The following is a 144,179-nucleotide window of genomic DNA, read 5'->3' on the forward strand; positions in this document are numbered from 1 at the left end:
TGTGAGATATTCAGAGAAAGCACTGTATCTGGAAAAACTCAGATAAGCAAATAGTCTAACAATAATTGATACGTTTAATATGTCTAAATAATAATGAAACAAAATTTGTGATAGTGTCCCTCCATTCCTGTTAGCAGTATTTTAAAATCATAAAATGCATGAAGCATCTCCAAATATTACTCCATTACCATTAAAACTTGCTCATTGATGATATTAAGGTTGTAATGATACAGTGTTAAGGTCCATTAAAGTGTTCTTTCAAAACTTCCCCCATGTCACCTCACAGTTGGCAATTTGTTTTCTGCCTCTACCTCCTTGGCTCGGTAACATATTCTGGAATTCAGACTTTCTAAGGGTCTGTCCTGAGAAGATTGATAGTGTCTGGCAAATGCGTGGAGGCAATGGGCTCACATCCTGAGAGTGCTTTTTAACATGAGCATCAGCACATTTCACATGGCCTCAAAGAGGTCTCTCTCATCCCTCTTCAGTCCTAATGCTGACAAGTCCTATCATTTAAAGAGCAACTCAGTTTAATGGGTCCACAGAAAACAGAGGGGCAATGGGAAGGAGTAGCTAAGAGTCAGCCTCTGTGCTTTATTTTCCTAGCACAAATTATCACTCCAACATTAATTCTCTGATTCTCTGACACCAAGAATTCAAGTCCATTCTGACACTAACTACCCAGAGATAGAACAGATCCTATAAGGGCTCAGTCCTGCAAAATGGCCCACTCTTCAGATACTAGCTACAAGTGGATTCTCCAGGCTGCCTGTGCGTCTGCCCACCTGACTATAAATTTAGAGGTTTCTCTGATCCCCGCCCTCAAGTTTGATAATTTGCTAGAATGACTTGCCTCTGAAAAATTCAACACAGCTACAATTACAATTAAGTATAATTTTATTGTAAACAGACAAATGGAAAAGATGTACAGGATGCAGAGGGTCTGAAGGGCAGGTGGTATGAAACAGACTGAATTTGGGGGCAGAATTAAGAGAACTTCCTGTCACTAAGAGAAGGAAACTAAAGAGCTATACCTTCCACCCTGACAGGTGTCAAAGAACCTGGAAGCCAATCTTACACAGTCTAACCAAATCTGCCTTCAATCTCCCTTTCTTGTCTCCTGTCCTTCAAAAGTTCTTCTGAACTTCAGGAATTTTCAAAGATGAAATATTTTGAAACAATGAAGTTTCTTCCATCTTCCTTCATAACTAGCTTGAAATGAAACCTATTTTCCTTCCAATTTGACTCCAAGTATTTCTGCAGCAGTGAGCATTGTAGACTGGCCTCCCTCTCCCAGGGCAGTATTAACCTACTCAGTAACCACTCCATGGATCTCCCATGCCTTCTGGCACACCACCCTCCCAGCACAGGGGTGTGTCCCTAAACCCCAAAGCTCTGTTAGTTCCTTGTTTCAGAATTTTTCTAGTAGTCATATTACATAGGTGTTGTTGATTTAATCATTGGCTGTTGGTAATTACACTAGTGTAGACTTGAGCAGAGAGAGATATGGGGAGAGGGAAATAGAGTTTTCTCCATTCTGAGGTACTAAGGAACATTCCACCTCAGGTGACAAAACCCCAGCCATTAACCTGCCTTTTTCATGGTCAGATACTACCTTGTTAAAATTAAAAAAGAAATAGGTCTAACCAGCCTAAGGGACTCTCCAGCTTTGGGGCAAGTCCAGAGCACCAAGGCACTAAGCCATGGGCAGAAACCTTGGCAACCCCAAATACATGGTATGTAAAGAGACCAAATGTAAAAACCTGCCACCTGTGGTGGATAGCCCTTAGCAGTTTCCTCTCTTAAAGGCAGTCCTTAGAGCATACTTCCATTTCAGTAAATAAACAATTTATGCTTTTCTAACAGTCTGTTGACTAAAAATCTTTCTTTCAAGAAGATAAGAAATGAGAATGATATCACCAAGGAACTACCAAACTCCATCTCCAGCCTCTCTCTATCCTGAAGGTCAGGGAATTGGGCTAAAAGTTCCAACCCTCTAATCTGTGGTTGATCCCTTTGGTGATCTCTCCTGGGGGGATGGGGGAGAGGTGCCTAGGGGCCTGCCAAGAATCACCTCATTAACATAAATTCAGTTGTGATCAAAAGGAACTCCCTATGAATAAAAAAAAAATCTAATCCTTTAGGAAATTCCAGGGGTTTCAGGAGCTCTGTACTAGGAACTAGGGCAAATGTCAAATGTGGTGTTTTTAGCTGGTTCAGAGAGGTGGTGCTTGGCACCACCTATTCTGTACAATGAGTATCAGGTTTCTGATTTGTAAAGTGAATATCTAAAAACATCTCAAAGCTACCTGGGAAGGCTATACTCACTGGGAGGAAGTGTGAAAGGCACTTGCATGCTGAGGGTTGCCAAACAAGATGAATGAACAGACTGTTCTCAGGAGGCAGTCGCCTTTCACACCCAGAGTGTGGCTGAAGGGGGAACCACCTGGAGCTCCCGGCTGTGAAATGGCACCGCTTCAGAACATTGTTTGTTCATTTCTATAAACGTACATCTATCCCATGATTCAGCATTTCTATTTGTAGGTATTTACCCCCAAAAGAACTAGAAACTTACGTTTACAAAATAGAATTGTACTCGAATGCTCTTAGCAGCTTTCTTCATATTAGTTTAAAATAAAACAAACAAACAAAAACTCTGGAAACTACAGGTAAATAGATAAGCAAATAATTGTGGTACAATTTTAAAAAATAAACTACTATTATAAAAACCAAATTGGATGAACCTTAGCCTACAGAGGAGCCAGACACAAAAGGGCTTATCCTTTGTGTTCATCTATATTAAATCTGGAATAGTTACAGTTAACCTATAGAGGCTGAAGAACATGACTGTGCATGGTAGTGTCACCAGAATGGGGGTCCTGAGAAGGTCCCACAAAAGGGAAGGGGACCTCAACTCAGGTCATGAGGGTCCTTCATTCACATCATTGCAAAAAGTGTAGCAGTAAATCACATTCAGAAAAAGACCAAGAAGCACCATTGGAGGGTTGGGGAACTCAGGTTTATTATGCCAAGGGACCCAGATGAGCTATTGCTCTAAAATTCTGGCTCCTGAGCAGTGGGGTTACAGGGTTTTTATAGGGAGGTGTAGGAGATCAGGTTACAAGGGCGGTATTGGTTTCTCATAAGTGGGTTTGAAATTGGGGTTTGCTCAAGTGGGAACAGCAGTTGGAACAGGGCAGGAAGCTTGTGGAGGGAATTCTTTGAATAAGCAGTTTAATGAAGCAGAAAAAGGCAGAGGAACATCTGCAAGTGATATCAGGAATTGGCCTTTATCACAGGTGGCAGTTTCTCAAGATAACCACAAGCTTACCAGCTATAATTCAAAACTAGCATAGAAATGTTACAATTTAAATGAATATTTAAACAACTCTCACAGAGACGAGTAATTAAGTAACACTCCTACAGAGAAAAAAGCTATCAAGTAACATTTTTTTTTCTCTTCAAAAGGAATTTGAGGACAGGTCAAAATGAGGCACCCATTGAATTTACTGAGAGAAAGAAGTGCACACTCTGAGAGACAGGGTAGATTGTGGGCTTTGGAGAAGAACACACCAGCTTAGGCATGTCTACATGTAAGATCAGTAGTAAGGGTGTCACCATTGGGATGTTCAGTTAAAGTCCAGGTCCTCAGGGTCCTGAACAAAGAGGTGTGCAAGACACAGAAGTAACAAGCAAAGTACAGATTATTGAAGGTGAAGATTTATTGAAGGTGAAGGTAGCACTCCATTAGATAGAGCAGAGTGGGCTGAGAGAGAGAGACAGAGACAGAGATAGAGATTGACAGAGCGAAAGAGAGAGGCAGGCCCAGGGCCCCAATGTCAGAAAATTAGGGTCTCATATGCTGAGGTGTGGGGCATTCTCTTGCCTATTAGGACATGATTAAAGACTTTTGGTTACCTTATGACACCTCATTAGAGTATTTTCCAATTCTCCCTCACTTTATTACTGTCTAAAGTGCTGAGTTCATTATCTCTGTAAAGAATTGAAAAACAGTATGTAGAGATAGCAAGCCGGGAGCAGTTTTATTGCAAAAGTGACAGTAACAGACTTCTCTAAAGAGAAGGGGCCACAGACACAGGAGCCCAGTGGGGGAATTTGGGGTTGTTCTTTTTCTGAGCTCTGAAATTTCCTCCTTTCCTATGTCCTTCCCTATCCATGTTCTTCTCATTTTCATTGATTGGCGTCCCGTGTGTCCACGAATGTATTTTAGATATTTATTGGATCCCCTGCTTAGGGGCACAAGTAGGAAAGTTTCTGTCTGATAGTGCCCTGCTTGTGTCTCTGAGTACTTTCACCAACCAACACTATGGATATAAATACTGGTTCATATATATGTTGACATTCTACAGTCTGAAAAGAATGAAGGAAAAGGTGTTTTTTCTGGCTAATGACTTATATGCCATCATATCTCAAAAATTCATGAAAGAGATCTCTTAGGGTCTTCAACAAGTGCGAAGCTTCACTGAGATTTACCTAGAAGTAGAATTGATGAACCACATAGTAATTTTATATTTAGTTTTTGAGGAAACACCATACTGTTTTCCATAGTTACACCATTTTCCATTCCTACGAGCAATGTACAAAGGTTCTGGGAATGGGAAAGGGAGGTGGTTGCATCCTTGCTAACAGTAGTTTCCCCCTACTCAGCAAGTACCCACCTTGATTTTGTAATCTCATGGTGTCAGAGCAGGAAGAATGCTTGTGATACTCATTAAGCACATGAGGTCATTGAGGCCCAGGAGTCTGCTCAGAGGTGCACAGTCCCAAGCCTGTCATTCCTGGCCAATGAGGTACATTAAGGTATATCTACTTCTTCTTAAACAGATGGCTTTATTTTGAGATCAACATTGACAAGCCTATTCAAAGAAATGGATTTACTCTGCAAAAGCAAAATACTGATATACCAATGTATGAGCCCTGACATGATACCACTTCAGCAGTATGAAATATATTATAGTGTTCCATAGGTTACAATGGGAGGGAAATCAAATATGCCTATCAGAAATGAAGGTCAGGCAGTACTAGTAACTGAACTTCTCCCTGCAAGGCATGAGAAAATTCTTGGAAGAAGGCCCTGTGGCCTGAACACACACTTCCTACTCACTCATGCACATGGGCACTCCAAGTTTATAGCATATAAGAGGTGGGATGGTCCTCTAGGAAGGACCCACAGCCATTCTGAGGGGCAGCCCCATCTGTACTCCATGAGTCTACTGTGAATCTGTCACTCCAAGTCCTTCTCAATCCCCAGGGCAACAAGACCAAGAGAAGCCCTGGAAAGACTGATGCTGAGTCCCACAGGCTCAGGTAGCATGAGGGCTAGGATGAAACAAGTCCAACATTTATTTCCATTTGTGTTGAGAACCACAGTCAAGTTGGGATGGTGCCTGGCGTTTTGCCAGGGGGAGTGGTTGAGAGGTGGCACCAGCGAGCCATTAGGATGGTGATGGTTGAGTTCTCGCAGAGTTCCCGTTGAGTTCCGGTTGAGCTCTCGCGGAGTTCCTGGAGAGTTCGCGTGAGTGGCATTTGCGTGGGTTCGGAAATAAAGTTAGTTCCTGCTTGAATCTACAAGTGGCTCGACTTCCCGGTTATTTGTGCCCAGCCAGACTGTGGCACGTTTGATAGCATGAATTGTAGATATAATAACCTTCACTATGGCTGTCTTCATTTTCCATAGTTTTAGTTATCTGTGATTATCACAGTCCAAAAATACTAAATGAAAAATTCCAGAAATGAACATCTTTGTAAATTGCAAATTCTGCACCATTCTGAGTAGTATGACCAAATCTTGAGTGGTCTTGCTTAGTCCTTCTAGGACAGGAATCATACCTTGTCTGGAGTATCCATGCTGTATATACCGCTTCCCTGGTAGTCACTTAATAGCTGTCCTGGTTATCAGATCAACTGTCACATGATTTCAGTGTTTGTGTTCAAGTAATACATTTCCCCCAGCTGATTAACTCAGACTTATTCCAACGGAAACTAGAGTTCAGGGAAAGAGACAACTGAGCAGCATGAAAGAACTTGAGACCAGACCAAGAGATGCCCCACACACTGTTAGCCAGAGCAATGCACCAGCCCAGTCCAGAGTCAGGGGAAGCTGTTGCAAAGCCACATTGTAAAGAAGGTAGATGGACACAAACAGGACAGGAGAATTGTGGCCATTCTTGTACTCTGCCATCACCCTCATGAGGTGACACAAGTAATACACAAGAAACCTTTGGATTTGAATAAGAAAAAATCTGTGACTGTTGTTGAATAAATACCAGAGGGAATCTTCTGAAAGTATAGACCATTCAAAACCCCTAAGACTCTTGTTTAATGGGACAGAGTGTGTCTTCTTCCACCAGCTTAGTGGTCAGAAGCTCACATGGATTACCTAATTTGGAGAAATTTGACCATTTTTATTCTTGAGTGTTATGGACTAAAATCCATACTCACTAAAAAGAGTTAAAGTGACCTAGGCTCCAAGAGTCAAAGTAACTTGCCTATGCACATGCGGCTAGTAAATAGCTAAACCTGGACAGTCCACCAAGTCTGCTTTTATCAATCACAGTTTATCTTCTAATACCTGTCTGCAGAGTGATCAGTCAACTTTTTGATTTATCTGATTTTTCTGACTCATACAGAAATGCAAGAGCAGAATGAGAAAGTAGGAAACTCATTTTGCAATCTATTAAAATATGATACCACAGTTGCCTATCACTGAGGAAGAATGGTCCACTGGTTTTTTCAACCATAAAATGAGCCTTGGTTGCTGATAACTGCCAAGAGGCTTTCAACCACTGCACTAGAGAGTACTGCTTTCTCTAGCCAAAGACCTAGAAGCCACAGGTGGCTGCTATGTTGTCATACTTGTGTTAAAAATAAATAGATAAATAAAATAAAAAATATGGGGAAGCCATCAGACTGAAGTTGCTCCAGCACCCTGGGTTCCTACAAAAGTCAACTTAAACTCAACTGCTTTGGGTCCCCAAAGGCCCATGTATTAAATGTATGGTCCCAGGGTGGCAAGTGTTGGGAGGTGCTGTGGATGTTCAGGAATAGGGGGTTTTATGAAAGGCCCTTTGGTCACTGGAGGCATACCACTAACTGGGACACTCATTTTGCAATCTGTTAAAATATGAGTAGTAGATTTTCATTTTTAAAAAAGTCTCTAGAGCCACCCTCAAACTACACAATTCACCCGTAGGATGGCTCTAGTGTCTCATAGGTGAGGACATGAGACTTCCTTCTATTTCAGGTTTCCCTGCTAGACACAAAGCAGAATCAAGTAACAGAGGACAAATGAAGCAAAGGAACATTCAATGAGGCCCGCCATGCCTTTGAATTACAAAACGACTACCCCACTGTACAGATGGTGGGGCTGAGCCTCAAGGAACTCACACAGCAGCCAGAGATAGCACCTCACCCCTTAACCTGCAGGTGGGGGTTCAATACGTGTTTGGTCTTATTAGAAACACCTGGGTAGTTTTAAAAATTGCAACTCTAAGTCTGCCTCTCCAGGGACTCTGGTTCATGGCATGGGACAGCCTGTTCCATTTCACTTTTAAAAATGTTTCCCAACTGATTTTAATTGTGCAGTTGGGATTAAGAACCTGTGGTTCTCGACATTGTCTGAAGAGTACACTGTATGCACATTGAACCAGATGGGGAAGCTTAAAACAGGTACTAAACCCAGTCCCACCCACAGACATTATGATTGAATTGATCTCAAATCCTGGGCATCAAGATTTTTAAAAGATCCCCAGGTGATTCTTGGGCAAACATAGGACCCAAAGTTTTAGGTGACATTTAGGAAAAGAATGAGTGTGTCAAAGGTCAAAAGACCCCATCAACTGGCTGTCTGCTAAATCACCCATACCATTTTCTAGAGTCAAGCTCTTCCCCTGTACTCCTGTTTTTCCTCAGCCCTATCTGAGCCTGGAGCCCAGCAAGCCTCTCAAGGGACCCCATCAAATACTTTTCAGTTCTCACTGGTCGATTTTCTGGGTCATGTTACCTTTGCAGGGCATTAGCCTGACTTCTGAGGAAATGGAGTTCTCAGTCCCCAGGGATGCTACAGACTTGATGGAGGCACAGACTATCTAAGAAGAACAGGAAGGGATGACTGTCTGAACAGCAGTCTCATAAGAGTCACCTGGAAGACTGGTCATGCCCACATAGCAGGCCACAGGGCCCACCCTCAGAACTTCTGATTCCATGGGTCTGTGTGGGCACCAGGACTTGCATGTATTAAAAGCTGATGCTGATGCTGATCCAACAAGCATCCTTTGAGAAACCCTGGTCCACAGACTGCTGCTTTCCACCGTTTTTTGTCTTGAGAATTCTCTGCAAGTGTAAAAAATTAACCTGATTCTTATGCCTTGGAAGCAGAGTGGAAAGAAGGAGAGAGGGTAGAAGAAATAGAATTATATCTGTTTTCTAATCCCTGGCACCTGTGAATGTTGGGTTACATGGAAAAGGGAATTATAGCTTTCAAATAGAATTAAGATTGCTCATCAGCTGACCTTGAGTTTAGCAGGTTAGGCTGGGTTAACCAAGTGAGCCCATATCATCATAGTGAAGCTTCTTTCTTGCTTGGAAGAAAAAGAAGAGGAAAGACTTGAAAGTGAAGGGCACCTAACCATATTTGCTGCATCGAAGGTAGATTAAAAAAAAAAAAAAAAGCCACCAGCGAAGGAATTTGTGTGCTGCCAGGAGCTGGAAGCAGCCCTTGGCTGCCAATGCCAGGGATGAAACAGGGACCTTTGTTCCACAGCCACAAGGATTTGATTTCTACAAGCAATCTGAATCTGAAGGACCAAGGAAACGGGTTCTCTCCTAGCACCTCCAGAAAGAAACCCAGCCCTGTTGACACCTGTGCAGAACGTCTGACTTCCAGGGCCAAGAACTAACAAGTGGGTGTCATTTTAAGTCTTTGGATATGTGGGAATTTGTTTCAGCAGCAATCACTGTGTGTGATTTAGTCTTCACAGTGGCTTTCTCTTATATGGAGAACCATGCACCTTGGTCCCTCCACTGGGACACACTAATCCTGTTCCAGTTGCATCCCAGGACTCTTTTTCTGAGTGCTGCGCCTTGCCCTGGTTCTGTGTTTGTACACAGTACTGAGGCTTCTAGGACCCTTCTCCAGTGACTCTTTTGGACCAGGTAAAACAGGTGGGATTTCTATAGGCAGAAACTGTGGAGTGAAGAAAAGAGGAGTGAGGGTATCACGGGAAAAGAAAAGAAGACAAAGGGAAAGGAAAAAAACTGTCTCTTATTACAGTTGAGAAAAAATACAGGCAGGGAGCTGACATGGGGATCAGAGGGAGTAATGTCAGCCCAAGTGGAAGACTTTGCAGACATAATACCACCCTGACTACAAAACCCCTTCTGAGAGGCACCCCCAGCTTCTTTTGTAAAACTTCCAGTGATGGAGACCTCACCATGCCAAAGCAATTCAGTTCCAGCCTACATAGTGTTACATTCACACAATATTGAAATTGTTGGAAACTTCCCAATGGGGAAAGGTAGCTTTGGGTCTTGTGTAAAGGCACATCATCACTCTTCCACAAGATCCAGGCATGTGCTTCACTGGCTATGGATGGCATTAGGCTGACAGAGTCCTGGATCACTTTGTCTTCTCCATTGCTGAGGGCTCGCATTTGTGAGCTGGAGTGCTTCCAGGAAAAACTTCTGACAAGTCTCCTGGATCAGCTCAGTCCCCCGTTTCTCTCCCATGGCCTTTGATTCATGCAGCTTTTATCATTGTTACCTATAAACAGCATTATTTCCTTGAGCAGAATCTAGCAACCAGCTGTCCATATATAAACACTCTATATACTTTTGTTAGTAAATGGATGATTCTAATATTTTGAGGTTAAAAAATGATTCAGCCAGATGCAGGTCATGGAAATAAAACTTTTTCTGTGTATTCTTGTTTTAGTTAGCTTTTTCTCTACTGTGACTACAGGATCCAACCAGAACAACTGTAGAGGAGGAAAAGTTTATTTGAGGGCTCACTGTTTCAGAGGTCTTAGTTCAAAAAGTCTGGCTCCAATCCTCAGGGCTTGAGGTGAGGCAAAACGTAAGTGTGGAAGAGTGTAGCACAGGGAAGCAGCTCACATGTAGATCAGGAAGCAGAGAGAAGGAGGTCTCTAATTGCCAGATACTAATATACACCCAAAGTCATGCCCCAATTCCCACCTCCTCCAGTCACACCCTACCACTCAGTTAATCCCTATCAGGGCTTTGAATCACTGATGAGGTTAAGACTCTTACAACCCAATCATTTCTCCTCTGAACCTTCTTGCACTGTCTCACATGTAAGCTTTTGGGGGACTCCTCACATCCAAACCATAACAATTCTTAAAAACATTCTTTAAAAGTTATATTCTAATATATAAACATTTGGATAAGATGATATTTTCTCTTCTATTTTTGTTTTTTTGGGGTGGTTTTGGGGGGTTACTGGGGATTGAACTCAGGGGCGCTCGGCTACTGAGCTACATCCCTAGCCCTGTCTTGTATTTTATTTAGAGACAGGGTTCTCACTGAGTTGCTTAGTGCCTCACTTTTGCTGAGGCTGGCTTTGAACTCAGGATCCTCCTGCCTCTGTCTCCCAAGCCACAGCACGTGCCACTGCACCCAGCTGGTTAGGGTGATATTTTCTTAATGTTTCAGTTTTCAAAATACATTGTTATTTTTCTCCAAGTAATATATGCACTGAGGCTTTTTAAAATTAGTTTTAACTGGTTATACATGACTCTATATACTGTAGAATGTACTATGATACATCATACATAAATGAAGTATAGTTTCTCATTTTTCTGGTAGTACATGATGTAGAATCCCACTGATTAGGTAGTCATGTATATATATACATATCTAGGGTAATAATATCTGTTTCATTCTACCATTCTCCCTACCCCATACTCCTTCCCCTTCCTTTACTCCTCTCTACCTAAAGTAACTCTATTCTTCCCTAGGCCCCCTTATTGTGAGTTAGCAACCATATATCAGAGAAAACATTTGGCCTTTGGTTTTTTGGGATTGGCTTATTTGGCTTATTATGATATTCTCCAGCTCCATCCATTTACTAGCAAATGCCATAATTTCATTCTTTTTTAAGGCTAATATTCCACTGTGTGTGAGATATATAGATATATATTTTTTGAGGTTAAAAAATGATTCAGCCATATATATATATATATATATATATATATATATATATATATATATATATATATATCACAACTTCTTTATCCATTCATCTGTTTAAGGGCATCAGTTGGTTCCATAGTTTAGCTGTTGTGAGTTGAGCTGCTATAAATATGATGTGGCTGCATCACTGTAATATGCTGTTTTTAAGTCCTTTAGGTATAAGTTTTTAAAAATCAAGAAACAACAAAAATATTAAAGCGACAAACAAAAACAACAATAAGAAAAAATAGTTCTGTTTTATTCATTCTACTCCCCAAAGACAAACATCAATTCTTATAGAAAATTCTCCTGACATTCTCTCTCATATTTTTTGGTGACACACCCTTGTTGCAATTTTTGAAGCAACTGTAGGCATTAACTTTTGACTTTGCCAACAATGCCCTATCTCCCATTTTTCTAAATTATGATTATTCTGGAAACTCCTTTTCTTTAGTTCTGAGTCACTTCCTTGTGTTGTATCTTTAACACTTTCCTCTCCTTTGTTCCTTCTTTCTGGTACTGTTCCAGGTCAATGCATGGGTCTTTGAAATCAATCCTCCAATTTATTTTTTTCTCTTCTATTTTTCTGTCTTTTGTAATCCCTTTATTTTTACTTTCTAGCCATTCTATTGTTTTGTTTTTGTTTGCTTTCTTTTCTTCTTGTTTTTTGTTTGTTGCTCATTTTTAATTCTGAGGTTCCTGTGCTCTGGTTGTTTTTCCATTGTGATCCATCTTTGTTTTAAAGGCATAAACATTATCCTATGTGTCCTGCATTGGTGGGGCTTCCTCTCTTGGTCCCCCTTTTTTATCTATTGTTTTGAGATCTTTCTTTATGTTAGAGCCTTTCCTTTAGTCCCTTGTGGCCCTGGTCTGTCCTATTTCAGGAGAAGGTACAGAAGAACTGATTATGTTACATGTGTTTTTGAAGATTACAGGGATTTGATTCATCAGAGGTTCATTAGACTTTCCATTCCCTCAAAGCTAGTATTTTTGATTTTTTCAGGGACTATTGACTTTCTCCAGAGTGTTCTATCTGCTTACTTGAGGACAGCTGTCTAGTGCTGTTCTAGAGACGGGAACAGAAGAGTCACTGGTCAGCACAAAGCTTTAATTCTAATCTTCTGTCTCCTGCTTCACTCAGCCTTCCATAACCTGCCACATTACCATTTGGTTGATCTACAGAATAAATCTTTGGTCTCCCTTGAATGAGGCAGCAAAAGAGCTAGGAGGAGAGGAAGGACAGGGGTGCCCAAATTTCATGGGCTTGGAAAAGGTCAATCAAGTTGCCCTCCATTCTTCAGTTTATGGTAGGGTTATTTTGTGATAAACCCATTGCAAGGTTAAGATATCTTAGCTGGAAAATGCATTTATTACACTCACCTGTAGAATGACACAGCTGAGAAACATGGCATGCTGCAGAGGTTGGTTGTATCCCCTCATGATCATGTGGGTGCTCCACCTCACTACCACTGCCCAGTATTGAGAAAGGATCATACCACACAGCTCTAGCCCAGGAAAAGAGCAAAATTAAAAATCTGGAGGACCATTTCTACTGAATATGTTGCTTTATACCATCATGTAAAGTTGAAAAAAATTTAAGTTGATCTTGGATAGGAGCCATCTGTACAGACTTTCAACTGCCCCCCACTTAAGCCCCATTCTTGATCTCTGCCCCTTGGTTCTTATTTCTCTGGGTGCTAAGAGGTTACTTTGTGATAAACCCATTGCAAGTTTAGCTGGAAAATGCATTTATTACACCCACCTGCAGAATGTCACAGCTTAGCAACACAGCATGCTGCTAAGCTGTGTGTTACATGTGTTGTTTTAAAGGCATAAACATTATCCTATGTGTCCTGCATTGGTGGGGCCCCTTAGGGGTAAGCTCAGGATGAATGAAGTCCTCACATTTCAGATGAATAATCCACACAGTCACGTTGGTGGAACTTACCCATGTTCAGCACAATCGATTGCCATTCTTCCATTCTACCCCACTAGAATTCCCCTGTCTGCTCTTATCTATTTCCTCAGAATGAATGCCTTTTAAATTCTCACATTCCATTTTGGTGAGGAGGAGTCAAATGCTTATCACTAAGTAGACACATTCATCTAAGAGTCCCTGTTTTGCTTTTTTTCAGTTATGTCAGAAATATATATTTTCTATATGAATTAACAATTGGGCAAGATGGAGCAATTTGGAACAGAACCAAATGAATAAAATATGATTTTAACACTTTAGGAAGTTACAAATGACTTTGGCTGACTTCTTAGCAGGATTCTTTTTTTTTTCGCCTGATAGAAACTTATATATCTTTTGAGAACAAATTTAAATTAAAAAATCAAGATGGTCCAGAGACATGATCATTAAAAACACTGATACCAAATGGTAAATGGTAGCTTTCCCTTCCCACTTTTACACCAGCCTTACATTCCAGGATGATGTGCCTTCCTAGGAGAACCCAGACAGGACCCTCATGGAGGACCCTGATTTCTTTATCCTGATCAGACCCTGACCCTTCTAGAGGATATGGTTAATAAGGAAACCCCTTCCTCACAGCTACAGCAGAAGGGGATCCCATCCATTGTGTGTTGTTGCCTTTCACTAAAATATCGCTTCCTCTCCATATTGGAATCTACTCCTGGAGCACTGGGGACTTAACCTCTTAAATGCCACGAACCTGGGCAGGTATTTAGTCTCGTTCCATCCCCAGGGATGACTGAGGTCAGACATCAATTTCCAGACATTTGCCTTTCTTCCTCACAGAGTCAAGCCCAGGGAATGTTTAAAATCTCCTGTGGCTACATGGAATAAATCTGCATCCCGACAACTCATCTCAGGAGACTGAGCTGCACCAGGCAGGGGTGTCTGATTGATGTCTGGTGAGGAGATTGTACCCTGCTGACCACCCCCCACCTGGCCTGATAATCCTTTACCCTGTCAGTCTTCTCTTTCAAGGTGGCTTAATTGAAATGGAGCTCATGGTGACAAACACCCCAACTTCTGTGATTCACAAGGACCTAAAGGGCTCCATTTGCCTCTTTGTAAACAGAAACAATCCAATGCCTAAAGGGTATATGGCTGTCCTAATCACCCTGACTTTTAGCAACAGTTAGAATTCACCTCCAAATAAGATAGCTGGAAAATAATTGCCCCATCCCCTCTGCTGAAACCAAGGTAGGAAATGATTGCAAGGAAATCCCTCATTTAAGTTGCTGGGGAGCAGACCCAGGCTGATGGTAACTCTTCCCAGACACACCTTGGAATAGGCATCTCCTCCCACCCCACTATGAACAGACCAACACCCAGTGGACATCAGGCAGTTATAATGTCCTCTGAGCCAAAGAATAAATCATAGTACAACTGTCAGGATGATCTTTTACAATAACATGGCCTTTCTTCTTTTTCTAGGAACACAAGTCTTGCATCCTGCTGTGCATACTGCTCTTGCTATGGGAGGAAATATGGGAAGCACTTAATTCAGAGAAAGAAGAAGAGGTGAAAGTTAGAGTTAGCTGAGAATGTACCAGCTACACCGTTTAACTAGTGGGAATGTGGCTTTGGCTACTTCCTTTGTGTTAACTTGATTAATCCTAAAGAACTAAAATACAAATAAAGACACCCCCCCCAACAAGTCTTTATTCATTCAAGCTTCTGCTATCCCTGAGTCTAACAATCCTGCCAGTTTATGGGAGATGCCAACACTAATTTAGGGAATTCAAATGCAACAAACAGGCTAGGAACTGAGGACTGGAGGAGAGGTATTTGTGAAGCAAAGAACAGCGGCTTGGGAGGCTGATGTAGGAGAATAATGAGTTCAGAGCCAGCCTCAGCAACTTAGTGGGACCCTATGCAACTTAGTGAGACACTATCTCAAAAAAAAAGAAAAAAAAAAAAGGCTGGCGATGCAGCTCAGTGGTTAAGTGCCCCTGGATTCAGTCACTGGTACCAAAAAAAAAAAAAAGGAAAAAAAAGGGTGGGGGCAAAGAACTCATCAGGGAGGTGATAATAACTTTGCTATGGTTTGAATGTGAGGTATCCCCCCAAAAGCCCATGTCTGAGACAATGCAAAAAGGTTTAGAGGAGAAATGATTGGGTTATGAAAGCCTTAGCCCAATCAGTTCATTGATCCCTGATGGGATTAACTGGGTGGTGAGGAAAGGCGAGTAGGGTGTGGCTACAGGAGATGGATATGGGGGCATGCCTTTGGGGTATATATTTTGTATCTGGCACTGGAATCTCTCTCTCTCTGCTTTCTGACCATCATGTGAACCACTTCCCTCTGCCACACCCTCTGCTATGTTGTTCTGTCTTATTTTGAGCCCTGAGGAATGCAGCCGGCTGTTTATGGACTGTGACCTCTGAAACTGTGAGCCCCCAAATAAACTTTTCCTTCACCAAAATCGTTCTTGTCAGGTCTTTTAGTCACAGTAGGGGAAAAGCTGACTAAAATAGACTTGGACTTTGAATAATGAGTATCATGGCGGTGAGAAAAGGAAGGAACAAGATATAACAGAGAATAAGAGCAAAAGCAGGATAAAGCAGGTGTCTGGGGAGGCTGAGAGCCCTGTTGCCTGGAAGGGATGGGAGTGGGCAGACAATGAAAAGGTGGCCTGCGCAGCTTACGAGAGGCTGGGGCTCTGGACCAAGGGACTGCCACTTTACTCTTTAGGTAGTGGAGCTCTGTGGAAGTACTCTGCCATTCCCAACCAAGCAAGGCTGCAGCGTGGAGGGTTGAGTGGAAAGGGGTGACACTAGAGGCTAAAGATGCACTAAGAGACTGGGGCGGTGATCCACCTGAGAAATATAATGGAGGAGACTACAGACAAGAGAAGGCGACTGAGACAAAATTATATGCAGAACTGGCAGAGCTGGGGAAAGAGAACAGGGAGTTGAAAAAAAACTGATTTTGATGTTTCTGGCTTCCGTGACTAGGATTACAACAAGGCTAGGCACCAAGATGCAAAAAGTTCAGAAACGGGAAAAGAATTTAAACAGGGAGGCTATGTTGTTTGCTTTGGGATTCACTGACTTTGATATAGAGGTGACCCAATAGACAGGCATACATTTAGTTCTGTGGTGAAGGAAAGGGACTGGGGCTTGAGACCTTGAATGAGAATTATCTTCATTTTTGTAATGCCCAAGCCATGGAAAGAGAGTGGAGAGTGGGTGAGAGAAAAGAGGATTACAAATGATGTATTAGTTAACTGTTGCTGAGTAACAGATTACCCTAAAACCTAGCAACTCGAAACAACAAACGTTTACTGCCTCACAGTGTGATGGTCAGGAGTTTGGAAGGAGCAGCTGAGCTGGGTAGTCCAGGCTCAGGGTCTCTCTTAGGAGGTTGCAGCCAAGCTGCCAGCAGAGGCTGCATTCATCTGACGGCTCCACAGGGGCTGGGGGACCTGACATTAAGCTCACTCACTGGGCTGCTGTGGGCAGGAGGCCCCAATTCTTCATTGTGTGGGCCTCTTTCTAGAGGGCCCCATGACATAACAACTGGCTACCTCCTGAGAGAATGAGCCATGAGAGTGAGAATGACAAAAGTTGCATGTTTTATAACCAAATATCAGGATTGACATGCTGCCACTTCTGCTGTGCTCTTCACACAGAGCACCCCGTATGGTGTGATCTGAGTGAGCACACAAGGGAGGTGTCAGGGATTGGGGATCATTAGGAGGATGCCCACCACAGATCACCACCTGGGAAATGGCCAAGAAAGAGGACTCCATAAGTGACGCACCAAAAGAAGGAACACCACAAGCTCTAACGCATGTAGGCTGATTATTAAAGAATAATGTCACGCGGGGGATTTTCTAGTAGGAAGGGGTGGTTTAGGTGCCAACAATTCCCAGGGATGGAGCTGAATGAGCACATAAATTAGGCTGCTGGACCTGGTGATGAGCTGCCAGGCCTCCATGGTCAGGCGCAGGGACATAGAAGCAAGTGGAAGCTAAGTCACGGCAGTTGGAGAAAGTGAATGAAAAATGAAGGCCACTTCCAAAAGCCTTGATGGTGAAGAAAGCAGAGGCCAAGGGCGGTTTGCAGGGGAAGGTGGTACTGTGCACTGTAATTTACTTTGATCTTGTCTGTAGAAGACCACAGGGAAAAGGTGGAGGGAACAGTCTGAAGATAGGACACAGAGATTGTAATTGATGGCCCAAAGGTCCCAGAGGACAAATGAAGACAGTGATGGAAAACACAGATGAGAGCATTAATCCCTCTTCTTCCAGCAAAAGGCAAGGACAGGTGGGGGCCAGGTGCAGTGAGGAAGGGCGTGGGAGGTTAGGAGGCCAGTCTGAGGATCTCTGTTTTATTCTAACACTGAGACAAAGGGTGAGGTGGCAGGGGGTGGGGGAAAGGTCTGAAGAGGTCAAAAGGTCATCTAAATCAGCCTGGAATGTCTCCAGGGACAGGCACTTGCTTTGAGTTATGCCCATGACCTTCCTACTATTTTATGGAAGCTTCCTTACACACAATGACCAAAGATTAGCATATACCCACATTTCATCTTTTCTTGACTTCTCAAGCTCCCCAGAGCCATCCCAGGCATCTGGAATTTTGGGGCTGCTATCATTGGTGCACAATTTATGTCTACCTACATGTCTGGGATGTCTGCAAAGCATCCATTTATAGTAACAAACAGAAGCTCTACGCAAGTCTGGGGGAGCTGCAGCCTGACAATCAGGGGCATTTGTTCCCATGGACCACCTCTGGAGATGATGGGAGCCCTCACCAAATCCACCTCCACTCCTCAAATCTAGGAGAAGCGAGGATATTGATTCCAGTTTCACATGCAATGATCCTGAATCATCTGGGCAAATGGGAGAGTGGCCCCTCAGCAGCTTTAGGCTGAAGTACCTGGAAACCCAAGTGAGCATCAAGGGGGCCCCATCAGAGGCCTAGCTGGACTCAATGTCCCCTCATTTCTTTTCTGTGTGGTGTTGAGCTAGTATTCCTAGCACATGTGACTCTGCTCTCTCATCTTTAAACTAGAGTAGTAATGAGAAGAGGGTTGCCTGTGATGTAACAACATTTTGTACCAGAAATAGTCATGTTGAGTAAACACTAATTATAATAAACATCATTGATAATTTCCCCAAGGCCAAGGTACAGGATAGTTTATTGCCAAGTAGCTTGGATCTCTGAGGGTCTACTGAGTCAACTCTCCTTCCTACTGCTCAAACACAATGCTGTTTGGTGTATAATGGAATAAATCAATATGCTCAATAAATTTCTGGATGACTCCATCAACCCAAAGAATAGCTACTCTTTAACCTGGTTCTCCATGAGGTCAGGGGCCTGATAGTGCCCCTGATTAGGGGTTTTAGTTCCTAAAACCTAAATAGTTTCCGTGGGGTGGACAGGTGTTTTATTGGTTTGTTGCTTTGTTTCCTAATAATACCAGCTCCCATCTTCTCTAGAGATGTGCTTTGGATACCGTTCATCTGACCCAGTAATGCACCCTTCAGACACATTTTACAGATAAGGAAATCAGGACAGAGAGGGTAAGGAATGTCTCAAGCCATACCACTGTCAAATTCAGAGCTGATCTTTGTGCCCATCCCTGCCACCCACCTTCCCTACTCTGCTGCTCTGTCAGGTGAGGCATGAAGGAACCATGGGCAGGTAGACAGAGAATTCAGATGAGGCATCTCTCTCTCCTTGACATTCCAGGAGCCTGGAAAGGGTGTCTTCAGAAGTATTTCTTGCAGCATTTATCTGGATTCTTCCAGGAATTTTAAAACTCTGAAATCGCAGACTCCTGGGTCTGTTCAATGCTTGAAAATGGTCTCCACAGGATGCCTCTCCTGGCATTCACATGGGATTCAAGATCAGTACCCTCCCTTCCAGGCCCATCCAATCCCTGGGTGACAGACTGCTAGAATGCATTCCCCTGCTTTGAGCTCCAACCCTTTCCCCATAATATCTATCCATTGGATTCTGAAGGATGAATTGTGCTTTCCTTGTGTAAGATCCACATCAGCACCATTGGTCTACCTGAGTTCTGGCATACCCTACTTCATTCACTGCTGTAATTTGAAACTGTTTTTCTGTCACTCAGAGTACTTTTCCTTTGCTCTTGGCAGGTTTCTGCCTCCCTTGCCACCTTCCAAGGCTTTTTGCCCTCCTCCGCCTCTCCTAAGCTTGCTAAAAGCAAAGCTCCCTAGGTTGCCAGATTTATCCAATACATACCCTTCCCTTCTACCCCCAGTGCATTAGTGACTGCAGGGTCAGGCTGAGATGTCTGGGGCTTCACTGCCTTCTCATCTGAAGTCTATTTTAGTATCTGGCCACTGGTTCCTGGCAATCTTTGAACTGAGAGGTCTGAAGAACTTGTCTGCTCTGGCTTTTCCCTCCCCAGTGGGACTCCACAAATAGGCTTAATGGTTCATCATATGGGGAGGCATAAGCTCTGCAGAATAGACTTTGTGGTTTCTCCAAAAGGGGCTCCCTCTGGGGGTTCCTCCACATTTCACTTCTGCAACGGGCTCTGCTCTCTTTTAACCATCAGCCCAACAGTCCCACCATCTTCCAACTCTTATTAAACAGTTGACCCCAGTGAAGCAGGGAACCCACATGGCTTGAAGATCCCCCTGACCTCCAGGCTCATTAGTTCTTTATCTCACCTGTTGGGAGCTCAGTGCAGAGAAAAGTATCCTTAGGATAAAGCTATGGAGAGGGATCTATTCACACACCACCCACTCTGTCAGGCAAAAATGCTTTCTGCCGTAATCAGAAACCTACATCAACTGCTTGACAATAAGGAACAGGTAAGCTTAGCAGTTTCCAATATCAGCATGGGGTTTTTTGTCTTCTCACAGGCTAGATCCAGTGAGCTAGTTATACCCTTCGCCTGGATCCTCCTCATCACAAGATAACTGTCCATCCTGACCAGGAAAATTCCAAGGGAGGGAGAGCAGCCTGTCCTTGAGCCCCTTGTGAGAAGTGAAGGACACTTTCTGTAAGCTCATTAGCACAAGCCCCTTCTGGGTTATTTGACCAGAATTAGGTCAAATGTTCATTCCTAGAGCAGAGGCTGGGTAGGGTAGGCCATGGCAATGACCAGTGGACTAAGGACAGTAGGGAATCCATGTCTTCTAAAGCAGGTGTCTGTTACAAAGCAAAATCAACTACTTGCCAGTAAGAATCAAGTGACTGCTATGGGGAGGTCAGAGCCTCCCATCCTCCCAGAGAAAAAGGATCCTAAATCAGGGTATGGAGCCATGGAGCTGCTGATGCCAGTCCCTAGTGCTCCTTCTGTTCAATGCAGTGTGTACCACAGAGATCCCAAAATCTGCATTTGGGGGGAGGAATGCATAGTGTCAAGATATGTCACTGCTTGGTAGATTGGAATTGATAGTCTGCTAATGGACAACCAGTCTGCTAATAAACACAGTCCGCTAATCCAAAAAGTAAATCAAATCATACTGGGAGGCAGGGGCGTAGTGCTAGCATTGACCCTGGGACATCACAAATGCTAGGCATTAGATCACTTGAGCACAGTTTCTTAAACTCATTCAAGGAGAGAAATACAAAGTAAACCAATAAATAAATATAATAAAGGTGATCATTATGGAATGTCAAATTAATAAGCAAAAAAAAAAAAAAATTAGTACTGGGGATTGAACCCAGGATTCTACACTTTCAAGAAAGCATTCTATCACAAACTCATCCCAGGCCCTTTGAATAGTTAAAAATGTCTACATGAGAGTGTATCATCCTCAACAAAAAAAGAAACCAGACTGTACCTGGTTGGAGGACTGGTTTGTTTTTTCCTTGTTTGTTTTGTTATTTATTTCACATGAGCAAAGGGAGAATAGATTTAAAAAAAAAAAAAACTTGTAGCAAGAAAACAAAAATTTGGTATCATTCAATCATTATATCAAGTAGTAAATTAAGAATCAGTGAAAGCCCACATGGTCCAATTTTAGAGGCAGGCTCCTCCACACAGCTCTAGGGACACTCACCTCTGAGAACCACCAATCCAGCAGCACCTTTCATTTATGTTCTGCCAAACTTACTCAGGCTCACAAATACCGTCAGGTTTCCCCAAGGTCACCTAGTTAATTATTGATGTAGAACTCCTCTCAGAATCATGGTGATTTCCCACATCACATGTTGAGGATGTATGTCAGGGATAAAGGAGGGGTCCCTATGTGGCACTCTCCTGAGCTAAGCATGACTGGACAGAGTCAAAATCCACCAGACTAGAAAAGCTTTCTAATCCACCCAATGTATAGAAGAAAGAAGCTTGGAACTCATTTCAAAAGTTGTTTCTACTTGGTGATTTAAAGACATCTCTCTCTCTCCCACATATTCACAACACAACAAGGATCTGCATGTGCATTGTACTCTCCAGGCCCCCAGCAGGTGTGAGGTCTAGGTGTGACTTCTTCCACAAGGCCTGGTAAGGAAGGACCTAGGCTCCTCACTCCTCGGCTCCCTCCTCCCAGCCAGAAACAGTTAATTGCCAGCTCCAGGCTGCCTCCAGCCCTGCCCTAATCGGCCTGATCTCAGGCGGCTGCGCTGTTCTGTGGCTGAAGCCTTCAGGCCAGGCTGGGGCTATGCAGAGCAGCAGGAGCATTCTTTTAAGGTAATGATTAAGCCGAGCTCCTGTCAAGAGCACTGGCTACTGGGCTGGGAAGGTGAGCCCTATTCACACCTTGGCCAGGCCGTGGTGGCCAGGACTGGTTTACAAAGGCAGGGCTCCAGGGCTCAGGGGGCCCCAGTCAGCAGCCGCAGCCTCCTGCCTGGTCACAGGCTTTCTGGAGCATCTTAGGGCCGGAGCCTCTGCTGCCTGCCCCACTGGAACCTTGTCCCAGTCCTCAGCACCATGAAGCTCCAGGTGTTCTGGACTGGGCTGGAATATACCTGTCGGCTCCTGGGCATCACCACTGCTGCAGGTAAGATCCCACCTCCTGGCTGCCATCTCCTACTCAGGGGCATAGTCGACAGGGCCACCGGAGGAACAGGAACCAGCAAGGTGATGGCAACCACCTCTGTCCTTCAGTATCTTTTCTGATACCCCCAGAGACACTGCTCTGTAGAGAAGTGTCTACAGAAAAGTAGAAGTGGAGTGAGCCTTGGTCCTGGTGCTGAATCTCAGGTCGGCAACCCACACTCTGTGTGTAACCTTAAGGACCCTCAGCATTCTCATCCACATACTGCAATGAGTGAAGGGGTTTGCCCTACTTTCTCCAAGGGCTGTGGGCAGAGGTGGAGCCTGAAGGTGAAAGTGTAAAGGGCTGAGCAACTGTGAGTCAATACCTTATTGTGTAGTTATGAAAATGGTCAACTGAACTCAACTGCTCTTGCTTCACTACAGTCCTGTATTGTGGAGAGAGAATTTCCAGAAAGAGAGCAGCTCTGCCCTGGGACAGGTTAGGCATAGAGATATTCAGCTTCCTCCGATCCACCCCAGCACCCACTAAGAGAATGCCCTTTAGAAACCCAGGCCCATTTTGCTGTGAGCTGAATGCAGGAGCACACCATTTAGGGACAAGAAGTTCGCCTAAGCTGGTCTCTTTTCCTTCACCTCACTGGCTCACAGGACTGTTCAGCTGGCTGGGAGGACAGGTGTTTAGTATATGAACTGACTTCCTACAAAGTAGGTCCTGATCCTAGCCCCTTGACTCCTCTGGAAATGATCCATGTTGGAAAAGTGCGTAGGCAGTGTTCTGAGCCCTTAGCTCTGGGCCCCATGTCCCTTGAGAATGAAGAGAGATATACACTACCCATTCAAAGTCTTTCCCTGCCTCTGGAAATAAAACTTACTCTGGGGCACTGCCAAACAGGAAGGCCCCCCCAGCTCAAAGCTTGGACTCAAGCAGTGCTTATCCAAGCCCTAGTCCAGCCACATGCTCAACATGTGACCTTGGAGGAAACACCTGGTCCCCTGGGATGGTACTTTCTGACCTGTACGATGAACCTGCTTGGCCAGATGTTTTGGCAGATGAAGGATGCAGGAACTGAGCACAGCCAAATGGAGCTGAGGCTGAAACATCCTGGCAGAAGACCCTGTGACACACTCCAGAGTCAGTGGGGATCCGGTTCATTCCCAGGGCTCTGGCCAATGGGCTCTTCTGTGAGTTAGAGCAAGAAGGTCGACAGAGGTCTGACTCCACCCCTCCTCTTACACCATGGAGAAGCTGAGTTCAGATAGGAGCCATGACCTTGCTCAAAGTCACACCACAGGTCAGAGGCATAGCCAGCCTGGAGGTCTGGCCCCTAGACTTTCACAGAGGTAAGGACTCTGGCCAAAGCCCTCCCTGCATCCCAAGGCAAGAGAATTAATCTGCTAATTCTCCATGTAGATAAAGTTGAAGGAAGAATCAACTCCAGCTTCCTTCCGAACCACCATGTCCCCTTCACATAAGGAATGATAGCCAAGTTCCCCAAGAGCCCATCCTGGGAAGAGGAAGGTAACCCTACACAAATCTCCACGACTGGGGTTAGAGTTCTGGGATATTGCTATTGAGTCCACTCTGTTTCTCTAGGTTTTAGTTCCAAATATGTAAATCATATCTGTTTGGGATACCAGGAATCCCAGTGACTGATACCCCAACCACACTCTACCCCAAACCTACCGGGAAGCTGTTTTAAGATGCATGCATCTAAGCTTCTAATGGATTAGCTAAAGACAGTTTAAGAGGCTGGATGATTTATCTCTATCAAGGGAAGGGTTTGCAGCCCCCATACACGTGTGCACCCACAGCACACATTGTTTTTCTTAACCACAACCTTTATCTCTGCTCATAGGGCTGCTGTTAATGTTGAAGAGGAGCCTTCCACTTGGTTTTGATACAAGATCCAGGCTAAAAATAGGCCATGAGTTGCCTTCTAATGGCCAGGCTTTCAAATAATCTTGCTTGGGCTTTCTAGAGTGCTGGGAGAGAGTGGAAGCTAGAGAGGGTGTTTGGTGCTCTTGGGAAAGTCTCGGGTTTCTTCCAGCATCGCTGAACTCCTGGCCTGTTTCCAGTGTATAAGATTTGCAAATTCCTTATTCCCTTAAGCCTCTTTTTCTGTTGTTGTTGAAATCCTCTGTTGAAAAGCCCAGGCCTCATTATAGGGGCACTGCAGCTAAGGAGGAAATCAGACTTAAAGCAAAGGCCGGCATTTTGCAGAACCAGAGGTGTGGGGGTACCTAAGGTGGCCCCTGCCCCACAGCACGTAGAGAGTGTGCCTTCTCCAGAAGCTGGAAAATCATGCAATCAAGGGCTGCTAGGAAGCTCCTTGGAGGCTGCAGCCTCTAGTCAGCAGCCTATTCCCTCGAACCCTACAGACAGGATCCAGGGCTGTCAGAGTTGCTGAGGGAACCAGGCCCTCATGTGACAAGCCCCTTTGTCTTTGGCTGCAGCAATCCCTGCGAGGGCACTGCTCACTATGCTGTCTCCTCTTCACTCAACTCCTTTGGATGAAGTCTTGCTAAGATGCCCAGTAGCCCTAGGGTTTATTATTGCCCCACCCTGAGGTCCAGCCCCATACCATGAGTGGTTGCATGAAGATGGAGGATTGCCAATGCCAAAGTGGGGTAAACAGGCCAGTAAACTGCACTTAGCTGATATTTTGTTTAAAATAAGAAAACTTTGTCTCATAGAACAGTCATATGTTTCCAAGAGACCCACCCCCTGCTATTGTCTTACACTAGACTCACTTACATTGCATCTCTGGCCTGTGAAGACATTGGGTGTGTGCATGCCCATGTGCACGTATACACGCATGACCTCTAAGGCCTCTGTTGCTAAGATGTGGCAACCAGGTGCTGCCCACAAAACAGACATACTGAGAAACTGCACATAAACCCTGAGTACTCCATACTCCCCATGTAGATGCAGCAACACCTATCCATCCCTCAAAGCGTTCTTTCACTGTATTCACGGGCAAGGACATCCTGGGTGAGCCACTTGGGCCCCAGCAGAGGCTCTGCCCTGTGGGTTGGCTCTTACTAGAGACTAAGTATAAGGAAAAGAGACCTGGAAAATGGGTTTTACTTGGAAGAGGCATGATGGTCCAGGACACTCCTCCTTTATCAGATGAGAAAGAGCCTATTTTCCAGGATTGGTCTCAGCACTGACTAGGAAGCCAGGTTTGTCTTCCCTTTGGACTTCTGTCAACCTTATCCTCAGGGATATCGCCAATGGCTCCCTCACCACTCCTCAGCCCTGCCCCACTGCCAGAAAATAATGAGAAGAGCTCCCAAGGCAACAAATTCCAGGCCTGGAATGGAGGAAAGGAAGATACTCATAGCCCTGGACCCTCACCCTGGAGGGAAGACCCTCTCCTCCTAGCTGTGTCCTTGTACACAGATAGGCAAGGGCATCCCCAAAAGAGGTCTGACCTGAAAACATCTTGGTCATTGGAAGGGACCTCCCAACTTTCTTCAGAGCCAAGGAGCTTAAGCTAGAGGCTTCTACCTACCCATCTTGGGGGCTTTATTTCATTCTTCCAGCCTCTTCTCTTGGATTGTGGTAGTTGATAATTAGCATTATTATCTGAGTCTTTGCAGCAAGCCAAGTCTCTGCTATGGGTTTTTAACGTAGTATCTCATTTTATCCTCCTAACTGGCCATTAAAGCATCATCAAGCTCATCCTCACAACCATTGTACAGAGAGGGAAACTGAGGCTTGGTGAGGTGGAGCACTTTGCCAAAGTTTCGTGGCCAAGAAATAGGGAAGCAAGAATGTAACTGATGAGAGTCAGCTCCTGAGACCCTGCTTTTAATTACTGTGTCCTTTGCCTGAACTGGGATTAAAGGGCATATCTCTCCATATTTTGATGACTCTGAGATACAAGATGCAAATACAAAAAGGGTAACAGAGAGGCCTATTTAAGGCTAAGCCATAGTATGTCCTCATGCCCCCAGCCCCACTCAGTCCTGACCAGGCACAGGCTTAGATGGGTGGGGTTGAAGTGAGGGTAGGCATGACTACATTGAAGGATCACCAAACACTTCCAAACCTAAATATCCTGAATTGGATCTGAATGCTCATTTTCCGTCTCAGAATAATTACCATGCATGATTTAACTGATACCTCCCATGTGCGTCTTCAGCCAAGTCCACTCCTTGACCACTTCTGGGGACAGACAGATCTGCACATATTTCCAGAAGGAACCATTCCAGTAGAACCTTCCATTTATGGGTCTAGAGGTACATGAGTGACAACATGGTTTAGAGACTTTATCTTAAATAATAATGACCCTGTAAATGCCTTCAGTGCTGAGCTTAATCTTATTTTTCAAATGGGGAAACTGAGGTTCTGAATGTTTGGGTGATTTGGCAGAGGTCCTTGACCAGTGAACTGAGGTCAGGTATGGAACTCCAATTTGTCCTGTCACACAACTGCTCCTACGGGTAGAACAAGAAAGAACCAAGGAGGAAATGACATGAGATGGAAGCCCTACTTGTCATGCAAACATGCTTTCTCACAAATCAAGTGCCTGGGATCAACCTGGGATCACTTAGGAGTTTTGTTTTGTTCCAAGTTTTTGACCTATTAACCTGTTTCTCTTTATAATAGATGCAGCAACATCCGTCACAGCTCTGTTGCTTGTCACATGCTGTTTGAATGCACAAATGACTTATTGATATAGATTAAGACAACAGAAACATTTAAAACCCAGGTGTTCTCATTTCTTCAAGGGTACAGCAAATGCATAGTTTGACCTTAACCCTGTTCAAAGCCTGCAGGAAAACAAATACTTCGGAAGCAACCTTCTGAAGCCCTGCATTGCTAATTTCCACCCCTCTTAAATGCAGAGCCCCATGACCACTCTCCTGCCATTTCAGAAAGTCACGCACTCCAACGTGTCTGCAGGGCATTTATGACCCCAGCTGGACCACCTTGTGTTTCCAGATCTTCCAAGTGAATGCTGTTTTTCTTTCCTGTTCTGATCGTCTTGGTAAATAAACAGAATCCCCACCACCACCGAATTTCTGAAAGGCAATAGCACTTGGTTTGAGTATTTTTTCCTTTACTTCTTTGTGCCTGTGACTTCTTAGATTCCTTGTGCCTGGCACATAGATTCCCACTCAGGGCAGGTTAATTTCAGAGGAGTGTGCAAGAGATAAGGCCTGCAGAGTATGAGCGATCAGCAACTCTTGCAGAATGGAGAAAAGAGGATCAGAGGAAAGAGCAAAGCAGCACATGACCCAAGAGGCTAGAAAGAGAGGAAGGGGCTAAACTGTGAAAGGCCTGACCTTCCAGTGACATTTTCCATCACATCTTGAGCTTGGGTTGCTAATATCTACCCATAGGAACTTGGTTATTCCTGAAGTGAACAAACCTAAAAGCAAAGGGTAGCTCTGTTCTATTTTTCTATTTATTATTTAGATAATAAATCTAGACAAAGATGTTATAAGAAAACAGTTTTTTTTCAAGACTGTTCTTAGTTCTGTCCATCCTTCTAAAGAGGGCCTTGCATAAAAAGACATTAAAAAATTAGACACCAGTGCCTAATTCTGGGGAGAGATTGCTCAGGAAGCCTGCCATAGGTCAAGAAAAGGCCAGATGAAGAAGTATGGCATTTGTGCTAGGGATAGATAGATAGTCATTGTTTCTGGCACCAGGAAAGCTGCCATGGAAGAATGAGCAGATATATTTTCTTTGAACACAGAGAAAGAATAAGTAACAAATATCTTAGGTATCCCTGATACCAACCCCAAAGAAATTTCTCCTGTGGGTCCTTCCAAGGAGGATACTCTTTTAATGGGAGACAATATTCTTAATGATACCAAGGAAATCTATGGATTCCCTTCATGCAAAGAATGCCATCACCAAAACTGATGTATCGACCCAGATGGCCTCACATAAGAATTCTACCATACTTAAAGAAATAATATCTATTCTATGCAAACTCCTCCAGAAATTTGAAATGGAGGTGGTACTTCTCAACTCGTTTTATGAAATCAGCATTTTCATAGATAACAAATCTAGACAAAGATGTTACAAGAAAACTATAAATTAGATTAATATCCTTCATCAACATAGATGCATATATTCTAAACACTAATAACAAACAAAAAAACACATAAAAAGGATCATATATTACCCAGTGTAGTTTATCACAGAAATGCAAGGGTGATTTAATATTTGAAAACTCAATTTAGGTAACTGATCACAGGCTATAGATACCAAATTTTTATATGGTTCTCAAATTCATATGTTGAAATCCTAACACCCAATATGATGGTATTCAAAGGTGAGGCTTTTGGGGTAACTAGATCATGAGGCAAAACCTTATGAGTGAGATTTGTACCATTATAAGAGGCCTAAGAGAGTTCCCTAGACTATCTGCCATATGAGGTTATAGTGAGAGAACTGTACAACAAGAAGAGGACCCCCAAACAATGAATCTGCCAGCACCTAATTTTTGCTTCCAAAATTATGATAAATAAATATCTATTTTTATAAGCCATTTAGTCTGTGGTATTTTGTTATAGTAGACCAAATAGATTAAGACACCATATTAACAAACTAAAAAAGAAAAGCTGTATTATCATCTAAATTGGCTTAGAGAAAGCTTTTGAAAAGATCCAAAGTTTTTTCATGATAAAATCTACCAGTAAACTAGTAGCAAAGAATGGTGTCTACAAAAAGAATACAACTACTTAAAAGATCGGATGCTTTTCTCCTAAAAATTGGAACAAGACAAGGATATTCACTCTCACCACTGTAGTCAGCATTGCAGTGGATCTTCTAGCCAAGACAATAATGCAACAAAAAGAAACAAAAGGCATACAGCTTGACAAGGAAAAAGAAATACTCTTTGTTCACAGATTATAGGATCATCTGTTGAAAATCTGATGGAACCCACTAAAAAATTACTGTAACTAATAAAGTGTTCAGAAGATTACAGGAAACAAGATCAATTTACAACAATCAGTTATATTTCCACATACTAGCAACAATGCAATTTATTAGAGATAAATCTGATAAAAGGTATTTCTTTCAAAACCCTATACACTGTAGCTTAAAGCATTTCTGAGAAATAGTAAAGAAGACCTAAAAAATAATGTCAGTTTTCCCCAAAAATTACTCTTCAGTTTCACTGCAATCCCAGGAAAAATCTCAAGAGGTTTAAAATTGAGAAAATTGATGACTTTTTCTAAAATTCATGTGGAAATGAAAAAAATTCCCATATAACACCAAGACAACTTTGTAAACAAAGAACAATTAGAGGACTAATACCACCTGATTTTAAGTCTTACATAAAGATACAGAAATCCGTGCTAAAGCAAAGAAAGACAAATTAATCAATGGAACAGAACAGAGCCCAGAAATAGACCTAGACATGTAGAAACAACTGGGTTTTGACAAAAGCACAAAGGATATTTAGTATTAAAAGTTCACTTTTTCAATAAATGACACTGGAATGATGAAATATTCAGTTATTGATGAACTTCTATCTATATTTTGACCCATATAAAAAAACAGCTTAAAATCAATCATAGACCTAAATGTAAAATATAAAACTACCAGACAATAGGATAAAACCTCAGGAATGGGTTAAGCAGAGATTTCTTACATAAAATACCAAAAGTTCAATCCCTAAAAGAATCAGTACATTATTGTATGCCATCAAAATTTAACATTTTTCTTTTTAAAATATAGAGGAGAGGCCAGGCCACAAAGAGGAGATATAATGTCAAATGAGCACATAAAAAAGATGTACTACATCATTAGTCATTAGGGAAATGCAAATCAAGGCCACAATTAGATGCTAATGCATACCCATCAGAATGACTAGAATTAAAAAGACTGGCCATACCAAGTGTTAAAGCATTGCAAGGAAAGAAAACTTTCACTCTAGTGGTGATGCAAAATGATGCAACACTTTGAAAATGGATTGACACTTTTTTAAAAAGTGCCATATAATCTATTCATTCTACTCTTAAGCATTTGTCCAAAAGAAAATAACATGTCATACAAAGTTTTCGAATGAATATTCATAGAAGTTCTATTTATAATAGACAACAATCAAAAACATCACAGGTGCCCATCAATAGGTGAGTTATAAACAAACTGGGGTAGATCCATACAATGGAATATTCCTCAATATAAAAAGGCATGAACTGTTGTAACATGCTACAGCATGGACCAATCTGGAATTCATTGTACTGAATTGGGGTAGACTGCAAGGGGAAAAAAGTCTGTGCTGTTTGATTCCATTTATATAACTTTCTGAAAAATGCAAACTAACCTCTAGTGATAGCAGATCAGTAGTTGCTTAGGGATGGGCAGAAGGATGTGAGAGTAGGATTACAATGATGGAAACTCTTGGGGAGATGGAGATGCTCAGTTGTGGTGATGGTGTCATGAGTTGTAGACATTTTTCAATGCTTATCAAATTGCACATTATGTACAGTTTGTTCAAGTATACCTCAATCAAGCTTTTTTTGTTCTTTGTGTGTGTGTGTAACTCAGTTTTCAGTACTTTTAATTTTATTTTTTAGTGGTTCTTCTTAGATTTAGATATTATAATTTATTTTGATATAATTATACAAGAATGGAATATATCTAATTCTAACTAGTACCCATTCTTGTGGATGTACAGGATGGTGAGATTCATTATGATGTATTCATATATGTACATAGGAAAATTATTTGTAATTCATTCCACTATCTTTCCTTTTTCAATGCCTCCTCCCTTCCCCTTATTCCCCTTTGTCCAATCTACTGACTATTTTTCCCTCTCCCCATTTATTTTGGATTAGGTTCTAAATATCAGCAGAAACATTCAGCTGAAAAAAAATTGGTTTTTTTTCAGATTGGCTTACTTAGTGTGATAGTCTCTAGGCCCATCCATTTACTGGAAAATATCATAAAGTCACTCTTCTTAATGGCTGAGTAATACCCCATTGTGTGTGTGTGTGTGTTTGTGTGTGTGTATGTGTGGGTATGCACACATTTTCTTTATTCATTCATCTGTCAAAGGGCGCCTAGGTTGGCACCATAGCTTAGCTATTAGGAATTGTGCTGCTATAAACATTGATGTGGCTGTACCAATGTAGTTTGCTGGTTTTAAATTCTTTGGATATATAACAAGGGGTGGGATAGCTGAGTCAAATGGCAGTTCCATTCCTAGTTTTTTGAGGAATATCCATACTGATTTTCAGGGTGGTTGCACCAATTTGCAATCCCACCAGCAATATAGGACTTACCTTTTCCTCCACATTCTTGTCAATATTTATTGTTACTTTATTCATTTATTCTTGATAATTGCCATTCTGACTAGAGTTAGATGAAATCTCAATGTAGTTTTAATTTGCTTTTCTGTAATTGCTAGTGATGTTGAACAATTTTTCATATATTTTGTTGGCTCTATTTCTTTTGTGAAGTGTCTCTTCAGTTTGTTTACCCATTTATTGATTGGATTATTTGGTTTTTTATGCATTTTAAGTTTTTTAAGTTCTTTATTTATTCTGGAAATAAATGCTTTATCTGAGATGCAGCTGGCAAAGATTTTTTCCCCATTCTGCAGGCTTTCTCTTCATATTCTTGCTTATTTCCTTTCCTGTGAAGAAGCTAATAAATCTGTTTTTAAATGTGGATGTTATCTGTGCCAAAATGATGCTGTGTAACAATTTGAAAACCTCAGTGGCATAGAGCAATAAGCATAAATAATAAGCACACATTTGGATGAGTAGGCTAGGAAACTGTCAATGTTGACTGAGTATGCTTCCCTATCTGGAGGTCAGGTAGCTGTAAGCTTATCTAGACTGAGCTTGGCAGGGATGATAAGGGTAACCTGCTCCATGTGCCTTTCACATTTCAGCAGATTAGCTTGTTCATGTTTCTATATAGCATGTGTTCATGGTAGTGGCAGAGGCACAGAACAGCAGACCTGGTTCTCAAAACCATTGTATGTCTGTGCTTGTTTAACATCCCATTGCCCAAAGCAAGTAAGATTGCTGAGTTCAGATTCCAGAAATTAGAAACTTTGCCCTAAGGTAAGGGCTGGGAAAAATCACATGGCAAAGTATGTGGATATTGAGAGGGATAAAAATTGAGGTCACCGTTGCAGTTTACCACAGGAGCATGAGAAGGGGGAAAAAAACAGACCTCTTGGCTGCTCTTGTTTAGTTTATAGCTCATGTTTAAAGAATCCAGTAGAGAGCTATGGCTATAGCCCTGTGGTAAAGCACCAGTCTATCAAGTAAAAGGCCCTGGGCTTGATCCCCTGTACTGCAAAAATTAAAAAAATAAACATTCTAAAAATAATCTAGCAAAACATGAAATAGGTGAACTTTATTATCTTTAGGACATTCTCCCAGAACAGATTTGTAAGAGAATTAGACAATATATATTATACTATAACATTTTTTCCAACTGAATGTCCAGAAACTTCTACCATAAAAGCTGGGCCTTTGCTATTGCAAAACCCTGACTCATCTGTGTCAGGTGAACTGATCTCAACATTCAGGTTACCCTCCTTTTCATGCTTAGAATCTGACACAACTTATTCTGAGTTAAGAAACCGACCTTATTATCTCAGTGAATTCATAGTAAATGGTTCCAATGTCTCCACGTCTCCTTAGAAATGAAGCAAATCTATCATTTCACTTCCCAAATCATCTGTGGCCACCTCTCCTGAATCATCCCCAGCCATTGTCATCAGGCTGTGATGGATCCTTGCCTGAGATGCCCTTGGAAATTCTGAAAGCCGTAGGAGGCAATACCTGAGGATAAGGAGAAACAATAAATATTCTTGTTGAGTTAGGAAGCTGCCCTCAGAAGTAGTATGAACTTATCCTTGATTCCTAGGACAGCAAGGCCATAGTCACAGCTTAGCATGACAACTCAAATATAGTATAGCCTCTGGTAAGCATCTCACATTGCCACCAAGGGCAGCACGCTGAATGAAAGACTTGTCAAAACTCAACCCAGTGATGCAGTCAGAACAGACAAGCAAAGTCAATTGTGAGGTCAGCTCTGAGGCAACAGCAGCACCAGCCAAGGACAATGCCCCTTAAAGACAGCACCTCAGACAGGCCCCCTCCCAGGCGTGAGCACCTCTGAGTTCCTAGCAGGGAGACAGAGGGTGTTACACGAGAGATGTTGAGATGGATGGGACTTTGAGCCACTTTTACTCCAACCAGGTCTTGAAAACAACTCTGAGACTGGAAAATCAATGAGCAATGTCATTGTCTCCGGAAGAGCTCTTTAGCAGCAGTGAAAATGTGTTGATGGATGAGAATAAACCTCCTCCTCCCCCTTGAGAGGACTGACGGGAACAGCCTGACTTTTACCATAGTTCTATCGCCATTGTCTAAATTGAGACCACACTCACTCCATCAGTTACTAAAACCGAATGCTTGGTAGCCACAGTGTTTTCATTGTCTTCATTTTCTAGAACAGGAAGCAGACAACAGTGCTAAGACTTACCGAAGGGTCCAGGACTCAGATTTTTCTGTTATTTTTGCCCCAGCACAGCCCCCTCATAGTTTTTGTTCACTCGCATAGTGAGAGGTGGGACTAGACCAGATGAGAGGGATGGAATCTGGAGGGAAGGGGACTAGAACATTGAGGCCAGGCTTGGCCATGAATGGCTCTGTCCAGGTGTGACACAAGATGCCTCCCTGGGATTGTGCAAGGAGTGGGCAGAGGAGTGGGGTACACTGAGCAGGGGAGAGTGAGGTGCTTCTGTTTGCCTGAGCCAAGGTTACTGGGGATTCTGAGGCAGGGATAACAGGAGGGTTGAAAGGAGTCTAATAGCCACTGTAAAGTACCCCAGTGCAGCTCCACTCGGTGAGAAAGAGGGTGTAGCCTGGATAAGGTAGTTCTTGGGGAAAATTCTTCCTCATAGATCATTTGTTATAAAAGAGTCTCTGTTTCCGAGGATGATGTGACATTTGTCCTAATATTTGTCTTCATTGACAAAAGGTGAGCTCCTTTGTTAAGGACCCAGCTCAGGGCAACACCCCAGGATCATTCACTCCAGTGAGTTATTGATGCAGATTGGACTAGAAGCCTGTGAAGGCAAAGATCCAGAGGAACAGCCAGGCTGCCCCACAGGAAGGTGGATGGAGAACAGGCCAAATTCCATCAATAGATAAAAGCCCTCAAATTCTGGGACATTTACATCCCTAGTTGCCAGGGCCAGTTGGACCCACTCTCAGGGACATGAAAAGGCTGTACTGCTGCTGCACAGCCATGGAAGTAAATGCCTCCTTTCAATTAGAGTGAGCATCTTTGTAAGTTTACAGTGAGCACTTTCTTACAAAATCAATGCCATTTATTTATACAATGAGTGACACTTAACCACAAAATGATACCCCCTTAATTTTAGGTTTAGCACCTCCTGAATTTTAGGATGACTCACCCTGGTCCTGGCCCTTTAGATGCCGTAACTTCTCTGTGGTTTATGGCATATTTGGAAACCTGGCACAGACCTGAAATCCAATTACATAAAGCAAGGACTGAGCTGTCCTCATGCATGTGTGAGGTCTTTGAGAGAGCAGGAGTCCACCTACGCAGTCTTGGGGAACTGACACTCAGGTGACAGGAAGGCCCAAATCCCTCTTACGTGTTGATCCCAATCTTAACCCTTTTTTCCAATTTGATGCCACAATTCATATGCACTTCTGGGCTTCTAAAATGTTGATTTTAGACAATAGCTTCCTGAAAAAAAATATGTAACAGACCCTAGGCCCTCAGTCAATATATTTTGGGTCCTGTATCTCTGTCATTTGGAACTAAGATGCTTGTACTCCCCAAAATCTAGTGAGCTCAGACCTAATGTGGTTGTCTGGGATAAGTGTTGGATATGGTTTATAAAATCCTCCTATACATGCAATCTGAAACCATGGAAGGAATCTACTATGTATGAGGCCAGATACTATGGTTCTCCATGAATTCCTAAGACATAAAGCCACCAATGAGATTCCATGGCCTAAAGGAAATCCTCAGACCCTCCACCCCAACTCTTATGACCATGCATCTTGCATCTCCAAGGTGTGCAGATATTGGAGGGAGGTAAGGGCTGCAGGACCTAGGAGCCTTGGCTTCCTGACAATCAATCTGAAGATCCTGTATGGAAGTACAGAGGCTCAGGAATCCCTGACAAATGTTTATTTCTAAAAGAATCAAAATATAGACTAGACCAGATAAAAGGACTTTCATGTCATAAATCTAAGGTAATTTGACAATAGGATGAGCCATAGTTATCTGTGGCTGCAAAACAAACCCCTCCAAAACTTAGTGGAGTAAGACTATAACCCTTGCATTATGTTCAAAATGTTGTGGCTCCGGAATTGGGACAAACCACAGTGAAAAGAGCCCATCTCTTTCCATGATGTCAAGGGTCAAAAGTGGGTGTGCCTGGCATAGCCAGCATGGTGGAAGTGGCTCATCTGAGGCTCACTGGGGAGTCACTGAAGTTTACTTCTATATCGTTTTACCTGACAAGCAAGTCACTAAAGCCAGGCTAGCTAGTTTAAGGGTAGAACAGATACATTCTACCCCCTCCTGGGAAAATTTGTAAAGGCTTTAGGTCTGACAGTTGACGGGGTTCATTACTTCTCATCCACATCACATCTGCTGGAGCTAGAGGTCCAGGATGAGTCCTTCATTCATTTGTCTGTATTGGTTGGGAACATTGAGCCAGCTTGGACTGATTGTGCATCTCTTTCTCACTTTCTGTAACCATTTCTCCATATGGCTGGCTTGAGTTCCTCACAATATGGTGGTCTCAGGAAAATCAAATTACTTACATGCTAAGTGGCTTCCCCCAGAGCAAGTATTTTAAGAGGCCTGGGTAGAGGACATTTCTGAATTAGCCATGAGAGTCCTTACAGTTTACTTCTGTATTATTCTACCTCATATGCAAGTCTCTAAAACCAGCCTATATTCAAGGGGAGAACAGTTAGATACTACCTCCCCCTGGGAAGAGTTGCAAAGGATTTGGGACCAACTTTATTTTTGCTGCATCAAATTTTATGGCAATGATTAGGGGTGTTTCTCTTACTTAACTTTCTGCAAGGCGGTGAGGTCAATTCCCATTTTCTGCATTAGAGCCCAACAATCATCTTGCAGAATCTGAGAGTGCTGCTCCCTAAGAATAAGCAGGAATATCTTCTTTTCAATTAGACCAATTCCTGGCTTACTTTCGTCAGAAATGGAAACCAGAATATCATAGCAGAAACTAGGAGTCTTTGGGGAATACTAATTGTTAAATGATAAAATAGAGTTTTGCAGAAGCAGGCCTAGTTCCTAGGGCACTTGGTTGCACCTGGGCTGAGTGGGAGTAAGGGGAGCATTGCCCCAGGATCAACCACAAGGCACAGTTTTCTCAGTCTCTTGGTTCTCTCTTGGGTAAGGGTGATGATAGGAAGGTTCAAGGTGAAGGAGAACTTGAGGGTGTGGTCCCAGAAAGCCACACTGCCTCTGCTCATTGTGTCCCCCAGGACCTTGCTCACCCCTGAGAACTTCTCACATAAGCATCCAGAAACCAGGCATTAGCTCTTACCGTGCACAGAATAGTGATTTCAGACGTGTACCCACGCTTCTCCAGTCTCTCAGTGTCACCTTGCCTTCCTCCTGCTCAGAGCCTTCCTGGGTTCTTGGCAAAAGAGAGTCCACCCTCATCTTATCCCCACAGCACTGTGGCCTGTTTCTTAATATCTCTTTATTTATGGGGCCCTGACTTTGTCCAGGCTCCAATGGGCACTACTGTGTGTACCCCATGCTTCCCCGTCCCTAGGACAGAGGAGATGCCGTGAATTCAGCCCCTTTAGATTCTGACCACACAACTCCTGATTACAGGGGTGATCCACCCTGACAGGGGAGATTCAGTCTGCAGCACTGATCACAGGAGAGCTCTGCCTGTGATCCGGGTGCTTACTGGGTGCCTGGTGTGAGGATGGGTGGGCAGTCTCCCCATTGACCCACAGTTTAGTCACCTGGTGGGATATGGAAGCTTTAAAGGGATAGTCGCCTGCCTTGTGCTAATCCAGACATTACAATGACCCATTCACAGCTGGACTTGGCAGGATTGCAGTAGTCCACCAATGATAACGTGAATCTCATCTTTCCACATGCCCCCTTCTGTGCCCATAGAGCCCCACAAGAAAGCTCCTTTGCCAACTGCTTGTTCTCATCCCTGTCCTTCCCTGGCCCATGCTGGGGGCCTTGGTACCAGTAGAAATTGCTGCCAGATTGTGGCTTCTCTCTATCCTTTACTACTTGTGGGCCTCAGGCAAGGTGCCTTACACCAGGACACTTGCTTGGATTTTTCCATAAATCACAGGGTTTCCCGTTCCCTGGAATGTGCAGATTTAAACAAGATGCATATAGAGGGCCTACTTTAGTTTGTGGTCCATGGTTTCACCTTGTTGGGAGGCAGCTAGAGATAGCCAGGGAATTTTCAAATCCAGATACTTTTTGGCTGCCTGTGACCATCCCATACCTCTGCTTTCTACTGCCCAGAAAAAGTCAGAAAAGCAATAATGCAATGACAGCTCATGCCTGCTCCTTTATGCCTAGAAAGATTCCTTGTGTGAGTCCCAGATAGAACAAATCCTCCCCTCTTCCAGGTCCCTGTGTCAAGCACTGTGATCTGCAGACAGAAAAAACAGGGCTACTTAGGCCACATCATCAGGAACACGACTAGAACTTTGCTTCACACCAAGGCCAAAAAGGAACTAATGGATACTAGTATTCTGGGAAAGAGAAGACCCAGGAACATCCAGAACTGGGCTCTGTTTCTCAGCCACTTCCAAATATCACCAAAGTCTCTTACCTCATCTGCCTGAGGTCAGGGAGCCTCCCGAAATATTAGTCTGAATAGGTCCCTTTGCTGCTCCAACACACCCAAGGGTCCCTCTATGTCCACCTTGACAAGTCTGGTATTTAAGGACCCCACAGATTGGCCTCCATTCATATACACTCACCACTGTATCCCTTCTGTGCTTTTCTGTGCCCCTGCTCCAAATGGAAAAACTTGTTTTTATGGGGGTCCCTTCCAAGAATGCCTGACCCTTCCATTTGTACTTGTCCACTTCCTGCCTACCTTCCTAGTCCACTCTGGCTTAATCTTTTTAATAATATCTTTCCTGATAGTCCCCAAGAATGGTCCCTCTCTCATCTGAGCCTCGAGCATCAGGTGAGGCCCTCTTACAGCCCGGGTGGCTCTCCTCTCTGCACCTAGTTCTCTCCACCCACATCACATCCTTCCCACTGGACTGAGCCCACTCCAGGATTGAGCCTGAAGCCTGTCTGAAACTTACTATTTGTCCTGACCCCAAATCACCCCCACAAGAAGCCACAGAAAGTCAGATGGTAGCACTGACTAGAAGAGGTGCCCGGAGGACTCCAAAGAGTATGGGCATTAGCAATCTTAGGATCAGGGCCACACATAGACAGTGCAGGGGACAGACGGAAGGACTTTGTGTTGGTTAATATTGTCCCAACCTGGTATGGCCTTCCTCCAAGAACATAAACCCCAGAACAGTTAAATATCTGCAGAAAATGGACAATCCCTTTGCCTGGGTGTCAAATAGTCTTAATGCCTCCCATGAGCATCCCTCTTGGTCCCATCAATCTTCATCTGGGTCAAGGAACCAGACTCCTGGCTTCCCTGTGCTCTTCTCTTCCTGCTGCAACCAAAGGGCATCCTCTGTCCTGGAGCATGCAGAACTGGCACAACCATGGTTGGTAGAGAGATTTTTGGAGAGAGACCCCCTCTTCTCTGGGTAACAAATGGGCCAGCCAGAGGCTGGAGAAGATGCCAAGGCCCAAATCAAGGGGAGAAAAGTGCTCATGTGCATTTGCCTTCACATTAGGCACAAAACTATGTTATTTTCTCCAATTTGAGGAATAACTCTTTGAGGTATAAATTGTTCTGCCTATTCTAAAGATAAGAAATCCCAACTTGGGTGGATTATGTATTTACAAATATTACCCAGGTAATAACTCACAGAACAGGGATTCCAGCCTAGCTCTCCTTTCTCTTTTGCTGTTATTTTAATTTGTTTTTGTTGTTAATGCGGACCAGCACTGACTCTACGGTGTTCCCTCAATGCCTCTCTGTTGACTCTGTTTTAGTCTCAAGGGGACAAAACAAAAAAGACATGGAAATTGCTCTCCACACGCCAAACAGGTACAAATCAGAAGGGGCTGAGATTTCAAGACACTTCTCTGCCATCTGCTGGTCATCTGCCATAAGCCCATGTAGATCTGCCAAGACCTCCTATGTGAAAGGAGACTCTGCCTGCCTGAGAAGTGCCCAACCATAATCATCAGCCCTGCATGGAAGGACCCTTCCTCCGGCCTACGGTGGGAAGACCCTCTTTCTGTACAGGGCTGGTTCTTCGTACCAAAAATTAGCAAATAGTTTCTTTAAGCTCCTGTGACATATTTGGCATCAATTAGCTCTTTGAATCCTCATAGACATATGTGCAGGAGGTATGATGGGAAAACTGAGGTTCAGAGAGACTGAGCAACTAAGGTATTAACTGACAAATGTGAAATTGAAACAGGATCTGACCTGGGCATCCATGGTTGGTTTTGCTTACACTCTGTGCCTCAAGTTTCCTCTTCTGTAAAATGGGAATAACAATAATGCTTTCACATAGGACTGTTGCAATGATTAAATGCTAAGTGTAGAGAACAGGACAGGATACATAATAAAAATGAAATAAATGGCCATTTGCCGGCACAACACAGGATTGTATATACTTATACTTATGCAATCTTACACACATGTACAAACACACATGAACATTCAAATGCCCACTTGCACACATATGCACACTCTTACACACACATTTACACACTCACATATGCAAATTCATTCATCCACCCATGCATTCATTCACCCATCCATTCATGTATTCACCCATCTACCCATTCACCTTTCCTCCCCATACTGGTAAAGAGTGGACACCAGGAAACTGCCCACCATCTGAAGCCAGAAGGCAAGGGTATGATGGGCAGTTTCTTTCCAGTGTGTGTCCTTGAGTGAACTAATGAAGCCTTACTTTCCTTCCCTGTAAAATGAGAAGAATATGACTCCATGTGCCACAGAACTCCCCTAAGAGGAGCTGGGATGTGTGTGTCCATCTGTGCAAGCTCTGAAGTACTCTTTGATTAGGTTGCCACCATGTGGGGGATGCAGCTCAGCAGCCTCACACCTGCCTCACCCAGTGCCAGCCAGCATGACAGCAGTGTTTGCCACCACCCTGTGCCTGCATCACAGAGGCACATGGGAACTCTCCATCCAGTCCTCAGAAAATATGACCTCCTCCCCTCCCCTTCCAAGATTTAGGAACTCAGTCCCCTTCTGCCTGACAATCCCCCCAGAAGTGAGGTGTTGGGATGCTGGTGGTTTCAGCGAGGGGCTCCTCTCAGTTTTACAGGAGGCAGCATCTCAGCAGGAGAAAATGGGCCTGCATCAGCTTGGGAAACCAAGAAGGAGGCTCACATAGCTGTTTCTGCAGGGAAGAAAGAACATGCCAGGACCTGGGGGAGCAAGGTACAAGCCTCAGTGACAAGGGCCACAGAGCAGCCAAGCACTGCAGCCCTGTCCTTCCTCTCCTACTCTCTGAAGCTACACCCCACAGTGGGTGTCATCCATATCCAGGGAGAGAAATGCAAAATGCCTGAGAGTATAATTCAGGACAGTATAATTAGGGACAGAAATAGATCTCAGCATTGGGCTGATACACTGTCCATGGGGTGGTTCCATCAGTGTCTGGACAGGGCCAGAGTGGTGCTGGTTGAGGGAGACTTGGAAGCAAGAGAATCCTTGTGAGAAGAGGACCCTGAGTCAGCCAGTCTGAAAAGCCTAAGACCGAATCCACCCTGGAGGAGTGGAAGGTCAGGTGGTCAAGCACAAATAGCAACTGCCAAGAGAAGACAGGAAAAGAGCAGAGAGTGAGCAACATCTCCTATCAGAGTAAAACCCAGGGGGTAGATAGCACTGGGTCCAAAGCAATGAGCCAAGAGGGTGAGATGCAGCTGCCAAATCACCAAGTGAGAATGAGGCCATGCAAGTAGCCAGCACAGTGATCCAGGCAGGAGACCTAGGTGGGGAGAGAACACATGGACAAGCACTGAAGCCAGACACAGAACACGCATTGGCCTGTGAGGGTCCCTGACACCACAACATGTGGAGGAGGATAGCTTTGGATCAGACAGGCTGGTTGCCAGTTAGTCTCTGGGGGCACTATAAGTGGTAGCTCCATGACCAACATGGGCAGCATCTGTGTTCTGGAGAGGCTCAATGAGATGACCTCTGGGCTCTGCTTGAGGTTTCCAGGGACCAATCTGGGAAGTGTTCTACTCTCATCTACTTTCCAGCCACAGCCACCAGTTCTCATTGTGCAGAAGAAACTACCCTCAGCCTCAGAAAGAAGCCCTCACTTCAAATCCAATGTACCCTCGATAGGACAATGCTGTGGTGTGGAGAACTCAGGCCTACTCTCCCCTCTCTTCTTGCTCCCTTAGTGTTGATCGGCGTGGGCACCGAGACCTTGTTCCAGGGCCAGTACAAAAGCCTGGCTTTCTATCTTCTGTGAGTATGTGTATATGTGCCCTCCTTGCCAGCATGTTATACCCTAGCTCATTAATTTCTCTTCAACCCAACACATAGCAATCTCCTTTCCTATGCTAATTGCATCCTATCCCAAAGGTGGAAAGAGTTGATGGTACTTCAAAGATAGCTCCTGGTTTAGAAAGACCATCCCATACATCAATCATTCTTTCATGTACCCATTCATATACCTACCTACTCACGTACCCACCTTCCCACCCACCTTATGCATCCACCTCCTTACCCATGCATCTACCTACCCATCCATATATTCATCTACTCACCCACTAACACACCCATCACTCACCCATACACCTATCCCCCCATCCACTCACCTGTTTACCCACCCACACATCCACCCACCCACCCATCCACCCATCTATTCATTTATTCACTCATCCACCTTTCCTCCCCAAACCCATTCATCCATGTGTCCCTTAAATTATTTCTTTATTCAGCAAACATTAATGTGCTCTTTTTTAGGAAGAAGGGAATCAGGTCAAGGAAATATATATTTGAGTTCTCCTACATGCCAAGCATAGTTAAGTGTCTAAATTATGTCATTTAGCTCTAATGGCACTGTAGAAGTGCATACTGGCCTAGTTGTACAGATAAGAAAATTCAGAGGGATTAAGCAGTCAGTCTACATCACCAAGCTCCTGAGCAGCAAGGCCCAGATTTGAACCCAGGGCTCCTTAGTTCCCCAGATAATGTCCTTTCTTCATCACCAGCTACACCTGCCAATCCCCTGGAGGTGGGAAGGAGATTGTGTAAAGGTATCTCAGGGGGCATCAAAAGTCATGGGTACATGCAGACTCTGATCCAAAGACCCTATAATCCCATCCTGAGAGTCTATGAGCAGTTTCCTTCTAGCAGTAGAAAAATCCTGCATCTTCCAGTCCCCCAGGTGCTGAAGGGGCTACTGAGCTGAAAACAATGAGGAAGGGCTAGCCAGGCTGCCTCAGTCTCAGACTGTGTCCTCCATTCCTCCCCTTTACCTCTGCACTTGCATTTTACCCAGGAGGCTGCCCTGTGTCCTCAGCCCTTCACACCCACACCCACCTACCTCCAGGTAGGCTCTCTGATGTGCTTGGTGACTCACGTCCACCCTCCCAGCTGCAATTCACCCTCTGACTTCATCTCCACACTGACATCTGATGACCCCAACAGTTCCTGCCAAAACTGCCTCTAATTCACATCCTATGCCATCTTCTACCTCCACTTTATTTCTCATCAGCCACCACAGGGACTTCTGGCTCTTTCTCAAACTCCCCTTCATGGCCTGGCCTCCACGCTGTTGCCCATCTAATTGAGCGCCCAAATACCATCCACCCATTTTGGCATTCACTAAGCTCATTCCTTTCTAGCAATCTGCCCTGAGCACATTGCCCCAAGCCTAAAACCACCACTGGTTGGAAGTGACTTTTCTTTCTCTGGATATCCTCCACACCTCACTGTTCCCAGCTTCTGCACTGTCTCTGTGGGACCCAGAAGCAGGGCTGGACCTTCCTTCCTCTTCTCCAAAGGCTGCCTAACTTGCCAGTCATTTCCTTGGCAGGTAATGCAGACTGCATTCTTCCCTGTACCTTGCCTCTCATTGACTGCTCTGTCCCTTCCTTGAGGGAACCCTATGCCCATCTGGTCACTCATCAGTTCAGTCCAGTCTCAAATTCTCCCTATTCTTCACCTTAAGCTACTTTGTGTTCTCAGCCATGTCCTGCTTTCTAAACCCTGCAGGTCAGCATTCACTGCCTGTACATCCAGTCCCTCTCTCCCACTCACTAGTACCAGACAGAAATTCCAAAAGAGTCACTTTATGCCACCTGTCTCCATTTTCCTGCCTGTCCTAGTATGTAGAAAAAGGCACTGTTGATGGTTATGCAAAGTGCCTGAACTAGGAGGTCTTCTTGGACATACAGGCTCTGGAGTCTGAGTGCTGGATTCTTGTCTTACCTCTGCTACTGATCAGCTGTGTGACCATAAGCAAGGAGCTTCATCTTTTTGTGCATCACTTTCCTCATCTGCAAAATGAGAGTAATTATAGGGATGATCATAAAAGTGTTGCAAGGACCAAACAAGTTGGTGTTTGTAAACCTTTTAGAATTGTGTTTAGCACAGCAATCACTATATAAATGTTAATATTATTTCTAAACTAAAAGGTAAGAATTAGGCAGACATGGAGAGACATAAAGGCAATAGGAAAAAGTAGATATTAAATACTAAATAGTTTCAGAGAGGGAAAAATCATTCTTGTAACAATTTGATTGTTGAGGCAATGTAAATTAACCTCAGTTTTTAAGTCAAGCCTCTTACCTCTGGTCATATAGCTGATCAGTTAGACGGGCAACATCCATAGCCCTAAGGAGATCTTGGCCCTGAGCTGTCTTCTCCTGTATCACAGCATCTACCTTCACTCATTCATTAATCCAGTGCATATTTATGAAACACTTACAATCAATCCTGCCCAGAGTAAGCCTCAGGTTGTACAAAGGAATTAGGAACTCCCTTTAGTTGTTCATAGACTGGTGGCTCTGGTCATATATTACAACATGGAGAAGAAATTTTCCCTCCAGAAAATAGAGGGAAAGAGGAGGCCTTATGAGAATGAACAACTTATGCAAAGGGCTCTATGGCACCTAATCGCTTCCTTTGTAGTAGGGGAATAAAGATACATAAAGGGTGGGGGGCTAGGAATCTATGATTTTACAGAGGCCCCAGGAGGTTCTGATTGGTGGGCCCCTAGAGCATGAGCATTCTGGAGTAGAAAAAAATATAAGGAGATTTGAGTACCAGAAGGAGTCCTGGATATCCTGGTGGTGACAATGGAGGAACAGGAGATGGGCCAGGGAGTCATGAAGGCTGGAGAGCAGAGCTTGGACCTTCTCATACACATATGCTCTGGAGTTTGAATGAGAGGGTGGTGAATTCAGAGAGAATGGTGCAATTCTAAAGGTATTTAAGGAACATACTTAACTGATCCTGGTGACTGAAGATGGGGAAAGAAAGATAAAAAGAGAGTCTTGCAATGAGTCCAACCAGGCAATGGGTATCAGTTCTGGTGACTGGCAGGTAGAAGGATGCACCTGCCAGTGTGTACTCAAGGTACCAGGGTGCAGGCCATCTCACCTGTTGGCCATGGCTTCCTCCTTATCCATCTCTGCACCCCAGCCCCACCCTCTCCAGCACAGGTCCTGGCGTTGAGAGAGCACCTGAAGGATGTTGTCTGGATGATGACACTAGGTCAAAATATCCTGGTCAGTCTATTGCTGGAGATGCGGGGGATGTGACGATACTGTGAACACACAGCCTCAGGAAATTCCAGGGAGGATCAGAGGTGCTGGCCTCCCTCACCTGTCTCCACCCATAGGTTTATAGGAGCTGCTATCTCCGTGTGTGAAGGGGCCTACTTTGTGGCTCAACTGCTGGCCATCTGTTTCAAGTAAGTAGCCTCCAGAAGTGGCCCCTCAAATACCAATGATCCCTAATCCCAGATGCCTCCACTCATGGGGCCTTAGCTGGGGGATGTCCTCAAGCCACCATAATGGTTTCCCCTTTCAGAGCAGCAAGCCCTGACCTGGAAATGGGCTCAGGTCAGGGGACTCAGTCACCTTCTTTGGCCCTGTTACCAGCCAAGGGAACCAAGTGATTCATCCATTCAGAGCCCCTCAACACCAAGATTCCCCCTGAAAATCAGCTTTAAGTTCCCTCAAGGAACAGTTAATTGCTGGGCTTTGGTATCTAGACCATTCACCAGAGGTGAGAACCTTAAGGAAGGATCAGTTTGCAGTGAGCAGGCCTGGGTGTGAGAACTGGCTGCTAGCTGTGCCTCCTGGCAGTACCCAGGGACAAGTCAGGGGTCATTAACCTCTGGCTACAGAGGCCCCACTGCTTTCCAACAGATGCTCAGTATGTGGAGCTGTTATCAGTGTGGCCTTGGCCTGGAGTCCTGAACCACAGCTCTCAACACCTTAGAGGATCTGGTTCCCAGGTGTTCAGTGAGAGCTATACTTCAAATCCAGCTTCCCTATCACCTTGCAAGGTCACTGGCTTTCTTCCAGGCTCTCCAAGCCTAAGAAAGTAGCCTGCCACCTTAATCCTGAATTCCACTGCCAAGAATTCCTTGAAACTTCATGGGAGCTGTGGACAGAAGCAGAAAGAACCTTGGATATGGAGCATTTTAATCTTGGGACTCCCCAGTCCACCTGCACGCACTGTGACCACAAGGGGGCACTAATGAGCCACACTAGCTAAGACTGCTCAGCACCAGGCCTCTGCCACAGTGGTGTATAATTCCCACATGCTGGTTAGGAAAAACACCATTCAAGACTGATTTTATTATGTGCCTAGGTGAGCAGAGTGCAGCTAGATTCCAGCCTGCTCATCCATGTTGCCAGGCCTTTTGTGCAGTGCACGCTGTGCACCATGATCCCAGTAGGAATCTCCTCTGCTCCGTGCATTTTCTGCTGCACTGCAGACTTTCCAGTGGGTCCTGAGCCTCCATTAACCTTTCTTCCCCCTTGTCCAGAAAGGCAAGGCTGAACAATCTTAGAAAAACTGTAGGCCTTCTGGATGAAGGATCTCAAATGAGCCCCTCAACTGTGGAACCCACAGTGAGGACCCCTGGAACTTTCATGATTCCAAACCAAAAGGGTGTTCAGCCGGGGGCCACTGCAGAGATCAGGCCCATGGCAGGCCAACATCAGCCTCCAGTGGCCTCCTAGCACTAGTTCTTCCTGGGTGCTTCATGCTAACCCTGATCTCCTTTCTCCAGGTGCCAGCCAGGGTCCCTGGCCCACAGAGCAAGAGAGAAGACCCATTGGCTGGGATGCTTCCAGAAATTCCTGGCCTATATGCTGCTCTCAGTGGCCTGCTTTCTTCACCCTGTCCTTGTCTGGCATGTAACCATCCCAGGTAGGAGCACCAGAAGGTAGAGGAGGTTTGCAGCCCCTGCTTCAGGTGGGTTCTAGGAAGTGGGTGCTGAGTCACCCTCTCTCAGAGCCCACACTGGCCCCACTGGCCTCTCTGCCCTAGGGCAAGCAGCTGCTGGGTATAATCCAGGTTGACCAAATGGCAGCAACGTCCTACACAGCCATCCAGACAGGGGTGATATCCTCAAGGGAACCTGGCCTTTCCTCATATTGACTATATGTGGTTCAACCTTTCCAAGAATATAAAATGATCAGTTCTGACCCTTCCAAATCTCCCCAGTGCCTTCCCATTCAGGTCTAAATTCCTCAGGCTGGTTTGGAGGGCTCCCTATGATGGGACCCCAAAAGGACTTTTTAGCCATTCTCCTACTTTTCCACGGCAGCCTGCTGGGCAGCAGTTTTTGACTGCAGAATCCAAAACTCAGTTCTATCACCTCTTCAGTTCTGTCCATGACCTTCTCTGCTAGGGTCCTCCTCTTCCTTCCTTCTTATCTATAATCACTATGCCCCTGATAAGAGCCCCCCTGAAATACTAGAAAGCAGACCCTCCTGGAAAACAAAGTTGAAGAGAAGAGCCCCTCGTTCTCCCTGCCTTTTCTTTGGTATATGTGCCACAGTCTTTCCAGAATTCTGGAGAAGGATCCACCTCTGGCAAGGCCAGACCAAGCCCAATCCCCTACTTCTTGGAGAATGAAGCATGCAGGAGGCTGTGGCTCCAGCAGGCATTAATTGTCACCTCTCTCCCATTCCCTACCCTCTGGACAGGACCAGACTCTTGGCAGGAAACCCAGAACAGAGCATCATCTCAGCCTGGGTCCAAGAAGCCCATTGCCTGGGTCCAAGAAGCCTGTTGTCCTCTGTGGCCACAAGGGAGATGAACATGAGGCTGACCCCACCCAAGTAGATTTGTACTTTACTCTGAGTTTACTGGGTGAGGGTTAGGGAAGCTGATGTGAAGGGAGATCTGGGAACATTAGGAAGCCCAATTCAGAAGTTGGAGGCCCAGTATACAAAAGAGAGTCCAGGCCCATCAAAGCCATGGTATGTCTAGCACCAATAAGCCATCCTTAGAAGGAAGCTAAGAGTGGTAGTGGGAGGCCAGGCAGGCAGCAGCTGAGCCGACTGTCCACAAAGAGCAATCCTAGGCACTGAGATCAGGGATGGGTCCTCAAGAGCCTGATGAAGCCCTTCCTTTGTGTCCACTGGCCCTACTCATAACCTTTGGCTGGGGTCAGGCCTGACTCCCGAGTCTTATGTAGGGGTATGGTCGCTGTAACCATGGTGGAACTGAGTATGTCTACACAGTACCATGCCACGTGGCCCTGCAGAAGGGTAGACTTGAGCAACCTTTTTTACCTCCATGACACATCCATCATTCTGACCCCCCAGATCTCTTCCAGGTTCCATGCTTATCATCACTGGCCTGGCCTACTTTCTGCTGAGCAAGCGGAAGAAGACCAAAGCTTCACCGGAGGTTCTGGCCTCCCCAGAACAGTACACAGACCCCTCTAGCAGTGCTATGAGCACCACTGGCTCCGGGGACACTGAGCAGACTTATACCTTCCATGGGGCCCTCAAGGAGAGGCCTGGATCCCTCTTCATCCACATGAAGAGTATCCTGAAGGGGACCAAGAAACCCAGTGCCCTGCAGCCCCCAGACACCCTTATGGAGTTGTCTCTGGAGTCAGCTGACTCCCTGACCAAGAAGAAGCAGGTGCACTTTGAGGACAACGTGGTCAGAATCATCCCATCGCTTTCTGAAGGTGCGGATGATGAGGACAGTGAGCCAGAGGAGACCACCTCTGACACAACCCCCATCATCCCTGTCCCCCAAGCCCCACTCCTTCTGTCTTCACTCATGGCAACCGACCTGTTCTGAGCAGCTCAGTGAGGTGTCTACATAGACTGAAGGCCCTGCCCTGGAGCTTCATCATACCCATAGACTCTCCAGGGAACTCAGGGTCTTTGTAGGTCAGCTCCTCCAGGGGTAGTCAGATATCCCCATGATGACTTGGGTCTCTTGGACCATCAGGTGGTGCGACATCCAGCAATCCCATAGAAACCTCCAGGAAGATACAAATGAGGCTCATGCCACTTAGAACCAGTCTGGGGTCCTTCTTCATGGTCGTGGTGCAGAAATCCTTGTGCTTTGCCCAAAGCAACCATCATTTTGACTCTACATAAGGCCATAGGTACCACTGCTTCAGAACCAAATGGACAGAGGATGTCTGCCTTGGCCCCAAACTGCAGGGCTTTTCTGGCGCCTGACATGGAGTCCATTATTGATCAAGGGACCTAGGGAACATTTCATCTCTGATGTGACATCCCATCTCTGAAGGTTCAGGGATGCAGTAGCAACTTGAGCATCTCAAAAACAGGTGTTAATGGTGAGCCCTTTCCAAGACTCTTCAGGATGGGGACTAAAGGTTGCAAATCCTCAGGGTAAGAGCAGCTGGGCGGTAAGCCACATTCCAACCATGCTCTGGGGCTGGGGCCAAGTATCAGAAGTTGCAGAGCCACTCAGGGAAACAATGCCACTCTGTGCTCACTGCTGGGAAAGCAACACTCATTCCAGAAGCACTGCTGAGGGCTCCCTGTATCCCCACCACGGGGTTCTTCCAAGATTCCAAGTAGATGATGCAAACTAAAAGTTGCTGAGATACTATGACAACATTCACCAGTGACTGACAGGCACAGTACGCAGTGCTTGCTCTACCCCAGGATCCCAGAGACAGTGCTTTGGAGAGTCACATGGCACAGAGAACTGGCTCTGCCTTACTTAGCCACCTGCTAGTGGAATGCATGATAAATACAAGTTTGTTCAAAATGGGAGAAAGGGAGGCAAGGGAAGGATCAATTGGAAGATAGTATACTAGAAGGCAAGTTCCCTGCCAAAGGGATATGGGGGTAATGGTTAACCCAGAATGAATAAATAATATTTGAATCAGACATTTTTTTGGTAAAAGGATTTGCAATATAGTTTTTATTTCTAAATAAGTTTCCTTTGATCCTTGAGAGTGTTTCCAGGAAGCACAGATGTGTTATGCCACATAGACAATACCAATGTATCAGCAATCTGATAAAGGAAGAGTCCTATGGTTTCCCAGTCCGTGTGAGAGGGTTGGCACTAGCACTCCTTAAGAGCAAGCCTTAGATCACATGCTTATCTGTTGTTGTACCATTTTCAACAGCCCCTACAAGTTATTGGATGGAGATAAGGGCCAACCAGAAGCTTGCATCTGTCTGGTATTTAATGCAATAGGTATTCCAAATAAGCAGAGCTCTTTGTGCAGTCATGCAATAGTTTTTTTTTTCTCTCTCTCAAATTGAATGACAAATTGATAACAAACACATTCCCATAAGCCTTGATGGTGGGAGCATTTGAGCAGTTTCCTTAGTTGCCCTGAGAAGGGAAGTCAGAATCTGACTGTTCATAGCAGACAGGGAATGTGGGTGCAGATAGGTGGGGATCTTGTTCCATTCCTGATGGGATGTTGTCCTGGGTAGTTTCCTCTGCACAGAAGGATCCTCAGTGTGGAGGAGGAGCCAGTGGTCTTGCCTGTGTTGGGCGGATGTAATGTGAATGCCATGACCACAGATGCGCCACAGCCCAGGCATGTCAGGCCTTGCACATCAGAGCAGCCCCATGCTCAGAGTCTGAACCAGTAGAGCTGAATGACCAGGTCACAAGAAGCACACCCACAAGTGAGCTGTCGGAACCCATGTAATAAACATTTCTATAAACCCAATGGCTAACGCATTGTGTTGGTTGTGTGTTAGAGGTGAGGAGTTCCAGGTGATGATGGACGTGTGATTTAGAAACATCTGGGCTTTGTGGTGACTGTCATCAGTTAAAGGGGAGTCTTCTGTGTGTGCAGCATTAGAGAGTGGTGATGACCTTTGCTAAGATAGCAAAGTAAAGCTTGAAAACACTCTTACCACTGCCAAAAATAAAGCTGGGATGAGATGATTCATCATCAGGTAGACTGGAACCTCTACACCTTCCAGTGGACAGGGCAAGAAAATTACACATTCCTCAAAAGCAAATAAATACCATAGGTCTCCATTTAGTTCTCAGCCTGTGCTTTAGTCAGCTTTTTTCTATGACCAAAAGACCTGATGAGAATGATTTTAGAGAAGGAAAAGTTTATTTGGAGTTCACAATTTCAGAGGTCTCGGTCCATCGATGGGACTCTTTTGCTCTGGGTCTAAGGTGAGGAAGAACATCATTGTGGAAGAGTGTCAGGGAGGAAAGCAGCTCAAGATATAGCCACCAGGAAACAGAGAGAGCTCTGCTCACCAGGGACAAAATATATGTTCCCAAGGCATGCCCTAGTAACCTACCTCCTCAGCCATACCCTACCTGCCTAGAGTTACCCCTCAGTTAATCCATTCAAGGGGATTAATGTCCTGGTTGGTTAAACCCAATCATTTCACTTCTAATCTCTCTTGCACTATCTCACACATGAGCTTTTGAAGGATACCATAGGCCCATAACAGCCTGGGATATCTTACACCCTTTATCTGTATCCCCTGGTATCCCTACAAAGCAGATGTAGTGATGAGCCTTATCCCTACTGAGAATCAGACTAGGTTGGCTGAACCTGTTGTGTCCTGCCTCCTTCTCTTAGAAGAAACCAGAGCTGACACTTTGTCCATGTGGAACAGAGCCATTGGAATTAGAAAGAGGACTAGGCTGGGGATTGTTCAGTCCTCCACTAACATGCTGACTGCCCTTGGCCAAGACCCTTAACATCTTTGGTTAAGTGTTCCTCAATTAAAGTGTGAATAATGGCAATGGCTCAGTAAGATATGGAGAGGTGTTTTCAGGCTACAAGTCACAAGTCATGGTAAGGTCCCCTGTTCTCATTGCTGTTGGGCCATCACAGTGAGAAAACATGGAGGAATCACCACCCCAACTTTACCTGGGGCAGGTCCAAGGCAGGTCCAAGAATTTCTTCCTCAACCTCAGATTGTAGGACTTGAGTTTGGGGAGGGTATAACTGCCAACCCCAGCAGAGACAAAGAGCTACGTGGACCCCACAATCGTGAGGAGCTATGCACTGGTGTCCTTCCTTTCTCCCATCAACCCTAAGGTTTTTGTTTCCTGGTTTTTGTTTTTTTATTTCTTTGGTTTATTGGTTGGTTTGAGTTTTCTTAAGTATCTTTATTGAGACAAAAATTCACATACTAGAAAATTCACCAATTAAAAGTGGACATTTAAGTGGTTTTTAATATATTTATAATCTAAGTTCACCATAATTTCCATAATATATATGCACATTTTCATCACACTTGAAGGTCCCCAACCCAGTTCCCATTTCCCATCCCCTGCTCTAGGAAACCACTTATCTACTTTTTGCCTTTTTAAATTTGCCTACTCTAGGCATTTCATATAAATGAAATTATAAAACACCATGTAACATTTTCTTTTTTTTGACAGCTTCTATCATTTTACTGATATTTTCTGTTTAATAATACTTCATCCTACTTTCCTTTAATCCTTTAGACATGGTTTCTTTTAGTTCTTTGGACATACTTTGGATTGCTTTGAAGTCTCTGTCAGCTATTGTCCTACATCTAGGTCACCTCAAAAGCTGTGTCTCTTGTCTGATTTTTTCCCCCAATGTAACCCACTTTCCTGTTTCTTTGTATGTCTCAAAAATCTGTGTTAACAACTGGACATTTTGGCTAATATATAAGGCAAATTTGGATACTGGCTCTCCCTTCTTCTCTGCCTGGTTTCTTGTTATTTGTACATTCATGTGTTTGTTTACTGACATGGCTGCACTAATTCTATGAAGTCAGATAAGTCAGATTTTTTTTCTTGCTTTTAATCTTTTAGTCACCTATTAGTTTCTGTTTTAGTCATCTTTTTCGTCACTGCAACCAAAAGACCTGGCAAGAACAATTAGAGGAGAAAAAGTTTATTTGGGGGCTCATGTTTTAGAAGGCTCACGCCATAGATAGCCAACTCCATTGTCCGGGGCCCAAGTGAGGCAGAATGTGGTGGCAGAAGAGTATGCTGGAGGAAAAGTGGTCCGGGACATGGCCAATAAGAAGCAGGGCGGGGGGAGCTCCCCTCACTACTGAGAAAATATAAATCCCAAAAGCACACCCCCAAGACCCACCTCCTCTAGCCACATCAAACTTGCCTACAGTCACCACCCAGATAATCCCTATCAGGGGATAAATGCACTGATAAGTGTAAAACCCATAACTCTGTCATTTCACCCCTAAACTTTTTTGCATTGTCTCACACATGAGCTTGGCAGCGGTGCCTCATAGCTAAACCATAACAGTTTTCCTTGAGTCTTTATAAGCCATTTATCTCTCTGGACCAATTAGATTCTTACACTTCACCATTGCAATCTGTAAGGCAGGGAGAGGAGGGGAACTTGCAGTCTTCTATCACATATCAAGGAGTTTACACTTTCTCTACAGTTAACCAGGGACAAGAAGGTATAACATCCTTTTTTTATGATACTCTGGAGAAGAATCATTCTTGAACATATAATACTGTTTGCCAGAGTGATTTTATTTTCAGGACTTTCGCCTGGCCCAATATTTAGTTAAAGGATGTATTTAAATACCTTATGCCTATAAGCCATCTACCCTTTGTTGACGGATCCATGTGCAGATGGGGAATGTTTTCACATCTGATCTGATTGCCCCAGAATACATCCTGCCTAGCACTTGCATATAGCCTTCCAAACCCCTGGAGTTGACTGATTCCCAAAGGGCTCTTCTTGGCTGTCTCTTTTCCATTTCCCTATTAAACATGTGACTGTCCTGTTCTTTTGCTTACTGCTACCAGAACCATGACTTACAAACACCCTTTTAATTGTTTTCCATCAAGATTTCCATTGTCTTTTTTTTTTTGGGGGGGGGGGAGCGAGTACTGAGGATTTAACTCAGGGTCACTTGACTACTAAGCCACATCCCCAGCCCTATTTTTTGTATTTGGAGGTTTCACTGAGTTGCTTAGTGCCTTGCTCTTTGCTGAGGCTGGCTTTGAACTCATGATCCTCTTGTCTCAGCCTCCTGAATTACAGGCATGTGCCACTGCGCCTGGCAAGATCTTCATTGACTTTAAGAGCTCCATGATAATGGAATTCTCCACATGCTGTTGTAAACAGTCATTCCTCTCAGACTGAGCTCCAAGCTCTTAATTCTTACTGTCTTCTTTCTCCCTGAGCAAAACTTCTGCAGCTGCACAGGAGCTGGGGGTGGGGACAGCTGCCTGCTTCCCTGGAGGGACACCTTTGCTCTACAAGTAGGTAGAGGAAGGAGTAGCCCCTGGTATTCTTAGTGCATCCTTCCCAGAGTGGAACCTTTGTACTAGGAGTGAGTTGGGGCTGGCAAATCAAGGCTACCATATTTTCAGCCTGCTTAGCCTGGAGTAAAGCATACTGTGTATGAGTGGGAGCTTGTGTAGGAGAAGGGAGTCAGCCATTTTGATATCCCTGACTGGAATAGAACTTCTGCAACACAGGGCCAAAGGGTATGAGGAACAGAGCATCTTGCTCCTCCCAAAGTGAGATCACACCCTAGATTTGGAAGTGAGGGAGAGGAAGTCCCTGTGTTTTGGACACACAGAGTTTCCATAAGGTGGAATTGAGAGGAGCATGCCATAGCCCCTTCCTCACTGTTCTTACAGATATTTAGTAGATTTTCTTGAATGAGTGTTTCTCTATTTGCTGTGTGCTCTTAGGACAATTTCCAGATAATTAAAGGAGCTATTATGTATAATTTACTCCAGTTAATTTTTGTTTTTTCCGGGAAGAGTGTCCTCTGAGCTACTCTGGGGCAAGAAGTGTTGCTCCTAATTTTTAAAATGTTGTTTATTTGTTTGTTTGTTCGTTTTATGAAGATCATGAAAAAATGGAGAGCACTTATGAGAGTTTTGACCATCCAGTGCATACCATAGGCCCTAAGCTTGAGCCCTGTGCCTGTTCTTCTCAGACTGTGGGGCTGGAGCTTATCGAACTTCTCTAAGCCTCCTTTCTCCCATTATAATGAGGGAATAAGAGTACCTCTATCTGAGATTAGCTGAGGATTGATTTTAATGCTATAAGTTTGTTCCCACAGGGTCCTTCTGCCCTTGAATGCCCTTTTCATGGGACATGAGAGCCTACAGCTGCTCTGAGGTCATTTGCTCCCTCCCTGGTCAGCTCTGCTGGCATGCAGCTCTCTCTGCAGGCTGCAAGTTACTCTCATCAAGTCCCAGCTCCTGCTTTCAGCTCAGCCCATAGCTAGCACTTTGCCAATGACTTGTCAGTTTGAGAAACTAATCTGACCCATCCCATTCCTCACTGACTTTTCAAAGTCAGGTATATCCAAATGGAAAAATCTCTGGCCCATTCCCTGTAGGCACAGCAATTTTAAGATTTCTCTGCAAACTGACCAGTTATTCAGCTGTCACCTGCCTCTCAAAGCCCTGGGCTCAGCTGCTGGCCCTCTGGTGAATGGTCAGCTGTCTGACCACATGGAGAGGGGAGGAAAAGGGGAGTATTCTAGGGAGTTGAAAAGGGACTGTCCCTGTGTTGGCTGGAATGGGACTCTCCCTTGGGACATTCCTGGCTGACCAAAAGTGGATTGTTATTTCCCAGAGAAGAAGGAAGAACTAACCCATGACCTTTGTACAAGAGAGACAAGGGATTTTTGAGAAGCAGAGTTTTGGGATGTTGTACCCTGAGTTTCAGGTCATGACAAGGGAGAAAGAGAGAGAAACATCAAGCTAGAAGGCAGAAGGGCAGCCGAGAGTGTGTTCCTACGTGGCTTACTGTGATTTGGGTCAATGGACTCATATGTAACTTGAGGGATGAGGCCATTTCTAAAGGTCCAGGCAGCTCTGGGATTCAGAAATATCCTAGCTGTGCACATTAATGGACATTTCTCCAGGCTGTAGAATAAGACCAAGGAAAACTCAGCGTGAGTATAGCAATACACTATGCACATTTTTTAATTAAATTAGATTTAAATTTTAATCAAATTAAGATTCAATTGATTTTTAAATGTTTTAATTAAATTTGAATAATCACTTAGGACAGCAATCTAGGTAAATGGAAGTCTCAGCATAATCTGGGGTGGGTACCAAAGCCCAAGGGAATGTCCACCACCTCGTGGGTATACTGTGAGCTAAAGAGCAGATAACAATGAAGTGAGCAGCCCCTGCCTTTAATGACCCATTTGTCCCTACATAACTGCTTCTGTCTGCACATGGCCCACAGGGTGAGGGTGCCCCCAGCCTACTATCATCTTAGTTTCCAGGAAACTGGGTGAATATTTTCAGGCCCAGGTCTTGGTTCCTCTTTCCAGAATGGCACATGTTCCGTCCTTTTAAACCAGTAAATATAAACTTAGAAAATACGTTGCTAAGGACAAGTCAGTTTAATTCAGCAAATGTTTCTCAAGCACCTACTGTGTGGGCCAGACAGCATGCAAGCTTCTGGGTCTGAAGGGGTGCGTCCGCCACCCTGTCTAGTCCCATGAATGGAGCATAAGTAAGTGGGACTGACGTGAGGAGGACATAGCATTGCAATATGCTTGCAGTGTGCCATGAGAAATTCATTCAGGCAGAAGGAAATCTAGGAAAGTAGTTGAATTGAGCTTCAAAACCAGGATTTTTACCAGGCACATCATTATTTATCCTGAGACAAAAGACGCATGACCAAGCTCGTCAGAGTCTGAATAGGACAGATAGTCTTTCCATCCAAAACAAAGAAGGTTTTTGTGCAGTAGGAAGAACGCAGGGCAAACAACAATGACAAGAATGACTGACAGACCTGAGTGTGTTCAGGGTTTTCCGTGTTCTGTCTCCTCCAATCCTCACAGCCTGGGACACTACAAATGGGACCGAAACAGTGGATGGGAAAGCACAGCATGGAGAATCTCGAAACTTACACACTAACCTACACAAGTTAAAAATGGTGGAGCCTGTGTTCACTGTATCCTCCAGAGCAGAGGCTCTTAACACCATTAGGAGACCAAACACCAATGCTGGCCCGTGGGACTTACCTGCCCAATGATCTTGACCCCTTCCTCAGGGCCTGCCTCCCCTCCTTTTTAAATGAGTGTAGTTTTGACCTAAGATCATATCATAGTTCTTGCTATTGTAACAAACACTAAGCAACTTAAGCAACATTTTTTGTCTCACAGTTCTGGAAGCTTCCATCCAGGGGCCCAGGGCTTGCTGCCCTCCAATGCCTGGGAATTCTAGAGAAGATTGTCAGAGAGAGAATAGCCACATACAAGCTCCCCAAACTCCTTGTCACTGACCCCAGAGCTCGCTGGATAATTTCACCAATTCCCAGCAGCCTGGTGGGGGCCTTTCTTGCCTAAAACTTTAGAAGTCATTCTTCATTTCTTCATGTGTATTTTCAGTTCCTATTTCTCCAGCTTGAGTGGCTCACTGTGTCTCTGGCTGGGTCTTTCCTAATCACCCAGAACCTTGCTCCTCATGCATGATGTTCTATAGAGTATACTTGTTCTCTTGTTCTCTCTCTTCAAGATGTTCCCTTCTCTCCTTAGACTCCACCTACTCATCACAACAATGAGTCCCAGCAATGACTTTGCCTCCTGGAATGGATCCACCTTATTTGCTGGTACTTTGAAGAGTTAGAGTAGGGATTAAGGAGTTTCTGCCCAAGGACACCACGGATTCTTTCCTTGCAGGTAAAGCCTGGGTTTTGATGGCTTGTATACCTTGGCCAGCAGTGTGCTTTACCCAGCCAGTCACAGTGGGTCCATCCATAGCAGGGCTCCGTATCCTGACCTGATCAATGGGAGCAATAGGAAAGGTTTCCTTGGCAATCACAGAACCCTTGTTTCAGCACTGCCCCCTGGAACCATTTTCAAATATCTTGGGGATCTAAAACGAGTCTACTGAAGATGGCAGAGAGCAAAAATGGAAATAACTTGGATCTTTTAAATTTTTTTTCTTTTATTAGTGAATTATAGTTGTACATAATCATTGGGCATCATATGTGCATGGAATTCAGTCCCTAGTTCCCTCCCTTTCTCTCTCCTCTTCCCTTCCCCAGTCCCCTTCTTGTACTCTCCTAGTCTACCTTCCACTCGTTTATTTATTGATTTATTTATTTTTAATTGGTGCTTTATAGCTACACATAAAGGTAGAATTTACTATGGTATATTTGTACATGCACATAGTGTAGTTTTGTCAAAATCATTCTTCCCCTTTCCTGTTTCTCCTCCCTCCTCCTCAATCTTCTTCTACTCCACTGACCTTCCCTCTATCTTTGTGATACCCAATCCCCTCCTTCCACCCCCCACCTTATTTTGCTCTAGCGCTTGGGTCTTCAAAGATGACTTTGAGACACTGAATGAACCAACCTTGGGACTACCCATTTATGTCTTTTTTTTTTTTAAAGGTTAGATAATAAAGTCCTCTTTGTTGGGGATGTTTAATTTCTCACAGCTGAAATCATCCAAACCCTAGTGTAGCTTATTCATCTCTTTCAGCAGGTTTGATAGGGAGAAAAAATCCGTATCACTCCCAGACTCTTCTTTTACCTGCAGACCAAATCAGGCCTTCTGCTTATTTGAGTAAAAAAGAAAAAAAAAAAAGTTTTATTGGAACACAAGACACACTCACTCATTTACATATTGTCCACAGCTGCTTTTGCTTGAGAATTTTCAAGATAGATGGTATAACCTTTGGATATGAACATGGTTACATCAGGCCCTTAACAAAAATGTTTGCCAACGCCTAATGTAGACTTATTAGGCCAGGGGGAAGAAATATATTCCTCAAATATTGCCACAGGTTACATAGGTACATTAAAACATGAAATCCAATCCGCCGGGTATGGTAGCACACACCTGACGCAAACCTGTAATCCCAGCGGCTTGGGAGGCTGAGGCAGGAGGATCACGAGTTCAAAGCCAGCCTCAGAAAAAGCGAGGCACTAAGCAACTCAGTGAGACCCTTTTTCTAAATAAAATACAAAATCGGGCTGGGAATGTGGCTTAATGGTCAAGTGCCCATGAGTTCAATCCTGGGTACCCACCCCACACACACACCAAAAAACAAAACAAAGCGTGAAATTCCAGAAAAAAGGTACTGTTCCATCCTGCAGAGTCTTGAATGCCCTGCAGTTGGACCACACTCTGTCACAGAGGTTGTGCCCTCAGAGACATGCAACTGGCATGATGGCTAATTTCATGTATCAACATGGCTACCCTATGGGGTCCAGCTGATTGATCAAACACCAGTTTAGATGCTGCTGTGAAAGTATTTTTTAAGCCAGATTAACATATAAATTAGTAGATATTGAATAGTGAAGATGACCCGTCATAATGCCACTGGGCCTTATCCAATCCATTGAAGATCTAAAGAGGAATACTGAAGCTTTCTGGAAAAAAAAATAAATAAATAAAAAAGCAGTTTCACTTCACAACTGAAACACAGAAACCCTGCATGAGTTTTCAGCTTTCTTGCTGACCTGCAAATTTCAGACTCATTGCAACATTGACTCTTATCTGAATCTCCAGCCTGCTGGGGCCTGCCCAAGAAATTTCAGACTTGCCAATTCCACAATTGCATGAACCCATTATTTCTTAAAATCTCAATCTTTTTCTGTCTCTGTCTCTCTGTCTTTCTTTATCTTTTGATCTCAATAGGATATATATAGTCATTATTCAGTGTCTGTGGGGAATTTAATCCAGGACCTCTCTTGGATGCCAAAACCTGAGGATGCTCAAGTCCCTTACATAAAGTGGTGTTGTATTTGGGTATAACCTGTGCACATACACTTTAATCACCTCTGAGTTACTTATAATAGTGAATGCAATGTAAGTGCCATGCAAATAGTTCGTGTATTGTTCAAGGAATAATGACAAAGAAAAATGTGTGTACATGTTCAGTAGGAACACACCTTTTTTCCCCAAATACTTTTGAACCACAGCTGGTTGAATCTGTGACTGTGGAACCAGCAGATACAGAAAGCCAAGTGTGTGTGTGTGTGTGTGTGTGAAGAAACTCTCTCTCTCTCTCTCTCTCTCTCTCTCTCTCTATATATATATATATATATATATATATATATATATATATATATATATATATATATCTCCTATTGGTTCTGTTTCTCTGATAAATTCTGACTAATACATTGATCATTATACTTCTATCCCTGGCTATAATGTCCAATGCTTGTTTATTTTACTGAGAGAATTTTCAAGGTGAAAAGCCAGAGATGATTCCCAAATGGAGACAAAATTTTAGCAATTATATGATGCTATCCTTTCTTGAACACATAGATCCTTAGTTCACAGCCATAAGGACTGGTAAGTCAGTTTGGGGATAAGCAGCCCCCACCCCCCAGGGGCTACACAGAGGTGGCTTTGACAGTAGGCTGGGGGTGCAGCTGGAACATCTTTCAAACACAGAGCTCAAAGGTCAAGCCTGGCTGGCTGTAGGCCAGTTTGTCTCCTCCCTCTTGGGGAATGTTTTGCATTCCTTCAAAGCTGCATTCTTGGAAGAAGAGATGATGGGAACTGTTTTCCTCCAGGACACAGGAGCTACCCATTCTCTTGCTTGCCTGAGGACCATCTATTTTGAAACACAGTCCCGGAACTGGACAGACAGCTCTTGTCTGTGCAAATTTTCTGTGCTTTCTCAAGCTTCCTTTCTTTTCTGTCTGGGGGGTCTCCACTTCCTTTGGCTGCTTCATATCCTGGCTTGAGGGAAGGTTCTGATTGCTTCCTAGTTCTCAACCTTGCATCTCCTGTTGGCAGCTCACTATTCTTAGGAATTCTGGCTTTCATACAACACCAGGCCCTTTGTGGAGGACATTATTTCTGAAAACATCTTCCTGTAAGAAGCACTGCCCTCTGTACATCCTTTGTACTGTCTCATGCCTAGCTCCCCGAGTCTAACAAACAGAATTGCTATTTGTTAAATGAAAGAAAATATTGAACAAAATGGAGTCACTTTCTAATATTACTAAAATTATTGTTATACTGCAAATGCACTTTGTTGCAGAATCTTGCATTGCCCCGTTATTTTCATCTTAGTTTTATGATGTCATCATTTTAAGGCATTACAATGTCAGTTAGTCATCATTAACACATTTTCTGTGACTTCCAGGAGCCCCAGCCCAAAGTGCAAGGAGGAATGAAGTATGGATGAAGTATGGGGAGGTGGTGCAGGTCTTGGGGAGGCAGGGAAGCCTAAGGAAGTTGGGAGATGTCCCCTCCCTAGCCTTCCAATTTGTACTGTTGGATGGTTCCCTCCCACACACCCTGCCTTCAAAATTCTATATTTCCAATATCAGAAAAATGGGGGGAGACAGTGAATAAAAAGAGCTTTAGAGTCACTAACAAACCGGCCTATTGGCACTCTGTGCCTGTGGATCTGCAGCCATCCTTGTCCCCACATGTTTTTGGAGCACATGAAGTTTAGATAGCCATACCCTTTTCTCAGAAATCAGGTGGAGAAAGGGCTTGGGCCAAGCAAATGTTTCTCCCCAGAGGAAGTTTCAGCAGCAATTTTTGGCTATATCATCTTTTCTTTTTAACATTATAATCTTGTTCCATACTGCTTTTAATTAATCATGGCTTAGAAACTCAGTATAATTTATTATAATAACTTATGACATTTCATAACATAGAGGGGGCTATATCATCTTTTAAAGCAAACTTCCCCCTACCCAAGGAACTCTATGCTCAAACACTAATTAGCTCTGTAGAGTGGAACACAAAAACTTCTCCAAAGCATTAACCATAAAGAAAAACTAATACATTGTTGGGTGTGTGTGTGTGTGTGTGTTGTGTGTGTGTGCATGCACGTGCCTTGAATGAGAAAGCACTTATTTGCCGTAAAATCATTGAAATTTATGTCCATTTGGGGAATAAATTATCAGTTTCAACCTGCCTTTTTTGTGGGTTCAGTGTTCCTTGTATATTAACCCGAAGTTATTATTTCTATGCTAGCAAATGGTGCCAATGAAAGCAAATTCACATGAGAAAGAAAGATAAGTGGAATGCATTTTGAGAAGTCACCTGAAAATTAATGACAAATTCTCAAAAAATCTTCTGTATGTGAAGAACATGCAGTGGGGTGACCCTCTTACTCAAGAATTTCACCAAAGCAAATAATGCAAGAAACACTCTGTAAATGGCCTTGTCCTGTAAATCAAGTACCATCCAATTGTCTCATGAATACTCATTTAGAATTGAGACAGGATAGAATACATAAGGATAGGTATTAAAAAAAAAAGAGAGAGAGAGAGAGAGACATGCAGAACAACATAAGAGTAGCCAAGATTAAATTTCAGAATTAAAAAGTCACTTTCACATAACTTAATCACAAAGAGCAATATTCAATCAATTATTAGACCTTATTCACAGCTACACCAATGTAGTATTGTGTTCACAAAGCAGAATTCATCAAAAACAAAGAAGAAATGAAAACGACCCCTGCATCCTGGTAATGGTCAATATATCAGTAAATGACCATCTCAGAAATAGTTAACATGTCAGTAAATGCCCCTTTCCCTGCCACCACTAGTAATGTTCAACATGCCCATTTACCAACAAAATGTACTAAAAATGCCCTCTTAGAGCATGTCCCTGTACTGTTGATTTTTCATGCATAAACAGGCCTGAGATGTAGCTGTGGGTTCCTCTCCAATGCCTGCACACTACCCTTTCTTTCAGAGTGTATACTTTTTTCTTTCTCTTAACAAGTTTGATCTGAGCCTCCCTTTGATCCATCCTCTGGTTCTTTTTTTGTTACAAGATTAAGGACCCTAACGGCCCAAACTGAGGTCTACTTTCCTTTGTGGAATCCTTCTCAGGACCCTTATCCTGTAGACAATCACACTAACTTCTTTTAAAATTACTTAAAAAAAAAAAAAAACCATTTGTTCTAAATTTTATGTCCGTGTGATGGTTTACATATGAGATGTTCCCTAGAAGTTTCTGTGTTAATGCAGGAATGTGCAGAGGTAAAACCATTACATGATGAGATCTGTAACCTAACCAGTAGGTTGTGGAACTATTCGATTATGAGAACTGTACCCTAATTGATAGATTAATCCATTTTACGGATTAATAATCTGAATGGATTAACTGGGTGGTAACTGCAGGTAGTGAGGCATGGCAGGAAGGAGGTCAGTGGGGGCACGCCTTGGGGATTATATCTTGCCCCCTGGCTCCTCTTTCTCTGCTTCCTGGCTGCCATGAGCAGCGCAGCTTTCGCCTGCCTTGCCCTTCTGTCATGTCCACCTCACCTGGAACCCAGAGAGATGGAGTCAGCTGTCCATGGACTGAACCTCTGAAACTGTGAGCTAAAATAAACTTTTTCTCCTCTTCCTTGCTCTTGTCAGGTATTTATGTCGCCGTGATGAACAGTTGACTAACTGTTGGAGACAGTGAAGGGAAAGAATCATATAAAGTCATCCATAAAAGGCCTCAGGCAAGCAATCGTTCATTTTAATTCAAAATTCTACTTACTGTTTTCAGGGATTACACTTGAAAAATGACTCTCCTTATTAATTCTATTTACATTAAAGTATATGAGCTTACATTCAAAACCCACAAATCTAAAGTACAATCTTAGCACTGTGATTGCACCCAGGTGTTTTCATTGCTTCTTCCTGGAAGCCCTGGAGGGAGGAAGGTAATTTCTCAGTCGCCCTGAGCAGCACCTTGCAGCCCAGATGCAAACCAGAGCCAAGAAGCCCCCCTCCGGGGTGGCCTCACATGACAGACCCTGTGGCTTCTTTAAGCTCTCCTACTTGCAAATCAAGCCTAAATTCATTCTTTGTGGCTCATTAGCAAAACATCGTATAGTGGGTGTTTCCATTTGGCTTTTTATGGATCTTACAAAGTCAGTCTGAACTGTTCACAAAGCAATGCCATTTTCTAAAGACTTCTGATGTCAGGATGCTATAAAGAATAAGACAGCCCGAGATCAATATGATACCCTGTCCCTTAGTGGATTCCCCAAAGCCTCCTTTATTGGGGTAACACCGTAGAGTAAGGAGTCCTGCAGAAACTTCTGTGCCACCTCAGTGCTCCTGAGTATCCGTGACAGATAGATGGTGTCCTACTCTCATTCCTGATGGCACAAATACAACCACACCACACAGGGCCACCAGGGTGCAAACCCCACCACTCTACCATGTTACTTCCTTGTCACTTTGGGTGAAGTACGGAGCCTCCCTGAGTCTGCTTTCTTTCCTGAACCTTGGCAACAAGGGGGGAAAAAATCAATCACATAACAAATATTGATGAAATACTATGTAGTCCAGGCAGTCAGTGTTTAAGAAAACACAGTGCCCTCCCTCCAAAGAGTTTTCAACTAAGAAGTCAGACAGCATCCTAGAGAGGGGTATGTGTGGGTCAGGAAATGGGCATGCTAGGGAGGGCCAGGAATACCTCAAAGAGAAGGTGATTTGTGAGTCAAGACCAGAAGGAGCTGAGGAATTCAGTCTTGCAGACTTCTGGGGCAATCGCCTTCCCTGGTGAAGGAACAGCAAATGCAAAGTCCCTGAAGCAGGAGCAGTCCTGGTGTGTGGGAGGAACAGCATGACTAGGGCAGAAAGGAGAGAAGTAAAAGGAGATGAGATCAGAGAAGCCATAAAGAACACAAGATCATCTAGGCAAGAAGTTGACAAACTATGGCTCATGTGTCACATGTGTTATGCCATCTGTTTTTGTAAACAGTTTTTTTTTTTTAAGGTGTGGTGCAGATATTCTATAATGTTAATACAAACCCAAATCTTTTTATCTTTATAAGCCACCAACCTCAGGACATGGACGTGTTGTCTCATGATCTCAAAATGGTTGCCAATGTTCCAAACATTACACGTTGTATTTATATTTGAGACAGAAAAGCAGAGCAGGTGACATCTGTTCTTCTACCAGGAAAGCAAAAGATGTCTTCATCTACTGCCCCTGGCCAGCACGGGCAGCTAAACTAAAGGTCTCTCAGAGTGAATTTCCTAAGGTATCAAATAAAACACAGACACATAATTTACCTTTAATTCAAGCCCTGGGTCAGCTCCTCTGCCCTCGGCCTCAAGCTCCCCAAACGGGAGAGCGAGAAAATGTCATGAGAGGCTGGGGAGAGAGAGCTAGCACGTTCGGGAGTGGTCTTCTATTGGGGGGACTCTGATTCTTAAAAATTTCCATCCAAAAAAGGTCAAGAGGGGCAGGGTTACAAGGACAGGTTAAGTAACTTAATCCCTGAGGATGTAGGAAGACACACCCACGCATGAAGACACATTTGGCAACATTTTTAGGACTCTCAAGATCGGGGCCACCATCTACAGCCACTTTGATGCGGCCAGACCACTGGAAGTGAAGACAGAGCCTCAACCAATCAGGAGAGGAAAATGCTGGTCACATGACATGGGGGCCTCCCACATTCATCCTCCATCAAATCCTCTCTCTCCCACATAATTTCCCCCCATCTCTTAGCCCAGAAGTAGATGTTATGGTACTGTTAGCTTCAAAGGAAGCTGATTGACTGAGATGAATTTTTTCATTCTTTTGACTGTGATACACAGTGAGAAACACATTTTATGTCACAGCCTAATACACACAATTGAAACACAAATAACACAAGCCAAGTTTTATGAAACACAACTTACAATGCGTGCTGTATACTGATATTTTCTCATCTATTCTTTTAAGTATGAGTCTCAACATTGATTAATCTCATGACCCATTATCATGTTGTATATATAGTATAAAAAATGCAAGTAATCTTGATCCATTTCTAGGGCCTGGCATGTTGCTGCTCCAAACAAAATGACTTCTCTCCTTTCATTCTCTTTTTTCCCTTCCCTTTTATTTTCCTTCCTTCCTTTCTTTTTTTCATTTTTTTTTTCTTTTCCAAAAGAGAAGGGAATGATTAAGAGTACTCACAGTATCTATAGCATTCATCATAAGTGAGGGGAGTGGCAGAGAAGGTTCTATGGAATACTGAAAAGCAAGGTGACCACTCCTTCTGAAAGAATAGAAGATCCTGCTGTGGATCATGTGAAACGCAAGTAGAAACACCCACTGCCTGAAAAACTCGCAGAATTGCAAGATCCCTGATATGAAGCACTAACACAGTGTCTGACATACAATGGGTGCACAGGACACATGGGTTTGCTTCCCAAGCTAAATCACCACTCCAGGCTAGAAGAGCATTCAATGTGACAATGAATCATACTCAAGTGCTGGGAAACCTTAGGGAAACCAAATATCTCCTGGATGTTCTCTCTACTTTCCCTATTGGAAATTAATTACTTTTGGGGATCTAATGCTCAGAAGTTGAGAGGTTGAATTTTATGCATTGTTTTTAAAAACCTTTAAGAAGCATCCAATTATTGTTCTCAGCTTTAATGTGTCTGACTTCTGGGTTGTAGAAGGACAAATGTCACAACCACAGGGAACCCTGGACCTGGTAGAGGATGGGTAATTCTTCAAGAATACAAGCAAAGTAGAGATGGGGGAACTCCTCAATTGATCATCTTTAGTGCCTTCACATTTTTTATGTAAGAAAACAGGCCCAGAAGGGTTGCAACATGGGCAGGATCACGGAGGGAGGCGGTAAATGGCATAATCTCTTTGCTCCCAATCCAGCAGACCTAACAACCATTAACACAGCCCCACTGAACCTAGATCCTGGGACCCATTGACTCAAATCCCAAGTTGAATGTGACACATATACACCTGCATTTTTTTTTAGAAGATCTCTATCAGATTTTAAAATGGTCCTGTGACCCTGGAAAAATTAGGAAACACAGACTGAGCAAAACTAAAATGACTTATGTTGAGGCTGAGGCCAAAAAGTTCGGAGGTCAGGACTTGGAATGATGAGATAAAACAGAAACTGCTAAATGTCACCATAAGATCCGCTCCCAATCCTGCCAACCCCTCACCACAGAAACAGTGAATTCTTCCACTTTCCCTGAATGGCCTGTGGTTTTTCTGTCCTTTCTGCTTCAATGCCCTTAAAGATTAACTTTTTCCTTTCTTTTTTTCTTTTTTCATAGAATGAGAGTTATTACATGATTCAAAAGTTATTGAACAGGCCATGCCAAGCAAATCGCCAGACTGCATACAGGTGCCCCTTGCACAATAAATAACGAAGGCTCGAGCGTTCATTGATAAGTCCCCCCTCCACTCCCCGCCCCACACCATCCCAAGAAGCAAAAGTAATAGCGGCGCCTGCGCGGCGGCCTTTGTTGTAAACCAAAGGGTCCACATCATCCAAGGGTCCACATTATGCAAGGGTCCCTAGACGCCGTCAGCAGACCCGGTTCTTTGGGGCCGGGTCGAGCTGCTTTTCTTCGCCGCGCATCCTGGAACGCCCGCGGGGACCACAGATTCGGGTCTCGCGGCGCGCCAACCGATAGTCCGAGGACACCCGGCAATCAGTTCGCAGACGCCCCAAACCTTCCCCATCCACCCTGCGGCACCGCCCGGCGCCGGGTCTCCGCGGGTGCCCAGGGCGGAGCGGGGCGGTGCACAAGAACAGTCCCATCGGCCAGTGAGAGGTAAGGGGCTGGTCCAGGACGGGAGGGGAGGGAAGGATGGGGAGGTGCCATTGGCTGGATAGGGGTAAGGGCGGGGCGAGGGGCGGGCCGGGTCCCAGTGCAGCAGAGCCGGTGGCCCGCAGGCGCTGCGGGCTCAGCTCCCATGCGGGCGCAGCTCGGGTTGGAGGCTGGGACACGGCTCTGGCAGTGGCTTCTGGATGGAGCGATGACTGGACGGTGAGTGATGCCCGGGCAGGAGTGTTAGTGGGCGTCCATGGAGCACCACACCCCGAGCCCCGGGCTTTCACCCGGCAGATGCGCTGGAGCCTGGGCACTTGTGCCCTTTGACCGCTGCGCGCGGAGTCTCCTCCCACTGCCAGCCTGGCGCATTGCGGGCTTCGGGCCCAAAGCTTTCCATGGGCACTGTGCCTGGCACCTCCTTCAAGAGGAAGTCACTTTAGGAGCTAAGATATTAGCATGACAGGTGAGTGCGGTCTCAGGCTTCACCTGTGCCCACCTCAACCCTCACCTCAGCCGGTCTCCTAGAAGAATAGATCCTGGAGTTGGGAAGAGAGCTTCAGAGCACTTTTGCACAACTCTCTGATTTCACAGATGGAAAACCGAGACCAAAATATAGGCAGAAAGAGGGGCTTGTCTCACAATCGCTGTTTGTGGAGGGTTCGCCTTCTACTAGACTCCGTGCTAAGGGCTTCAACACAATATACCACACACTCTGCGGCATTGTGATATTGACACTTTCATTATCCCCATTTTCAGATGAAAAACTGAGGCTTAAAGAATTACAGAAGTGTCTACCCTTACTCAGAAGAACCAGTGGTAGAGCAGGAATTTAAACCCAGGGCTGACTATGCCTTCAGGCCTCCTTCACCCCACCCCCTGGCTTTGCAGCTTATACAACCTGCTTCCCTGCTCTTCCTGTGCTCTGAACTTACATTGCTGAAGGATGCCTTAATGTTATCATGAGTCTGGCATAACCCTGACAAGGGAGGCCTCCTCTCATACCAGGCCAGTGCCAGGCCAGCCAGCACTTTATTAAAACTCAGTAAGCAGAGATTTAGAAACCCCATTTCACATGGGAATTAAATGAGGTCATGCAGCAAATAAGGCCTGGGATTCTGGAATTCAAACCCAAACAGGTTAGACTCCAAAGTTTGCCACCACAGTGGCAGAAGGGACCCTCACTGTCTTCACTGTACTTAGCTGTGTCAATCAAATCTGTTTCAGAAATGATAAAAACAAAAAAAACAAAAACTGAAAGTGAATACTGTAACCAACAGGTAAATGCAAGTCTGCAGACCTCCTGATCCTCTGTGTAGTTCCTGGGCTACTGTCACTGGGACTGGAGGTTCTAGGGAAAAGAAAGGAGTATGCAGAGGAGAGAGGGAGAGAAGAGAAGATGAAATGCATTGCAAATAGGCGAAAAAGTTGCTGGCTAGAAGTTGTAAGGGGGTGCATTTCACCACTTTGTCAGTGTATGATCAGTTTGTCTTTATTAGTTCTAGTCATAATTCTGTGTGAGTGTGTTTCCAGACTTGTCATTGAAAGTAAGGTTGATGCACAGATTAAAGTGTCCATCTGAACCCCAGGAGCCTCTAGTGGTGAGGGGACCTGGAGGTAGAGAACAGAATTAAGGTTCAGTATCACCTTGGGTCAGGGCCACCTGGATCATGGCAGATAAAAAGCATGCACAGAACTTGGGTGTGTGTCATTCTATTAATGCAAAGCCTCAGGTGGCCTCTGTGAGGCCATCCAGGCTGCAGCCCTGGGGATCTGATTCTGGTTTCAGGAGTAAACTCAGTGTATTTCCTCACTCATAGTCACTTCTGCAGGAAGATAAATCTCATCCTCTTTGAATTTCACACTCCCATTTCCAGAGCCTTATTGTTTCTCTGGAGCCCCTAGAACTCCTGACTCCCAATGTCAATAGTGATGTTAATAGGAGCTTCTGTTTATTATAGATGAGTCCATACTATGCCCATCTGAAAGGTCTCATTTGCCTTCATAAAAGTCATCTAGAATTATTATTTCTTGATAAATGAGAAACCAGAGAGGTTCAGAAGGGGAAGGGAACTTGCCAGGGTTCATACAGCCAGAGAAACACAGAACAGAGCTTTGAGCTCAGCGCATTACAAAGGTTGAGAGGTTATCTTCTCACAGAGTACCCTCAAGAAAATATTTTGAAATTGTTTTAAAGTAAATTAACATCAAGTAGGAAGTGGGTGCACTTCCCAAAATTTCTGTAGTTTTCTCATTTCTGCTAAAGGGGAACTTCGAGTTTCCTAGGTCTCCTTTTCTGTGTCCAGCCTCCTTCCCCAGCATGTACAACTGATGGAAATCTCTTAAACTCCCTCTCCTTGACTTGCCTGGCCTTGGAGAACACAGATGGGATGTCACAGAGCCCAGGAATGCACTGCTGGGAAGAGTCCTGAAGACATTCTAGTCCAGCTACCTCTAAACTCTGGCTAGATCCAGGCCCTAGAGATGCACTGCCTACTGAGGACATATACCAAGTCGATGCCACTGCAAAACATACCCATCTCTCTGATGCTCCTCTGCCTCCTCTTTTTCTTGCTGTGACAGATTCTCAGCCTGGGATCTAGGGGTTCTAGGGATACATGAAAGCAGTCTCCCTGGCCCTTCTTCCATAGTATGCAAGTTTAGTGTATATGTGTGCACACATACACTCTAGCAGTTTTCTGAGGAGAGTGTGGTAAGTTTTCAAGAGACTCATAAGGACTCCATGAGCCAAAAAATTCTGAGATCCACTATGCCTCCCAGGGAACCATTCCCAGCAGCTACCTGTGGTACACAGCCTGGGGCAGAGGTAGCACGGGTAGGACAGCTATGGAGATTGCCCAGGGCAGCCAGGCTGCAGGCACTTGGTGGCAAGAGCTTAGAGGGTCTGCCCTTCTGCTCTGCACCCCTGGCCCCAGACAGTTGGGATGTTGTCTAGCTACCATACTAAGTACCTGGTTAACCCAAAAGCCATTTCTGGGAGGATCTTTCTTTCTACAGATCCCCTGTTCTACAGACAGGAGGTAAACCTTATTTGTGGTGGGGGACACAGAGCCAGGGAGTTTTGGTATTAAGTATTAAGAAGGGACAGTAAGATTGGAAATGGCTTTCTTATTCCAGGTTGCTGTGACTTGTGAACAAGGGCAGAAAACAGAACCAGCCTTGGGAGTCTCGGGGAGGGCCATCAGGAAGCATTAGGAGGATGGCCAGTCTGCTGTATGCATGGGGGACAAAAATCAGGCTCTTCAGAGAAAGGGGAGGTCCAGGAATCTGAATGGGCTCAAGGAAACCCTTCAGGGGAAGCCCAGGACTGTGGAGGGTTAGGGATCCAATAGAGAAGAGCTGGTTTGGTCAGCCCAGAGTGGAGGGAGCAATGGCTGTGTCTGCCTCTCCTGCACTTCCCCAGGCTTCTGTCACTTCCATTGGACTGTGTGCTGCATCCTCTAGCGCTTCCCAGCTGGCGCAACTGGAGCTGGGTCAGGAGGCTGAACCAGAGGTGGGTGATGGTAGGGGTGGAGAGGAAGGGAGGGGGGACATTGAAACTGAACAGCAGGAGAGAACAGCAGCTGCACAGTCACTGCCCGCTGTCCACACTTGAACAGCTGACTTTTTTAGCAAAATCGTGTTGCTAAGGGGCAGTCTGCTGTCCAGCCAGACCCCCTTAGAGGCAGCTGGCTTCTTCCCGTGGCCAACCTCCCGCCATTTGCTGGCTAACAGGTGCAGGGAGGGCCCTTTTAAAGATTCATTGTTTTCAGGGCCTCCCTGCTGCCCTGAATGATGTTTGAAAGTTGTGGCCAGGGCTGCAGAGGAGCAGAGGACTCAGGCTTCCCAGGAATGCAGGATAGAACAGCCTGCACCCAGTTGTGCCTCACCATCTGGCCTCCTTTCCTGTGCTTCCCAGGTCACCTTCTTTATTACCTGTTTGATTTCAATCATGCTCAAGTGAGAAAATAAGAGCCGTGATGTCGTAAAATATTGGAACAGAGGTAACCAAGATTTAAACAGGTAATCAAGAGGTAATCCACTTAGATTTCACTGGTGCTAGCTTTGAATCTTTTAATTTGGATGTATTATCCATATTGCCAAGAGAGGACCCCAACACCTATGCAAAGAAGGCAGTACATAATCTTACTGTAAGAGGCTTTCAAGTGCACACAGTTTACTTTCCTGAAAATCCTAGTTCGTTTGTCTCCTTTTTCTTCTTTTACAATTGACCTGTAGAAATTGGGCCCCAGTGTTTCCCTGAAGAATCACAGGGTCACCCTCTTCTGTAATAACTAGCCCCAAGTCTGCAAAAAAGGAAAAGAGGGCCCAGGCTCCGTTGTAAAGGCCTCCCTGGCCTTTGTCCCTCCATAGCAGGCTGTCTCTGCATGGCTGGCAGAGCAGCCGCTGAAGTGGAAAGTGAAAACAACTCACTGCTTGTTCACTGAGGACAGGTAGCCTGGCTGGCACACCCGTGCCCCTGGGGGCCTCTCCTCTGAGGAGCCTGGGAAGCAAGCTTGGAGGCCTGAGTTGTGTGCCCTGGGGCCTGGGGCCAGGGAGCAAGCCAGGACAAAGAAGGCTGCTGGGGGGAGGGGAGGCGCCCTCAGGCAGGCCAACTAGGCCTGTCCAGCTGCATCTGTCACTCTGTTTTGCAGACTGTGCCTGGGTGGCAGGCCAGCCTTAGCCTCATCCTTTCTGCGCTCAGGCTTCTGCTTGCACCTAAGCATCCTCTCTTGAATCAACTTGTGCTTTCATTGGGCTTCTGCCTTTTCAAGATTGTGCTGTTATAGAGATTGAAAAAACAGTTTTTCAGAGATATTCAGAGGCCTTGCCCAGGGCACAAGGAGATTCAATACATGGAAGGCAGTCTAAGGAAAATGTTCCAAATGGAGAAACATCCCCCTTCCTCTCCTGCTGAGTGGTACCTTCTTTCCCACAGTTCTCATTCAATGTCATTTCTTGACATTTCTTGACTGTGTCTTAGATACTGTTTGAAACTCACCAAGACCCAGAGTGAGAGAATGAATGAAAATCAGCTCCACCCTCGATCTGGTAAAGCAGCAGACACAGTGTTTTCATTTGAGTAGAATTCTGCCAGCCATTCCAGAGAGAGAGACTCAGGAGGTCAGGGAGCTAGGTTTGTGTTGCCTGCTTGGGATGGAGGCATGTGAGAGCCAGAGACCAAGTGACTCACTTAAAGGCCATGCAACTGATAAAGTCAGAGGATACAAATACATGTATAGTTTTCTCAAAAGAGAGACCCCTTTTCTGTGGGACTAGAATTCCTGTCCCATAAGGTGCATGGCCCAGTCCAGCAAACAGAAAGAGCCCTGTTACTAAAGCGGGTCCCGTCACACCTCCCAACCTTGCTCACTATCCTCTCTGTCCTCCCATGGGATGGTGTCCCCATCCTCCATCCCTGCCAAGCTTGACTGTTTATCCTATAAGCCCATCTTCCCCTTTCTCCCTTCACTTTGCTATCTGCAGTCTAGGGCCCTCTTTAACTTTCCTCCTGATTCTTTCTCTGTGCAGTGGATGTCACCCCACCTCAGCTAGAGACTGAGCACACTGGCCACGTCCTTATATAAACAGGCCCTCAGAGGCAAAGTATTCCTAAATGCTAGCCAGGGAGGCCAGTGCTATCCAAAAAGGAAATCTTGGTGCTCTAGTGGATGGGGCTACATGACACACACCTTACTGTCAACCAAAGGAGCTCCTTTTAGTATGATTTGCATAAATTTTTCATTTGAACAAAAATTCTACAATTAAGAATATGTCAAACATATTGGAGGTCAATATTCTTTATGGTACAGATGGGAAAATTAAGTCTCTGAAGAAAAAGCATGCATAAGGTCTTAGCAGCTCCCAGCCCAAAGCTTTTTAGGAAATAACTTCTATTAATAAGGAACCACCATCTGACTTATAGGGAAATTTTACTTTTGGGTGTTTCTACTACATACAGCAAAATGCTGTGGGAAAATCAAAGTATTGTAGAGTTTTGTCATGAGTTAGAAGACGAAAAACTAGAGCCCCACTAAATGCATCTGTCTCAAAAGTGTGTTAGGTCTGACTATATTCCTTTTGAAATATATTTAAATATAAAATATTAAGTGAAATGTATATACCATTTTAAATTTACTGCATTAGTAAGGCTAGGGTGGGTTATGGTGCAATAACAAATCTCTGAAATACCAGAGGCCTATCACAGAGATTTATTTCTCTTTCCCATTGTATATCTGATGTGGATCAGCAGAAGGCTGTGATTCAGAGTCACTCAGGGACAAGGGCTTACTATTGAGTAACTGTGCCAATTAGAACAAGTGGCTTTCTCAGTAATCACGTTAGGAGACAGGTGTTGGTTCTTAAATGCATTGGTCTGGAAGTATCTATAACACTTCTGTTTGTAGCCCATGGGCCAGAGTTCATCACATGACCCCACTGAACTGCAGGGTCTGGGGAAGGTTAGCAATCACATGGTCCTTTCAAGAGCAGTAAATACCTACAATCACTTGACTTTAAACACTGGAATATAACCCTAACAATCCTGATTTCTGGCTTCCTATCAAACCAGATGATCTATACCTTTGAAGGAGTAATATGTCCCCAATTTCCCACAGATTTTGTGTTTCTCAACTAAGTCACCTCCTTAGTCCCCAGATGCTGTTATATTTTTTTAATCCTGCTATGTATGCCCAACTCTGGAGGAGCTAACTTAATGGGGAGTCTGTGGATCTTCTTGTAGTAATTCAGTCATTCAACAATCATTCAGCCTCTGTTGATGTGCTAGGCTATGCTTGGGGCTGGAAACCAGTAGTAAAGTAGAAAAGCATTGCTACAGCCTCACCATGCTCCTGTGCTTCTGTGAGTTTTGGAACAAGAGGTGTGGCCTTCAGGGCCCAGCAGGGTGGGAAGTCAAGAGGAGGTACCTGGGCAAAGAGGTGCTGCACCTATCCTGACAGAGGGCTGTTTGGGCAAGGGTTTCTTAGAGAGCTAGCATCAGAATATTGGAGGAGCAGCAGGCTATGTTCTGATTAGAAACTGTAAATGTACTAAAGGAGGAAAAAGCTTGGCACCCACTCTGAGCTGCAATCAACCTAGCAAACCTGAAGCTCAGAATAGGAAGTGGGATTGAGGCTGAATATAGAGGAAGACAAGAGAAAAACCCACCTGCAGTTGTTTCTTTGTAAATCCAGCCCTTCCTACAATAAGCTTTCTTAAAAATAGGGCTGTACCTTGTACCCACAGAAAGTGTCAACCCAGAAGCCCAGACTCAGGGCAGCTCCTGCCCCACAAGTGTTTGAGGAACTACCCAAACATGCAGCTGGCAAATCACTTTTTCCACTGGCGAGCTGAGGAGCTGAGGAACTGAAACCTTATTTTGAAACCTCTGCTGCCTGACCAAGAAGAATGCAGCAGCGTGTCCCCAGCTCCAGGTCTCAGTGGTGCCATAGCAGTGTGTCCTTGTGTAGGTGGGGGGTCTGCCTTACTTTAGAGCAAGGCAAAGGGAGTGTTAACTGGATGATGCTGAGGTCACTGGAAAGCTCACCTCCCTCAAATCATTTCCCTTCTCCATGCTAATTGTATTTTCTCTGCTTCTGCAATCAAATATTCAATCCCAACACAGAGGATGGGTTCATGATATTTGTGAGAGCAAGGAGGAAGAGAACTTGCTGGACGGTCAATATCTGTGTCAGAGGGGACAGAATATTCTGCAGTGACAGGCCCTGGAATCATTAGTAAATATAACAGAAGTTGGGCCTGACCTTGACTCCCAGTAACATTTGCACACACACAGTTCAGCTTGATAGGCTGTGATGGATTCATCTGAACAAATGTTGGGGGTTTGTGAATAAGCTGATCTCTGTGGTGGAAGGACATAGAATGCACCCTGGCTGTGTACCTTCCAGTGTCACTCTACCCCTTTAACCCCTAAATTCCACTTGGAAAGTATGAAGAGAGAAAAACTTTCGCTCATTGCCCAGCATGTAGGAAGCCTTGATAAGAGAGGATCCTCAGCCAGAATGTAATCCTCATCTGTAGTTTTGTTTTCTGTGATTTTTGTTACCCAGGGTCAATCTTAGTTGAAAATACTGTGGAAAAAAATGCAAAAAGGAAGCAACACTATTCTGAGTAGCATGATTAAATCTCATCATCCCACTTCTTCCCACACAGACATGAGCCATCCCTTTGTCCAGTCTGTCCACACTGTGTATACTACTTGACCATTAGTCACTTAGTAGTTGTCTCTGTTTTCAGATCAGCTGTCATGGAATCACAGTGATTGTGTTAAGTGACCTTTATTTTATTTTATTGCATGGTCCCCAAATGCAAGAGTAGTGATAATGGCAATTCAGATATGCTAAAGAGAATCCTTATAGTACTTTCTTTAAATGAAAAAAGTTCTTGACTTGATAAGGAATAAAAATAATACTATACAATGTTGCAAGGATCTATAGTAAGAATGTATCTTCTCTTCATGAAATTGTGGAGAAGGGAGAAGAAATTCATCTGGCCTTTTTTTTTTTCCTTTTTTATTACACCTAAAACCATATAAGCTAGGCCACAGCCTTGACTAAGTGCTTAGTCAAGCTGGAAAAGGGATTAGATTACAGTATTCAATACTATCACAGGTTTCAGGAATCCCCTGGGGATTTTGGAATGTATCCTGTATATGTAAAAGGGGTGTGTGTTATTATAAGGGGAGACAGAGAAGTAGGAATCTGGGCAACATACCAGCAAGATAGAGAAGACTCTCCTGATTTACCCTCCATGAGAGAAAACCAGGCTGGGCTTGAGAAGCCCTTTAAACCTTTTACAGTATGGAGAGGCACACAGATAGCTTCACATGATAATCCACTACTCATCCTGAAGGCTAGATATGAGCCCGCTGCATAAAGGAGAAAAGGAAGCTGTTGGTGGTGGGGGAATGCTAAATCCCTGCCCAAAAGCAATATAGAGAAGAGCTTAAGAGACAAGAATCAGAGGTTCAAATGCTTGTGTTCAGTAGTGACTTTGCTTCTAGTTTGCCAGGTGATCTTAGGCAGCATACTTCACCTCTGTCCCTGCTTTCTTATCTATAAAATGGGAATATGTGATTCCTACTTCATAATGTTGTTGTAGGACTAGGCAATTCATAGAAAATGCTCAACAGTGTCCAGCATGCTGTGAGCCCTGTACTGAGTAACCCTGGACTTGGAGAACAGGCCCAGGGGAACTGACTCCCAAGGCAGTCCGAGGGCCACTCTCCCAGCTTAGTGGGAAGGGAAGAGAGATCCAGGTGGCTTTGAGGACTTGGGGAGCTGTCAAGATAGAAGCCATCATTCAGGGTATTGCCACCAAGGAAAAAGGGCGACATAGCCTGAAATAGTTAGAAAACTGTTCCAAATTCCTAAAGATCATAGAGTTTGTCAGAGTGGGGGACTCCATCCTCTGGGCCTGATTCTTTCAACTATACTTACCCCACACTTGGACAGGTAGGAAGCCAAGGTTAAAGGCCTCTGTGCTGGGGCCCAGGGTGCTAGAATATACTAGGTAGAACTCTTCCTGGCTCACCTGTCTGTGAACCCTCCCTCATCTTTCCACCAGGTAACTTCCAGGTCTGCAGACAAGAGAAGATGAAGGAAGAGTGTCCATCCAGCTCTCATGTGCCCATCAGTGACAGCAAGTCTATCCTTAAGTAAGCTTTGGTGTGTGGTAAAGGAGATTTTGCATCTCCTTTTGGCACCTCCCTGCATGGCAGCCATATATGTGCCCTAGGGACAATGGTGGGTGCTGTGTTTTGAGGCCTGTTTCTTTGGAGATCAGTGTACCCTTCAGAGTGTGGGTTTGAGCCCAACCTCCTAGAACTCACAAAACCAGGAAGGCAGAATGGTACCCACTGGGGTTCCACAGGCACTGCATTTAATTTAATTTATTTACAAACTAGAATAATTCTAACACTCTCGCTATGTTGAATGGTTAAAAAACTCAAAACTGGTTTTGAGTTTTTAAGTAAAAAAAATGAGTTTTTAGTAAAAACGTATTTTATTGATGCATTTTTAACTTTGCTTATTTCTATTTACTTTCATAAAAATATTGGGGATATTTTCTCAATCCATTTCTGAACTGAAGAAAAGTATCTTTTTTCATTTTATCTTGCATTTTGAGTCCTGAGTCCAGATATTTTCTAATATTTTCACCCTGCCAACTTGAAGGTGAGCCAATGTTCTTGAAATGATTAGCTTTTGCTGAGGACCTTCCCCCAGGGGTCCTCCCAGGAGCAATCCAAAAAACACACATCGTTATATCACATCATTGCTTCTCTTCGCAGTATTTTTTATTTAAATTTTGTAATAAGAGCAATGTAACAATATAATCTGAAAAGTCATAAAAACCTTAATCATGATTAGATTCATGTAAATATGTATTTGCTAATAATTTTATGCTCAGCATTTATCTCCTACACAATGGAGATGTGACATTGAATCCTGCCTTCTTAATGCCATAAGTTTATACATCGCTTCCCCTATCAGTTCCCATCATGTCCACGTCACATGCAGACCACAGACTCAGGCCCTAGAGCAGGTTCTGCTGTCCTCATTTTGTGTTGTTTGCATGTGGTGGGAGGTACTGCCTGAAAAGGAGCCAGAACCTTGGGCTCCAGCAGAGGAACCTTACACCTCATAAAACTGGCTGGGCAGGTATGGTTCCTAGACCCTCCATAGGGAAAGCACTTTGGCAAAATAAAAAGAATGTATCGGTTTTCACCAATAAATTTTGAATTGATTCTGCTGATAGTATAACAATTTAGATGTTCTGGGTTCAATAAATGTGTTATTGCTACTAATTTTACCTGTTTTGATTTCCCTTTCAATGTGACTACTAGAAGATTTAAAATTGTTTCTGTAGCTGCATCTTGTGTAGATTGTCCTGTGCTGCCTCGCATAGCCTTTTCAGGTGTGGAAGCTATCCTGGTCTTCTCTGTCCAGCACATCTGTCAGGGCACTGTCACTTGTCCTTTTTAGTGGGAGAAATATGTGGGCAAAGTGGGCCACCAGGATCTTACTCTCAGCCTGTTATCTTCATCCTTTGATTGTTCCTCTGGAAAGTCAAGATGGACAAGAGGCAGGCACCCCTCCTGTTCTCTCTGCAGAAGCCACACAGGGCCTTTATAGGAATCAATACCAGGAAAAAGCATGAATCTTTGAAATGCCAATAATCCAACCCCGGGGGATTCCTCTGAGGAAGTGACTCAGAGGTAGAGCACAGGGAAGCTGTCAGGAACGCTTGTCTGTGATTCTGAAAGTGCACATACCCTAGATGTCCTTGGGAGGTTGGGGCCTACCTGCAAGTTTTGCTTCTTTCTGAGCTCCCCCGCCTAGAACATTCCTCTTTCCACAAGGGTCCATATGCTGGACCTTCTGGAAAATTAAAGGATTGGTGTCATGGTGACACCATCAGGGCTCTCGACTGATCATATGCAGCTGGCAAAATGTGTGTAATTATGACCATTTTATGAGAGAAGAAACAGGCTAGTGAAGTCAAATGCCTTGTCTGGGCCCCCTCCATGCCCCAAGTGTATGTGTGTGTCTTTACCTTTTAGGTCGGAGCTCTTGAGCCTGCTGAAAACCTACAACTGCTACCATGAGGGCAGAACCTTCCAGCTGAGGCACCGAGAGGTGAGGCCTGTAGGTCTTTTTTGTTCACAGGGTCACATCATTTATGCTGGCTTGCCGAAGACAGCCTTGGCCCACACCTGTTTTTTCCAGGGTAATTATGATGACTCTTCCCTTTAATCTGAATGTCCCAGTTTGGATAATAAGTTATATGATTACTCTGTCACTTCCTGGTCAGGGATCAGGTTACCAGCCAGCAAAATAAAGTTGGAACATCCCTGTAAGAGTTCAGAGAAGATAGGAATCACTTTCGGTATCTTTTCCCTCCACCTTTGTCCAGGTAAATTGATGGGACAATGGTGTCTGAAGTCTCAGAGACTGCCTAGCCTATCACAATGCTTAGTGGAGGAGACCAGGGAAGAGTCAGTCCCTCTTTGTTTCCCTACCAACCCAGCCCAGTATCCCTGCTCTTCTAACCTATGTCCTCAGTGCTCTCATTTGTAAAGTGAGGTATTTGGGCCACTCAGGGTTATAAGTTCATATGGTTGCAGGGCCTTACAGGCTACCCACGGGGAGTAGGTCCAAACTGAGGTTAGCAGCTACCCATCAGATCCAGCCCATGGCTGCCGTGCAAGAATTTGGACCTCATTCAGCCAAACCTCCCCTATTTTTCAAAAGCAACTACATGTCTGGAACTTCAGCAAGAATTTCCCAAATCTTAAAACATCATAAAGGCTTAAGAAAATACGTCCAAGGTCAAATGCAGCCTCAGACACCAGTTGTACTCCAGGGCTTGTCCTGCAGGACCCAGGCTCAGTAGCCATTGAGGGAAGATGAAGCAGAGCCTGGTCTTCCACCAGAATCTTCAGACATTTTGCACAGGAGCATTAGTCACAGCTTTGTACTGCTATCTGGGTCTAATTTAGTGTATTGTATAGCTTAATGGTGAGTCTTACCATATTAAGATTTTATTTGGGGAGTTTCCATGTCGAGATCCTGTTGGCCACCTGTACATTCTCCATCTATTGGTGACTGACAAGGGCCTGTGAATTTCAAGTCGCCTTTCTGCTGTCCAACACGGAATGGGAAACTCACAAGAGACTTCATCAGAGTGGAGGCCACTGACTGACTCACTAATTCTCCCTCATATTAATTAATCATCAGTCCACATCCTTCTTTAGGCAGCAAATGAGAGTGAGCCAGATACACAGTTAGACACCTGAGGCACTCTACAGACCATGCCAGAGGTCACTCTCTTTAGCATCTAGTTATGTAGGCTGTATGGCTGGGGAGCTTTAGGCTCCTGAATCAGGAAGGGTGGGTGGCTTATGACCACCTAGAATGGCATAAGCCTCACACTCCACATTTCTTTGATGTGCCCTCCTGACTTAGTGCTTTGGCACTGGCCCTAACACTTGTCCCCCTCTCTATGTGCACCTCATCCTCTTTCCTCTTCCAGGAACTATCTCTCCAACACCTCTCTTACCTGATCTGCTCCCAGACTATCCTGTGCACACCCAGCTCCTTACTGCCACTGGCATGGCTCTAAACCCGCCACCTTGCTCTAGTAGGTTCTGCTGGCTCTTTTCTTACCTGAGCAGTGAGCCCCTTGGAGCTGGGTCTGAGCCTCACTTGGCTCTGGCCTTGGTTCCCCAAGCCGCTGGTATCAGTGTGTACCTGTGTGTGCATAGCTGTTGGGTGACCAGCCACAGATACAGGCCTGGAGTGAGTTGGAATGAGAACAGAGTCCTGAGCTCCAGTGTGCTGGGCAGTGGGGAGGGACAGGGGGGAGAAGGGTGTGGCAAATGGGGTCAGAGGGCTGTTGCTCTTTGACCTGTACTGCTAAGTGAGGAGTTGGTTCTCACTTCAGATTGCTGATAGAGGCGGGGGTATGTTAAGATTATCTACCTGCTGGGCTTCCATTTTTCAATGCAGAGCCTTTCAGGAATTGATCCAAGATCCTGGTTGTTCTCCTTGTGAGGTTCCTGTACCAGCAGTTTCAGCATCACCTGGAAACTGGTTAAAAACACGTTCTTACCACCCCGTCCCCCAGGCCTGCTGGATGAGAAACTCTTGGTCCTCCCAGCTGGAGGGGTTTTAACAAGCCCATCAGTGCATTCTGATGAAAGGTCAAGTTTGAGAGACATCAGGAAGAACTTGGTTTTGGCATCTGGGATTCCCCAAGATAATCCCCTCTGTAGGAACAGCCATGTTGGGGGCAGGACTGTGAAGTATTCCTCTATTGCTCTTACCCTGTGTGTGCTGTGCGGGTCAGTCCACGTGGAAAAGTGGGGGACTCCTCAGCCCCAAGGAGCATTTCTGACAGCCTGCAGTGGTAGGAAGTTAACTCACAGCAGGGGGTTTTCAGGTCCCTAACCCCAAAGAGGATGTGAAGATCTAACCTGATCTCCATAGAGCCAGAAGTACCTTTCAGGAGCTTTCTGCAGGCCTGATAGACATGGGGGTTCCAGTGTGAGTGAGTGTCTTTTTAGGGTAACAACCCCATAAAGATAAGGCTGAGGGCTGGGATTGTGGCTCAGTGGTATAGCACTTGCCTAGCATGTGTGAGGCACTGGGTTCGATTCTCAGCACCACATATAAACAAATAAATAAATAAAAGTCCACCAACAACTACTAAAAATATTTAAGAAAAAAAAAGACATGGCTGAAGGTTTGGGGCTCAGCATTATTATACTGATAAGGATGCCAGGTTCTAGGGCATCATGCCTCTTAGGGTCTCTCTGAGTCTTTGTGATATACCCACCAGTTGGTAGATTGCAGATCTGATACTTCCTGGGCCTCTGGGATCTCCCAGTCTCAGGCACTTGCTGTAGGGCCATCTCAGGCTGACATTTCCTTGAGCAAAACCTCTAAGACTATAATATAAGAGTTTCATCCCACAGGAATGACTATTTTTCTTGCAGAGAAATTCCATCTCTCAGAGATTGTCTTTAGTCCAAAGTCAATTTGAAGCAAATAAAAGATGTCAGCAGGGTTCTGAAGTCTGAGCAAAGTTGTTTATAATATAGCAATTCCATTTCTGACCCTAAGGTTCAGAGGTCTTTAGAGGTCACTGCTGAGTTTCACTGAACAGATCCTAGGAATACAGTGCTGTTTGTAGCCCTTGATCCCCAAGCTAAGGTGCCTTTGGGCTGCAAAAGGGCTTGCCACCCAGGTGTGCCCTCCTAAAGCCATACAGTGTACTGAAAGAGACCTCCTGCATATTGTCATTGGGCCTCCCTGGTAGCACTTACAGCATGGGTGCTACACTTAGGAGGCACTGTCTTCTTCACAGTCACATCTGTGTCTACAGAACTTGGAGAGAAGAGGTGCTTCTGTGGACAGGGACCATACTCTGGGACAAATGTTTCCTTGTGACCCTTCTCCAGATTCCTTAGGGTGAAGGCATAGATTCCTTTCTCTGGAGGCTAAGATACCAATGAGCTTTGCCTTTGGGATGATTTTGTTTGTATTGCAATGAAAAGTATAAGCTGCTGAGAGAAATTTGTGCCTTTTGAAGATGGCAGTTTTAAGTAGACTGGCTGGTGTCTCAGAAGAAAAGCTGACTACCTGGAAATACCTGTATGTAAACCGATCACTCTAGACTTAACAGATTAAGAGGCAGGTTAACTCTCTCTGAACTGTTGCCTTGTACGCAAGCCTTACTCTCAGTTCTCAATGGGCTTATAGGCTCCCCCTTATGGGCATGAGCATTTACTACACCCAATCTAACTTAGGACTTCACAGGCCTTGAGCAATGTAACAGAAAGAGCTTCTCTATCTACTGTGCTGAAAGACAGGAGCCTTTCCTAGGAAGGTTGCCCCATTCCCTCTCCTAAGCACTGGAAGACCACTGAACTCTGAAATGAGTAGTTGGCCCCTTGGACAGCTGTTCCTTGGGAGCTACAAAGGGTCTTCCCAGCCTGCTCCTTAGGGAGGATCTTGAGTCCCAAGCCCCCTGGTTACTCCAAAAGCCAGGAATCAGGAGAATGTGATTGCTCAACAGGGGCTCCCACCAGGAGTAATTAGCATAAAAGGAATTCTGGGATGTTCTGTCTTCAACAGCTTGGGACACTGCCAGAAATCCCTCTTCCAGCTTTTCAATTCAACTGCTGGTTGGAGAGCACTTTTTGAAGGTGCCATTTACTTCTTTCATATCAAGGATTATTTGAAGAGTCAGAGTCCAGGCATCCACTCACTCCATTTGACCATCCCCCCACCAGGACCCCTTGCAACACTGTGGTTTCTGACCACAAATAGGTTATGAAGTTCCACCAGAATGTTGTACTAGTTGCCAGTTACCCACAGTGGCCCAGTTTTCATGCTGCCTTGCAGAAGGGGCTTAAATGAGGGTGGCCCAGCAAACCTGGCTTATCTAGTCCCTAACTAGGAACCCACTGGATAGGACATCCCTGCCCACCACTCCTGAGGACATATTATAGCTAGAGAACACCCTACATACATTTATAGCAGATCAGGGACCCACAGGTTAGAAGTTATTGAGGAGACCCAGCAGGCTGTGATAGATGCAGACACGTGTAGTTGGTGCTTATCATTCCATCTCCAAGTTCATTTGTCTAGTTTCCCAGCCCCTGTAAGGACAGATGATGGTGTCCCCCACTTTACAGATAAGGAAATTGATTAAATTACTTGTGTGAAACTTTTTCTTTTTGGTATGTGGTTTATATTCTGCCTTCCCAGAAAACCCACAAACAAGGATAGATAAACATTTAACAAATCCAAAGCAATTAAACTAGACATACAAACACAAATGAAGAAAGAAAGAAAACAGATTGCTAGTTCACCAAGAAAGATGATGGAGGAGATTCTGTCTTGGCTTGAGCTTGGCTGTGGGCCCCCACTCCTTTTCTCCTTTCTCTCTGCCACTTCATCTTGACCAGGGTCAGCGCAGCACAAGAGAACACAGTGATAGGTCTTTAGTCGTGATTCTTTTCAGTTATCTGAAGCCATATCTATGTCTCTGAGGACGGAAATCCACCCCCATTCCCTGTCCTTTTCCTCATGCTCACTAGATACCTCCATCAACTGGGGTTCTCCAGGCTGTGGGAACCCAAAGCTGACCTGTGTTGGTCAGAGTCTTAGGACATATGAACTGGCTGGAGATGATGTGGGTAGGGGTAGGGACTAGGCCATTAGGTCCAAGCATCTGGCACCCTTCGGGTTGAATGGTACAGAGTCTGTCTTGACATGGGGACCTTCCCAATGCCACAACAGGACTTCTGAATTGGAGCCATCAGGGTTCCCCCAGGGTGCCCAATGACAATTCCCCCTGGAACACAGTGGTGCATTTGTTAAAATTCCATGTTTTATGTAGGTCCACATGAAACAAGGACTCTGAGGGTAGGGACCAAGAGTCTGACTTGGGTATGTCCAGGGCCTTGCTCTGAAGTCTCTTGGGAGCTGAAAGCCCCATCGCCAAGCCCTGCCCCTAATTTCCTCATCTGTGACTGCAATAGCTACCCAGAGTATGGGCTCATGATATTTGTTTACTCATCGGAACAGCCTGGAGGCAGGTTCCATCAGTTATGCTCATGTTACCCATGAGAAAAACAAAGAACAGAGACACAAGTCACTTGCCCAAGGTAACAGGCCAGCAGGGAGTAGAGCAAATGGCATCAGTCATGTCTCCTCATGTGAGACAGACTGTCATCACTCTTCAGAGTAGGGGGGCTTCTCACTGTGAATTGCTCGAACAGGCAGCTCTTGCATGAAAGCATTTCCCTCCCAAAGACCTGCCAGGGACAGTGTCCACCGTAAGGGAGGGAGGGTGGGGAGGCAATGTGGACCCAGCACACTCTTTACAGAAGCCTTTATTGGGGAGGGGTCAGAGTTCATGGATCACAGGGAGGTGCAGGTAAAGACTTCTGAGAATACTACTTGGGCGGGGGTTGCAGGGGGAGGCTGTGGCCCCACCTGGCTGCCCAGAAGTCCAGTTATTCAGGTTGGAGCTCTGGTGCACATCCTGTGATGGTCTTGTCAGAGAGTGTCCAAATGCCCTGGCTTCAAAGAGCCTCCTTCTGGGGGACCCACTGGGCTTGCCACTGTTGGCCTCGCTGTGTGCACTCCAGTGTCCTGCAGAGGGGCCAGTTCTTCTGAGCAGGTCCCTCTTATTTGTCTCATTTCTCTGAGACTCCCCAAAGATCCAGTCCAGAGGGTCAGTAGTGCCAGCAGAGGGCAGTGTGGACTGCTGACCACTGAAGCTCGCAGTGTTGTCCTGTAGGGATGCTGCAGGGTGACTTTTCTTACTGGACTGGGCTGACCTGTGGGGTCTGCTGGGTTGGCTTCTGGCTGTGACCTTGTCAAGCAAAGAGGTGGGCTGTGCCAGTTGACAAATAGACCTCACATAGTCATCCAGGCTGGGAGAGGCTGGGGGATCCTGCCCAGTTCCCCCCGGCAGGATCTCCTCTGAAGTCTCTCGAATTGTGGGCAGGTGGGCCACAGAAAGTAGAAGGCGGGACCTCATTGCTTCCAGTAAAACAGAGGCAGCAACCTGTTGGCCGATAGAGAACAAGTGGTGAAGACCTGCCATACCATCCCGACAGCCCGCCTCCTGTGTCCCCTCCATCATCTGAGGCTGTCTGAAGGAATCAAGTGCCCTGAGAGCAAAGTGAAATCTGCAGACCAGGAATCAGACTCCTGGGCTCATCCTTCCCACCAACATTAAAACTACATGTGCTGAAGACTTTATTACTATGGTTTAAGACTGTGCAGAGAAAAGAGAACCCAAATGCACAAATGTGGGATCAGAAGAAACTTGGGCTTAAAGTCAGCATCTGCCATTTACCGACCTTGAGAGCTTTGGCAAGATCATCTCTCTAAGCCTCCACTTACTTATCCATAAAACAGGGTTATAAATATAACCCTGGCAGGGGGGCTGTGGGAAGCACACGAGATAACACCTCTTGTGTGACAGCTCTTTGTAAAATCAAAGCCTTCTGCGGATGTGGCACTTAGCCCCCCGGCAGACTGCCATTAGCAGCACCGTCCTAGTCTCTATCCTATAGAGAGATTGTACAAGTCAAGGCTAACAACTGCTCTCAAAAATAAACAAAACCCTTGTGTGTTATCTCAAATCAGAGAGCATTTACTCTCTCTTACCTGTAGCTCAAAGGTCTAGGAGTGGCAGGGAGGCTGGATGACCAAGGACAATCCTATCCAAAGGGAAGCCCCAGAAAGCTCCAGGGTGGAGAGGTGGGAGTCCGGCAGCTGGAGCCCTGTGTCCAGTGTTGGGTCACTGGGAAGAGGACGGTAAGGACGAAGTGCTGTGGGTTGATATCCAATGTCCGCAGTGGAAGCGACTCCCTGTGCTGTCTGGCAAACTTTGAAGCCTGCTGGCCGCTTTTATACCTTTCCTCCAGTCATCAATTACTGTCACGAGGGCCAAAAATAGCAGTGCTCAGGAAGGCACTCTGAGGAAAACAGTTTGACAGGCGGGGCCTGGCCCAGCTGCCAGCCTGGAGCATGTGTTTGTGCCTGTGGGAGGGTGGAGAATGTTTACACTGGAGGGTGGGGGCGGGGTGGCCTTCACTCCTGGACACCTCAGTGTACTTGGAGAGTCAGGGGGCTCCACGGATTCCCATAGCCAGACCCAGGGGCCCAGAGTCTGCCACCTGCTCTTGTATTATATCAGTAGCCTGTGACCCCCAGGACATCCTGGTGTTGTGGTCATCCTTGCTGAGTGCTGGGCCTACATCTGTGAGGTGGGGCTGGCCAGGTCCTCAGGCATCAGCCATGCAGAGCCCCAGCCTGGAGGCTTCCTGGGCCTACCCCAAGGTGAGGTATATCCACCTTGGACTGGGACCAAGGGCAGCCTGCTGGAAGTCTGATCCTAATCTTGCAACATCCCAGATGAGGTATTTTTAAAAGAGAATGTGTTTATTTACTTGTTCACTAAATACATAGTGTTACTGTGTGCAAGAGACTGCTTTAAGTGTAATAAACATAGCAATGGACAGTCATGGCCCCCTGGAGCTTATATTCCAGGAAGAGAGACAATTAGGTCATCTGTGAACAGATGTTGTGACTTCAGGTATTGATGAGAGCTGCAAAGAAAAGTAGAGCAGTGACATGGGACAGGGTGGCAGACTACGCTGTAAGTAGAGCGGTTAGGAGTATCTTCCCTAAGAAACGACATTGATGTAGAGACTTGAAAAATGTGGCAGCATGGGCAAAGACCCTGTGATATGAGTGTACTCGACATGTTCAAGGGACATTATGCCTGCCCCTATGGGAGGTCATAGGATCTTAGCCTGGACAGAGGCTGATGGAAGGACAATGCAGGGTTTGAACAGGGTCCTATAGTTGGACTTCTGCTCTGGCTACTGTGTCCGGATTATCAGGGGTGGCTACTCGGAAGGCCAGGGAGCACCTGGGCAGCATTGGGAAGTTAGTGGGGGCTTCCAGGACAGGAAGTGGCTGAGGACAGGTGGGCAGGCCCTGGGAAAGGTCTTGGTAAAGAATCAGCACTATGCCAGCTCAGACAGGCCCCTAGGTTCTCCACCCCAGCCTGAGCCCACCTGGAACACCCCTGTCCTCAGTTGGGGGAGGAAGAGGAGTCATAGAAGAGAGAGGGCTCCCCAATCCTGAGATCTTGGTCTCGAGTTCTTGCTTCCAAGTGGGCAAAGGTGTAAAGCACCTGTGAACGGTGAGCCGGATTTCAGTGCAGCGGGGCAGTTACCTCCTTGGCGGTTCTTATATCTGAAGGTTTCCATCCTTTGTCTGTTTCTCTGGCACTTCGTTGGATTTATTAGTAATTAGTTAATTAGTCAAGAGAATGAACTGAGGAGGAAAGAGTTGACTGGGACACAGATTTAGAGGGCCCACAATAACTTTTTGGTATGTGAAATTCGAGGCCTTTCTAGGGTTGGTGTTACCATCAGAATCAGGAGACACATCTCCTGCCTCTGCCTGCCGGCACTTCTACTAGCAGATTAACCTAGTAGAATCTGCTCTGGCCTTAGTTTTCCACTGATTTTATCAGAGATAGATTTAGGCCAATAGGGCCTCCCATCCATTAGGATGGATCTAGAAAGAGGGGAGGGTATATCCATGGTGGGTGGGCATGTTGGGAACACAGGACACACATGGGTAGGGACATCCAGCATGGTCCCATCCAGTCAACCCATACCCTGCCTCCTCCTTCATTGAAAGATCCCCAGATTGTCCTCCCTCAAGGACCAGACTTGGCTGTCCAGCCCCACTGCCTGTCCGAGCTGTGCCTTTTCCTCTTCCTGGAGTGGGGTAGGCATTCCTTCCTCATTGAGATGCTGACTAAACTCACTCCTCTCCTCTCCAGCAACCTCCAGGACCTCTTCTGGTCTTGGGCAGTGGGGAGCACCTCCCCGGGAGTGGCCAGTTTCCTATCTTTTTCAGCTGTCTTGGGCTTTCTTCAGGCTGACCAAGCTGTTCCTTGCCTGCCACTGCCTTTGTCCAGGCAGGTCCTACTGTTGGGAATACCTGCTCCCCCATCTTCTCCGTCCACCTTCGACCATTTCCAAGGACCAGTGCACAGGCACCTTCTCCAAGAGCCTCCCTCAGCTTCCTTCTGCACCCAGGCGTGAGTCACCTGTGGTTGGAACCACCTCTGCTTCATCTCCCTCTGAGGGTACTGGGTCTTCAGGAATGAGGTGGTCCCACAGGCTTAGATGTTACAGGTAGGGCAGGGTCTTGTGATGGAAGAACCTGAGGCCAAGACAGAAGAGCTGAATCTTACCTTGGCTTTTCTTATTTTCCCCAGATACCTTTAACTCCATAGCTCAAACGGCCTTTGTAGGGAGTTTGGTTTTACATCTGAGCCTGCATGTCATCAGTGGGTATCAAAATGGCTCTGATGTTTTCTTGTTTGGTTTCTTTTTTCAGCAAATAGGACAAGGTCATATCATAGAGTTATGTGTATGTTCAATAACTTTAGAGGAGATCATTTTATCAGACTGTTTGAACTAGAAATGATTGCTAACTGTAATTCCAAACCCTGCAAGGCACCTCTGTAAACACTGCCAGAGATATGAAGAAATTTCTACAGTGCCCTGTTCTCATAGGGCTTTCACTGCCCATGAGGAGAGAGACATGAAATTTGTGAATCTAAATGTTGTTCAAAAATAACTGCAGGATTCCACCCACTTAAGTGAGAAGTCTAAAATAAACTCATAGAAGCATAGAGAAGAACGGTGGTTACCAGGGACAGTGGGGGAGGGTGGGTGAAATGGGGATTGGTGTTCAATGAGTATAAAGTTACAGTTATGCAAGATGAATAAGTTTAAGAGATCTACTGGACAACAATACAGTGCTTAGAGTGAACAATACTGCATTGTGCGCCCAAATATTCATTAAGGGAGCAGGTCTTGTGTTATATGTTCTTACAACAAAAACAAATAAGTAAATAAAGAAATACAATATTGGATGAGACTGTAATGGGAGAATGATGTTTAAGTTCTCTGGCTCAGTGGGGAGGGTGTTCAAGGAATCCTGGTCAAGCCCACTTGACCTGGGGTCATCCAAATGGGTGCAGAGAATCTGAGATGGTCACTGAGAGACTGAGGCCATAAAATAGGTCAGAGACAAAGAATTAAGGACACCAAGGGGTGTGTGAGCCAGAGCCAACCAAGGTGCTTGTGGAGCAGAGGGCTCTGTGGATTAGGATTTCAGGTTGAGTGGCAGGGAAGGAGCTGTTCTATCTGCAGAACTAAGGAAACCAAGACTGGTTGGGGACACAGGATGAAAGCTGTTTTACAGAGATACTGGAGGGGGATTTGGGACTGGCAATGTCCTAGAAGTAGTGAGAAAAGCAAGATCAGCTATCAGGAAAAAAGCCAGCTTGGAATTCTGATTGTAGAATGAGTCCCAACAAATGGGAACTGCTGCCATCAGAAGTGTGGGGAGAAGGACAGGGCTGAGACCCCTCTGGAGGAGGAAGTCCTTTGTCCTGGTGCACATGAGATCCAGCAGGATCTGGTGAAATAGGAACCTTGCCCAGGCATAGTGTAGGCAAAGCAGTGTCTTGTGTAGACAGGTGGTCATACTGTGCTGCTCTGGAACACGCTTCCTCACTGCAGTGTGGACGTGCCTGCTAGACAGCTGTGGGTTCCTGTGGGACACCTGACTCAGTCCTCTGTTCTGACCCTGGCTGTGCCTCTGGCCAGGCCAGAGCTGGACAGTGGAAAGCATGCCTCAGGCTTCCTCCCACAGGGCCCTGGCCTCCTGTCCTGGAGCACGTAGAGTCTTGCAGCTCTTCCTTGGCGGATGAGGAAACGCCAAGGAGAAGGAGTGTGTTTGGGGGCTCGCCTGAGTGTCCTGTCCCTGCGTGGGTATGGGAAGAATGGGCAGTAACTCTGAGGGTGGCTGCTCTGGGGTGGACGTTTGATGTGTGTGGGCCCCACAGGAGGAAGGGGCTCTGATCATCGAGGGACTCCTCAACATCGCCTGGGGACTCAGACGGCCCATTCGACTCCAGATGCAAGATGACCGGGAGCGAGTGCACCTCCCCTCAGCTTCGTGGACACCTGGACAGCCCAGCTGCCCACTGTGAGTGCCCAGAGGGCAGAGTGGGGTCAGTGGGCCTCATGACACCTTTCAACCCTAGCATTACTGTTTAGGGTGTTTGTGGGATAGGCTCAGCCTCAGAGTGGACAACCCACTCTGGACAGGTTCTGGCATGGGAGCCTAGCCCAGCCTGGCCTCCATTGTCCTGTGACTACCTCAGTCCTTCCTCACTTTATGTGCACAAAATGCAGCCTTGCCCAGGGTAACTTTGCTAGATAACAACCACATTGTCTCCCTCACAAAACATTCCTAGGCTTCTATCACCTCCATTTTACATTGCTGGAGGGGGATCCCAGGGCCAAGCACTCTACCACTGAGCTGCATTCCAAGTCCATTCAAACCTTATCTGCAGGGGGAGGGGGACTAAGAAATCACACAAATTTAGCTTCCTACTACTCTATTTTATTTTAATGTCAGATTTTATTTTTGTAAATATGTTAGAGTTTAAGATCAGATTTATTTTCAGGAGAATGTTTTGATCAGAAAGACAAAGTTTTCTTACCAATCCTACTGTTTCATGGACGTTTACCTCCTCCCACACTCGTACCTCTCAAAAGGGCACTTTGCTTGTTTCTGCATGGATGCCTCTTTTTAAGAAGCAAGCATTCAGAACTGTGCCCCCTGCAAACCTGGAGGTAAAACGGATGCTCTGGGATGACTCACCATGTTGACACATAAGCATATCCCCATATGCTCAGAGGACAGGTCTGAAGTGCCTAAAGACCTTCTGGGCTCCCTGAGACAGCATATCCCCATGTGTCCCTCGTCACTTATAGCAAATTTTGAGCCACACAGACTTAAAGCATAAAGTAAGACTGGAGAGCTATAGGTTCCTGTAAAGCAGTAGTGTGACCCATGTTCCTTTCCTGAGATAAATCTGGTCCCAGGTGCTATCAGCAATTGCAGACAGCAGCCCATGTATTCCCCTGGACTCTCCTGTCTGATTCTTCCTGGTAACGCTTTATTGCAGGCAGTATCCCATTGTGCCTGTTCTTTCTCCATCCTGGCATGGACTATATGGGCATGGGGTCAGTCCTACAGGAAATGTGGAGGATGGCCCTTTGGAGGTTGCCTCTGCCTGACTCCCTACCAGGGCCTTGGAAAACTCAATTTTCAAAATTGTTCAGGGCCCTGAAGCTGAGCCCACTGGGTACATAGCTGCATAGGGATGCACGGCACTGGCCCTGTGCATGTGTCTAAATCTTGCAGCCTAGCATGGCCGCTAGGGTCTATGGGGCTAGACATTTGCTCTTCCCACAGATGCCTATGGGAAAATTTTGCATTTCTTTGGTTTTTTGCATTCACTTGTCTCAGCTTGCCCCATTTCTGTCCTGTATCCTGCCCCCAGAGGCAGCCAGCTTCATCTCTTTGGCCTAAGCCACCTGCGTATTGTGATTGTCTCTTTTCAGAAAGGAACCACCTCCCCAGGACAGCAAAGTCACTGCTGAGGAACCAAGCACTCAGACTGTGCCCAAAGCTGAGAGTTCCAGAGATGGCTCAGGTAAGTTGAGCCCAGGAGCTGTCAGGACCCTGTTTCATCCAGGGAACCAGGGGATTGATGCACAACCACAGTCTCCAAAGTGCAGGCTTATGGAATAGCCCCAAGTAGCTTCATTTATCTTAGGAGTGACCCGTTCTAATAGAAAGCACTTTGCTTACAACCTCATTTACTCCCCTTTATGGAAAAGGGAGCAGAGACTTGCAGAAGGGTCACAGTGTGTCAGTGCCTTGAGTCCCCTGCACTGTGTCACGGTATACAAAGAAGGAACATCAGCAGAAGGCGCCGTGCGCTCCTGGCCCTAGGACTCTGGGGTCTTCATTCATAATCGCTCACCTGTCCTCTTTGTGCCTCTTCCCTTAGCACTCAGTGAAGGAGTGGGTGCACAGAGGACAGGTCTGAAGTGCCTAAAGAACTTGCTGGGCTCCATGAGACAGACAGGGAGGCTTATGGTCACATGATGTGACACAAGTTACACATTCCTGTCTGCAAACTGTCTGCAAATTGTCCAAGCTCTGCCCCTGCCTCTAACACTAATGTCATTGTGTGCTGTAGTGCGGTTTGACCACAGGATTCTTGGGAGCCTCACAAATCCCAAAGGTTGCCTGGTGGCTAGACCCATGGCAATTTCTCTGCTGCCGCCCTCCACTCTGCCACCATCTGTTCCATTTCTCTCCATAGGGTCCCTGGAGGAAGAGGAGGAAGTACCACAGTTGATGAGGACCAAGAGTGATGCCAGCTGTATGATCCAGAGGAGGCCCAAGTTCCGTGCACCTGGCGAGGCCCAGCGGATCCGGAGACACCGATTCTCCATCAATGGGCACTTCTATAATCACAAGGTGATAGTCCCCCCTGGTACCTTCTGGTGCCCTGAAGCTGAGAGCACAGGAGCCATGCCTGAGCACAGGCACTGCAGCCCTATCATCCTTGTCACCCCCCCATCCTAAAGGCTCAGGAGGAAAAGAATCTTGCCCAAAGACCCATTGGCATGACGATTCATTCATGATCTGTGCTTTCTCTGCCACACACTCACTGTCTTTCCATTCTCCAAGTGGTGTGGATTTTTGGCAAGCTCAAGGCAGACAGTAATGCCAATTTATCTTTAGTGAGGCAATGTTCTATAAAGTTTCCCTCCAAGTTCAATTGATCATTCCATGGGAACAGCATGTATCCAGCCATCACTCTCACTTGTTAAGTTAAACCTGCTAGGAGAGGTGTGGCTAGGAGCAAGTGTGTTTGTTCCCAGAGAACATGAACAACTCCTGATTCCCAGCACCCGCCTTTTGTCCAATTATGTATTGTACTGAACTTAGGAAAAGATCACCTTCCCCAAATTACATCATTCCACAAACAAACGGAACTGTAAAAAGAGAAGTTAATTGTTACTATAAATGGAATGAGTGGCAGTTTGGGTGAGGTCCTGGTTGGAGTGTCCTGTGATAGGCCATATCCTGCTGCCCTGGGAAATGAAAGCAAAGGTTTCCAGTTTGAGCAGCTGCCTTCCTTGATAGAGCATGACTCATGGAGATGGAGGAACCTGGGAGGTCCTAGGATTCAGGTCTGAAGGAACAAGTAGGTCAGGTCTTCTAGAGGTTATTCAGGCTGCCCTTGAGGCACCCTGGACTTTGGGATAAAGACTTCAACTCTGCAAGCTGAAGGGAAAACTTCTTTAATCTCATTACCTCCCTTCCGTGCCTTGCTAAGTTTGCAGTCAGTGTTTACAAATGACAGGGTTTTATTAAGTCCAGAAAAAAATCAATGTGAAAATCAAGTCTCCTGAAAAAGCACAGGGATAGCCAGGGTTGAAGTTCAATGGAGATTAAGAATATTATATAGATTAACAATAAGACCATATTATAATTTGGGTATCCTTTAAATCTTGTTTCAAAAAAGGTGTAATCTGTAAAAGGTTAAGCTCCAATTGTTAGTATTTAATAAATATTAACATGCCATTTTAAAGAAATTTTCAAAAATTGTCAATGAATTTGTATATGAGGCCAGGTGTGGAGGGACACACCTGTAATCCCACTGGTGTAGGAGACTGAGGCAAGAGGATACAAATTCAAAGCTGGCCTCAGCAATTTAAGGAGACTCTGAATAACTTTACTCAGTCTTTCCCCAAACATGATCTGATTCACAGTGAAGTTAACTTTATTTCCAGATTGGGTAAAACTTTTTAGCTGTTCTCACTGCTTTGTCCTGGCCTATTGGATTTGAATGTGGTCTATTAGAGAGAAACATTTTGTGGTTAGAGATGAGAAAGCAGCCCAAAGGCTTTTGTTCTCACTTGGAGTTGGTTTGTTTCATCTTGAGTTTTTTTTTTTTTTTTTAGGGAGGTGGTTTCTGGGGATTGAACTCAGGGGCACTTGACCCTGTCTCAAAATAAAAATTAAAACAGGCTAGGGATGTGGCTTGGTGGTTTAATACTCCTGGGTTCAATCCCTGGTACCAAAAAAAAAAAAAAAAAAAAAAGAATATGTACATAAGTTTAGGTTGCTTCTAATTCTGTGCTCCTAACAAACAAAGAAGAATATTTGGCTCAAGGTAAAAAATAGTGGGGTTTAACTCCAGTACATTGACTTCTCTAGTGTCTCTAAGAAATATGTCTGGAACATTGAACCTTATTTTAGTCATTGCAAATATCTCAGGAACATGATGTGTGGAGCACTCTGTGAGCTTAAAAGAAAGGAACAATGAGGTTTCTCATCACAGCCACAGCCTTATTTCCATTTGAACCACCCTCCTAAGAGAGGCTGCTCAGCCAGCCACACACTCAGGCCTTGGATTATTACCCCGGGAACAGACCTACCTGGAGAATATGGATGCATTTTTTCCTGACAGATGTCCTACTTTCCAGAACACAGACATTTTGGACAGTTGGATCACATCTCCTGGGTGAGAAAGGAGCTTCAAAAAAGAAACCCTATGTGAAAGCCCTCATTCTTACCTGCTCTACATCCATACCCAGTTAGTATTCATAAAAATTAGGATACAAATTCCTTGAGTCACAAGCAACAGTTGAAGGGCGGAGGGAAGAATAGTAGCACTGAGTTCTGGTGGGAGTTGTTCCAGGGTTTATTTCTTAGAACTGTGTACTTGTACTTCACTCAATCATTTCCACAAACTGTTCTGATCCACAGTGAGATTGGTTTTATTTCCAAACTGGGTAAAATATTTTAGCTGTTCCTATACTGCTTTGTCCTGGCCTATTGGATTTGAATGTGATCTATTAGAGAGAAGCCTTTTTGCGGTTAGAGTTGAGAAAGCAGCCCTAAGAAACCACTTGGAGTTAGTTGGCTTCGTCTTGAATATCTGTTTTTTGGGGGGAGTGGGTGGTTTCTAAGAATTGAATTCAGGGGCAGTTGACCACTGAGCCATATCCCCAGCCCTATTTTGTTTTATTTAGAGACAGGATCTCACTGAGTTGCTTAGCACCTCACTTAGCAATGCTAAGACTGGCTTTGAAATCAGGATCCTGCCTCAGCCTCCTGAGCTGCTGGGATTACAGGCATGCGCCATGTGCCTGGCTCATCTTGAGTTTCTCAATGCTTTGTGCAGAAGAAATACCAACAGTCTCTTGTTAATAAGATCTTTCAACTCCTTGAAATGGCTTAACCGCTCTTTTCCATGTTTCTTGGGAACTGATGGCTTTCTGAATAACCGTACAACCCGGAGTCAGTCTAGTTCTCAGCTATGGAAGAAGCAGGTTGGGCTTTGAGGCTGCCTCCGGATCTTATCAGAATAGAGACCAGATGGTGTTACTGAGAAAGTCCCTTAAGCACCCTGAGTCTCAAATACTCTCTTGAGAAAGCATACCAGAGAGGAGGAATATGTGAATTTGAACTCAGCTTATAAAGGAAAGAGAACTGACTACTTGCAGAGTAGTCCGTTTCTCCAGGAGGCACCTGAACCCAGAGTTAATGAACGGCTTTCAAGCATTGCAGAATCCTTATGTGGAAAAGTTCTTTCTAGATAGGTGACCCTGAGCAGCTATTTAACCTCCTGTAATCCTATGTTTTCTATCTAAGAAAAAGGAAACACATTATAGGCACTTAAAATGGTTGTTATGAGGATTAAATCAAAGATTGGATGTAAAATATTTAGCAGGTTCACTACATGGTTAGTATTTACTGAGGACTTATTAAGTATCAGGCAATGTCCTAGGTGATTTCATATTCAGATATTCCTCCACTTGTGATTTAGTCACCTTTTTCACTGCTGTGACTAAAGGACGCAACCAGAACAATTGTAGAGGAGGAAAATTTTATTTGAGGACTCCCAACTGCAGAGTTTTTGGTTCATATACAGCTAGCTTCATTTCTCAAGGCTCAAGGTGAGGCTGAAGATCATGGCAGAAGAGTGTGGCAGAGGGAATTGGTTCACATGATGACTAGGAAGCAATAGAGTCTCCACTCAACCAGATACAAAATATATACCCCAAAGCCATGCCCCCAATGCCCACCTTCTCCAGCCACACCCCACCCGCCTTACCATTCAATTAATCCCATTAGATGATTGATTTTCTGATTGAATTAAGTCTCTCATAACCTAATCAATCATCTCTTCTCTGAACCTTCTTGCATTGTTTTACATGTGAGCTTTTGGGGGATGCCTCACATCCAAACTATAACAAATTGTGATGAGATTGTGTCCTAATAAACCCATCATATATTGAAAATATCAATGATGAAAATGTATCTAGTACACCTGACCTACCAAACATCATTGCTTAGCAACACAACATTCTGTAGAGAGCTGGTGGTTTTTCCTTGTGATCCCATGACCGTCTGGGAGCTGTGGCTCACTGCCCTGTCCAGCACTGAGAGAGAAGATAGGATCATATTATCAGTAGCCCAGAAAAAGATCCAAATTCAAAATTGAAAAGTACAGTTTCTACTGAATGTGTATTGCTTCTGCCCCATTGCAAAGTTGAAAAATTGTGAGTCAAACCACCATAAGTTGGTGTCTCATAGGCACAAGCAAGATACATGCAAGATTATAATGTCCTCGTCTCCTGAGGAAAAAGCAAAACTGTTAAAAAGCCCATGTGGCTGGAACACAGGGTGCTTGTGAGGGGGTCTTAGTATCATAGATGCGTAACAATTAGATGAGCTGTGGATGGTGTTGCATAGGCTGTGGGAAGTCTTCAGATCTTTTTAATTAGAACCATGCTTTTTATTTTTTTATATTTATTTTTTGTTATAGTTGGACACAATATCTTTATTTAATTTATTTATTTATATGTGGTACGAACCCAGGGCTTTGCACCTGCTAGGCGAGCGCTCTACCGCTGAGCCACAACCCAGCCCCTCCCCATGCTTTTTATAAACTTCTCTCTGACAAATTGTACTGTACAGATAGCATGGCCTGGCATTCTTTCCAACTGCAGATTCTAAGTCAGGAAGTCTGAATTGGGTTAGGAGAATTGGGAGGGCCGAGGTGGAACTTTAGACTGTAAAGCAGACCAGACCACACACTACATTTCAGGGTTCTTTAAAAGGTGGTACACATATTTGGGCAGCAATTTGGAGACTGGTTTGGAGGGGCTGAGATGAAGGGAACATGTTGGAAACTGCTATAGCGTGACTTGAGGACCTCTGCTCAGGCACCACTAAGAGAATGTAGAATAAATAGATTTGGGACATTTAAGTCTTAGAATCAGCAAACACTTCGTGATTCAAAAGACAAAAAGAGTGAAGGGAAAACTGGCTTCCCCTTCCTCAGTGAATTACTTCCAGGACCCTGGTTCTTAGGATCCAGAGGGTTTTCCTTGGTGGTATACAGGGAGTGAGGTTATCTTCCTCAGGGATCTCTGTAAGACAGGAACCATTACAATTTCCCTGAGTGTCTCTAGGTCTGGGAACAGTTTGCACATAGATGTGCATGAATGGACAGGTGCAGGTGTTCCTAGAGCCCAGGCATCTGTTGCTTGAGTGTTCTCAGCACTGTGATGCCAACCCTGAGCTGTCTTCCCACCCCACACAGACCTCTGTGTTCACTCCTGCCTATGGATCCGTGACCAACGTGAGGGTCAACAGTACCATGACCACTCTGCAGGTGCTCACCCTGCTGCTGAACAAGTTCAGAGTAAGTCTGGGCACAATGGAGCAACCTTTCCCTGGGAGGATGACACTTTGCTGTTTTGCTGGGAGGAGAGTTGGAGAGGCAGAGGAGGGCTGTACACTAGCAAGGTTTCCTCTGCTGAACTGATATCTCTGGTATTTTAAGTAAAGAGGGAAGTAAATCTCTGGTATTTTTGTTGGGGATCTCATGGAGGGGCTCATGCTGCAAAATCATGTAATTTTGGTGCTTTGTGTATGTGGCTTTGTGGCTGTGGTTACTTTGTTCCATCTTGTCTCAAACAGTTGTTAAGACTGACTTTCTGTGACTTCCTGTGCAGGTGGAAGATGGCCCTGGTGAGTTTGCACTCTACATCGTCCATGAGTCTGGGGGTAAGTGTCAGCTTCCGCTTCCAGATTATAAAAGCAAGAAGATTCTGCTCCTATGGCAAGCTTGCCAACTGTACTTCTTCCCTGAGGGCTCTGGGCTGGCCTTCCTGGCAGTAGGCAGCCCTCCTATACTGGCATATACTGCACTTAAACCACACACCTTCTTCCCCAACCCCAACCCAGGCACACTTGCCATCACTCTCAGAATCCCATCAAAATTGTGCACAAAGCCACCATCACCAACCTCTTCAAATAAAATGGACCATTCTCAAGCTCATTGTGATTCAGTCAGGAGAGGTGGGGAGTGTAGGCCAGAAGCCGTGACTCAGAGCTGCTGCCACAGAGCCCGCATGCCCCTCTCTGTAACACTGGCATAGCAATGTCCTGTGACTGAGCTGGCCTGCACTTCCCCATTTCTTTTCCCCCTTCTGTCCACTCAGCTCTTGTTTCTTTCCTGACTGGATTTTATTGAATGACACTATAGGAGAAGGAAAAAAGTATATTCCCTCTACCCTCCTTTTTTGTAAATAATATTGGGAAGAGAAAAACAAAAGGGGGTTTGTGAACAGGTGCATGGTGTATTCCTATGGGAGTTCTCAGGAATGAGTGACTCAAAGGGGCGGTTAGAAATTGGGCTTTCAAAGCACTTCAGCAGAAGAAAAGTTTTTAGAAAAGTGACCAAACAAAGAAGGGATTTGAGTTTCCAGGGAGGCAAATAGTGTAAAGGTCAAGATATCAGGGAATTAATGGAAGATGAGGACTAGTTTCAATATTAACTATGTAGATTCCTCTGATGTTAGTTCTGAGATGACAAGGGTCTAGAGCTGTCTCTGGTAATTAACTTCTGTCCTTTCTGGTAGAGGGGGAAAGGGAACCATTGAAAAATTTATTTTCTGCTTTTAGGCAAATAGGAGCAGGACACAGAGCTTTTCTTGTATTCATTCTTTCTCAGTTGCCTTTAGCACAACATAATCCTGTGCCAAAGTGGCAGATTTGGGGTTGGCTTGTCCTGCAGCCTTTCCACAGGAAGTGAGGTCTGAAGAAGGTTCCCTGAGCTCCCTGAACATCCATTCCCTACAATGTTCCTGTCCTGGTACGAAGAGAGACATTTCTAACATCTTATGGATTTTATAAATTGCCTTTTGTTTCAGAGAGGACAAAATTAAAAGATAGCGAGTATCCACTGATTTCCAGAATCCTGCATGGGCCCTGTGAGAAGATCGTCAAGATCTTCCTGATGGAAGCTGACTTGGGCGAGGAAGTCCCCCACGATGTGAGTAGGGGCTAGATGGGGGCCTGCTTCCTTGGGAGGGTCTAGGAGGAAACATGTGGATTCCAGAGGGCTATAAAGGTGACCTGGGCCAGAATCCTCTCAGGTGATGTCTCCTGGGACCACACAGCTGTCCTGAAAGGGCTCCAGTTCCCTTCTTCCTAGTGACCATCAGCTTCGTCAGCTGGCTTAGAAGAAAGAAGTTGAGTCCTAGAAAACTGGGGCCCTGTGCTTTTACTCTCACACTAGTGAACCCTCTTCCTTCTTTGGAATGTACCTTTTTTGTTATTACATTCAATACCCACACAAGAGCTCCTTGACTAGGGCCTATGTAAGGGAAGAAGATGGCTAAGTCCTACCAACAGTCTGACCAGACAATGAACACATGTTCAAACTCCTGTGCACAGAAAAAGCCCTAAAGGTAGCCCAGTCTCCCTCAGCCTCTTCCCAGAGCTGGTACTGTTTCATTCCATTGTTAAAAACAATGCTGTTCTCACCAGCCTCCCCACACCCACCTATAGAGAACACCCAGTGTGACAATGCTGCAGTATTGAATGCTCTTCCTAATATTCAACTCAATATTTCCTCCCAGGGATAATAGTTGCCTTCAAGATAAGAATGGTTCCCATTCTCCCATCCTACACCACAGGGCAGTGTTGGGGGAAGGGTGGGAAGAAGGGCAGCTACTTCTGTGGACACAGGATGTTGGCTGGATTGGCCACTATGGAAGCCATGAGAAAAAGAAAATACATTTTAGGCTTCTCATTTAAAGCACATTAAAATGTTCTTGGATTTTCTAGGTCGCTCAGTACATTAAGTTTGAAATGCCGGTGCTGGACAGTTTTGTTGAAAAATTAAAAGAAGAGGAGGAAAGAGAAATAATCAAACTAACCACGAAGTAAGCAGCACTTAATCAGCCAGTCATGGGTTCTGATCATCAGGGCATGTCTGCAGGGCACGCCTGTGCTGGGTACCTGGTGCCCTTGCAGTTTGAGGAGGCCTGCTTGTCCTGGCTCCTAGCATCACCCTCTGGTCTCTCAGTACTGACAGCATACTGGGGTGACAGCCTGCCCAAACGGAGGGAACCCAATCTAGACTGCCCAGCCAGCCTTGGCATTCTCAGAATCCTGGAATATAACTGCAGAAAACTGGGAGGGAAAGGGAGAGGCAAGAGCAAGGGTGGGCACTGGATCTAGTGATCTAACTCTGGAAAAGCAACCACAGAGAGGGCCTGCTAGGTGCAGCTTCTGTCTGGTCTGAGACCTTTTGTACTAGCAGGAATACTAATCCTGCTGGAAGGTGGCAATTGTTGGAACTCAAGCACCAGCAGCTATTGCATCAAGGATGAGTTCAATAGAAAGGGGAACAGGGCCTGGCTGTGTGAGATCAGCCAGACTGCAGGTCCCCATGACCTATCTATCCTTCAGCAACATGGAGTAGAACATGTGGAAACATTCCCAGGGCCTGAGGAAGGAAAGGCAGGCTGCTCACTGCAGAACCTTGGGTTGGTAACTGGTTTGGATTCTGATGTCTGACTGAATGACTCTTGGAAAACCTCATCCCCCCAACAGCTTCCAATGGTGCATTGGGGCCCACAGAGGGAGTCTGTGAGATCCCAGAGTGAAGGATCTCTTGTGCCATTGAACATGTCATTGTAGGGTTTTAGAGCAGGAAGGGACCTGGGAATCACTTGATCAGTCTACTCAGTGTGCAGGGAGGAAACTGAGGCCCCAAATGAGGAAGGACGTAGCACAGGTTATCTGTAGAGTCTGGGCTGGAACACAGGCTTCTTGACCCCTGACATGTTGCCCCGTGCATTCCAGTATGCTCCTGCCTATGCTGGAGAGTTTTTGGAATGGAATTGAAACAATCTCTACGCAGTAAAGAGCCTTACTGATGCTCCTCACAGGAGCAGGCTGGACTCTTCTCTTTGCTTCATAGAGGAGAGGTAGTGACTGTCAATCATCCACTCAAGAGCAGTGAACTGGGTCAGATATCTTTGTGCTCCCTCCCTTCTTCTACTCCTACCTTAATGCCCCTCCAGCCTCAGTGAGTCCCCTTGTCTTTGTCTCCCTCCAGGTTCCAAGCCCTGCGTCTGACAATGCTGCAACGCCTAGAGCAGCTGGTGGAGGCCAAATAGCAAGCCAGCACATGTCTCTTCTAACGCCCACTACAGCAAGTGCATATGGAGTCCCAGCAGCCAGGCCTTGACTGGTCACACTGATTAATGGCTGCCTAAGGAATCTAGTGCCTGTGTTTTTAACCTGTCTGAAGTCTAAGCATTGTGAGTCCTGCATTCCTATCCTTGGCTCCATAGTGAGCACACACAGGAAGCAGACCCAGGCCCCAGGAGCCAGGAACTTGCCAATTGTGTTCTGCTTGGCAAGCTAGCCTTGAAGTGATTGGCACTGAAACTGTGCCAATGGCTGTGTCTCCTTCTCAGGAGAATAGTATCTGACTAGCCCCTGGGGTGTAGGCTTCATCCATTGGCCTAGTACCTGGCTTAGAGTTCCAGTAGGGCCACCAAGCACTGTTCTCATTCTCCATGTGCATCACGAGATCCCTGTCTATCCCATATCATACTGCTACTTGGTTACTCTACTGGGGAAAGCAGGTGCTGCCAGAAGTTATTGGATGTACCCTGTTTCCAGCTATCACTTTATCACAATATCCCAGGCTGCTAATCCTCTTTGCACAGCCCAGCACCTCTACTGCAGAGCCTAAATCAGAAATAAAACCATGGGGAACCCATCTGCTTTCTGCGGAGATCATTCTTCTGAACAAAGCCCAAAGGAATTATTAAAAGAAGCTTTCTGAAAGAAATTCACCAATTTAATCACATTGGGGAGGTGGCTTCTATGGTATTGAATGGACACTGCTGGCAGTGGCTTAAGAAGGCAGTGCTTGGCCCTCATCACCACTGTCCTGTGGACATCTATCTGCCTCGTGCCTTCTCTGGACATGTGTACTTCCTATTTAGTGGACAGGGGACAACTGTAAACACTTCCCTGTGTGGTAATGAGGAGAAAGGTCTGTTTGGGGAGAAAAGGCTTTAAATTCCCTGGGGCCAGATACTGAGCAATTATTGTTTGTTGACTATTGGAGAATTTTTGGAGTGAATGAGAAATCCTTTGCAAAAACTGTAACAATTTACATCAGCCATGTTGGTCTAAAACAGAAAACAGAAGATCAAATTCTTCTGCTGGGGTCTGTGAATGGCAGATTTAAAAGGAAGAACCATATAGACTTGCAAAGATAGGAGAGATTTTATCATCTAGGCATGTAGAATCTCCTTATGGAGTGCCCAAAAGAGCAGAGCATGGAAACAATCAGGCAGTTTGGAGTCACTTGTCAGGGTAAATTTCATACCAGATTGCCCTCACCCAGATCTGTCACCATAGAAACTCAAAGATTCCAGGGGAGGTCTGACAGCAGTTCTCTTGTCTTTTCTTTTGATTGGCATATATATTTTCTTAGGTGCTCAATAAAGGTGTGCTGTATTAAACTGAAGAAGTGAAGACCAAGCTTTTCTTTTCTTTTTCTTTCTGCATATTCATATTGACCTCTTTTTCTAATCTCTGAATTTCTTAGAGAGCTTGGCAGGAGAGCCACAACCCAATTCTACAGGACTCCTGTGTTTTTCAGGCCTAGCCTGCGGATTGGTGTGGGGTCTGAGGTGAGACTGTTGTAGGACATAAAGGAAGAGTCACGGTGACAGCCTATGAGTGATCTGAGCAATATGGTCACCCTGCATCAAAGAATCTTAGCATCAGAAAGGCCTCAGGAATCTTCCAGGCAGTGACTCAGTAAAGGGTAAAAAATGAACCAAGCAGAAACTTTCAGGTAATTTTATTTACTCACCAGTCCATATTTACAACGTCAGGTCTGACAACTGCCTGTCTATTGTTCAGGAGTAACTGAGTGACTGCCTTATGCCAGACCTGTGCCCAGCCTGGAAGAACAAGATGGAGTGACCATCTGTCCTGTGTTCAGGGATCTCTTTGTCAGAAGCAGGCCATCTGGGAATGTCAGGAGACCAGTTCAGCAAGCCAGCTAATCTCCCAGGAAGGAGTCCTGAGGCTGAGCTGCAAATGGCCAAGATAGTGTGTTTTTGCAGGCCAGGAGACACATACCAGTGAGGAGCAGGACAGGGGCGCGATGCTTTGGAAGCCACTGCAGCAGGAAACTCCATAAGCTCTAACCTGGTTGTTATAGTTAGTTTTTGCAGTTGCTAAAATACTATTTAAGGCCTTTTTAGCTAAGTGTCACTTTCAAAATAGATATTATCAAAACTGATTCCTGAATATCATAGCTAGGAAAAACCTGTATCAAGTTGTATAGACAAGGATATGTCCTCTCCTGGAATCCTCTCAGGGCTCACAAATCTTTTTTTCAATATCACATTTGTTTTCCTGAGGGAATCAGAAAAGGATTCAACCAGGTCACCCCAACACCAGGATTTTATATTTTAGACTTTGTGATTTCTTATTGATTTTGGGGAGCATCAGCTTCATACAGTTTACAGTATTTCTCATATGAGATAGTAAAGGTATCTGAAGATAAAGATCCCTGCAAGAATGTGCTGTCTTCCTAGGCCAGCCCTCAGGGACCAGCGAGTATAATAAACAACTCAGAATAAATCAACATGATTGCAAAAGGACTGGAATCTGGAAAAACAGGGTTGTTTGTCCAGAACAAATGACCAGAAGGGATCAAAAACACAGCTTGTTTTTCTGCCATGATAACCATGTGCTACCTGCTTGGAGTGTTTACCAGAAAGTAGATTAAAGGCCTTCTCACTGTCAAAATAGATCCATCCACCCAGGATACATCTGGCCCCTAAATTCTAGAGAAACAAGGCCCAAGGTTTGTGCAGTCTGACCAGGTGATTTGTAGAGGAATCAAGAATGCCCAGTGTGCCCATGTGTGTAGAGCACAGGCACCCTGCAGATGTACAGGAAGCAGTGAGATATCTTTGTCAGGTGCAGGGGTGAGCTGCAGCCCCCTGACCCTCAGTTCCTCAGCAGTGTTCAGGCAGGAAGCTCAGTTGGTCAGATCCAAGCAGCTCCAAGTGTAAAAACAGCCAGATGCACACACTATATTTAGAACTCACAAGCTGTGATTGGGAGTGAGCCAGCTGTAGACGTGCTAGAGATGCACAGCATGCAGGGTGGGGCACCAAGCCCTCCTTGTGGGGCTTTAACAGAGATATTTTCTGCAGGCACAGGAATGGGAATTCCCAGGGTTTCCTTTCCCAAAGAGCTGAGAGGAAACCATCTCAGCTTAGTGGACAGAAACATTGTTCAGGGACCTTGTGCTAAGGGGTCTGCTTTGTGGGAAATGTACCACTCCGGCCCCTTCATTCCTGTCACACTTGACTGGCTTGTTGCACTAGGGTTGTGGCTCCATGTTGCCAAACGCAGCACTCCCTGTTGAGACAGTGCTTGTGACTGAGCGTGTGTGTGTGCTCCCACTTGCATGCAAACACGTGTTCACACACAAGGGAACAAGGAGTTCAAGGGAAAAAGCCAAAGGAAAAGGAAGCTGTCTTTCCAGGATGTTTCTCAGCTCAGAAAATCCTTCTTCCTAAAAAGAGCCCTTCAAACACTGCCACACTCAGCAACACAGAGCCTCTGCTTTCTGAGAGAAGTCCCAGCTGCGAAGGGGCTGACCCTCTTTTGGCTCAGGTTCCCCAGAAAGATGCAAAGTTAGATGCCTAGGCTGTATGCCTCCTCCCTCTTCCCCCTTCTTTGTATTTTGTAAGTATAGTGTGTGAACCCTCTCAATAATTTAACTGACATAAAAACAACCTGGAATTCCAGACTTCCTGGCTTCAGAGTCTAACTCTGTCACTTATAAATGTGTAACTTTGGGTGTTTGGGGGAAATTAGGTCCTAGTGTTTGAGAATTGGCCACCAAAGGCAGAAGTTGTCATGCGACTGAAGAAAGGCAGATAGATCCAGGATTGTGCATTAATGACTTGCAGACTGAAGTGTGTCTTGGGTGGCAGCAAAATATGGATCTCTGCACACCAAGGCAGAAGGAAAGAATTTATATGTTAAGCTAGACAAAGGTACATTTGTACCAGAATGTACCTGGTTTAAAAAAAAAAAGACTATTAACATATCCAACATCAATTAAGAAACAATCTGGGTGTCAGTGACCAGAACACCATGCTTAGTTGACTATCTTAACAACTTTGTCCTATAAAGTTTGGGATATGTGCCAGGGTCAGCTGGTAAGAAAAGTGGTGGTTATAATAAAGACAGATGTAGTCATGTCAAACTGGATCCTACATTGGGCAAGTTACCTGCCTCAGTTTTCCTATCAGAAAAATGGGGTGATAATAACAATTCCTCTCTCAAGGTTGGTAAAAGGTATATTAGCTTTTAGGGCACTCACAAATGGCATCAAGAATCTCAGCCTACAAGAACATTTATTTCTCTCACATGTTCCATGGGATTGTACTGACTACAGGTGCTCCATTGTATCTTTCCATCCTGGGTCCTAGGCTGAAGGAGCAGCCCCTCTTTGGGACATTCTATTCTTGAGGCAGGGAGAAAGAGCAGAGTGCTGGGGCAGAAGCACAGTGACTCAAAGCTGCTGCTGGGCTGGGATGTGTCTCCCATCCACTCATGTGCAAGTCATGTGGTAAAGTCTACATTGGTGAGATGGGCATATTGTTCACTAGGAGGCACGTAGAGTCACATGGCAATGGCCAATAATGGAAAATCAGAGAAAGGTGTCACAAATGCACAGGTATAATCATACCATGGGAACATTAACAAGGTACTGTAAGTGCTTTAAACAGAAGCTGGCACAAAATAAGCCTTCAGCAAATGTTAACTATTTTTAAACTAATAAATAAATTACGAGCATAAAATCGTGCCTAATTATTTTCAGTTCTTTTTTCTTTTCCCCTTAATTACCCATGTCCTATTCCATGTTCTTCCTTCATCCTTACCTCTTACTCCATCCACTCTTGGCCATTTGCCTCTTCATACTTCATCTTCCTTTTAAAATTCATAATTCATTACCCAGTTCTCTAATCTGCATATCCCATGGGACTTCTGTGGCTGGCTCAGTTGTTTTCAGGATAGGAAAAGGAAAATCCACCTTTAAATGGGACATGGCAAGACTTAGTTTTTAAATTTATGGCTGTCTTACAAAACGTTTTTGAAAAATTTTATTATTTTCACATACATAGAACAAATAGTCCTAGCAGATAATCTTTGCCCTTAAAACTTCCTAAGCCATCCCTGGCATCTCTGGTTATTGCCTTTCATCCCCACCACCTCCAACCACCAATATCAATAGCTTGAAATAATAATTTAAAATTAAAAGTAATAACAATGGCTCACATTTTTTATGTGTTATGTATTGTGTTAAATGCCTTACATTATTTTGCCTCATCCTTTCAATAGTACAGATATTATCTGGATTACTGAGTTTGATCTTCATGATCTAGACCTCCTTCAGTTTTATGCTTTAACATTTGCAGAGGCAGCTCCTTGAATAACACAAAGTTCCAGTTTTGGAGTATGAAAGAGAAACATGCCTCTTACTTATCTGCCAGACAGTTGTGATGGTCCCTGATGTATGAGACTATAGTAAAGATGAATGACCAGAACATACATGTAAAAGCAGTTTGTAAGCTGGGCACAGTGGCTCAGGAAGCTGAGGCAGGAGGATTGTGAGTCCAAAGTCAACCTCAGCAAAAGTAAGGCGCTAAGCAACCCAGTGAGACCTGTCTTTAGAAAGAAAGAAGAAAAAAAACACTTTGTAAACAATTAAGCATCTTATATATTCATTCTTGCAACAAATATTTATTGAGTGGCTTCTTCCTGCTGAGCACTGTTCTTCCCACTGCAGTCATAATAAAGAACAAAAAAGATACGTCATGGTTGACACATTTATGGTTGTTGGGTTTTGCTCTAATGAGATAGGAAGCTTTTAAAGGGTTCTGAACACATGAATAACACGGTTTCACTTGGGTTTTAAGAGGATTATCTGGCTGTGAGAAGAGAATAAAGTCCAGTCAGGAAGCCAATGCAATAATCCAGCCAGGAGGTGATGAGTGGCTAGGTGGAGATTACAGCAGCAGAGACATTGAAAGCAGCTTGATTATATATTTTGGATATAAACCCATTAGAATTTGTTGGTGGATTGGATGTGAGTTTGGGATGAAAATAAGAAGAGATAACAATGACATCCAAGTTTTTGGCTTGAGTAGCTGAAAACAATCAAGTTGCCATCAATTGCTGGGATGAAGACCATTGAAATGGGTATCACGAGTTCATTTTGAGGTATATTAAGTTTGAGTTATCTATTACACATACAAATGGAATTCCTGAGTTGCTGATTGGATGTATGAGTCTGGAGTTCAATAATATTTGCATTCCAGAATCAGTCTGGAGTTAACAATGAGGGAATCCTCAGCACATATGATGGTATTTGAAGACTTTGGACTAGAGAGGATTCCCAGAAAATGCTGCACCAGCCAGGCTGGCTGAGGAGCAGTCTGTAAAGGAGCAGAAGCAAGAGTGTTCATTACTAAAGAGAAACAAGAGGGGTTATGTGGAGAATCACAAGGCTTTGAGAGGAAAAGGGCTGTTTCAAAATTGGGTAGTTCACTTACTGTGTGAACTTGAACAAACTTCTTCTCTAAGCCTTGGTTTCTTTCCTGTAAATCCAGTGTCATCATTCCCACCTTGTGGAAGCCTTCTGGTGATAAATGACTCACGAAAAACATCAGGAACAGTTTAGGCTCTGCAAAGGGATCTCTCTATACCAGACACTCAATATTTGAATTAAGAATACAGTTTCCAGGCTGGCAGGCTGGTTTCAAACGCCCTAACACAGGCTACGGTTTCTATCGACTATTTAGGTCACTCCTCGACCACAAAGGGAGGCAACCATAGGTCTTGTGGTCCTGGGGTCGCCGCATGCCTTCCGAGAAGTGGGAGAGTTTAACAAAGCAAACACTGGAAGAAACCATCAAAACGGTCGGGTGGGTGCGGGACCATAGAGGGTCGCTCCGCCACATTCCTAGAGCGGCCGCGCGGCGCCAGCAAAGGCCCCGCACTTCCGGCGGCGGGAGAGGCGCGGGGCGAGCGAGGGCGGCGGCCGGCGCGGCGCGGTGAGTGGGCTGAGGGCGCGGGGAGCCGCGGCGGGTGGTTAGGAGCCCTTGGGCGCTGGCTGGCTGCCGCAAGGGAGGCGCCGGCCGGGCTAGCGGCGTGGCGGGCGCCTCGGGCCTCCTGGCTGGGCCTGGCCCCAGGCACCGCAGGGAGGCCGCGCGTGTCCGGTGCTGACCGCGGCCAATGGGGCGGGTCCGTGCGGAGCGGCCCAGGGATGCCTCGGGAGAGGAGAGAAGTTAACTGGGATACCCAACCAGTTGGGGCCAGAAAAGGACGGAAACGAGTTTGTGAGCCTCGGGCCTTCCTTCTTCCGTTGCTCATGGCGAGATTAAAGATCAAATCTATTGTACAAAAGCGTGAACAGCTCACTGTTGTTCTGAGCGATTTATAGTGACTCATTTTTAACTTCTTATTCCCTGATGAAATGCCATTTTTCTTGTCATCCTCTCAGTTCTGTGGATGAGGAAACTGAGGCTTATTCCTGTTAGTTTTGCAGGAGAGGAGCTCCTTTGGATCAAGTTCACCTGAGTACCCATACCTGCCCGAGAATGTGTGGTCTCAGTGCTGAACTTGTTTTTGAAAGAGGTGACAGAAGCATCAGTACTGCCCCTAAGAACACAGGCTCTGGAGTCAGAATTGGGAACCATGCTGGTGTGTTAACTACCATTGTGCCTGCGTTTTCTTAGCTCATAATGGAGATAATTGCATATAGCTGTTATGAGAACTAGAGACCTAGCCCAGAATTAAATAAGCTCAGTGGCTGGCACATAGGCTTCCTGTTAGTATGATGTTTTCAATGGTAGGTATATATGATAATCTCAAGAGTTTCTGACCAGATCTGACCTCTTTAATATCAAAGTAGACACGTGGTTTTTTTAAAAGTATAATTGTCATTGTAGCTGTTTTTTGAATGCTATGCACCTAATACAATGTCTCCTAGATGGTCTGTAAATGTTTGAGAAAGTTAAGAAATGGGTAGTGCTCGCTCTAATTTTGTTTTCTGCTATTTGCACTTTCTGATACCATAATTATAGCATATATAATTATTGAAAATCCCCACCCGCAAAAGGCCCGGGCACTATTAGGCCTGGAGTCTCTATTATATGCTAAAATGAAAAAAAGGCAAAAAAGAAAAGATGTTATTTATGTTTTCATTTATTTGGTTTATATGCTTTTATGTAGAGAAACTCAGTATAGTTATTCCTGTTTTAAAGTCTACTTCCTGACAAGACACAGAGAATAATTTCCATAATTTTATTATTTTTGTAGTCCTTGCTTCACTCACATCTCACCTATTTGGAATTTGTGGAGTTTTCTCTGTTGTTTTGATTATTTTAAATAAAGCTGAGGCAACTCTATAAGTAAATAAAAGTATTTACTTGAAAATTTTAATTTTGTAGCATTTGGCTATTTTTAAAATGCCATCCTATTTTTACACGAAAATTACTTTTGTCCTTTCTCCTTTTCACATGTTCTTCCTACCATGCTTTTTCTACTCAGTTTTAAACTTTCTTCTACCTTATAAACTTTCTGTTGAAGTTTCTCTTGGAAACTTTGAATTCTTGGATTATTCAATCTAAAAAAAGTTATAATAAAATATCTATTATTTGAGATTTTTCTCTTCTAGTATTTAAGGATAAGACTCCTTTAGAACTCCTTACAGAGTAGCTTTTACTTTCAAAACAGTGTATGCTACATAGACCTAGGTTGTTACCTGTAGATGTAAAAGTGGAATCACCAAATAAATAAGAATAAAGAGGAATATATCATAAAGTAGTATGATTTGTCATTTCCTTCAGATTTGGACGCTTTGGATAGTCACTATTAAATAAAAAGTTTAACAAGAGAGTACATATTAAAACATAATGGGATGTTGGGGATGTAGCTCAGTTAGTACAGTGCCTGCCTTGAATACACAGAGCCTTGGGTTCAATCCCCAGCTCGGCCAAAAAACAAAACAAAACAAAAAAAACCCATAAAGATATTCTATTACACAAATATTGATTGTCTTTTGAAGTTATTTCTTCCCATTAACTGCTTATCTTCTCTCCATATTTTAGTCCATCAAATCCAAAAAATAGTGTACTCATTTGATAGTACCTAAAAAAAAATTATATTTTCTCTTATCACATTATCCTCTAGAATTATTATGCAAATATTTTTCCCTTCAGAATTATTTTTTCATTTGTATTGAATGTGTTTTTAATTTAAAAATGAATGTATTTTCAGTGGCTTGTAAAGGCATTAAAGTTGAATAACTAACAGATCATTAGTAATTTGTTTTTATTTTTCATTCTACCCACAGAAAATTGAGCTTTGTAGCGCTAGGAAATGAAGCCTTAGTTCAGAAGAAGACAGTAGACTCTCTAACAAATACACTTGGCTATTCACCATGAGGTTAGGAAAACCTAAAGGGGGTATTTCTCGAAGCTCAAACCAAGGAAAAGCCTATGAAAACAAGCGTAAAACAGTTCGGCAGCGGCAGAAATGGGGAATGACTGTTCGTTTTGATTCAGGCTTGAGTAGACTGAGAAGAAGCTTGGATGAAAAACCTTATAAATGCACAGAATGTGAGAAGTGTTTCAGTCAGAGTTCAACTCTTTTTCAACATCAGAAGATCCATACTGGAAAGAAATCCCATAAATGTGCTGATTGTGGGAAAAGTTTCTTTCAAAGTTCTAATCTCATTCAGCATCGACGGATCCATACTGGGGAGAAGCCCTATAAATGTGATGAGTGTGGAGAAAGGTTTAAGCAAAGTTCAAACCTCATTCAGCACCAGAGAATTCATACTGGAGAAAAACCCTATCAGTGTGATGAATGTGGCAGATGTTTTAGCCAGAGTTCCCACCTTATTCAGCATCAGAGAACCCATACCGGGGAGAAACCCTACCAGTGCAGTGAATGTGGCAAGTGCTTCAGCCAGAGCTCTCATCTGAGGCAGCACATGAAGGTGCACAAAGAAGAGAAGCCTCGTAAAGCCCGGGGTAAAAACATCAGGGCAAAAACTCACTTAGTATCCTCTTGGAAAGCTGGTACAGGAAGGAAGTCAGTGGCTGGTCTCCGCCAAGTTAAGGGCAGTGCTTCAGCCCTCTTTAAAAAAAAGTAAAGTGTAAAGACATAGGCTATCTCTTAGAATTTGGGATACTATAGTAGAGCACTTAGATACTGGATTCTTCTTTAGCATGAGACATTGAAAGTTTAATGACATTATAGGGCTGAAATAAAGACCAGTTGACCTTATTTTTATGTAACATGGAGCACAAAAAATGAAAATATAAGATCCTTGATCTCACTTGAAATTGCTTCCTGCATTGTTTTGACAAAGAGCATCATGTTTTCATGACATTTGTGAAAGTGCAGGCATGCCAATGATTACTCAGTTTTAAGACTTCTGTGGAAGGAATGAAAAGAAAGGGAGAAGGAATTAGTTTCATTAGCTTTGAAGTTATCTGACATTAGGAGAGTTTCTGTTTGTAAAAGTTTGTAGTATATTAACCATTGGTTTATAAGTGTGACTCGACTAAATAAAATGTATTCAAGTTCACAGACTTTTTTAATCAACAAGGACCATCTATGTTAGTTTTGTTTTTATTCTCTTCTACTTATGTCCCTGTTTTTCACCATATTCTAAGGAATCCAAAGTGAGAACTGAATTAAACCACAAGTCTCCTATTTCTACTAATACTGTTCTTTGTGTTGGTATTACTGCTGTATCGCTGGTTTTCTTGAAGTTGGGATGGATTTATATTGATTGATGTCCATGGCCTTTTTTGGTACATGTTTGACAAACTAAGCCAGCCTTCTAGACTACATGAATAAACATCATATTCTATCAACAAAATTTCAGCTTCTGGCAAAAAAAAAAAAAAAAAAAAAATCAAAATAGGAATTATAGGCCTTCCTGCCAGCAAGACTTATGAGCTTTTAATTATCCTGGTTTTCTTAGACAAATATTTGTTGACAGCAAAATTCATTTAATGTGTAAGTACATTGGAGCTCCTTTAAAATTTTGACTTTTTTATACTATAGGAATTATTTAATAAGGTTAACATTGTTTCTTAATGTCCATCAGAAAGGTGCCAGGTGTTACATGTCTCTGATCAGCCTTTAGCTCAGGTTTTATTTCTATTAAACATTCTTCTGATTTTTTTGGTATCTTTTATAATCCTATCAGTTCCTGCTGTATTAATGACCAGTTATCCACAAAAATAAAGAATGAAATATTTTGCATAATACTACCTTCTGTTTTTATTTTGAGATATTGTTTTAATGATTTAGGGAGTGGATCTAAAAATCACAACGTAGAAGAATCGTTTGTTATACCAGTTTTGATTTCCTCAAACCTGAACTTTGCCTCCATCCTGGCCTTGCACTGGGTTCAGGGCCATAGATTTCAGCCTTGTTGACAACACTTTCATCCAAAAGGATATCCAGAAAATATTTTCTAAGTATTAGGCGATTATAGTTATCTTTTACAAAACACTTGATCTTTTACTTCCTGTTATTTATAGCCAAGTCACTTTGTAGCAGTGCATGACTGTAGGGCCTTTTAAGAATCTACTGTCAAGTTATTCATTTTGTGTCTGGAACAGCTTCTGACTAGAACCTCACTTTTTAAGTTTGTCCATTTTGAGAGCAACCACAGGGTCTTGCAAAAGACAAAACCTCTGTATTGCTGGAATTTATAGTTTACCATTTTTATTTTTGATAGATTTGTATTCTTTATAAAAGTAAAGCAAGTACTCTTCAGATTTTAGTGTAATCCCAGTTTGACTTAGTTTGCATTTCTTAGAGCCCCAAAGCTGAGAACAAATAGATTAGTAGCATGGTAGCTTTCTGTGGTTGTTAGTGGACATTGAATAATGTACATCTGGTAGGTAGTGCATCAGAGTACAGTCTCATTGATGAAAATATGCTAGCTGCTCCTCTCCCAATTCTGAATTTCCAGCATTATTCAGGTGCTTACTAAACATTAAATCCTTTTATTCTTTGGCAGACCATCCCCACTCTTTCTGCCTGAGGTACTGTGGATTGAACCCAAGGACTTTGCCAAGTGTTCTGCCACTGAGCTATATCCCCAGAGGACTCATTTTTAAATACAGAATTTGTTTGTTATATTTTAAATCTTGTATTTGGGGAAAACAAACCTCCAAGGTTATTCTTAAGTATTGCTGAAATTTCTTCTGCCCTACACCAGTGAGCCAAATGTGTTGTTAAAAGTCACCTGATTGGGGCTGGGGTGGCGGCTCAGTGGTAGAACCCTTGCCTAGAATGTGTGAGGCACTGGGTTCTATTCTCAGTACCACATATAAATAAAATAGAGGTCCATTGAAAACTAAAAAATATTTTTTAAAAAGTCACCTGATTTCCATGCTCTTATTTATTCATTCAATCATTTAAACCTATGTGGCAGAAATAAAACATTAAATAAGAGAGCTTCAAGGAACTTAGGTTAAGTAGTAAAGCAAGCACAAGGGGCTGTGGGAGCACGTAGGGACATCTACTTCAGTGATTCTCAATTTCAACATGCATCACAATCACCTGGAGAGCTTATTAAACCAGATTGGTGGATCTATCCCCAGAGTTGCTTATTTAGTAGGTCTGGGCCTTAGCCAATTTGCATTTCTAGTAAGAGCTGCTGATTTGCTCCTTGAGCACACATTTTGAGGACTACTGCAGTAACTTATTACTTTTGCTTGTATAAAATGGTGTTCAAGTCATACATAATACTATTTAGATGAGAATTTAAAAGTGAATTTATTTGGAGTCAGTTGTAGGTTTGTATCTTAGTTAGCTGTTAATTGGACAATTTGAATTTTTGCTCTGAACTATAAATTGGAGAAGATACCAATGATTGAGTTGTATGAATAAGGAACTCAGCATAGAATCTGAGAATGTTTAAAATGTTTTAGTTGTTTACTTTTTAGATCACCAGAAGCAGAGAAGCTATTGAATCAAATCTGAAATAGTCAATGGCAAAAGATTTTGCTTCCATAAATTTAAAGGTGAGTTCTATTTTATTTTGGCTGAGACAAGACTGTTGGAGAGAAGAGTAACTCATAAAGGCAAGAATCATTTAAGATTTTAAAGGAAAATAAAAGGTATGACGCCATGGGAATAACCTCTTCAATATGAAAGGACATAGCCACTAACATAGTATTCATTCCATATATTAGGGAAAGGTATGCAAAAATTCTGCATGATAGTTTATGTAGTGACTCTGCTTAGGGCCAGATGGTGGTGCAGGTAGAGAGGTAGATAATGGAATGGAAGCTGCTTAGCACAGTAGAATCTGCCCAGGGAACAGTTCTTTTTGACAATCTAGTTTGATACAGGAGCTGTGGGAGATAAGGTTGGAACGATCCTCCAGGAGAATCTTAAATATACTTAAGAGTGAAATATCTTTGCTGGAGAGGTGGTGCACTGTTATAATCTCAGTAACTCATGAGGCTGAGGCTGGAGGATTACAAATTCAAGGCCAGCTTTAGCAACTTTGCAAGGTCCTAAGCACCTTAGGGTGCTTAAAATTAAAAAAAAAAAATTAAAAGGGCTAATGGTGTAGCTCAGTGGTAAATACCTAGTGGGTTAATTCTTAGTAAACAAAAGCAAAATAGTACAAAAAAAAAAAAAAACATTTTGACAGGATGGGATGCACAAAAAATTTTGGAGCGTGGTTTAGAAGGTGATGATCCAGTGGGAAATAACCATACTTCTAGGAGAAAGACTTCCCATCAGAGACCTTGCTAGAGAATTGGAACTACAAGGGCTTCACCTGCTCCCTTGGGCTTAAAGTCTTATCTTCTTTCTGACCTGCCCCAAATTAAATGGCAGCAACTCTAAACAATTGCATCTTTGCTTATTCAGCGTTGATCAACACCTGTCCTGGGAGCCTTCTAGGAAATCAGCCTTCATATCTTAGATACATTTCATCCAAATTGAAATGCACTTATACATGTTTTGATTTCTCTCAATTTCCCTTTTTCCTATTAGACTGAACTCCCTGCTTATAGGTCATTCAATTTAAAGTTTCTGTGAAGAAAAACCAAGAAGTACAAAAAGAAGGGTGAAGAAAGAGGTAAGAAGTTAATTTGGGAAAGTTCCCAGCCTGACCACTGGCTATTATAGTCCTATCTAGAACCCAAACACCTAGCCCTTTTGCTTCAGTATTCTATTCTGTGAGAGCTCCTAGTTCATTGCATTATTCATTATTTAGTCTTGCAAATGTTACCCACTTATATTTGTTGAGTGAATTAATGAATAAATGAAGAAATGTATAAAATGACATCAATGATCCTCATAGTCTTAAGGGATCCAGAAAAGCATTTACCTTATCCTCTTCAAAACTTGATGTCTATTTTTAAATTATCTGGATTCCTAATTTATGCCCTTGGAATTATATATATATATATATATATATATATATATATATATATAGACTCTAACATAGTTATGGAAAACTAATATCACTTACTTTTAAAGTAAGAACACTTCTTCCTTTAAAATTAGATATGAAGCATAAGAGAGACTTTGCAGACTTTAACATAACACACATACTTTAAAATACTGATTTGGTAATCAACCAGTTCCAGATGCTATAAAACTGGGAAGCCATTGTAAGTTTTGGAAGATATTTTAAGTTGATAATTTGGAGAGAGGATTCCTCAATGGTTTGAAAGATAGACACTTTGGTCAAGGAGACTTATTTGCGTCAGGGGGGTCAAGAGATCTCTTAAAATAAACCAAGAGGGAGAAATGTTTGCAATAGGGCTTGGAGAGGAAGAGCAGAAGTAAGGGATACATAAGGTGACAGAATGAACAGACCTGGAGATGTGTAAGATTCAAGGTGCAAACAAGAAGAAACATGATGGTGGAGATTTACATTGAGGTGACCGGAAGAGTCATGTTTGGAGAAGATGAAACATTTGTTTTAGAAATTGTTTACCTAAGACACTTGTGGAACTATCTGATTGGAAAAGAGTAATAGATATTGGAATATGTGTGTCGTAATTGTGGAAGATGCTGAGGAAAGAAATTAATATTTGGACCATTATATGCTAGGTGCTTTAACTTCATTGGATGATTTGATGGTTTGATTGCATTGGCATCAATCAACACATACACACACACAGACTGGGTGGCTTAAACAATAGAAATTTGTTTTCTTACAATTCTAGAGGCCAGAAACCCAACCAGCAGGGTTGGTTTCTGATGAGGTCTTGCTTCCTGATTTGCAGGAGGCCACCCTCTCACTTTGCCTTCAAATGGCCTTTTCTTTGCATGCATGGAGAAGGAAAACAATTGTGTATTTCTCTTATAAGGACACCAGTCCTATTGGATCAAGGCTCCACCTTTATGACCTCACTTAACCTTAGTTCTCATCTTGAAAACTTTCTCCAAATATAGGTTAGGGCTTGAACATATGAGGTGGGGGACACAATATAGTTCATAACATATTATTCTGGATCTTTTTTGGATATGAAAAGAGATCAAGTGACTTACTGAAGGTCAAACAGGACCAAATATCAGTGGCTTTTGGATGCTTTTTTAAAAAAACTTTTTACCCCATATTATACTATGTGAGATAAATCTGCCTTTGTAACTGTCAAAAATGAAAATAACCTTGACCTCTCTAACCTCAAAAGTAAAAGGCAAGAATTAGATATGATAGCAATAAGGGTTACACTTATACACGCCTAAAGTTCTCCTGGTTCCTGGCTTAAATAGCCAAGTCTGGATTTATTTGTCCCTTAAAAAACAAAGTTATTGCGGGTGCAGTTGTGCATGCTTGTAATCCTGGTGGCTTGGAAGGCTAAGGCAGAAGGATTTCAAGTTCAAAGCTAGCCTCAGCAAAGGCAAAGTGCCATGCATCTCAGTGAGACCCTGTTTCTAAATAAAATACAAAATAGGGCTGGGGATGTGGCTCAGTGGCTGAGTGCCCCTGAGTTCAATCCCAAATATACCCGCCCCCAACCCACCACCAAAACAAAACAAAACAAAACAAAAAAAGGGATCAAAAGCTAGGTGCTTTGTTTGGGATACAATAGGAAAGCATCAGACACTGAGAAGTTTATAAGTAACACAAACATATTTCTCACAGTTCTCGAGGTTGGTTGTCTAAGATCATAATCTGTTCTGGTGTGGTCCCTCTTCCTTGGTTCCAATATGTCTGCTTATTATCTCTTCACATGATAGAGAGTGAGATAGCTTTATGGCCTTTTCTTATATCTTATTCATAGGGGCTGTATCCTCATGTTCTAACCATCTCCCAAACGCTCCTTATACTGTCATCTCAGAGGAAAGGGTTTCAACATATGAATTTGGGGGTGGGGAAGCATATTCTATTTTATATAGTAATCTTAGTTTTTCATTCTGTCCCTCCAAGGACAGTCTTACAAGTCTTGACTTAAGGTTTCTCCTAGAGTCTCAATAAAATGCCTGTAGTTGTAGGGATTTGCAGAGGGTGTCCTCTAACTTCTGACAGGTATGGAAAGGGTGGTGAAGTCTTCTGCTGACTAGTATTTTTCCAGAACTGAAAAGCTGTTTTGTGTTAATAAGGTCTGAAATTTGGCAGTAGAAGCGTCCTAGATCCTTAAGGAGCTGAGCATAAAATGAGATATAGCTGCTGTCCCCTATTGACCAGGTCTCTCCTTGAACCAGCAGCAGACAGACCTATCCAGAGCTCAAGAGCAACAGGGGCACAGGGTTTTTATGCATACTGATCCTCTTTCCTCATTTTATACAGTGAACCAACCCTTAGTTTCTTTTGTATTGAAATCCTAGAGGTTATTAGTGTGGAAGGTAAAGCCTATATGCCACGGTAAGTTTTCCAAAAGGAAAGGGCAACACAGTGTGGAAGAATTACAAGAAGCTTTCAAACAAGCATTTCTGACTCTGTGAAGAACATGGTTAGATAAGAAGACAATAGTAATTGTTTTTGTGTGTTTCGTTTGGCAAAATAAAGATCTCCATCAAATGCCCATCTCACTTTGAGTTGTCTATGGAAGGCCAAAGGGGTAAGTACAGCTGCATCAAGGCAAAAAATTCTAATCTAGTAAATCTAGTTGTTAACATTTTGGAATATTTTCATGATTGTTGTCAATTGGTCATTGCTTTTAGTAACCCAAGTACTAACTTCTCCACCACAACCCACCAGCATTACCACATTCCTGGTTCCTTCCTCACCTATTCTGGCTCCTTCCCAAAATGCCTTCATGACTAAAACCACAGGCATCTACCTTGTGACTAGACAGGACCTTTGCCATATTGTCTGTTAATTACTTTAACTATCACTTCTGTAGTAAATATTTCCAGTTCAGACATTTTAGACAAAAGAGAGTATTTGTTTGAAGATTAAACAATGAGTAATAGTTACAATTGTGGAATCAAGTTTGTAATAGAGAAGCAATCAGAAGAGTCAAGAATCTTGACAGTACAATGGTTCAGATACATTTCAGGAAGGAAATGAGGAAAGAAATGAGGGGGTGGTTGGCACTTCCTCTTAGCTTACTACCCATTGAGCTGATAAACATTAAGTCACTGTACCAATGCTGCAGATGTATAAGAAAGCATGTTCCTGCCTTCAAGGAGCATATAGTTAAATTGAGGACAAGATGAAATGGAAAGAAATATTAAGGAGTATGAGGAATATTAAGGAGTATGAGGAATGTGGATTATTAAGAGTAATAAAGAGCACAGAGTAGAAGTGGTTATAGCAAAAGCTGTCAAACTCTGAGATCTGAATCAGGAGTTGGCTGATTTATCTGAAAAGTTGTACATAGAGCAAAATTACAAATTATGATTAATTGTGATAACGATTATGATAATTGTGATATTCTGTTTTAACTTAAGCATAGTAGTATGATTCATTCACTTTCAAGTTGTAGAGTCAAAGGCTGAACAAAGAAACACTTCCACCCTCAAGGAGGTGTCTTCCCTTTAAGAAACTAGGATTGCCACAGAGAGGGGTCTCTGGGCATTTTTCATTCTTCCATACTGGGCACAGCGATACATTACCCTTTTCCTCTGCCTTGTCTGGAGACACACACAGATAGAATCTTTTTTTTATTTGTTATAATTAGTTATACATGACAGCAGAATGTATTTTGATTCATTGTACACAAATGGAACACAACTTTTCATTTCTCTGGTTGCACATGTTGTAAAGTCACACCACATGTGCAGTCATACATGTACCTAGGGTAATGATGTTCATCTCATTCCACCATCTTTCCTGACCCCATACTGCTTCCTCTCCAGTCCTCCCCTTTGCCCAAACAAAATTCCTCCATCCACCCCACCCCCATAATGAATCAGCATCCACTTATCAGAGAGAACATTTGGCCTTTGATTTTTTTGGGGAATTGGCTTACATTAATTTAGCATGGTATTCTCCAACTCCACCCATTTTCCTGCAAATGCCATAATTTTGTTCTCTTTTAATGCTGAGTAATATTCCATTCTGTATATATACCACAATTTCTTTATCCATTCATCTGTTGAAGGGCAAATGCCATAATTTTGTTCTCTTTTAATGCTGAGTAATATTCCATTCTGTATATATACCACAATTTCTTTATCCATTCATCTGTTGAAGGGCATCTAGGTTGGTTCCACAGTTTAGCTATTGTGAATTGAGCTACTATGAACATTTTTGTGGCTGCTTCTCTATAGTATACTGACTTTAAGTCCTTTGAGTATAGACCAAGGAGTGGGATAGCTGGGCCAAATGGTGGTTTCATTCCTAGTTTTTTGAGGAATCTCCATACTGCTTTCCAAAATGGTTGTACCAATTCGCAATCCACCAGCAATGTATGAGTGTTCCTTTTTCCCTACATCCTCACCAACACTTATTATTGCTTGTATTCTTGATGATTGCCATTCTGACTGGAGTGAGAGAAATGCAAATCCAAACTACTCTGAGAGACAGAATCTTTTTGGTTGGCAAGGCTCTAGATTCATGGGAGTCAGAGACAGGCCTGATCTGGAGATAACCCAGAGATCTTGGATTTTCAGATTGTGCAGATAATTGTATGGGATTTGGGGCTGTCTTCCTAGGGGAGAAGGTGAGTGTGTTCTATGGGAAGAAGTGGGAGAGAAGGGGATGTTTGCCAATCAAATATCCAAGTATTTCCCCACATTTCCCAGCACTTTTGCTGATGATTGAGAAATAGTTCTGGCCATTGTACTGAATGATAATTTTAACATTGATTGGGTTATTCTTCATGCTCCTGTGTGCCAGGCTATAGCAGAGGGGATGTTCCAGAACTATGCCATTAGTTCAGGATATGCCTGAGCCCCTTACCAACATGCTTGGGACATAGAATGAGAGTGACAAACTCTATTGGGTTAAGCCCTAGAGACTTCCTGATGGACTTCGTACCTCAATATTACCCAGCCTTTCCCAACTGATGCACATGTACTGCTTTTGTTTTTGTGCCTTAAGTACTCACCTACCCAGTCTCAAAATCTGTTCCTTCAGTGACCTAAAGAGGAAAAAACCTTCTTTGTTAGGATCAGTAGAGAAACACCAACTCCCCCATCTTCCTTCCTATTTCTACCAGGATGCCTCTAGTGGCAAGAAATAAAACTTGCTCTTTATTCCTTTCTGGGCCTTAATGGCAGCATTAAGAGTGAGAGGATGATGAGTAGGTGCCAAGAAGACTCTCCTATAAGAGCAAGAACCTTCACTGCCAAAGGCACAGATCTGTTTTTCCACCTTGATATCAAATAGATTGGCCAGCTTGGACAAACTAGCATTCAGTTGCAGTGTGATGATGAACTGAAGACCAAAGGATATCCCTCCAATTTCCAGGTACCACATGAGGACCTAGAATGTCTTGTAACTCTAGAGATGCCATAGGGGTATTAAAATAGGATTGAAGTTAGAATTTTCACCATCCTAGTGACTTGGGGATGTTTGTTTTATTTTAGGGAAAAATATAATGGGCTATTTCTTAAATTCAGGATTCTGTAGTAAAACACATACTCCAGAGGGTTGTTTTTTTTTTTTCCCCCCCAATCATTTACAGATAAAGCACTGTGACTTTATCTAGTAAAATAACTACTTTTTTGTTTTTCTGGAGTTGTTGAGAAAAAGTGAAAAATAATTCATTCCATTAGACAATGATAAATTTTGCTGCTTAACAATGAGAAGAGATGAAAACTATAGAAACACAGTTCATACTTGCATTTTTTAAAATTTATTTTTATTGATTTAAAAAATAAATGACAGCAGAATGCATTACAATTCTTATTACATGTATACAGCACAATTTTTAATATCTCTGATTGTATGTAAAGTATGTTGACACCAATTTGTGTCTTCATACATGTACTTTGGATGATGATGTTCATCACATTCCACCATCCTTACTTCATACTTGCATTTCTTATAATAACACCAAGTACAAATAAACCCACTACTGCTTAGATTGTTGCATTTCTTAAAAACTAAATCTTCCATAGTTATTTCATGAGTTGATTACTTTTTGTCTATTGGCTAATTGGTAATATATCCAAATAATTTCTGCAATGTAGTTGTACTAAGTAATTGCATTTTATCATTTTAGTGTTATATCTGACAGTATTATATTTAGATCTTTTGCATCCACCAATATACAGGTATTGACTTAGGTGTAAATTTATTTTTTTGTGTGTTATCTTTGTTATACATGTTGATATTGATTATATATTAGAGCACTTCATTCAGAAATTGGTTCAAGATTATAGTATCAAATGGCTTGATTAATGATTAATTAATCATTAATCAATTAATTAATGATTAATGTGTCACTCTGCTTCTTATTTGTCAAGAGACCTCTCAGGCATGGATATTTTAAAATTTAGGACTTTGGGACAGGTGTCCTGACTTGAACGAAGATTCTGAGATGAATAACCTCCTCAGATCCCAGAGAGCCTACAGTCATATCCTTATGTTAATGCCAATCTAAGTGGATTCCCTAGGATATAATAATTCTTTCTATTAGTGAGATTTAAAAGAGATTCATCAGAGTTTGAGAAGGTGAGTTAGAGATTGGGAAATATGATGATTCAAGGGGCAAAGAGTTATGATGAGAAGTTATGGTTTGGATTAGAAGTTAAGGGAAACCAAAACCAGTATATATATATATTTAAAAATGGATAGTTCTTTTTTGGTTGTTGTTTTTGTTATGGTGGTGAGGCTGGGAATTGAACCCAGAGTTTTACGTGTGCTATGCATGATCTCTACTACCAAGCCACCCCCCACCCCAAATGAAGAGTTTTAATATAGCTAATTAGACTTATTTTCTTTCAGTTATCTCCATGTTTCCTGTTTGCCTTATTAAATTTATGATTCCTGTTTAATATATTGACTGTATTCAGTTTTCTCTGTTAAAATACTTCCTCTGGTTTCTCTTTCCAGGAATGAACCTTAACTGAAACAACAATACTAAGAGAAACAAACTATTCCATTTCTTGTATAGCAGATGAAATATGTAGTACTTAATCTATTGGTGAGGCTTTGGAGAAACAAACAAACCCATTTATTGATGGTGGGATATACAATATTCTACTGGGGAGGGATAATGTGTATATGAGCATTTACTCTTTGATGAAAAAATTATGCTTCTAGAAGTTTTTTATAAGACACAGTACCAGAAATATTAAATAACATACATACTTAGCAGCACATTTTTATAGAAGCATTCATTTCTCACTATATGACATTTGGCTGTAATGCAAATATATTTGTTTTATGATGGGTTCATTTTTCATGGTGCCCTCAAAGACTGCTTGTGCTGTAGTTGGATCACAATTCTCATTTTCAGGGATGAGTCCAGAAACATGTTATTAAGTGCTCTTGAGTAGGTTGAGTGTCACCACTAATGCAAACCTGCAAATTAAATTCCTAGACTCAATAGGAAACACTTCCAACCCAGTGAGGTCTCTGTAAGGCACTTATGCTTTCTACACTTTACATTACCTCAAATTGTCACTAGATGGCAGCAAAGGAGATAGAATGGAAACGGTTCTGTAGTTTATCTGCATTCAACTTGTTTTTTTTCATTGATATTACCATACTCAAAACATTGAAAACTTTGAGAATACTGTTTACAGTTGAGACTCAGAAAAATATTTTTGAAGACACAAGCATAATTTAAAAAGTCAAGCAAATGTTAATCAAATTACCTGAGTGCCATTTCCATTTCCACTGTTGAATAACTTATGGGACACAGAGTAATGAGTAAGTCCTTTTCTTATTCTGGTAGAAGAAGAAAAGAAATGATCCACAATGTTCTCTAAACAAAGCATGGCTATTTTATCAGCTTCTATCTGCTCTCCTCTATAATCATTTGTTTAAGATTTGTCTACATTTATCTTCCCAATTTCCTCACCTGGCCTTCTCCCCTCAGTTCATTCCCATCAAGGTTTTATCTACCTCTTTACTTAGAAACTTGCTTTCCCAAATTCTGCATGGAAATTTATAAAGAGGAGTGTCCAGAAGAAGAAAGAACAGTTAGAGCTCAAGGCCAGAGCCCTTGGGGACTCTTGAGAAATGGAATGCAATTGCTGAGACTGATGCAGGGGCTTTAGAGTAGGGAGAAGAATTTATTTTCAGAGTTATAAGCTGCTTGAACTTATTATGTATATGCACTATACTTACAACTAAAATATAAATTCTAAGTAAATTATATTCCAGTATCAAAGGGTTGATTGGGAACTGCCTGGGCAAATAGGAGGGTGGGGGAAGTCTAAAGCAATGCTTCAGTGCTTTATCGACTTAGTCTGGTGGAAGAGAAATTTGCATAGCATTGCATTTTGTAAGCGTATCATCTCATCCAGAACCTATTCTTTTAAGCATTTTCCTTGCTTCCAAAAGTCTGAATCATATCACAGAGTCTGTGCCTATGAATGTATTAGTGCAGATCTGTCATGGGGATCTGGAATGTAAGAGGCAGTGTGATTTAAGAGAAAAATGTTTGAATTAGAATAATCAGTCCTGGGTTCTAGATCTAGTTCTGCTGTAAAATATTTATGTGTCCTTAGGCAAATAGTTTTTCCTTTCTGATCCTAAGTCTTCTTTATCTATTTAATTAAATAATATTTGGCAATTAAACTAGTTATTTCAGTTATGAATATGGCTGAAAGCTGCTGAAACAAACTAACTCAAGTAAAATAAAGAGAAAGATGATTGAAGAAAGAATTAAACCATCAGAGTTTAGGATAGAGGGAATCAGGGAAGCCTAGGGTATCTCAAAATTATGGGTGGACTCCTTAGGGGACCACCATTAGAAGTTCTCAGATCTAACTACCTCAGACTGATGGCTTTTATGAAAGGGCTCCTTCCTGTCTTCAATGTGTGTGTTTGCAGTGTGTAGGAATGCCATTTCCGCCAACAATAAAGAAGGAAAGAAAGGGTAGGAGAGAAGAAAATAAAAACAAAAAACAAATGGAATTTATACTCTAGAAACATATAAATTAGCTCCAAAGGGAATTTTCAAAATCTCAAATTGGTGATCTAACAATATTTTGAGTAAGGCTAGCATTACAACATAACTTTTTTCTTTGTTTTTGCACTCCCATGTTTATTATAGTACTATTGCCATTATCCAAGAGATGTAAACAACCTAAGTGTATACCAACTGATAATTAAGAAAATGGGGCAAATATGCACAGAGGAATATTATTCACCCACAAAGTGGAGAAAATCCTGTAGTTTGCTACCAAACAGATGGAACTGGAGGTGATTATGTTAAGTAAACATGCAAAGAATTTCAACTTTCACATGATCTCACTCATACGTGGAATATAAGAAAGTCAATCTCACAGAAATTAAGAGTAAAATAGTTGTTACCTGAAGTTGGGAAGAATGGGAGAGGGAGGGATGGGGAAAAGTTAGCCAACAAGTAATAAGTTATTGTTGCATAGAAAATTAAGCTATGATTCTCCATTTGCTTTTGTAGGGTTTTGTCAGATTCCATTTTTATCTGAAAATATATCAATTTTAGTCTTTTTCTATAATATTATTACTGAATATTAAAAGTAACTTTCATGTTAAAATATTCTCTTTCAGCATGTTTTTTATTTGTTCTAATTAGCTATACGTGATAACAGAATGCATTTTCATTCATTGTACACAAATGGAGTTCAACTTCATTTTTCTGATTGTACACATGTAGAGTCACACCATTCATGCAATCATACATGTACCTAGGGTAATGATGTCTGTCTCATTCTACCACCTCCACTTAACCCATTTGCCCAGTCCAAAGTTCCTCCATTCTTCCCATGAATCAGCATCCACTTATCAGAGAAAACATCTGGCTTTTGGTTTTTGGGGATTGCTTACTTCACTTAGCATGATATTCTCCAACTCAGTTCATTTAGTTGCAAACTCCATAATTTTATTCTTTTATAATGCTGAGTAATATTCCATTCTCTCTCTCTCTCTCTCTCTCTCTCTCTCTCTCTCTCTCTCTCTCTTTCTATATATATATCACAGTTTCTTTCTTTCGCTCTCTCTATATTCTCTATATATCCAGTTTCTTTAATCATTCATCTGGTGAAGGGCACCTAGATTGGTTTCACAGTTTAGCTATTGTGAATTGAACTGCTATAAATATTGATGTGGCTGTGTCACTATAGTGTCCTGATTTTAAGTCCTCTGGTTATAAGACTGAGGAGTGGGGTAGGTGGGTCAAATGGTGGTTTCATTTAAACTTTTCTAAGGAATCTCCATACTGCTGTCAATAATGGTTGTACCAATTTTCAGTCCCACCAGGAATGTATGTGCTTTTTCCCCACATCCTCACCAACAGTTACTATTGCTTGTACTCTTAATAACTGCCATTCTGACTGGAGGGAGATGAAATCTTACACTCGTTTTGATTTGCATTTCTATAATTGCTAGAGATGTTGAACATTTTTTCATATATTTGTTCATTGATTATGTATCTTCTTCTGAGAAGTATCTGTTTACTTCCTTGCCCATTTATTGATTGGGTTATTTGTTTTCTGGTGTTAAGTTTTTTTGAGTGCTGGAAATTAGTGCTCTGTCTTCTGTGTGTGTGCTAAAGACTTTCTCCCATTCTGTAGGCTCTCCTTTCTCATTATTGATTGTTTATTTGCTGAGAAGCAGCTTTTTAGTTTAAATCCATCCCATTTATTGATTCTTGATTTTATTTTTGGGGCTTTAAGATTTTTGTTATGCAAGTCAGTTCCTAATCCAATGTGGTGAAGATTTGGGCCTACTTTTTCTTCTATTAGGTGTAGGGTCTCTGGTCTAATTCCTAGGTCCTTCATCCACTTTGAGTTGAGTTTTGTGCATGGTGACAGATAGAAGTTTAGTTTCATTTTGCTGCATATGGATTTCCAGTTTTTCCAGCACCATTTGTTCTATTTAAATATGGTATTATTTTGCTTTTTGATCCTCACTAATGGGACCCCTTCCCCCCAATATTGTGAAAGCATTCTAATTTTCTGTTATTTGTAATCCAGATGCACTGTGACTTGGCCTGAGCTACAGAATCAGCTGTCTTCCAAAGGTCCTGGTCCATTTTCCTGAAAAATAATATTGGAGATACAAATCTGGTTACTGTGTGTGTGGGCAAGAGAGTCACAAAGCTGGAGGAGGCATGCATTTTGAGACTTTGTGTTCACACTGCCCTTTTTTTTTCCTTTTCAGTTAAAGTTAGGTATTCATGTTCTGTTTAACACATAAGATGTAATTTGATCTACCTTTGATTTTCTACTGTATAAACACCAAAGTGTTCTTCTCTGATGGGACTTTGGAAGGACATTCAGCATTCTACTATGTATCTTTTAATCAAAGGCATTCATGAGCACTGGACCATACTGCCAGTATGGGGCTTTTAATGGGCCATATGCCCTGCTAACAGAGCTCCACCAATTATAGAAAAGTCAACTATGAAACAAAATCTAAAGTGGGGCTATATGAAAAATAAAGACCTGCAATTGCTCTGGTAGGGCACTAAGGTTTGAGAAGGCCTCCTCAATTTGGGTAGTGAGTGTTGCTGAGAGTTTATGCATGAGGAGATGAGGATGAGGAGGTAATGAGGAGATAGGTCATGGAGGATCTTACTTGATTAGCTAAGAAGTATGGACTGAATTCCCGAGGACTGTGTGATACCACCAGAGGGATTTACGTAAGGGCAAGGTAGGATCAAATTTGGATTTCTGATGATTTTTTTTTCTGGCAGCCATGTTTAATTCTTAAGAATATAGTCTATTGTACATTTCACAGATTACTTTGATTTTTTTCTACTTGAATAGCTTTCTTAGGCTGAGGGTATGCTATTCCAAATGATCCCACTTGATACAAATACATTATTTTATTTCTGAAATCAATAGAGCAGTTTCTTATGGAGATTTACCCTGTTTTATGCCTTTTCTAGAACTACTTTTAAGCCCCCAAAGATGTATACCCAAGCTGAAGTTGATGTATGAATTGAAGAATTTACTTATTTCTATCACTATCTGCTATCTTAATAATTGATGCCTCACATTGTTCTAGGAAAATTTATAATAGGTTTCAAAAACTTAAAACAGCCACAATAGCCAGAATAGTAATTCTGCATGGTTAATTTTATTTGTCAATTTCATTGGGTTAAGTGATGCCTAGGTATCTGGTAAAACATTATTTGAGGGTATGTGGAAAACTGTTCCCAAAAGAGATAAGCAGTTGAATCTGTAAACTGGGTAAAGCAGAACTGTCTTTACCAATATGGATCAAGCAGGGAAAAAAAAATGGAAAAGGTGAATTCACTGTCTTCTGGAGCTGAGATACCTATCTTCTCCTCCCTTAGATATTAATTTTCTTTGTTCTTGGGCATTCAGACTCTGGGACTTATACCAGCAGACCCTAGCTTCTCAAGCATTTGAGTTCTTTGAGTTCAACATAACACAGAAGGCCTTTTCATTTGTCTTAATTTTACCATCAGCTTTCCTGGCTCTTAAACTTGAAAATGGCGGATCATAGAACTTCTTGACCTCCATAATGATGTTAGCCAGTTCCCATAATAAATATTCTTTTGTCTGTCTGTTTGTCAATTTATCTATCTAATCTATCTACTCATCCTTGCATCTTTCCCATTGGTTCTGTTTCTTTGGATAACCCTGAAATAGAGCAGTCTCTTATGGAGATTTACCCTGAAATCTTTATGAACACACAAGTAAGAATATAAGTTCATAATCTCACTGAATCCTCAAAACAATAAGACAACCTATTAGCAGATAAGACAATTAAGCAATATAATTCAGGCTTTGTTGTATGATGTACTCAAGCTTTAGTTGATGAAAGTAAGAACCATGTAGAAAAGTAGGAAGAGAGGGATCCTATGTTAGTTTCCTAGGAATGCCAAAGCAAAGTAACATAAACCAGGTAGCTTTTGACAAAAGAAATATATTATCTCACAGTTCTGGGACTAGAAGTTGAGATTAAGGAATGGAAAGGGCTGTGTTCTTCCTGAGAGTAGTAAGGGAGAATCTGCTCCATGCCTTTCTCTGAGGTTCTGCTGCTTCTAGCAATCTTTAATGTCCCTTAACTTATAGATGCATTATTCCAAATCGTGTATTTTCACATGATTTCTCTCTCTGAATCTTGGTGTCTGTCTCTTTTTCAGAGATGCTAGTCATAATGTATTAAAGGTCCACTGTACTCCATTATGACTTTATTTTAACTTAACTAATTACATTTGTAACTATCTTGTTTCCAAATAATTTCTCAATCTGAGGCTCAAGAAGCACATGGATTTTGGAGGAGACACCATCCAATCCATACACTTGGCCAGCTCCTATGACTCATGAGCAGTGAGGAACCCAGGTACCATAAATTAAGTGATGTGAAACAACAGAGTGCTGTCAGTTAAATTTGGGTGGGCTCAACTAGGTTTTTCTGCTTAGGGTCTAATTAAATCATGATGTCATCCAGACTGGGATTTTTTACCTGGAAGCTCTGGGCAAAAACATGCTGTCAAGTCACTTAGCTTGTATGCAAATATTATAAAATAATAGAAAGGGAATATTATACTGGAATTAAAAAGAATGAGTATACTTATCTGGGCTGGGGTTGTGGCTCAGAGAGCTGGTAGAGTGCTTGCCTAGCATGCATGAGGCACTGGGTTCGATCCTCAGTACCACATAAAAATGTAAAATAAAGATATTGTGTCCACCTAAAGCTTAAGAATAAATATTTTAAAAAAGAATGAGCATACTTATCTTGACTTGGTATAATAAAAGAAACAGAGACTAAGCAAGGATGTATATAGGTAATTTATATGGGAGAAAATCTGAGAATAGAAGGGAGGTCCTTATGAGAGAGAGATAAGGAAGAAAGACTGAGAGTAATGGGAAGTCAATCTCTTCAGGACTTTTAAAAGAGCATATGGAACATCTATTACAGTTTTTTCCCCTAGGAGAAGCAAGTAAAAAATCTGTCCATTGCACTGTGAGTTAGGACATTAAGTCTCTACCATACTTCCGGATTGTATGGTTGACAATGGTCTGCAATCCATAATGGCTAGGACACCCAAAATAGAAAGTAAAAGATTTAAAGAGCATAGATGGGTCAAGATGCTCTTGGTGTGAGGTCAGTCAAAGCCCATTTGGAGTTGTCATTTGCCTCAGTCCCAGATGGAATCAGAAAAGAGAGCAAGAGGATGGGAGCTTAGCACCAGGGCTGATGAAATTCTTATTAAAATCATTATTGAAATTCATAAAAATGCTTCTTATTTTCACAAGTGTGAAAGAAACCCAAGTCCAGAAAGCAAAAAGACAAAATGAGATGCATAAGTAAACAGGTGCACTAGGGAGGATTTTAAGACTCTAATATTGAAATTCAGGCAATTGAAATCTACACTGAAAGCAACAGAGACTAATACAGATATTTTGGATAATAGAGTATTGTGAAAGAAAGTTCAAGATACACTTTCAGTAGATAGAAGTTGTATTAGTCAGGGTCCTCTAGAGGAAGAGAATCAATATAAATCATGTTTATAAAAAGGGGATTTATTAGGTTGGCTTGCTTACCAGAAGCTGGATAGTCCCCAACGACCATTTGCAGGCTGGAGAGCTGGTAGAACAAGTAGCTGCACAGCCAAGAGGCTGAAGCCCCAGAACAAGAGGGATCAATGATGCTACCCTAGTTGGAGACTTCTGGAAAATCCCTAGAGAATCACTGGCAGAGTCTGCTTTGGAAGAGTGAAGAAGTGAAAGCCCAATATCCTTAGATGATTGCAGCAGCAATCAAAAACCCATTCAAGAAGAATGGTTGCATGTGCTGCTGCTTTCTTCCCAGCTTTTATTCCATTCAAGTCCCCCTTCCTATTGGAAAATATTGTATAGCTAGGAAAGAGCTCTACTTCAGTTGGATAACTCACATGCCAGTCATTCCTATACATACCCTCCTTGACACACCCAGAAGCCTCTTAATTATTGGCATATCTTAATCCAATCAAGTTGACAATTCAAATTAAACATTACAGAAGGGGAAAAAAGGGAAAGAATACAGTTAAGAATTAATGTGGACAAAGACTCAACTCATAGGTGTCTTGTTACCTTGATGGTTTTTAAAAAGGAACATAATGTCTTAGAATGAGAGGAAAAAAATGAATATCCTGTCAAAATTACCAGGAGTTCTGAATTCAAGGGCTGTTAATATCCCACACTGCAAACCAGATTACTAAAAACTTAGCAGATTATCACAGAACACATTTTTTTTTTACCTCACAGTTTCTGTGGGTAAAGAGTTCAGGCCTAGAATACCAAGGTCCTCTGCTTTACAGTCTCCCACCAAGCTATAATCAAGATGTCTTATCTTAAGACTCAAAATATTATGTAGTTATTGGTAGAATTCAGCTTCCTGTGGGTTTTTTGACTAAGAGCCTTAATTTCTTTTTTTTCTTTTTAATTTTTATTTTATTTTATTTTTTTATTGGTTGTTCAAAATATTACAAAGCTCTTGACATCTCATATTACATATATTAGATTCAAGTGGATTATGAACTCCCATTTTTACCCCCAATACAGATTGCACAATCACATCGGTTACCACATCCACATTTTTACATAATGCCCTATTAGTAACTGTTGTATTCTCCTACCTTTCCTATCCTCTACTATCCTCCCTCCCCTCCCCTCCCCTCCCATCTTCTCTCTCTACCCCATCTACTGTAATTCATTTTCCTCCTTGTTTATTTTCCCCTTCCCCTCACAACTTCTTATATGTAATTTTGTATAACATTAAGGGTCTCCCTCCATTTCCATGCAATTTCCCTTTTCTCTCCCTTTCCCTCCCACCTCATGTCTCTGATTAATGTTAATCTTTTCTTCCTGCTCTTCCTCCCTGCTCTGTTCTTAGTTGCTCTCATTATATCAAAGAAGACATTTGGTATTTGTTTTTTAGGGATTGGCTAGCTTCACTAAGCATAATCTGCTCTAATGCCATCCATTTCCCTGCAAATTCCATGATTTTGTCATTTTTTAGTGCTGCGTAATACTCCATGGTGTATAAATGCCACATTTTTTTTATCCATTCATCTATTGAAGGGCATCTGGGTTGGTTCCACAGTCTAGCAATTGTGAATTGTGCTGCTATGAACATCGATGTGGCAGTATCTCTGTAGTATGCTCTTTTAAGGTCTTCAGGGAATAGACCGAGAAGGGCAATGGCTGGGTCAAATGGTGGTTCCATTCCCAGCTTTCCCAGGAATCTCAATACTGCTTTCCAAATTGGCAGCACCAGTTTGCAGTCCCACCAGCAATGTACCAGAGTACCCTTTTCCCCACATCCTCACCAGCACTTGTTGTTTGACTTCCTAATGGCTGCCAATCTTACTGGAGTGAGATGGTATCTTAGGGTGGTTTTGATTTGCATTTCTCTGACTGCTAAAGATGGTGAGCATTTTTTCATGTACTTGTTGATTGATTGTATGTCCTCCTCTGAGAAGTGTCTGTTCAGGTCCTTGGCCCATTTATTGATTGGGTTATTTGTTATATTATTGTCTAATTTTTTGAGTTCTTTGTATACTCTGGATATTAGAGCTCTATCTGAAGTGTGAGGAGTAAAAATTTGTTCCCATGATGTAGGCTCCCTATTTACTTCTCTTATTGTTTCTCTTGCTGAGAAAAAAACTTTTCAGTTTAATTAAGTCCCATTTGTTGATTCTTGTTATTAACTCTTGTGCTATGGGTGTCCTATTAAGGAATTTGGAGCCCGACCCCACAATATGTAGATCAGAGCCAACTTTTTCTTCTATCAGACACAGAGTCTCTGATTTGATATCTAATTCCTTGATCCACTTTGAGTTAACTTTTGTGCATGGCGAGAGGAGGGGATTCAGTTTCATTTTGTTGCATATGGATTTCCAGTTTTCCCAACACCATTTGTTGAAGATGCTATCCTTCCTCCATTGCATGCTTTTAGCTCCTTTATCAAATATAAGATAGTTGTAGCTTTGTGGATTAGTCTCTGTGTCCTCTATTCTGTAGCATTGGTCCACCCGCCTGTTTTGGTACCAGTACCATGCTGTTTTTGTTACAATTGCTCTGTAATATAGTTTAAAATCTGGTATCGCTATACCGCCTGATTCACACTTCCTGCTTAGAATTGCTTTTGCTATTCTGGGTCTTTTATTTTTCCATATGAATTTCCTGATTGCTTTCTCTATTTCTACAAGAAATGCCGTTGGGATTTTGATTGGCATTGCATTAAATCTATAGAGAACTTTTGGTAATATCGCCATTTTGATGATTTTAGTTCTGCCTATCCATGAACAGGGTATATTTTTCCATCTTCTAAGATCTTCTTCTATTTCTCTATTTAGGGTTCTGTAGTTTTCATTGTATAAGTCTTTCACCTCTTTTGTTAGGTTGATTCCCAAGTATTTTATTTTTTTTTTTTTGAGGATATTGTGAATGGAGTGTTTTTACTCATTTCCGATTCAGAAGTTTTGTCGCTGATATACAGAAATGCCTTTGATTTATGCGTGTTGATTTTATATCCTGCCACTTTGCTGAATTCATTTATTTCTTATTGACAGTTGACTAGAAGACTCCCTTAGGTTCTGGTTGTATGGACTTCTATGTAGCAACATAGAATTTTGCTCCATGAAACCAGCAAGGGATAGTCTGCTTAAAGACAGAAATTACAAATCTCATGTAATAATCATAGAAATGATAGCCCATCATCTCTGCCACATTCTGTTTGTTACAATAAACTCACAAACCCCTTCTATAGTTAAAAGAGGGGACCACACAAGTAAGCGTGTGAACATTAGGAGCCAGGGATGACTAGGGACTATATTTAGCTCATATGGCACATGAAGAGAAGAATGGTATTCCAGACAGAGCAGTTTGTACAAAGCAATAAAAACTTGGGATAGCATGGACTTAGGGACTTGCCAAAGATTAGCACTATTGGAGATTAGCATACAAAATAGGGATTAGCAAGAACCACAAGCAGGGATCACATTGTTGTGATTTGTTTTGTTTTGTGATATGTCATGCTATAGATAACGTTATTGCCACAAGTAGGAAGGAAAGTTTTATATTAAGAGGAACTGGGATAGGGGCATTCCATTAATTTGAAATGACACAGAAGGTAGAAAGCTGATAGAATAAACACCTGACTTCATTTTCCTCCTACCCTCCAATCTCTGCCAGGATACCCCAAATGGAAGCCAGAAAACAAAAGAACTACCACTGATGTAGTCCTTCATGGGAAGGGACCAGAGAATTATATACATGCATTTAGCTAAATAATAATAACAATAATAATAATCTCTTATTATCTTTTTATTATCTGTTTAATTTCTGCCATATTTACAGTCATAGCCTTTTTTCATTCTTGTTATTGGTAATTTTTACTTTATCAGTCTTGCAAAGATGTATCATTTATATTAACCTATCACAAAAGCCTTGTTTTTTGCATTTGTTGAGTTTTTCTATTTGCATTTTTTCTATTTCTTAGAATAATATTATTTTATATATTATTTTTTAAATCCTTTTTAAAGGTTTGTTACATTGTTCTTTGTCTAGCTTATTTGAATAAAAGTTAAAATATATAATTTTCAGATGTATTTATTTTTCTTTTCTTTTTTTCTTTCTTTCTTTTTGGTACCAGGGATTAAACCCAGGGGCACTTAACCACTGAGCTACATCCCCAGACCTTTTGTGTTTTTATACAGGGTCTTGATAAGTTGCTTAGGGCCTTGCTAAATCACTGAGGCTTGGTTTAAACTTACAATATTCCTGCCTCAGCTTCCTGAGCCACTGGGATTACAGACATGAGCCACAGTGCCCAGTATATTCTTCTTTTAATATGCACGTAAGGCCATAAATTTTCCTCTATGAACTGTGGTTAAAGAATGCACTGTGAATAACTTCAATCATTTTGTGTTGGAGCTTGCTTTATGCCTAAAACATAGCCAGTTTGGATTAATTTTTCTATGTACACTTGTAAGATTTTATATTTTGTTGTTGTATAAACATCAACTGGATTATATTTGTTAAAAAATTTCATAATCTTACTATGTACCTTTTTTTAGATTATAGTACTGATTATTGATAATGGTGTATTGTGGTCTCCCACTTGAATTGTGAATTAGTTGATTTCCACTTTTGTCAATTTTAGTTTTATGTCTTTAGAAGCTGTATTATTTGGTACATATAGTTTGGGAATTTCTATATCATCATGGTAAATTAATTGCTTTATCATTATGAAATATTCTTTTCTTCTAGTGATTCTTTTTTCTTTAAATCTACTTTGATATAATTTTCTATACCAGTTTTTTTCCCAGTGTTTTTATATTTTTCCCACTATTTTGCATTCAAACCTTGTATCCTTAACAAGTGTTCACTTGTGAGAAACATACGGTTTGACTGGTTTTCTACTTTCCTTATTCAGTTTGGTTGTCTTATTTTTTAATTGGAGTAATTAATTATTTATTTATTTAATTAATTTTTATTTTTTATTTTTCATATAATGGGGATTGAACTCAGGGGCACTTGATCACTGAGCGACATCCCCAGCCCTATTTTGTATTTTATTTGGGACAGGGTCTCATTAAGTTGCTTTGCACCTTGCTGTTGCTGAGACTGGCTTTGGACTTGCAATTCTCCTGTCTCAGCCTTTGGAGCTGCTGAGATTACAGGTGTGAGTCACTGTACGTGGCTTTATTTATATTTAATATAGGTTAGATATATATTTATGTTTATGCTTATCATCTTATGAATTTTTTCATTTGATATGTTTCTTTTTCTTTATTTTTTCTTTTGTGAAGGGATTAATTTTCCATATATGTAAATATCTACTTATAATATTTAATTATATAAGTGTATAATGTAGATGTGTATGCAAATCATTGTTAGATATACAATATTTTACCTTTTCAGTTGGCTCCCTAGTAATTACAGTGTGTATTCTTCAGTATTTACAGCCCAATATGAATTGTTACTTATATTACTTTTCTGAAAATACTAATGCCTTACAAAAATTTAATCTCTTTTATTATCCTGATGCCTTTACCTTATATTTAGTGTGCATCTTTACATATATTTTTAAATCTATAGAAAATTACTACTGTCACTTTTGTACAGCCAATTTTTATTTATATTTACTCATGGATTCTTTAATTCCTTTCTGCATTTCTAAATTTCCATCTATCATCTGCCTAAAGAACTTCCTCTGATATTTCTTTGGGAATGGGGTTTCTTGGTATTTGTTTTATTTTATTTAATTTTATTTAAAGAGAGAGAGAGAGAATTTTTTAATATTTATTTTTCAGTTTTCGGTGGACACAATCTTTATTTTATTTTTATGTGGTGCTGAGGATCGAATCCATCGCCCTGCGCATGCCAGGTGAGTGGGTTACCGCTTGAGCCACATCCCCAGCCCCTGGTATTTGATTGTTAGAAAATATCTTCATTTTATCTTCATTTTTCAAGGATGTAGCTTTTTAAAATATATAATCCTAAGTTGACACTTATTTTTTTCCACCAGTTTAAAGGTATAATTTCAATTGTCATTTACCTTCTAGTTCCTATTGAGAATTTAATTTTAGTATTATTTTTGCTCCTTTGAAGTTAATTTTTTTTCTTGCTGTTCTTAAGATTTTTTGTTTTTGATTTTTATAAAGTTTACCAGAATATATTTCAATATGATTTTGTCTGTATTTAACCTGTCATTTATAGAGGTTCTTGGTAGTAGTTTGATAGTTTTTATCAGTTCTGAGAAATTCTTGGCTATTATTTGTGAAAGAATTTCTGCTTCACTTTCCATCCTTATATGTTTCTAGTTACATGTTAAATTTCTTTAAAGTACACCTAATATATTCTTTGATACTATTTTCTGTTCTTTTCATTTATTTTTCTTTCTGTGCTTCAGTTTAAATATTTTCTATTGATCTACTTTCATTTCTAAATTATTTCTTCTGTTGTGTCTAATCTGCCTGTTAAACCTCCATGATTAATTTTGAAAATTTTATGGTTTAGATTAGGTGTCCCCTAAAAGCTCATGTGTGAAATGATACAAGAAATTAGAGGATTATGAGAACTTTAACATAATCAGTGCATTGATCCACTTATAGGGATTAACTGTAGGTAAGTAGGATGTGGCTGGAGGAGGCTGGTCATTACAGCATGACTTTGGGATGTATATTTTATCTTTGGTGAGAGAACTCTCTCTCTGCTTCTTGGTGTCAGGTTCTCAGCTGCTTTTCTTTGACATACACTTCTGCCATGATGTTCTACCACACATATCAGGTCCCAAGGGATGGAGTCAACTGAGACCTCTGAAACCATGAGCCACCAAATAAACTCTTACTTCTAAAATTGTCCTTGTGAGGGTTTTTTGGTCACAGCAGTGAAAGAGAAATATCATATTTTTCTATTCTAGGACTTCCATCTGTTTATGAAATTCAAATTATCTGAGGAAATTCTCCTCTTGTTTTCTCCATCTTCTTTATGTCTGGAACATGTTAATTCTTTTAAATGGCCCACTTTATAAAGTCTTTTATGCTAACTCCAATATGTAGATGACCTGTGGATTTTTAAAAATTGTCTAAATTTTCTCTAGGTTTTTGGACACTTGGTCCTAGGGAGTCTTGAAATGTGTGAACATTGTATAAAAATAATTTGAGAGGTTCTAATTAAACAGTTTTTTTTATCTAGAGTGATGGATTTTGGATGTTCGCTTTGTTCTGATCAAGAACTGTGCTGACTGAAATGTGGTTGCAGTTTTAGAAATGATTCATCTATTTCTACTTAATTCATTGACTTACGGACAGTTCTTCCAGTGATTTCAGTTATGAGCCTACTATGACTACCCTTCCCTGTTGGTCCTTGAACTATCTTTTCTTCTATGATTTTCTTCCTTTTCAGATTTTTTTCACTTTTCTCCTGTGAAGCTTCAGAATTTAGCAGATACATTAAAAGGAAAAGTGTCCATGTGTCCAACTTAATCCTTTACCCTTTCATTCTCATTAAAGCCTTGTTTCAAGATTAATTGTTATTTCTCCATTCCATAAAATTTCTAGCATTTCTGCTGGTTTCTCTGCTCTCTAGTAATGTCTCCCTGCCTAAGAAATGCCCAGATTCTTAATCTTTTTCATCTGTGCTAAGAATCAACAAATGCTTCCATGGAAAAAGTGACTATAGGACCTCATCCAATCAATGCATAACAACCCCCTCTGTGAAATATTAGTGCTTCTAATCTTGTTTGACTTAACAGATGACAAAGTGCTTCAAAATATACTATCTGGTGTTTCAAGTTGGTCTCATCAAGATCTTATTTTTTTTCTCTCCTATGTTATTCCATTATTCATGGACATGAAAGTCCCTCATGTAATTTTTAAAAGTTTTTTTTGTAGTTGTAGATGGCAGCATATTTTATTTGTTTATTTTTATGTGATGCTGAGGATTGAACCCATTGCCTCACATGTTAGGCAACATTCTGCCACTGAGCTACAGCCCCAGCCTCTCATGTAATATTTTTAACATTGAGTTGAAAATGGGTCCATATCTTCCTAGTTACAGATGCTGTAAGTTGGAAAACTCAAGCACTATTAGTAACTATGTTTAACACTGCTCAAAGTGGTTTATCACAATAAGTGACAATGCTACCACAGAAAGAGATGTATTTACAAGAGATAGAGAAAATGTCCTGGTAATATATGATGTCCTAGTTTCAGTTTTTCTTGAGACCCTTCTTATAGTGGGACATTCTTTTATCTCTTATGTTTGTAAGTTAATAAACCTGTCATCCTCATAAGCTAGTTTTGGTTTGGATATGATCCATTTTATAACTAATAATCTTGATTAATGTAGAAATATGATACTTGAAATTGGAGTGCTGTAAATTACAGATTATAAAAATGATGAGTTAAGGAGGGAAGGAAAATGAACATCTCTTTATCTGGGGTAAATGTTGTCCCTTTTATGTAGTAGTGTGGTGGACAAAGTCTGAGAGGATTCCCATGTTCTTCACCTCCTTATGTTCAGACCTTGAGTAGGTAAGACCTCTGACTTGCTTCTGACCAATACAATATGGCAAAGATGATGGAACATTGCTTTCATGATTACATTATGTCATACAAAGCTCTTTCAATATTTCATTTTCTTTATTTCATGCTGGCTTTGAAAAGAAGCTGTATGTTATGACAGGGCCAATGAAGAAGGTCAGATGTGAAGGGACTGTAGGCTGCCTCTAAGACCGTAGGGTGGCTTCCACCAATAACCATTAAGAAACTGTGACTCTCTGTATTGAATTATGCTAATAATAAAAGTGACCTTGAAAGAGGATTTATCACCATTTGAAACTCCAGATAAGAACCAATCCCTGAGAGACACCATGACTGCAGCCTATTGAGGACACAGTTGAGCCATGCCCAGATTCTTGACCAACAGAAGCTGTGAGATAATAATTGGGTGCTGTTTTAATTTGGTTTTTAATTTGTGATATTTTTTATTCAGCAAGAGAAAATTAATATGAGTAAACAGGTGGGGAAGAAACAATGGTCTGTTTTTTATTGGAGTGGGGTACTTCTCCCCAATTCTAGATGCTTCTAGACAGCATTTCCTACTATATCACCTCAGTCTTCTTCTAGCCTCATTTACTCCTCTCTGAAGGAGGTGTGGGCAAGGGATGGCATGTGTAATCGGTGAATTTTCCAAGAAAAACTGAACAAATATATTCCAAGACCTTCTTTTACCTTCCTCTTAGAAGCAAGTTGCTCTTCAGTTAGTACATGTTCTCTGTTTCTCCAGAGGCAGGAAAAGCATGAGGTCATTTCTACTCTATTTTCCAGTAGTTCATTATGGGGGTTTTTGTCTTCACTCTCATGAGTGCTGAATATTAATGCACTGTTTGGCTTTTGATATTTTATAGGCAACATCTAGTCATTCTCTTCTAAGTAATCAGTAATGAATTTGCTTTTCATACATTTACCAATGTATTTACCAATGTATGATTACATTTTGTAATCAATGATGATTGCAAAATTCTTCCTTTATTATTTTCTATTCTTGTATTTCGACTGCATTTCTTTTAGATTGCTTATAGGTTACTTATTGATTTAGATGAGTTTTGCATATAAAGAAATGAATAATTTTTCCCATGTATTCCATAATTTTTCAGTGTACAGAAGTTTAAAATATTATGTAATTATTAAATACAATATCTCATTTATGTCTTCACCTCTTCTTTTTCATCCTCTTCTTTCTTCCTCTCTCTCTCTCTCTCTTTTTCTTTTTTACTTATGAGCTAGGTTTTTCTATTAAGGTATGAGTTAAATCAATCGACTTAAAGACAAGAATCATGTGATCATCTCAATAGATGCAGAAAAAGCATTTGACAAAAATACCACACGTTCATGTTCAAAATACTAAAAAAACTAGGGATAGTAGAAACATTCCTCAACACTGTAAAAGCTATATATGCTAAACTCAAAGCCAACATCATTCTAAATGGGGAAAAATTGAAAGCATTCCATCTAAATATTGTAACAAGAAAAGGATGCCCTCTTTTACCACTGCTATTTAATATTGTCCTGGAAACTCTAGCCAGAGCAATTAAAAGAAAGAATTAAAGGGATATGAATAGAAAAAGAAGATCTCAAACTATCACTATTTGGGAAAATATGATTCTATATTTAGGAGATCCCAAAGATTCCACCAAAAAACTTATAAATTAATTCAGAAAAGTAACAGGATATAAAATCAACAACTATAAATCAAACACATTCCTATACATCAGTGATGAATCCACTGAAAGAGAAATTAGGAAAACTATCCCATTCACAATAGCCTCAAAAAAAAAAAAAATGGAATACGTGGGAATCAATCTAAAAAAAAAAAAAGGTGAAAGACCTATACAATGAAAACTACAGAACAATAAATAAAGGAATTTAAGATTTAGAAGATGGAAAGACCTGCCATGTTTTGGATAGGCAGAATTAATATTGTCAAAATGGCCATACTACCAAAAGTATTATACAGATTTAATGCATTTCTTATTAAAATCCCATTGACATTCTTCATAAAAATAGAAAAAGCAATCATGAAATTTATTTGGAAAAATAAGAGACTAAGAATAGCCAAAGGAATCTTGAGCAAGAAAAGAGAAGCAGGAAACACCACAATATCAGACCTTAAACTATACTACAGAGCTGTGGTAATAAAAACAGCATGGTACTGGCACCAAAATAGACTTGTAGACCAAGGTACAGAATAGAAAACACAGAGATAAAACCACATAAATACAATTATCTTGTACTAGACAAAGGTGCCAAAAACATACATTGGAGAACCGATAGCCTCTTCAACAAATGGTGCTGGGAAAACTGGAAATCCATAAGCAGCAAAATGAAACTAAACCCCCACCTGTCACCATGCACAAAACTCAACTCAAAGTGGATCATGGACTTAGGAATTAGATCAGAGACCCTATGCCTAATAGAAAAAAAAGGAGGCCCAAATCTTTACCATGTTGAATAGGAACTGACTTGCATAACAAAACTCTTAAAGCCTGAAAAATAAAATCAAGAATCAATAAATGGGATGGATTTAAACTAAAAAGCTGCTTCTCAGCAAATAAACAATCAATAATGAGAAAGGAGAGCCTACAGAATGGGAGAAAGTCTTTAGCACACACACAGAAGACAGAGCACTAATTTCCAGCATTCAAAAAACTTAACACCAAAAAAACAAATAACCCAATCAATAAATGGGCAAGGAACTGAACAGATACTTCTTAGAAGAAGATACATAATCAATGAACAAATATATGAAAAACTGTTCAACATCTCTAGCAATTATAGAAATGCAAATCAAAACGAGTGTAAGATTTCATCTCCCTCCAGTCAGAATGGCAGTTATCAAGAGTACAAGCAACAATAAGTGTTGGTGAGAATGTGGGGAAAGAGGTACATTCAACTTTGCTGGAGGGACTATAAATTGGTAGTCCTACCTCACTCCTTGGTCTATACCCAGAGGACTTAAAATCAGCATACTACAGTGACACAGCCACATCAATATTTTTAGCAGCTCAATTCACAATAGCTAAACTATGGAACCAACCTAGGTGTCCTTCACCAGATGAATGCATAAAGAATATGTAGTTTATATACACAATAGAATATTATCTAGCCTTAAAGAAGAATGAAATTCTGGCATTTATGCATAAAGGGATGGAACTGGAGAGTATCATGCTGAATGAACTAAGCCCACCCCAAAACCAAAGGCAGAATTTTTTTCTCTGATATTCAAATACTAATTCCCAATAAGGTAGGGTGCTAGGGAAAAATACAGGTACTTTGGATTAGACAGAAGGGAGTGAAGGGAATTGAGGGAGTATGGGGGTAGGAATAATAGAAGAATGAATGTGACATTATTACCCTATGTGCACATATGATTACATGACCTATGTGAGTATACATTATGTACAACCAGAAGACTGAGAAAAATAATACCCCATTTATGTATGATATGTCAAGATGCATTCTACTGTCATGTGTAACTAATTAATACAAATTTTAAAAAAGAATAAAAACACAAAAAAGATATGAGTTAAATACTCCCTATTTTTTCTTTGGTTTCCTTGGTTGTATTTTATTCTTTAATCCAACCAGAATTTATTTTATAATATATTATTACATGTTACTATTTTTGTAAATTATTAGTTATTCAAACACAAGAAGTTACTTAAAGCTACGTTTATTACATGCTAAATTTTTTAGTATTTTAGAGTTTCTTTGAAGCCTATTTTGCTGTTTTATCAAGTTATGATGACTTTATTTAGTCAGATGACAAAGCCATACCACAGATTCTCACTAGCACAGTTTTTATTTCAACGGTGCTAAGCCCTTCTGTAGTTTCAGGCCACTTTACACAAGAGAGGTATTTTGAAGGTGGAATCACTTGTGACACAACAGGCAAGATATGGAATGGTGTCTTCATGTCGTCTGATCATTCCCTATGCCTTCCTGCCTCTCTGGATAGACACAGGTTCTGATAGAATTAACATTGGCTAAGTACTAGTTAACTCACTCATCACACTAACTTAGGACTTTCTTTGCATCTTATTTTCTGAAAAGAGTATGCCGCCCTAATTATTGGCAACTAACTTCCAAATACATTTTTTATATATTAGTCAGTGAGGTAATGGTGAAAGGGATAGGATATGGAATAAGAATTCATGTTAGGTTAGGGTGGTGGAGAGGAAATCCTATGAAATTTATATGTCTTCCTCATTAATCAAGGTAAGAATACTGACCTGGAAGGGGTACATGTATGCTGCATATGGTGCAATGTTACATCATGTACAACCAGAGAAATGAAAAGCTGTTCTTCAGTTATTACAATGAATCAAAATGCATTCTGCTGTCATATATACCTAATTAGAATTAAAAACAAATAAAATTTTAAAAAGCCTGCTCACCAACTTTGGCATCATTAGCACAAAGGTATGAGTCTCTAAGGAAAGTATCCTCTACAACCTCCGTTTCTCTTGGCACATGATTACTCGGGCTTTTTTCTTAGATTTAATTCTCCAAACCCATCCATTCCTTATCTACTAGAAGAGATTTAACAAAGGCTCCTATGGTCCTCTGTGGCTACAAGTTCCTGAAGCACCCCAGAGCCTCCAATTTCCCCAAGCACCTACTGGCAGACAAGCCTCCTTGAGATAAAAAGCCAGCAGAGATAGGCAACTAATGACCAGCTTTGGGACTCCTGCAGATGCAATCAGGGCTGTCTCTTCCTCTAGGACATGACTTTTCTTGTCCCCACCCTGAACTTTCTGGGAGTAATTAGTACTCAAGAGAAACAGTAACAGACTGGTAGTCAAGAGTTTCAGGAGCAGCCCTCCAGGGTGCCTATTCTGAACTGAGGAAGCAGGATTTCTCTCTTATGTGGTTGTTCCCTTGTTAATTCCTTGGAGTGTTGTCCTGTGAGGACACAGATTCAGAGGACAGTTAGGAGTCAGGGTAGAAAA

The 144,179-nt window shown here is 42.7% G+C and overlaps 4 protein-coding genes across 6 annotated transcripts; 3 read left to right on the forward strand and 1 right to left on the reverse strand.

Annotated features, from left to right (window-relative positions):
* The first annotated feature begins 22,040 nt into the window (after window positions 1-22,040).
* Window positions 22,041-48,544, forward strand: Tmem72 (transmembrane protein 72). Its single transcript, XM_076834093.1, has 5 exons — window positions 22,041-22,110; window positions 41,653-41,719; window positions 45,105-45,176; window positions 46,509-46,648; window positions 48,066-48,544. The coding sequence occupies exons 1-5, from the start codon at window positions 22,041-22,043 to the stop codon at window positions 48,542-48,544; spliced, it is 828 nt and encodes a 275-aa protein (XP_076690208.1).
* An 18,736-nt stretch (window positions 48,545-67,280) lies between these two features.
* Rassf4 (Ras association domain family member 4) lies at window positions 67,281-103,067 on the forward strand. 3 transcript variants are annotated; one of them, XM_076835338.1, is made up of 12 exons: window positions 67,281-67,403; window positions 76,770-76,860; window positions 78,766-78,841; window positions 88,233-88,355; window positions 90,177-90,319; window positions 91,747-91,838; window positions 92,517-92,674; window positions 97,821-97,922; window positions 98,236-98,287; window positions 99,436-99,557; window positions 100,355-100,452; window positions 101,634-103,067. In XM_076835338.1, exons 2-12 carry the CDS (start codon window positions 76,799-76,801, stop codon window positions 101,692-101,694), a joined length of 1,089 nt encoding a protein of 362 aa, XP_076691453.1. In that variant the 5' UTR covers window positions 67,281-67,403; window positions 76,770-76,798; the 3' UTR covers window positions 101,695-103,067. The 3 variants fall into 3 exon arrangements, with proteins under 3 accessions (XP_076691453.1, XP_076691455.1, XP_076691454.1); XM_076835339.1 differs by lacking the exon at window positions 67,281-67,403 and adding an exon at window positions 71,119-71,207; XM_076835340.1 differs by lacking the exon at window positions 88,233-88,355.
* Depp1 (DEPP autophagy regulator 1) lies at window positions 84,594-86,128 on the reverse strand. The gene is made up of 2 exons (XM_076834811.1): window positions 85,898-86,128; window positions 84,594-85,289 (listed from the first exon to the last, which is right to left on the reverse strand). The coding sequence occupies exon 2, from the start codon at window positions 85,260-85,262 to the stop codon at window positions 84,624-84,626; it is 639 nt and encodes a 212-aa protein (XP_076690926.1). The 5' UTR covers window positions 85,263-85,289; window positions 85,898-86,128; the 3' UTR covers window positions 84,594-84,623.
* A 5,558-nt stretch (window positions 103,068-108,625) lies between the features above and the next one.
* Znf22 (zinc finger protein 22) lies at window positions 108,626-112,880 on the forward strand. The gene is made up of 2 exons (XM_076834546.1): window positions 108,626-108,693; window positions 110,997-112,880. Exon 2 carries the CDS (start codon window positions 111,084-111,086, stop codon window positions 111,798-111,800), a length of 717 nt encoding a protein of 238 aa, XP_076690661.1. The 5' UTR covers window positions 108,626-108,693; window positions 110,997-111,083; the 3' UTR covers window positions 111,801-112,880.
* The last annotated feature ends 31,299 nt before the right edge of the window (window positions 112,881-144,179 follow it).

Source organism: Callospermophilus lateralis, chromosome 15 (genome assembly GCF_048772815.1).
Source record: "Callospermophilus lateralis isolate mCalLat2 chromosome 15, mCalLat2.hap1, whole genome shotgun sequence".
NCBI lineage: Eukaryota > Metazoa > Chordata > Mammalia > Rodentia > Sciuridae > Callospermophilus > Callospermophilus lateralis.

Bases quoted from the DNA above. Each gene is read 5' to 3' on its own strand.
- Tmem72 (XM_076834093.1), top strand. From the start codon at position 22,041: ATGAAGCTCCAGGTGTTCTGGACTGGGCTGGAATATACCTGTCGGCTC. The intron at 41,720-45,104 runs GTGAGTATGTGT...CTCCACCCATAG, and splicing joins AGCCTGGCTTTCTATCTTCT to GTTTATAGGAGCTGCTATCT. The intron at 45,177-46,508 runs GTAAGTAGCCTC...TCCTTTCTCCAG, and splicing joins CTGCTGGCCATCTGTTTCAA to GTGCCAGCCAGGGTCCCTGG.
- Rassf4 (XM_076835338.1), top strand. From the start codon at position 76,799: ATGAAGGAAGAGTGTCCATCCAGCTCTCATGTGCCCATCAGTGACAGC. The intron at 76,861-78,765 runs GTAAGCTTTGGT...TTTACCTTTTAG, and splicing joins GACAGCAAGTCTATCCTTAA to GTCGGAGCTCTTGAGCCTGC. The intron at 97,923-98,235 runs GTAAGTCTGGGC...CTTCCTGTGCAG, and splicing joins TGCTGCTGAACAAGTTCAGA to GTGGAAGATGGCCCTGGTGA.
- Depp1 (XM_076834811.1), bottom strand. From the start codon at position 85,262: ATGAGGTCCCGCCTTCTACTTTCTGTGGCCCACCTGCCCACAATTCGA.
- Znf22 (XM_076834546.1), top strand. From the start codon at position 111,084: ATGAGGTTAGGAAAACCTAAAGGGGGTATTTCTCGAAGCTCAAACCAA.